Here is a 102,206-nt window from a genome sequence, read left to right as displayed (position 1 = left end):
CATAAGAAGTACAAAGACATAAGAATTACTTCATTACTGTAACTCATCAACACTGTAATTCTGCAGTGTCGATGACACTGGATCCTAATCTGTCTTGAACTTTCATAGTTTTATAGAACATGGATTGTGTCTTATTTACCACTGTATCCCATAAACTTAAGATAGTTCTTGCATTCATTGATTATTAAATAAATGAATGGATGGATATAAAATAATAATATTTTTTATTCCAGTTGTTTCTGTTAGCCAAAAAATTAGAGGGATTAAAGACAAGAAAAACTATGTCCTAACCTTCCCTAACCCTCCCAGATGAGCATTCGATAGCTGAGTCTAAAAAGGAAAAGGGCCAGTTCATTCTGGATATAATGCTCATAGAAGAAATTACAGTTGGCCTTGAACAACATAGGGGTTCAGGGCACTGATCCCCTGCACAATGTGAAATTCAAGTATAACTTTTGACTACACAAGAACTTACCTACTAATTGCTTACTGTTTACTGGGAGGATTATCAATAACACAAACAGTCAATTAACACATATTTTGTATATTATATATATTCTATACTATATTCTTACAATAAAATAAGCTACATAAAAGAAAATGTTATTAAGAATTCACAATGTAGCAAAGCCCTTTACTCAGGCTTTTGCATCCCAGCTACAATATATCTTGCTTCTCTCCATATCTCAGGGGGAATAGGAACCAAGCAACCCCCTGGGAGTTACAGGATTCCTCCGGAAGCTTGGGACATTCATGTATCCATCTAGGGAACCAGAGCCTACAATGGGCACAAGAGATTACCTTGGCAGCTTGCTTCTCCATGCAAACTACAATCAATGACAGAGGGAACAGTCTCATGGCTAAACATAGTGGCTTCCAACTTAAGCAATTAAGGAGTGGCAGATTCATACCCACAAGTACAATCCACCAGCTTGGACATTAAGCTGGGGGACCAAAATTACTACACGCTGTTGGGAAGAGATGAAGACAGCAGGTCAGAGGTAATCCAAGAGGTTCATCAAACCTGCTGAAACACCCCAAAGGCAACTCCTCTCCCTGGCATAGTGAGGGATTGATCTCTGGGGACTCAGAAACAGGGCCATAAGCCAGCTCTAGAATCCCCACTGCTCAATTAAGAGGCAAGATGAGAAGGAATCAGTGAAAGAACTCTTGGAATGTGAAAAATAAGGGGTGAAAGGACACCCCCAAAAGAAATCAATAACTCTTTGCCTATGGATACCCACCTAAATGAAATGGTTAAAATGACAGATGAAGAATTTTGAATATGGATTTTAAGAAAGCTCAATGAAATACAAGAGAAAATTGAAACCCAACACAAAGAACCCACAAAAACAATGCAGAAAATGAATGAAAAATTCTCTAAAGAAAACAAAGTATTAAAGAATAACCAAACAAATTCTGGAAATGAAAAAGTCATTAAAGGAACTACAAAACATAGTGGAAAGCCTTAGAATAGGCTTGATCAGGCAGAAGAAAGACTCTCAGAGCTTGAAGATAACACCTATGAGCTAAACAAATCAGTTGAAGAGAAAGAACAGAGAAATAAGAGGAACAAACAAAGCCTACAAGAAATGTGGGACTATGTAAAGTAGCCAACCAAATAATGATAGACATCCCTGAGGGCAAAGAAGAAAATACACAATGGTTGGATAATTTATTTGAGGGAATAATTGAGGAAAATTTCCCTGGTTTAGCTAGAAATCTAAATATCCAGGTACAAGAAGCACACAAGACTCCTGGTAGATTCGTCATGAAAAGGCAATCACCATGTCACATTATCATTAAACTGGCCAAAAGTAAACATGAAACAGGCACCCTTATTAGCAGTAAGGCTAACATAGCAGGTAACCTACACAGGAAAACCTATGATATTAACTGTAGACTTCTCAACTGAAACCTTACAAGCCAGAAGGGAGTGGGGACCCATCCTCAGTCTTACAAAACACAATAATGGCCAGCCTAGAATTTTATGTCATGCAAAACTAAGTTTCTTATATGAGGGAGAAATAAGACTTTCCAAGGCAAGCAATTGCTGAGGGAATTTGTGAAGACCAGACCTGCCCTGAAGGAAGTACTTAGACCTGCACTATACAGTGATCAGCACAATAGACCCTCACCAATGTAAAACTCTCCAAAAGCTAAAATTCAGAACCCAGATACCATAATGGCTTAAGAGGTCAAATAAAGCAATAAGGGTATACCCAACAGGATGAACAGAAATCCACCCCACTTATCAATTCTTTCAATAAATGTGAATGGCTTGAACTCCACACTGAAGACACATAGGCTGATTATGGCAAGAAGGATGGAAAATTGGGGCATCTGCCAGTGAAACATTGAAATTAGTGTGGTAATTACATTTGAAAAGGCTCCTGGAGAATTTAAGCACTATAGATATTCATTTAAGCACTATAGATATTCATTGACAGTCTTGTGGACTCATCAAATGTCCCTAGACTCAGAAACAGCCACAAGCAGAAAGCATTATTGAGAGACTACAATAGCTTGTGTTTGCTTCTTAAAAAGACAAAATTCTAGGTAGAATATGCATGAGTCAGGGTTCTCCAGAGAAACAGAACCAATTAGATCTATCTATCAATCTTTCTACTATCAATCAGTCAACAGCATTAGTATAAGTTGTTGGCTCATGCAGTTATGGAGGCTGAGCTGTTCCATGATCTGCTGTCAGCAAGGTGAAGACTGAGAAATAAAAACAAAATACTAAGCTCCCCAACCAACTGGACAGACTGCCTCTTGGCCAAAGGGACCCCAGAGAGAAATTTTAAGGACTGAGTTCCCAGCCATGATGGTATAGAAGGTGGGACATGCCTCATTACATCTCCTCCCTCACTAACTGCCATTAGACTTTCTTTCGTAAGAGTTGAATGAAAACCAACCCTTTTGAAAGGCTTGTTCCACCACTGATTTCAACCAACCTCCTGATGCTACAGCTGGACTCCCCTCTCTTTTTGCAATTTTGACACAACAACTGACCAGAATTCCTTCCTGATAAAAGGCCACTGACCATTGGCTGGTTCTGGCCAGTTTACAGAGGCAGCTCACAGGATGCCTGTGTGTCCTGTTTCACCTTTTGACATGTATAGCCTAAGTTTAATGCATTTAAATGTTAAGTTTCTACCCCAAAGTGAACATGGAACATATGTAACATGCATGCTTGTTTACATAGTTCCTGCTATAACCTGTTAAATACATACATATACTTAGCCAACCCATGCAGCTTAAATTCCTGTCTGACCCTCCTCCTTCAAAGTGCCTGCTTTTGGTGTCTTTCAGTATCCCAGCAGGAGGCATTGTTATCATAGAAGATGACAGCTTCATAGGTTTTATTTCCTCTGATTACTTCCAGGAAGACAAGATGCGGAGGTGAGAGAAGTGATGTTGATGATGCCGACCATGTGTAGGCCTAGGCTTATGTGTGTGTTTGTGTCTTAGTATTTAACAAAAAAGTTTAAAATGTAAAAAGCAATTAAAAATTCATAGAATAAGGATATAAAAAAGGGAAATATTTTTGTACAGCTGTGTCATGGCCTGTTTACAGAATGGAAGATGAACACAGAACATAAAACACAAATGCACAACACAAAGAAAAAGGCAGACACATGTACAAATGGTTGACTTGAGTAATAATACACTGGGTCCGTTTTATTTTTATACTCTAAAAGATTAAAGTTAGTTCCTTGTATGTAACCGCCCAGGCTTGTCAGCAATAGCCATAAATTCCGGAATGCGTAGCCTTAGGGAAGCAGATATACCCTGACTCAGAATTTCAAGGTGGTTGCTCTAGGCACTAGATAAAGGACTGAGATTAGCAAGGATGGGCAAGGTGAGTCACAGGGGGCATTTCTATCCCCAGCTTCTCTTAGGGTGACCCCCTAAGATCTTTGCCTGACCCCTGGCGGCAGTGCCTGGCTTAGGTCGCCCCGTTATTGACTAACCAGCCATCTTATGGGATGTATGCAGCAATCACAGGAACAATGTGTTAATCGTGTGGCCTCCAGACCCCCAATGCTGTGGGGTGGGGTAGCTCTTGCTTACTTGCAGCTCAGGTCCTTTGTTATGCCTCTAGGCAACACCTTTGTTTATCACAAGGACCTTGTCTGGAACAGATTACTTTCAAACACTCGGGCAGAACACGTACATTACTCAGTAACTTTAATTCTTAAACTAAGAAAATATATGTCAGTCCCCTACACAGCTGTACAATGTGTTTGTGTTTTAAACTAAGTATATTACAAAAGTGTCAACAATTTTAAAAGATTGCAACAGTTTATGAAGTAAAAATGTTACAGTAAACTAAGGTTCATTTATTATTGAAGAAATAAAAATATTTTAAAATAAACTTAGTGTTGCTTGAGTGTGCAGTGTTTATAAAGTCTATGGTGTATACAATAATGTTCTAGGCCTTTACATTCAGTTGCCACTCATCCAGTGACCCAGCCAGAGCAATTTTCAGTCCTGTAATCTCCATTCATGGTAAGTGCCCTATACAGGCAGACCTTTTTTTTTCTATACCATATTTTTACTGTACCTTTTCTTTGTTAAGATATGTTTAGATATACAAGCCCTTACCATGGTGCTATGATTGCCTACAGAATTCAGTACAGTAACAATCTGCATAGATTTGTAGTCTAGAAACAATAGGCTGCTCCATATAGCCTAGGTGTGTAGTGGGCAGTACCATCAAGGTTTGTGTAAGGACACTCTCTGATGTTCACTCGATGCATTTCTCAGATGTATTTCCATCATTAAGTGATAAATCACTGTATTAAAGGATTTGCTGCAAAGAATTGGCTCATGCAATTGTGGTCTAGGTAAGTCCAAAATCCACTGGGTAGCCAGGGGCCGAAGCTGCTGTTCATAGGTAGAAATTCTTCTTCATCAGGAAAGCTTTAACTTTGCACTTAAGGCCTTTCAGCTGATTGAATCAGTCCCACTTAGATTATATAGGATAATCTTCCTTACTTAAAGTCAACTGGTTATGGACTTTAATTACATCTGTAAAATACCTTCAAAGAAATATCTAGATCAGTGTTTGATTGAGTAACTGGGGATTATGCCTAGCCAAACTGACATGTTGAGAGACCCTCACAAGTGTTTTCCATACAAAATGAGGGCCAGATAAACGACAGTACTAGTCAACAAACACTTTGCCTTTTTCCTCCAATCCTCTATCTCTTGGGGCTGGTGGGTTATCCCCACTGTTGGTTTGTGAGAGCAGTATGGAGACGGAAACTTGAATTGGTTGTAAGACTGACATTTTGATTTAGATTGGATTAAAAATTTTCAAGTAGTCACATAAGACTATGCTAGTGGCCTGGATTTATTAGGAAAGCTAAATTATTTGTCTGATAATTCATCCAGGAGTAGGAAGGGAGATGTGCCAGTGTGTTTTAAGGCCCTGGTTGGAGAAGAAAGTTCTTTCCTGATTATAATATGAGTTCCACTCACTCAATAAGTTGGTCCCACATATAAAGTACATGATTGCTGAATACAATATTAGTTATCACATTCAAGCTTATTTCTTCACGTCTATGTCTTTTCTTTTTGTCCTTTCTTTTAGTGGCTTCTCTCTGCTAAGAATAAAACAAAAGAAAAAGCCAGCTTGAATTGCATATGTGAAATACTAGAAAATGAGATACAATGTATTTTCCTTCTCTGGTGACTTTAATCAAAACCATAATAAGATATCACCTAACCCCACTGAGATTGGCCTTTATCAAAACATCCCCAAACAACAAATGCTGGCAAGGATGTGGAGAGACAGGATCACTCTTACACTGGTGGTGGAACTGCAAATTAATGCAAACACTGTGGAAAATAATTTGGAGATACCTCAAAGAGCTAAAAATAGAAATGCCATTTGATCCAGCAATAGCACACTATTAAGCATCTACCCAAAAGAGCAAAAATCATTCTGTAATAAAGACATCTGCACTTGAATGTTTATGGCAGCACAATTCACTATTGCAAGGATGTGGAAACAACCCAAGAGCCTGTCAATTCATGAGTGGATTAACAAAATTTGATATTTGTATACAATGGAATATTACACAATTATAAGAAACGACGGTGGTCTAGCACCTCATATTTTCCTGGATAGAGCTTGGGCCCATACTCCAAAGTGCGGTATCACAAGAATGGAAGAATAGGCTCCATATGTACTTGCCATTAAATTGGCACTAACTGATTGACATTATGGTGCTTACACAGTAGTAATATTCTTCAGGGGTTGGGGGATTGGGGGTGGGTAAACTCACAACTACTGGAGGCGGTGAGCATTGTAAGTGGGAAAAGGCATGTCTCAAATCATGGTTTGGGTGTGGAAAGTCATAACACGTAACCAAAATGTTTGGACCCCCATAATATCCTGAAATAAGTGAATAAAAAAAAATAAAGAATAAAAAGTATTTTGCGCAATATTTGTACCCAGAATCTGAGGATTGACAAAACGGACTTATTTGGTCTCTGCATGTGTATCATTTTATGTTTTAAAAAAAAACACTTTGAAAGATTCTACTATCCACGTTTCTTCTCCTCCATGTCACAACTTTAAAAACTGATGTTATTACACATTACTCTCATTATCTCATTGCTGGATTTAACTGCCCTCTTTTGGTCAAAGCCGATGATTGCAGTGTCAGGGACAGGTGAGAAAGCAGGCAGTCAGTCCAAGGCCATATCAGAAGGTGCTGGGATTCCAGACACTCTTACAGGTTTTTTGTTTGTTTACTGTCCAATCAAGAGTAAAGTCTGTTCTTTTCAATCACTAGAGGAAAGAACATTTTCTTATTACCTTGATTCTAGAAAAATTTATGCATTGTTTTTGCTTTACTCAGATACAAATAGTTCATTAGTGGCCATTAAATCATTCCCTTTGTTACTGTACATTTTCAAGATAGATAATTTGATTAGCAAGATTGCCTGTGCAATGTATTCAGGTCATTGCCAGGTGTGGACACTACTCCCAGAATGATAGTAAGAAAAAAATGTAACTTTCAGTAGAAAGAAAAGTGGAAATATCAATAATAGGAGACCAATTAGTGAAGAAAACAAAACAAAAGAAGACAAGGCTGAGAAACACTTCATATTCTTAACAAAAAGGAGACATTCAATTACAGGAAAGTAAAATTTTTGAAAAGTAAGAGAGAAAAGAGAAGTTGGGTGGTGATAATATTGCTATAATATTACTTTGAAATGGTCCACAGTCATATGTACATAATTTCAATGTCTGGTGTAGAATCATCACAGAATCATAAACAACAGTGCTAAGTTCCTAGGCCTTTTCTGTCCTTAGACAATAGGATGTGATTTAATTTCCTCCACTTCATCTTGGCAGATGAATACCATGCTCTCCATTTTTCTGTTTAATTGCCTTCTGTGTTGGGTTCTCTAAGTCAGGAAATCTTTCCTCAGTGTTCTGTGGGACATATCAGGCTGGAAATCAGGAGGTTTTCACTTTTTGACTCTTTTGCATCTACTAGAATGACACTTTCATATTGCTTAACCCAAATATTTATTATTCTGTCATGAAATAACAATGATATATTTGATATATCAGCCAGCTTTTCTGTTCTGTGCCTCCCTCCTGTCTTCATCTCTCTGGTATTAAACATTCCTAAAACTTATTCTTATTTAGAGTGAAATTCTTCTGAATCATTTTCAGATGCCATGCTTTTATATGTAATATTGTGATCTGTGACATCACAGGGCATTTGCTAAAAAAAAGTGTGTCTCACTATTATCTCTGGGAGTGTTTTTCATGCTGCTGACAACCATTCTGCTGGTCTTCATGCTGACAATTTTTTGGTCTTATCAGAAGTTGTTAATGAAGGGCTTCTAGCAACAACCAGAATTCCAATTCCTTTTCCAGCTGGTTCTTAAATGGTTCATTGACTGAAACACTGAGAAACTGCAGTTGTTCAGTGGAAATGTCAATGGAAAAACAACCAAGTTTATGCATGAGGAGGGAATGACAAATAATTCATGACCACTCCCCACCGGATAATTACGTAAAATTCTGTGGCAGACTGTTTCTAAAGATGCATGCCTTTGTATATCTGACATTGAACTTGTCATTTAAAAATAAACAATTTTGTTGAGGTATAACTGATGCGTCATAAACCGCACCTATTTGAAATGCATAACTTGATGAGCCACAGGATCTTTTGTAATGTGTCCTTGACACTCTGCCCACCAGGAATTGGAGTTTATTTTCCTTCTCCTTGAGTCCAGCCTGGCCCTGTAACTCACTTGACTGATTGAGTGCCGTGGAACTGTGCTGTGCATCTTGTGGAGCCAGGTTACAGGAAGACTTTCAGCGCCCACTGTCATATCTTGGAATGCTTGTTCTTGGGATACCTGATCTGTCACATAACAAATCCACCTACTTACTGGAGAGACCAGGTAGACAGGAACTGAGTTTAGATGGAGAGCAAGAGAGGCAAGCTGTTCCAGCATCCTGGTGAAGCCTTGAGATGATTCCAGCTTTAGTTATCATCTAATTGCTTGAGGTACCCCATGGGAGACCACTTGCCTTAGCCCAGTCAACCCACAGAACCAGGAGAAATGATAAAATAGCAATTGTTTTGGAGTGGTTTGTATGCAGCAATTTATCAGCCAAAACAAAGATTGGTGTTATGAATGGGATGATGATTTAATAAAATCCTAAAACATGTGGCACTGGCTTTGGGGCCAGGCAGGGATAAGAATCTTGAGGGCCCTCCAAGAGATTCTTAGTAAAGCCTGGAAAGGCAAGGAACACATTTTTATTGGGAGCTGGAAAGAAGGTAACTTGTGTAATGTAGTGGCAGAAAATTTGGCAATGCTTTGGCTTGTGATAAAGTGGCTAAGAAAGTATCCAGATGGCATGTTGAGTGTACCAGCTGGTTTCTTTTAGCTGCGTGTGACATGGTAAAGATAGAGATGGACTAAGGAAGTAACTCTTCAGTTTTCAAGTAGAATCTAGAGGAAACATTTCTGAGCCAGATTTGTAGGTTTGAAAGTAAAACCATTTCTCATCCCCATTCTCTTTCAGTAAAAGACTATAGAAGTAAGCCGGGCGTGGTGGCTCACGCCTGTAATCCTAGCATTCTGGGAGGCTGAGGCGGGCGGATTGCTCGAGGTCGGGAGTTCGAAACTAGCCTGAGCGAGACCCCGTCTCTACTAAAAATAGAAAGAAATTAATTGACCAACTAAAAGTATATATACAAAAAAAAAAAAAAATTAGCCGGGCATGGTGGTACGTGCCTGTAGTCCCAGCTACTTGGGAGGCTGAGGCAGGAGGATCGCTTGAGCCCAGGAGTTTGAGGTTGCTGTGAGCTAGGCTGACGCCATGCACTCACTCTAGCCTGGGCAACAAAAGTGAGACTCTGTCTCAAAAAAAAAAAAAAAAAAAAAAAAAAAAAGACTATAGAAGTAGTAAGTGACCTTGGGGCAAAGATCAAATCCACAGCACTTTCACTAAAAGTATGTCCTCGGGGTCAAGATTTTAAAGGTACAGCTGTAGACCTTTGTCAAGACCTTGGAAAGATTTAAGACAGTGCCTCCTAAACCCTCCTAGCTAGGCAAAAAGTCTTTTCAAAATATCCATGACACGTCTCTTAGATCTTTTCTGTTATGTTAGAGGGCTTCTAAGAAACTTATGGGCATTGTCACCCAGTGCCATTATTCTCATTCCAAGATAGAGAAAGGGCTATGTCGAAGGGATTGTCAGCATGGCTACAATTTCATACGAGATCCTTGACAGGACCATGAAAGGACTCATCCAGCTAAGCCCAGTCAACTCATGAAACTGAGAGATAATTACTTTGTTGTTTTAAGTGATTAGATTTTGGGATGGTGTATTATGTAGAAACTGATAAATAAAACAGATATTAGCCATTGTAAGATGTATTCTAATTTCAAGGATGTTAAAATCTGAAAAAATGTGCAATTTAGAATTGGTGCGATACAAAAAAGAAAACACACACAAATTTTACAAATAGGTAATTCTAATGGCTAATATGAAGAGATGCTTCACCCCTTAGTAATCAGAGAAGTAAAAATTAAAACAATTAAGAAATGAGGGCCGGGGGAGGTGGCTCACGCCTGTAATCCTAGCTCTCTGGGAGGCCGAGGCGGGTGAATTGCTCAAGGTCAGGAGTTCAAAACCAGCCTGAGCAAGAGCGAGACCCCGTCTCTACTATAAACAGAAAGAAATTAATTGGCCAACTAATATATATAGAAAAAATTAGCCGGGCATGGTGTCGCATGCCTGTAATCCCAGCTACTTGGGAGGCCGAGGCGGGAGGATTGCTTGAGCCCAGGAGTTTGAGGTTGCTGTGAGGTAGGCTGACGCCACGGCACTCACTCTAGCCTGGGCAACAAAGCGAGACTCTGTCTCAAAAAAAAAAAAAAGAAATGAGACTTTTTTCTCAAAAAGCACAAAAAATTAGAAAATTATATAATGATAAATATTGGCAAGGATATAGGGGAAATAGGACCTGTTTGTGTATTACCGAAGGCAGTAGAGAGCAGTGCAGACATTCTGGAAAACATTCTTGCTGAATACTGAAATTCAGTTTGTATATATTCTTTCATCTAACAATTCTAATCCTGCTCCTATAATCCAGAGAAATTATCACACAAGTCAATAAATTGACATGTATCAGAATATTCAAGGCATCATTGTCTACGGTAGTCAAAATTAGAGGCATCATAGATATCCATCACTAAAGGAATGAATCAAATTTTGGTACAGGCATATTATTTTAGTGGAATGTTACACTGAAGTTAGAAGCACTACACAAAATGTACAACATAGAAAGATGTTTAAAAGTATTAAGGGACTTCCAGTTTCTGGTATGAGACTTAAAAGAGTTTGGGGGTCACCACTCCTATCCTCATAAGGAAAAAACTGAAATACTGAAAATCAACAGCTTTTCTTAGCTTCATTCAAGAATTGGGGTAATGGGGCAAACCACCACCCAGAAATCTGAAGAGATAGGCAGATACAGAGAATCATAGGATAGTAAGAGCAGATACCACCACACTGTAGCCAGCATCTGACTAGGAGAACTTGAAGGGCAATGGACTAATTGCTGGAGACTGAACATGGACTAACTTGAGAGATAACATACCTGGAGGCCCAGCCTTAAGAAGGCCCTCACACATTTGTGAGTTTGACTTCTGGAAGTCTCACCAGGTTCTCACTGTGAAGATTGGAGAAAAATTCTCCTCAGGCTTCTAGCGGGTGGGGGGAGTGGGGTGGGGGGAACAGTGGCCATTTTGAAATATATTCAGAACCTTTTGTTCTATTTAAGAAAAGCCTAGCTTTTCTTAAATAATAAAGGTAATTATTTGACCAGAGCCTAATTTTTGTAGGGGAAGGAAAATATCCAACTTCAGCCCTTTCTAGCCTTTAATAGAAGGAGCAGGAGCACAGGTTCACTACATGACTGATATCTAATACTAATCATAGGGTTTTAGACCTTCTCCCCACTATCATATCACCACATCAAAGGGGTTCCTGTGCAATAACAGGCAATTATATCTGAACTGCACAGCTTAGACCCTATTTAAGAAGTCTCTGGGAAGCCCAAAGACAAAAACAAGGGCAATAGAGGACATTTTAGCCTCTGATACCTACAGCTATAGCAGAGTAAACACAGCCAAACTCCTAGCTAGATAAACATAAAACCCACACTAAAAACCAATTTACCTCAGTTTCCTTTACCCAATATATCATGACCAGATTTCAGCAAAAAGCTACAAGACATGCTAAAAGACAAAAACCACATTTTGAAGAGACAAAGCAAGTAGCAGAACCAGACTAAGATATGACAGAGATTTGGGAATTATCAGATTGGCAATTTAAAATAACTGTGATTACTGTGCTAAGAGATCCCATGGAAAAAGTGGACAACATGCAGGAAGAAATGGATAATGTAAGCAAAGAGATTAAAACTCTAGGAAAGATTAAGAAAGAAATGCTAGAAATAAAAGTACAATGATAGAAATGAAGAATGTCTTTGATGGGCTAATCTGTAGGCTGGACATAGCTGAAGAAAGAAATCAGTGAGCTTGAAGATATCTCAATAGAACTGAAAATTTCCAAAACTAAAAGTTAAAGAGAAAAAATCCTGAAAAATAAATGGAACAGAATATCCAAGAACCATGAAATAATTATAAAAGGTATAACATACATGTAATGGGAATACCAGAGAAGAAGAAAGGGAAAGGAACAAAAGGAATACTTGAAGTAATAATGATAAAGAATTTTCCAAAATTATTGACAGACACCAAACCACAGATTCAGACAGTTCACAGAATACTAAGCAGGATAAATTACCAAAAAATCTACACCTAGCATATCAAATTCAAAATGCAAAAATTCAAAGACAATTAGAAAATCTTGAAAGAAACTAGGAAAGGGGGAAAGGGAAACCTTGTCTCTGGAGGAAGAAGGAGAAGCATTATAGCAGACTTCTCTTCAAAAACCATGCAAAAGAGTGGAGTAAAATAGTTAAAGTATTGAAAGAAAAAAAATCATCAACTTATTATAGAATTCTGTGTCCAGGTAAATTATCCTTCAAAAGTTAAGGAAAATAAAGACTTCTCAGAAGAACAAAAATTGAGAGAAATTATTGTCTTACAAGAAATGTTAAAAGAAGTTCTTCAGAGAAAAAGAAAATGGTAGGCCAGAAACTTGGATTTATGTAAAGAAAGGAAGAGCATTTCAGAAGTAATAGATGAAGGTAAAATAAAGTCATTTGTTTTTCTTATTCTTTACTAACAGAAGAGTTTGTATAAAATATTAGTAGCAAGAAAATATTGGATGATTATAACTTATGGATATGTGAAATATATGACACTAATAATAATAAAGGCTGACGTGGTTATATCAATTTCAGAAAAAGCACATTTCAGAGCACGGAAGTTTGTCAAGAATATGGAGGGGTATTACATATTAATAAAGGGGTCATTGCTCCAAGAAGACATAAAAATACTGCATTTTATTATATCTAATAACAGACTGTCAAAATACACAGAGGCCAAAACTGATAGAACTGTAAGGAAAAGTATACAAATCCACTATTATAGTTGGAGACTTCAACATCAATTTACAAGTAAGTGACAGATCCAAGAGGAAGAAAATCAGCAAGAATATAATCGAATTGAACAGCATCATCTATCAACTAGAGCTAATTGACCTTTATACTTATTCAACAACAGCACTCGTTCTCAAGCTCATGTGGAACAATCACAAAGTTAGGCCACAGCCTAGTAAACAAAACACACCTAAACAATCCTAAAAGAATAGAAGTCATCCAAAGTATGTGCTAAGATAGCAGTACCAACAAATTAGAAGTCAGTAACAGAAAGATAGCTAGAAAATCCCCAAATATTTGGAGATTGAATAACAAACTTCTAAATAACACATGCATACAAGAAGTCGTAAGATAAATTTAAAAATATGTTGCGCCAAATAAAAATGAAAATATAAGTTACTAAAATTTGTGAGATATAGCAAAACACTGCTTAGGGGGAACTTTATAGTATTGAATGAATATATTAGAAAGAAAGAAAGATCTAGAATCAATAATCTAAGTTTCCATATTAGGTAACTTGAAAAAGAAATAAATCTAAAGTAAGCAGAAGAATAATTTCTTAAAGAAATAATTTAAAAAAGCAGAATCAATGAAATTGAAAACAGAAAATCAATAGAGAAAATCAACTAAACCAAAAGGTGGTTCTTAGAAAAGATCAATAAAATAGATAAGACTCTAGCTAGGCTAATCAAGAAAAAAAGAGAAAGGACACAAATTGCTAATATGAAAGAGGGGACATTCAACTGATTCCATGATTCTATGGAAATGAGAGAAGAATAAAGGAATAACTCTATGCAAATGTGATAACTTAAATGAAATGAACCAATTCCTTGAAAGACACAATCTACTAAAATACCAACTTAAAGAAACTGATAATCTGAATAGGTCTGTATCTATTAAATTGAATAAAAAATTAATAACTTTCTAAAACAGAAAGTTATTTCTGGCCCACATGTGTTCAGTGGTGAATTCTACCAAACATTTAAAGAAATGATACCAATTCTCTACAGTCTCAAACAGGAAAGAGAAACAGAGGGAGCACTTTCTAATCCATTCTATAAGACAAGCGCTACCCTAATGCTAAAACTAGAGAAATATCTCACAAGAAAGGAAGAGTACAGATCAATATCACTTATGAACAAAAATGTAAAAATCCTCAATAAGACATTAACAAATCAAACTCTAAAATGTATAAAAATAATTATACACAATGCAAAATGGGATTTCTTCCATTTATACGAGGCTAAATTGACATTCAAAAATTAATTACTGTAATCCATCATATTAACAGGCTAAAGAACAAAAAACATATGTTTTTGTTTTCATTTTTGTCCAGCCTAAACACAGAGCTAAGGATTGCTTCAACTTTAAAGTCCTTTCAAGTTCTTAGCTTATAACATCCACATTTACCTTACGTCAAACCAAACACTGTCATTTTATGTCAAACGAACACCAAGACTCCTAGGACTGCCCCTAGAGAATCTCTTGGCTCTGAATCCTCCTGTGTTAACCTCCTGCACACTTCTCTACAAACTCCTGAAGCTTCAGCCTCCCCTTGCATACAATGGATGCTTTCAATACTTACTGCAAAGGAAATGAGAGAGAGAGAGGAGAGAGAGAGAGACTAGATATTGTAAAATCTCTGATTTCTGCATCTGAATATCTTCTTCTCTGTACAGTTAATCTTTCATTCTAGCTTAAAGTTCCAGAAGAAAGATGCTTCCATATAATGTTCCTATTTGGGATTTGAGTTATATACATTCTTTGTTCTGAGAAAACTTGCCTCTGCATGTACACCACATCCACATTCTCAGTCCGTCATCCATATTGAGTCTGAGAGCCAAGGTTAACTGCCTGATCACTGTTATCAGTCAGTGGCAGATTTGGATCCAAATTAGGACGCACAACTCCCAGTTCAGGCCATGTACCAATCAATTATGTTGCCTTACAATATAAGCTACTCAACTTTGCAATGCATTACTTTTTTTAATATGAAAAGTCTTTTCTGGTCAAGTCAGTCTTCTATTTTTTCACAAAAATCTACTCTTTGGCTTTTTCTTAGGGTATTCGCATAACCAAACACACTTTACACTCTCCTAGTACGTAACCCTATACTTTCTTCTTTTCCCTGCAACCCCTGCACAAAGCCTGCTCAGACCACCATCATTATAACACTTCTCACATTCCAAAGTCCTTCAGCCCTTGATTGCTGTTGATTTTTACCTCAGGATTCTATTGCGAATCATATGGAAATGGTTATTGAATGAATGAAGAAACAGTGATAGAGATTCACCAGAAAAAAGTTTATTTAGCAACTCTTTCGAGATTAAAAAAAACAAACCAAAACCAAACCAAAACAAAAAAAAAAACCCATTTGTCTTCTGTGGAGTACTAAGAACAGAAAATCCAGCAAAGCACTTTTCATTCATGTGGTCTTCAAACATTTCCTTGATCTGTGGTAGTGGAAAGGAAAGAAAATTAAGAGGAACATCAGTTTCCATGAGCAGAGAATATTCTTTCCCTTAGATCTGGGTAGCACAGTGCCTAAGGAAACCCAATCGGTACAGTGGAAAATGACACCTATTACAGATGATTGCCCAGTATGCAATCCTAGGAACTGCCTGAAGTTTGACAGTCAGTGGTTCTTTTCAGTAAATGTGTTTATTTATAATAATATGCAGTGCGAACAATACAATCTCTCTGAAAAATATTTAGCCACAATTTTATGAAGACTTGAGGGACAAGCCAAAGGAATTCTATGTTTTGAGGGAGTGTGCACTGCTTACCTTTGCTGCAAGGAGCATTGTACTCAGCAATTGCAAACTCATCTGAAACAAACAAAAAGCATTAGGTGAAGTGAGAGGGGAAGCAAACATCTGTCCGATACAGGTCAATGAAGGAATCTTTACTGTAGGAAGCACCGTGTTGTGTCAGAAATGTCAGCACTCTGCATTGGATGCATTGCTTGCTGCCTCCTACTATCCTTTCAAATACAGTGTATTTTCTTTTACCCCAAACTCCTGAAGGACACTTCAGATATTCTACTTAATTAAATCTTACATTGTTCTAATGTTGCTTTATCTGATGAACAGAGAACTAAAAATTCTACAGTTGTTTTGTATTAGTAGTTGATGTACTTATAATGTGGAAAGTTTCTAAAATGTATAAACAGACGCAAAAAGAGAAGAATCCGACTTGATGGAGACAAAAAGAAGTGATAAGGGCACTTAATGTAATAAATTGCCCCAACATATCTCTCAGATCTAAATTTCCATGATTAGGGATTTAATTTTTATGTGAAAATCACTCACACTCACCTGTCTCATAGTAATCATAGACTTTCACTATGGCTGGTTTCAGATCTCGTATTGGAATGTCTTGCAGAACCGTGAAGGAAAAGCTCAGTGTGTTATTTGACACCTAGAAGGCAAAAGGGAATTAAATGATCGTCTAGGGAGCTTTCTTTTCTCCTTGAATAAGTTTAACCATTCATGTTTATTTGGGGAAAAGACTTTATCAACCAACAGCACACTGCAGGATCCTTAAATTGTGCACAAATCCCTCGGAGTGGATGGGAAAATCTCCAAATTATTTATATTTCTTTTCTTTTATTTCTTTTAGAAACAGGGCCTCACTGTGTTGTTTAGGTTGTTCTCAAACTCCCGGGCTCAGGCAATCCTCTTGCTTCAGCCTCCTGAGTGTATTTCTTAAATAACTAACATAACTCATATACCTCCATCAATGCCAGCACATGCCTCTGTTTATAAATGATATATGATTTTTATTGGTTCACTAGCTATGTCCATTTTAAAATATCCAGAGCTTTGGTACAGTTTCACCCTTTGTCTTGCAGAAATATCTGTGTAGCCTCACAGAGGTATCTAAAAGTTTGATAATTGTAGCCTTGTTTAAGTTTATAAAATTTATAAAGTATAATTCCCATTAATATATGCATGAATCAACCATGCTACCACACATATCTATAAAGCCAGATTGTTTATTGGTGGACTGGTCTTACTGTTTCATGACCCAAGCCCTTGCGGATACTGGCAGCACTTTCCCCTTTTATATTGTTGATGGGATGTTAGTAGAATAATTGACCAATCACAACGGTCACTTCCCTACTTTACTCAACATTTTCAAAATAACTTGTGGATATAATGAACACACTCTGTGCAGAATTTCTTGCTTATAGAGTCCCAGAAATACTCCTGTCCCAATATTACAATTAGCCATTTCTGCTCATAATCCCAGGTGAAATATAAATTAACGAAAGGAGAACATTCACTGGAATTAATATTAGAATTCTCAAATTTCTAGCATGGAAGTGATGTTTCTAAAAGGCATTCGCTCACTTCCAGATGCTCCCATAAGAGACATTCTGATCTATATTTTTTTGCAGCTAGATGGGCAGGGCTCTCACCTTATCCAGGTAAATCAAGACGTGGTCGTTGCTAACTTCTGTCCGGCTCACATGGTTAGATCTTTCAAGCTGAGGAAAATCAAGACATCACAAATGTTAAGAAATAGATGAAACACCTGCAGTATCCAGAGAGAAAGCATTTTTTATTGCCAAAATAAGCCTAATGGTAGAATTGTTTTGAGCACTTTTTGTAAGTAAAGAATGCAGTACAATTAAAAATGAAAGGTAATTTGGATAAAGAGTTTAATGTTAGTATGATACATGATCTATGTGTAAAGTTGATTTCTCTGAAGAAAAAGGAACTAAATATCTGAAACTTGGGAATTACTCATATTTCAAGATTCAATTCACATTCTATTCCTTCATGAAGGAGTTTTCTTTCTTCTTTTCTTGCTCTAACTTAACAGTATTCTCATTTTTTTCTTAACTTGTGTATTACTTATAGTTACGTCAACTGAGAATTTTCACTGGTTCATGTTCATATGCTTATCTTATTCATGTTTATATGGTTTATCTTAGAATCTCTAATGAGATTCTAAGCTCCATGAAAGCAGGAACCTACTGACTTTTCCCTAGTACTCATGGCTCCTAGAGAGTTCTGTGCACATGGTGGGCACTCATACAAACATGCTGAATTAAATTTCTGAGTTTGGAGAAAATATAAGTCTTTGATAGAGGATGATTTAATAGTATTTTAATATTTGTATTGTTTTAGTCTGGGGATACACAAAACATTAAAAAAAATAGGACATTCTGGACTTTTAATAAACCTACCATTTTCACTGTTGGTTTGAGGGGAATGAAGCCAGATAGCATCTTCACATCAGCAATCGCCATGTTGGAGGCAGGACGGCTGCCAGTGTAACTGAAGATCCAGGGGAGAAGGAATTAGGGTTTTCTGTGTTATTAAATATCCTCTTTTTCTCTGTCTACACTAAGCACTCGATGGCTCTAAAAGGTACAGTCTAAGTCTTCCCAAATATCCTACCCTAGTGGTGTGGAAAACTGGCTGTGTATAGAATTTTTAGGGAGCCTGTTCAAGCCACAGAGACCAGGCCGTATTCTAGACCCGGTGAATCAGATTTTCAAGTGCATGGGGCTGACTCTACAAGTGCTGCATGAGCTTGAGATTCTGATCTGTGCCACTTATTTATTACATAAACTGTATCGTGTTGTTGTTCCTGAATAGTATCCCTAACCTAGTTATTCTTGTAGACAGATACTTTTGTGTAAACCCTGTAGCTATTTGAATATTGCTGCATATATATGTATGTTTGCCCCCAAATTGATTATATTATATATAACCTGAGATTTATTTATTGCCAATAGGAATTCTAACTAAACAGTTACCACTTTCTTCTATTCAAGCTTTTAAGAATTCTTGATCTCTGTTCTGAATAAATCAAGAATAATATGCTGTTTCATTACATTAGAAGGAATTCAGGTCAGAGGCATGGGGTAATGTTCTTTATTTAATTATTACTTGGGGGACTTATTACCTTTATTATTATTTTTTCTTGAGACAGAGTTTCACTCTGTTGCCCAGGCTAGAGTGAGTGCCGTGGTGTCAGCCTAGCTCACAGCAACTTCAAACTCATGGGCTCAAGCGATCCTTCTGCCTCAGCCTCCCAAGTAGCTGGGACTACAGGCATGTGCCACCATGCCCGGCTAAATTTTTCTACATATTTTTAGTTGGCCAATTAATTTCTTTCCATTTTTGGTAGAGATGGGGTCTCACTCTTGCTCAGGCTGTTTTTGAACTCCTGACCTTTAGAGATCCACCCCTGGGCCTCCCAGAGTGCTAGGATTACAGGCCTCAGCCACCGTTTCCGGACAACTCATTACCTTTAAATAATGAAGTTGGACTATGATAGATCCTGGAGGCAGAAGATGGAAAGTATAAACCACATCATTGAGAAATTCTATTATACCAAGTTAAAAAAAATACATTGCTGTTTCAACAAATGTAGTGTAAACATTTACTGTTGGACTGCTTTACTTAATGAGGAGTTCCAGGAAGAAGATTGGTTGTTATTCCCAGAATTAGGTGACACAATCAGAAGGTCTTACCTGACATTCAGGGAGATCTGGAAGCTGGTGTGAGCTTTGGGTCCATCACAAGTTTGGGGTAGAGTCTGTACCTCTAAAGCAAATGGGAATTCTTCCTTTTCTGGGACAACATTGAATTTCAAGGATGTCTGTGGAACATTAAAGACAAAGTCTGTTTCTCGCCCTTCCCAGAATTCCTCTCAAGTTCCCTAGGTCTTTCTCTGACTTGCCCCATTGTTTGCTAAAGTAGGACACATTGGTGAGAACAGGCACTGTTCCCATCTGCTCTCTGTCCTCATCTGCCCAAAAGTCTTACCTGGAGGTAGACACAGGCTTCTCCTGTCACTCTTGTGCTATATTCCCCAGGCAGCTCTGGCAATGAGACCTGCTGTAGCACCAGGCGGTTGTTATTGTCCACTTGGAATTTGGTGGAAAATGCCCCTGAAGACTGGACTGTCACCTGTACAGCCTTGCCAGTCCTGGTAAAAGTAGCTGCTCCATATTTAGACAAAGCATGGAGAGCCACCACCGTGTCCTGGAAGAGATGAATGAGAGAACCCACTTTTAGATATGTAACCCTTGAGGGCTGAGATAGTTTCCAAAGGCACACATGAGCTGTCACAAAGGGGCTTTGATTTCCTATTTCCCTAACTACTTAAATATTGGAGCTCTAATCTGAAGATTGATTATAATCTTTGGATAGATGACAGAACTGTAACATTCACATATCTACCCTAGACTATATGCCCTAGACATTTATTTATTTATTTTTTGAGACAGAGTCTCTCTTTATTGCCCAGGCTACAGTGAGTACCATGGCATCAGCCTAGCTCACAGCAACCTCAAACTCCTGGGCTCAAGCGATCCTCCTGCCTCAACCTCCCGAGTAGCTGGGACTAAAGGTATGCACCACCATGCCCAGCTAATTTTTTCTATATATATTAGTTGGCCAATTAATTTCTTTCTATTTATGGTAGAGACAGGGTCTCGCTCTTTCTCAGGCTGGTTTCGAACTCCTGACTTTGAGCAATCCACCTGCCTCGGCCTCCCAGAGTGCTAGGATTACAGGCATGAGCCACCATGCCCGACCGATATTTATTTTTAGTTGCCAGAGAATCGATTGCTTTCTCTCTATAAATATATGGATACTGAATATGGAAATAAATGTGAATGGGAATCATCCATTGGCAACAGCTATTTGCCTAAGATGTCTTTCTTCACAATTGTGGTCATTTCTGCCACCACCCACCCACAGCGCAGTCTGCATCTCTCCCCAGGCGAAACTCTGCTCTGCTGCTGAGGTCAGTGCCCTGCGGGAAGCTAGGGCTCCTCGTAGCCATGATCAGGGTCATGCTTCAGTTTCTTCAGGGAAATAAAAGATGAACATTACAACTATTTTCTTGATTAAGTGACATTTCTGTCTGGCTTTCCTTTTTTTAATTTTTTGGCTTTCCCATTTTTGTTGGACTATTTGCTTTGCCCAGTGGATCCCCTTGGTGTGCCGTATTCTCAATACTCATCAACACTCAACCTCGATGACATCCTTCAAGGAATAGATTTCTCAGAAATGAATGATAACTGTTTTAACAGAATTATTTAGTCTTTTTTTCATTAGTATGGAAAAATAAGAGTTTAACTACAATATACAAAGGATGGGAAGTCATTTTGTCAGAGTCTCTTCTCTGTTAGCATGAATATGCTCACACCTAAATCTTTGAATTCCTGCCACACATTTATTGCTGGATTGTTTAGATATAAGATTATATAGTTAGGCTTGGGAGGTTGATTGAACAAAGGCTGTTCTTTATGCTTCTGATGAACAAATTTGTGTGTGTGTCAAGAGTGGGATGAAAGAAGCACAAAATGTGTCAGCTTTAAAAGAAACCCATTAAAGGGACCTAAGAATGGAGAGATTTGCAAGGAGAGATTGTTGGATTTTGGGCAGCTCCACTGAGCAGTTTGGAAGAGACCCTTAGAACTTCCAGAAGAATGGTAGGAGATGTTCCCTTCATTCTGCTGGTGTCCCGGTACTGCTTTAGGGAGGTAGAGCTGTTACTAGAGACAGGAGACTGATAACGACACTGAATTCCGGGGTGCTGGAATTCTGAGCATTTTCTTTTATCCCTCTTTGACTTTTGTTTTCTCTTATTTCTCATTATCCTTGAATGCTAAAAACCTCTTCATTTCAAATTATTGTCACCTTCTTTGTTCATCTTGTACGTACTTGTCTTGCTGAAACCTTCTGCTACCTGAAGTAAAAGGTTCTGGCAAATCACTGACCTGGGTGGAGGAGAAACCGCCCTGGGAATTCTGTTGCTTTGTGATCCACTTCACAATGCGTGTCGCAGAAGCCAGGTCCTCCGAGGTGGGGGCTGGCTGTGCCGTGAGGTGAGCGAGGAGCACGTAGGACGTCATCTCCACCTCAGCAGAGGGAGCCTGGGGCTCGAAATACCTCACTTGTGGCTTGGGTTTCTCAGGCCGCTCCCAGTGGACTGACTCGTCTGGGTGTGAGAAAGAGATATTTGTAAGTGACCCATATTCATACTTAATTCACAGTAAAAGTCCCAAGCCAGTGCTGAAGTGAGGGCCGCATGCCAATGGCAATCTCTTGAACTTTATATATCAATAACACTTTTCCTTCTATGTAAACATGAATGCGGTGTGTTTCAGTCCAGCTAAGACAGGTATGGTGCTGGATCAGAGGCCTATATCCATCTGTGTTTTCAAATAATTGCTGTAGTTGGGTTGGTGGGAGAAAGAAATGGCAGAGCAAGTTCTCTCACTGGCTGTGGCTATTTTCCTATTTCTGATATTATCTAGAACTGATCTGGAATTTGTTAGATTTCCTATGAAGCCCATCCTTAGAGATTTCTTGTGGGTATCACAGATCAGATGAAATAATAGAATTTACACTTATTAATAGATTGGGAAAAATACAGTAATTCTTGAAATACCAAAGGCTGACATGGAGATGAAACGATGGAAACCAATGCACATGCTGTGGGATGCCAGTTGCTCGTTGCAGAGCTATGTGTCAATATTCAGCAAAGGGGAAGATGTGCTCAGCCCACTAATCAGTCACCTTACTTGTTGAATAACGTGGGGAAACTCACACATGAACACAAGGAGACATGAGTATTTACTGCAGCACTGTTTGCAATAGCAAAAAATAAGAAGAAAAGATCCATGAGGAGAAACTACGTATGTAAAGTATGACCTATTTTTATACTGTAATATATTATGCAGCAGTGTAAATTAATAACTAGAGCTAATACAGGCATGCATACAAGGGACTTCATTAGCATAATGTTGAACTTAAAAAATAAAAGGCAAACAAATAAACAAAAAATCAAGCTTCTGAAATATCCAAAAGTGTGATATTGCTTATCTAATGATGAAAACAATTTAAAAATATGAATATTACTTAGGGATACATATGCAGCAAAAACACAAAGAAATCCATGGAAGTTATAATGCCAAATTCAGGATAATGATTACCTCTGTGAGTGCACGAGGTACACGGGAGAATTTTCCTGCATTGGTAATATTAATATTTTATTTTTTAAGCTGGGAAGGAGTCATATAGGTTTTTTTAAATTATTCTTTATGCCTTTTTTGTGTAACTGAAATATTCCAAATAAATTTTAAAAACTATTGATGGCACTTTCAAAAGAGAAATGTTGAACGTATTTTGTTGGACATCTTATCATTTGCATTTTATTTTTTTCTTCAGTGCTTCATATAGACCATGGCATATGTAGAAGTATTGTGTGAATATGAATAGATTGGCCAACATTATTGGTTTTTTTAAATGAACTTAAAATACCAGAATTTATTCATGGGGCTACCTCCATCAATTTTTCCTTATGTTTAAGATGATACGATGTACCATAGGGTTGGGTATATATTAAGAATAGATATTTTAGTAATAATAGTTCATACTTTCATTAACTAAGCACCATATATTATACTAATTGTTTCATATATGTTAACTTATTTAATACACACAAAAACGCTATGAAGTACATGCTATTATCCACATTTTACTGATGCAGGAACCAAAACACAGACAGGTTAATGACTTGCCCAAGATAACACAAGTGGCACACTCTGGAGCTAGTCTCCAGAGGCTAAGCTTCCCACTACTATGCATGCAGATGGTTCCCAAGTCACGATCGTTTGATTTAACGATGTTTTGATTTCACCATGGATTTATTGAGATGTGACCCCATAGTAAGTTGAGAAGAACTGTACTGTGTCTTATTTTTGGATGTACAATTTGATTAAATTGTATAAAAATTGAATTAGATTTCATAAAAGTATGATATAGACAAAATATATATTACATAGATAAAAGAAGAGAGGGGACAGGGATCACAGGAAGTAGCAGTAGAGGATTTTCACGGTGTAGTTCTTGATGCAGAGAATGTGGGACAGAAGGAGGATCTCAGGTTTGCGCTCACCTTTCTTCACAGATTCCTCATGAAGGGACTTGAGTACTTCTGCCCTCTTGTCCTGGTTACCTGCCAGGGCAAAAGCATAGGCCAATAGTGCCTTGGTGTAGACATGGCTGCCACGGGCTCCTTCCTTTGCTGACTTCCAGGCTGTCTCCAGGCAGAACAGCGCATTGCGGACAACAGGATGCTGTGAAAGGACCACAGGAAGCGAGTGAACAGGGTGCTGGCATTCCCAGGTAAACACACAGAAGTTTTTCAAATGCATTTTTCCTGTCTGTTCCTCATTCTTATGATAGAGAGAATAGTATTTTCATCTGTTATTTTTCTATTCAAAAGGCATAACTTTAGGATTTTTTTTGTGATGGTCAAGAAAAAGCCTGGGGCATCACTAAGAAACCTTTCTTAATGGACTGACAAAATTCTCTATCCATCTGGGAAGCATCAGCACTGCACAGAAGAAAAGGTGACATTTCTTTTAGTAGGACAGTAGTTCAGAGAGCAGGTAAACAGTTTCATTGCAGCCAGACCTACCTTCAGTGGAGGCATGAGGTAGTACCTACCGTGACTGGGAGAGGAATCTCCAGAAGAGCAATTGTAACATAGGCGGAGAGGGTCGCTTCGTCTTCTACTCCTCCCTGTAAACATGAGAGGAAGAGATTTGAGTAATTCTCCTTCTGAGAATGCTCTTGATCAGCTCTTTTCATCTGCTGTGTCATGCGATTTATCCCTACACACATCCATTCCTGTGGGGCAAGATATAACCAACCTAAGTTCTAGCCTCTTTTTCTTGGTGGTATCCACAGGTTTTATTTTTCCCTGATACCTTCTTTTATGAATTTCTGTATTTGGATTCGAATCAAGATGGTGGACAGGAAACATTGCCAGACAGAGTGTCTTTGCAGAAAAGACAGATTCTAGTAGAAATTAGAAGAAAGAAGCAAGAAGACGAGCGAGCATACATCGGATGAGGGTCAGAAGGAGGGGTACCTGAGACCACAGGAGACTCCCATGGGAGGAGGTTGCGGAGGAGAACTGGAAGCAGAGACCTCCAGAGCAGCCTGGATTAACTCTCCCCTCCCTTGCATCTCGGACGGCTGGTTGGCGCCGCAGTGGATGGAAAGACCAGCGGACACCCGCCCAGAGATGGCCACCGCCAGTAAGCGGTACGCCTGTAGTGGACGCGGCACCAGGCTCCCAAATCCCTCAGGGCACCTCCGTGTGCACAGACTTGAGCCACGTGGCAGGCTCCATATTGCCTCATTCTCCCCTCCCCCAACCCTATCCGCTGCTGTCAAGAGAGACAGTATAGCCACCAGCCGGAGGCACCTACAGGGAAAGGGACCTTCCCTTTTGGGACCCTATAGCTGACTGAGGGGAACTCAAATGGTGAGCTCCCCATCCGCCAGCCCTCCCAGGAGCTGCTGGCACAGTGATCCCAGGAGAACGGGGAAGACCCTGAGGCTGAGAGACATAGACCCAGCTTGGGCTCCCTGTGGGTGAATTGGGACCAGCACTCCTTTCCCTGGTGGGGATATAATTTGAACTCTGGGACCCAGAGGTCAGACCTACAGACCAGATCCCGTGCACCCAGGTCTTGCATTGCCTGGGACACAGAAGGGATATATGCGAATAGCCTACTGAGGTGTGTGTGCCTTCAGGGGCACATCAGCATTCTAGAGGGCAACCCCCCTCCCAAAAGAAGGCCGTGCACCCAGCCCAGGTGGAGTTCCTGCCCAGGGAACCTCCCGGCCTACATGACAGCCAAGAGAGGCCCAGTGGCATGAGGTCTGGCCTGCTGGCAGAGACCCAGGAGTGCCACAGAATTGGAGAGGGTGGAAAGAAGCGAGGCCCGCTACAGATGGTGGGTCTCAGACAGCCCCACCCCCATATGCAGACTCTCTGACTGAGTGGAGCCATTCCAGCCCCTCCTTGGCAGCTTTTCCTGGAAGCAGAAACCAGAACTTTGATCCCTACCAACGGCATCGGTGGTGCCTGAGGGCAGGCTTACCCAAGCCAGCTCTGCCCAGACTCACTCCCAGACCAGCCCTCACTGAGAGGGAGAAAAGGACACACCTGGAAGTTCCAGGGCCCCACTGACCACCTGAGGCACTAGAGTGCCCCTCCAGAGGAACAAGAGCTGGTCAGAGGTCACAAAAATGACAACATAGCCTGTTCCTCCAAGCAAGCGCCACCTACTGACAAGGAGGACACCCTGCACACCCTCTTCACGGCACCTACTGACTCATTATACAGGGAGTGGTCGGATGTCAACTACAGACACCATCTACCGGCTCAGAAACTAAACAAGGCATGTGAATACCCAAATGAAAACCTAAAGGAAAGAAGCAACAAGTGATCGACATGGGAAGAAATCAGCGAAGGAACTCCAGAAATATGAAGAACCAAACGGAAACCACACCCCCAAAGAGAAGCACCAGCCCCTTAGAAACAGACACCAACCAAAATCAGGCAACCAAAATGACAGAAGAGGACTTCTGAATGTGGATTATAAGAAAATTCAACGAGCTGCAAGAACAGCTCTATAACCAACACAAAGAATCCACAAAAAGCCTCCAGGACCTGGAACAAAAGTTCACTAAAGAAATCAATACAATGAGAAAAGTTTAACTGAACTCTTGGTAATGAAGAATCAATTCAGGGAACTACAAAATTCAGTGGAAAGCCTCAAGAACAGGGTAGATCAAACAGAAGAAAGGATCTCAGAGATTGAAGATAACACCTTCCAATTAAATAAATCAGTCACAGAGATAGAGCAGAGAAACAAGAGAAAAGAGCAAAGCCTACAAGAGATATGGGATTATGTGAAGAAACCTAATGTGAGGGTTATAGGGTTACCAGAAGGGGAAGAAGAAAACTCTCAAGGGTTGGACAAGCTATTTGAAGATATAATAGAGGAAAATTTCCCAGGCCTTGCTAAAAATCTTGATATACAAGTTCAAGAAGCTCAGAGGACCCCTGGGAGATTCAATTCAAACGAGAAGATGTCACAACATGCAGTCATCAGAATGACCAAAATATCAACTAAAGAGGCCCTTCTAAGAGCTGTAAGATGAAAGAAGCAAGTAACATACAAGGGAAAGCCAAGACGAATAACACCAGACTTCTCTACTGAGACTTTACAAGCAAGGAGAGACTGGGGCCCCATTCTCACTCTTCTGAAACAGAACAATGCCCAGGCTAGAATCTTATTTCCTGCAAAACTAAGTTTTGCATATGAACGAGAAATACAGACATTCTCAGAAAAGCAAACACTGAGGGAATTCCAAGCAAACCAAGGCAAGACCAGCCCTAAAAGAGGTACTCAAATCAGTGTTACCCACAGATCAGCACAATAAACACTTACAAATGTAAATCTACTCAAAGCTAAAGATCAAAGCCCAGACACTACAATGGCTCAAGAGAGAAAACAAAGCAAATGAACAGAAATCTTCCCCACCTACAAGTTATCTCAATAAATGTGAATGGCTTGAACTCCTCACTCAAGAGATATAGCCTGGCCGAATGGATAAAAAAACACAAGCCAAGTATCTGCTGCCTTCAGGAAACACATCTAACCTGAAAGGACATTAGCCTAGGCAAAGAATTTATGAAGAATACCCCAAAGGCAATCACAACAGCAACAAAAATAAACAAATGGGACCTAATGAAATTAAAAAGCTTCCGCACAGCCAAAGAAACTGCCAAGAGAGCAAACAGACAACCCACAGAATGGGAGAAAATTTTTGCAAGCTACACATCTGATAAAGGGCTGATAACTAAAATCTATTTAGAACTCCGGAAAATCAGCAAGAAAAATTCAAACAACCCTATCAAAAAATGGGCAAAGTACATGAATAGAAACTTCTCAAAAGAAGACAGAATAATGGCCAACAAACATATAAGAAAATGGTCAACATCTCTAATCATCAGGGAAATGCAAAACAAAACCACAATGAGATATCACTTAACTCCAGAGAGAATTGTTTTTTATCCCCAAACAACAAACGCTGGCGTGGATGTGGAGAGAGAGAAACACTCCTACACTGCTGGTGGGATTGCAAACCAGTTCAACCTCTTTGGAAAGCATTATGGAGATACCTCAAAGCGATACAATGAGATCTACCATTTGATCCAGCAATTCCACAACTGGGCATCTACCCAAAAGATCAAAAGTCACTTTATGAAAAAGACACCTGCACTCGAACGTTTATAGCAGCACAATTCACAATTGCAAAGCTATGGAAACAACCCAAGTGCCCATCAATTCATGAGTGGATTAATAAAATGTGGTATATGTACACCATGGAATACTACTCAGCATTAAGAAACAACGGTGATATAGCACCTCTTGTATATTCCTGGCTACAGCTGGAACCCATTCTACTAAGTGAAGTATCTCAAGAATGGAAAAACCAGCACCACATGTATTCACCAGCAGATTGGTATTAACGGATCAACACCTAAGTGGGCATATAGGAGTAACATTTATTGGGTGTTGGGAGGGTGAGAGGGGGGAGGAAGGGATAGGTATATACAACCACAACGAGTAAAAAATGCAATGTTTGGGGGATGGACATGTTTGAAGAAGTGGGGCATGGGCAATATAAGTAACCTCAACACTTGTACCCCCATAATACACTAAATAAATTAATATAATAATAATAATAATAAAAAAGAATTTCTGCATTATTCTTTTCTCTCCTCATCCTTGTAGATATCATAATGGACAAATCAAAACTAGCCCCAGAGCAGTTCACCTTCATGGCATTGTTGAACAGTGACCCAGAGCTCCTGAAACAGCCGTTGTCCTTCTGCTTCTGGGAGAGCCAGGTGAGGGCCTGGGTGATGTGTGCTTCGTAGATGAAGATGTGGTTTCGAGCTTGGGCAAAAGTCTTCAGTACAAAGGCTGTGAGCCTGAGAGGGGAGGAAGTGGTGAAGATATTTATGTTGTTAGAATGGTTCTATAGCCACTTCACAGCAACAGGCTTCATAAGACACTTCTTACATTGCTGCGAGTTATCTAACAGGAATTCTTATGTACTTAGAGCTTCTATCTTCTTTACTCTTTGATTAATATGCTAGATCTGGTATTTCCCTGATCACTCACTTTCCCTTTGCTGCAGGAAGTCTAAGTACTTTTAATTACCTTATTTTTCTTAATTATTTGAGCAAGTCTTTAAATTAGTCTTCTCTTTAGAGATTTCCTTTAGTAGATGACAGAATCTTCTCAAGTGTAGCTCTTGTATGCAATAACTTCTACTATTGCGCTGCCACTACTATTTTTAAAAATAATGTTTTATATTACAATCTTTCTTCCCAATAATTTCTTCCTATTAATGAATTTATTCTAAGTCAAGATAAGTATGATCTATAAGACATAATATAAACTGAAGTTAACAAGATTTATCTGGAAGTTATGTGGTATATCCACTGACCACATCATTTAAAAAACTCATGGTTATGAGAGCTATTTTAGAAAGAGTAGCTATTTTGGAAAGAATGCTTTGGTATACTATTAACAAGATCAATTTTGGGAATAAGTCTAACACATATGCATTTGGATATCAGGTTTTCTGATGTTACCTTGCTAATCTTGGTGTATTTATCAAGTATAACCAACTATAGGTCTAATAATGCATGTTGGTTAGGGTTGCTGTTTATATAATAGTGATAATATATGTGAAGGAGCTGGCACACAAATAGCTCAAAAAATTATTCTTTCCTTACCAGGTGTTGCCCTGGCTCCTGCCATGTTGCTCCCCAAAGGTGCTGTAGGAGCCATCATGGTGCTTGTAGTTCAACTGTCTCTGATAACCTGGAGTGGAAGGTTCATGAAACAACATGACAGATTAATGTTCATGCTGAGGCCAGAGAAAATACTAAAATATGTTGGCTTTTCTTGTGACCTTTCTTAAATTTGTTGTTATATATTATAAAGTTCCAAGCCTTAAACATTTTATTGGAGGTTGGAGAGTGGATAGTTTCCATGAAATTAAGTACTATAGTACTCTTATCATAGTAGCTATCATAATGATAAGCTAATGTATTATACTATTGATAAGTAACTGAAGCCTCTTGAGAAATCCAGTAGAAATAACAATGTGAAGTTTCCACTCACTGGTTCAGTCACTTACCAGTGTTGAGATAACCAATGGCCTTGGACTCGATATCTGGAGTCAGCTGCTGTGTTTCATTTAGATAATCCAGAACATAGATGTTGGGAGCAAAGAGGGCCATATTCTGTTCTCCACAGCCATAGGGCATCTGGAGGAGATTTTGTGTGTTTTGCATAGCAGAGCCTAATATGTCTCCTGGAGAATGGGAGAGATGGGAAGTCATAAAGTTTAGAGATTATAATCTACCAGAATCATTAAGAATAAATAACTAGTCAAGCTAAAAAAATGAGGAATTTTAGGAAGGGTGAGACTTCCAGGGACAGAGATGTGATTGGAAACAATAAACAAGCCCAAATAAGGAAGAAAAAGAAGCTAAAGTTATAGTTGTTATTTTAGTAAATATGTATGGAAATAATTATAATAGAAGCTATTAATGCCAAATCCACTAGGGGCTAGAGACTCACCCACAACTGAGACAGAGGCTCGGGCAGATCCTTCTACAATATTTGGTGGCAGTTTCAGGGATAATTCTTCAGTTACCTCAGCACCTAGAGAAAGAAATCAGCCATATGAATATTATTTCTGCATTTTATCTTTCTGAAGAGCTCTATGACTTAGAAGATAGGACTATTCCTTACATCTAAAGTTATCCTAAAAAGTTGTCCCTCCTTTTATTTATTTTTTTTTAATTTTTTTTTTAATTTTTTTTTATTTTGGCATATTATGGGGGTACAGATTTTAAGGTTTCAATAAATGCCCATTTCCCCCCTCCCCCCAATGTCCCTCCTTTTAATAGAAGTTTTTTAATATCTTAAAAATGGGCTACCGAACTTTTCAAAATTTCTTTTCCAACTATCTTTTCCCTTATATGTAGAATTAATTCCAAAATAAGATAACAAACTGCTAAGAGTTGGGTATATTGTCATTCCATTTCATCTGTTAGTCATCTGATGGCTAACACATGATAGTTATTACAAAATTATCCATTTAGTGCCCACCTTAACCTCTTCATTCAACAGTTGTATGGAGAACCAACCCCCCCCCCCGACAATGCCCTGTAAGTATGTGTGTGTGTATATATATATATATACACACACACACACAAAGGAAAAATTTCTCCAAAGGTCCAGATTCTTACAATGATGCTATGTCCTTTCTTTAGTCAAATTTTACCAGCCATAAAGACAGTATTTTTGAAAGAACTAGAAAATAAGGGTGAAGTGGTGAACAAGAATAGTATTTGACTCATTGAAACTAAAATAACATGACAAACATACATTTATTGCCATTTTAATCTGGTGAATTATTTGAAGATGAAAATGATAGAATTGTAGTATTTATTTTCATACTGAATCCTTGATAAAATTAACTAAACCTTTTATAAAAAATACAGATGCCTTAAGCAAAGACAAAGGACAAATGAAGAAGTGAAATAAATATTTTGAGTCATTGAAAATAAAATAATTGCTACTGATGAACATATGTTTACCATCATTTTAATCTTGGTGAATTATACGAAGATGAAAATGAGAAAAGTATAGTATTTATCTTCTTTTTCTCATAAAATTAATATTAAAACATTTGTAAGAAAACAGATGCTAAAAAGAATGTTAAAAGACAAATGAAAAAGTGAAAGAAACTATCTGCAGCATAATTAATAGATAAAGAATCAGTGTCCTACTACAAGTAAGTCAGAAAAAGAAAAATTACTCAAAATGAGAATGGTGAAAGTCTATGAAGGCAATTCATAAATGTGCAAAACTTAGCTCATCCTTATTCCCAACACTTATGATTAGGGAAATATGAACTAAAACAATAGCAAAACATTTTTTTTCATCTACATTTTTCCCAAAATTAAAACATTGATAGTGATGGTGATGGTGAATGTATGGTGGAAGTATAAAGGTATTTAGTTAGTAAAAAGGGGGAATTTTTTTAGTTCTTCTAAAACTCAGAATAGAGCAAAATAGTGGAATAGGAAGTCTCAGGCTTCTCTTCTCTTCACAGAAAATTCAACCATCAACCATCTACAGATCAGAACATCTTTTTGAAAACCCATCTTTTGGAAAGTAGTCTGGGACACCTGTGTAGTTCACGGAACTGGATGAAAACCAAATGGGAAGAGTAAGAAGAATGGTCTCAATTTGATCATGCCATTTCATTCTTTCCCTTAAATTAGCACAATGCCAGATGGAGAGGATTCTCCAGGGCCCATGATTTCTACAGGAGTAAAAGAGAACCAGAGGGAGTAATATAGCTTCCCAAGCCTTCTGAAACACTTTTCAGGAAGCCAGAGGTAGTCTTACCTCATGGGGAACACTGGGAGGAATGGCTTGGCTAGACCAGCTGGGGTCAAGTGGAAACAAAGAAAGGATAAAGAGGTCACAATGACATGCATGTGAATCTTGGTGGTAACTCTGTGTTTCTGCCAACTATGGCACCCATTCGGAGATACCAGCCAACTGTATAGTCCACCTGCAAAGCTGAGCTGGTCACTTTCAGAAGCATGATATTATGTTCAACCAGGATTGGGATTCTAGATGGCCAGTCTCCAAGCTCAGCCTCAGAACCCATCTCAATGTCCCTGCCCAGGTAGGAGACACAGGCCTCTGTACATTTCAGAGACATATAGGGGACAGACCTGCTTGACCCAGTTGTCTAAAATGTGGCTCAGCTTAGCCAAAAGGCCCACCCAGTGACTTTGCCCAGGCAGGGAGATACCCACATCCACACATTTTGTAGAGATGTAGGGGCTAGGGCTGCTTGGACTGAGAGGATAAGCAGCAGCTCAGTTCAGTCAAAGCCTCACCCTATGGTTCCACTCACATAGAGGGAAAATTCTCAATCATGAATTTCTAAGGACATAGTCTTTGGTCCTGTCCATCCCCAAGCAGCAACTGCACAGAATCATAGATCCCAGCCTGTAGGGCCCTGATTACTACTTGGAACCTGAATCATCCAGCCAGGCAATAAATCTTCTGACTGGCCAGTACCCAGACAGAAGCTCTATCTGATAGTAAAGCCAAATAAGTGATCCCACCAGATGGCAAACATAGCCAGTGGCACCACCCGTCATCACAAAAAAGGTAGTGGCCCACTTAACTAGAGAACCCATGATAAGATCTACCTGCTTGAGGTTGTCACCAGATAGCCCTTCCAAAATTACAAGCTAGACTAAATAGCAAATGTTCATCTCTGCCAAAGAATACCTATAAAGGTCAGAAGAGGTGGTTGTCTCCTCAAATGTGTAGACAACAATTCAAGGAAACAAGGATTATGAAGCATCAGAGAATCATGACACTGCCAAAAGAAACTGACGAAAATTGACTTTATAGAAATGGAGATTTATGAAATCACTGACAAAGAATTCAGAACAATCCTCTAAAAGAAGTTCAGTGAACTACAAAAATATATAAATACAAAATTAAATAAAATTTGGAAAACAATACCCTAACAAAATGAGAAGTTTGACATGAAAATAGAAAAAGCTAAAAATAAACCAAATAGAAATTCTAGTAATGAAGTATACAGTGACTAAACTACAAAATTCCATAGAAAGCTTCAACAGCATACTTGATCAAGCAGAGGAAAGCATCAGTGAGCTCAAAGACAGAATATTTGAAATTATTCAATCAGAGGAGCAAAAATTAAAAATAATGAAAAAGAATGAAGAAAACCTATGGAAATATCATCAAGAGACCAAACGGTTGCATCAAAAGAGTTCCAGAAGGAGAAGAAGAGAGAAAAATCGAAAGCATATTTAAAGCAATAATGGTTGCAAACTTCCCTAATCTGGGGATAGATGCCAACATATAGATACAGGAAGCATAGTGTCCCCCAGTCAAATTCAACCCAAAGAAGAGTTTGCCAAGACATATAGTAATCAAACTATCAAAAATCACAGATAAAGAAAAAAATTCTGAGACCAGAGAGAGACAACACATCACATACACAGTAATTCTAATATGACCATCAGCAGATTTTCAGCAGAAACCTTGCAGGCCAGGAGGAAGTGATATAGTCAAAGCACTGAGGGAAAGAGGAATCCCTGCCAATCAGTAATACTTTATCCAGGAAAGCTGTGTTTTTGAAATGAAGGAGAAATAGAAACTTCCCAGAGAAACAAAAGGTGAGAGAGTTCATCATCACTAGGCCTGCCTTACAGGCATTACAGGAAGAGAGTTCATTAAGCTGAAACCAAAGCCTGCTAATTAGTAACATAAAAAGTACAAAAGCACAACACCTAATGATATAAGTAATACAAAACCATATTAAGAATATGTTATATATGTAATGAAGATGTGTAAACCAATTTTATCCCTAGTATGAGGGTTAAAAGTCAAAACTATGAACAACAACTATAATTAAAATAGTCAATATACATGTAACTAAATGATGCAAATTCTGACACCAAAAACATAAAATGTGTACGGGGGAGTAAAAGTTTGCAAAGTTGTTATCAGCTTGAAATAGACTGTCATAAGTATGAGATGTTCTAGGTAAGCCTCATGGTAACTCACAAAGCAAAAATCTTTAGTAGAAGCACAAATCAAAGCAAAAAAAAAAAAAAAAAACACCAAAAAACAAAGTTTTGCATACTACTATAGAAAGCCATCTAACCACAAAGGAAGACAGCAAGAGAGAAATAAAGAAATAAAATATCTGCAAAAAACCAGAAACACTGACAAAATGGCAGTAGTAAATTCTATCCTATTAATAATTACCTTGAATATAAGTAGGTTAAATTCACCAATAAAAAGACATAGAATGACTGGAGTAACAAAAAGGAATATCCAACAATATGCTCCTTAAAAAATGCTCACCCAATTTTTAAGGACTCACATAGACTGAAAGTGGAGGAAAGGAAAAAGATACTGCATGCAAATGGAAACCCACAACAAGCAAGGGTAGCTATACTTATACAAAATATATTTTAAATAAAAACTTTAAAGATAAAGAACATTATATAATAATAAAGATGTCAAGTTATCAAGAGATATAATAATTGTAAATATATATGCACCCAACATTAGAGCACCTAAATATATTAAACAAATATTAAAGGGTATGAAGGAAGAGACTGTAATGTGATAATAGCAGGGACCTTCAATGCCCCACTTTCAAAAATGCACAGATCATCCATACAGCAATTTAATAAGGAGCCACTGGACTTGAACAATACTTTAGAGCAAATGGATCTTAAAATCCTTTAAATGACCTATAAAAAAAAGAAAAAAATACATCAAATGGACCTAATAGACATATGCAGAACATTTCATCCCAGCAGAAACATAGTATACATTCTTCTCAAGCACACAAGAAACATGCTCCAGGACAGAACATATGTTAGGCCAGACAATAAGTCTTAGCAAATTTAAGAGGATTGAAATAATATCAAGTCTCTTTTCTGACCACAATGGTGTAAAACTAGAAACTGATAACAGGAGGAATTAGGGAAAATTCACAAATACATGGAAATTAAGTAACATACTTCTGAACAACCAGTGGGCCAATGAAGAAATTAAAAAATATCTTAAGACTAATGAAAACAGAAACACAACATACCAAAACTTATGAAACACAGCAAAAACAGTTCTAAAAGGAAACTTTATAGTAATAAACACCTACATGAAAAAAGAAGAAAAATATCAAATAAACAACTTAACATTACTCTCCAGAAAACTAGAAAAAGAAGAACAAACTGAGCCCAAAATTAACACAAGGAAGGAAATAATAGATCACAGCAGAAATAAATCAAATAGAAACTATAAAAATAATATAAAAGACTAATAAAATTAAGAGTTGCTTTTTTGAAAAGATAAAATTGAAAAACATTTTTTTAGACAAGTAAAAAAAGTGACGCCTCAAATAAATAAAATCAGAAATGAGAGAGGAGACATTACCACTGAGACGACAGAAATAGAAAGGATCACAATTATCTCATAATAAGAAAAACTATTATCAGATAAAAACTATTATGAACAATTATACTCTAGCAAATTGGATAATCTAGAAGAAAGTGACAGATTCCTAGACCATTACAGACTACTAGACTGAATCATGAATAATTAGAAAATCCGAACAGATCAATAATGAATAAAGAGATTGAATCAGCAATAAATTTTCCTATAAAAAAAGCCCAATATCTGATGGCATCACTGCTGAATACTACCAAACATTTCAAGAAGAACTAATACCAATTTTTCTCAAACTCTGCCAACAAATTGAAGAGGAAGCAATACTACCAAACTCAACTTATGTAGCCAGCATTACCCTGATACCAATGCCAGACAAAGACATTACAAGAAAAGAAAATTACAGGCCACTATCCTTGATGAATATAGATACAAAAATTCTCAATAGAATACTATAATGGCAAACCATCCAGGCACAGTGGCACATGCCTTTATTTCCAATTACTTGAGAGGCTCAGTTGGTAAGATCACTTGAGCCTAGGAATTTGAGTCCAATGTAGGGAACATAGTGAAATCCCATTTCTTAAAAAAAAATAGTAGAAAATCCAATTCAACAGCACATTAAAATGATCATTCACTATGATGACAGGGAAATTTCTTCCTGGGATGCTAGAATTGTTCAACATATGCAAATCAGCATCTATCACAATAACAGAATGAAGGGCAAAAATCATATGATCACCTCATTGGATAGAGAAGAAGCACTTGGCAAAATTTAAGATTCTTTTATGGTAAAAACTCTCACCAAATTAGGTACAGAAAGAAGAATGTTCCTCAACACAATAAAGGCCATAGATGTAAAGCCTATAGGAAACAATGTACTCAACAGTGAAAAATTAAAAGCCTTTCCTCTAAGATCTGGAATAAAACAAGGATGCCCATTCTAGCCATTTCTTCTCAAAGTAGTACTGAAAGTACCAGGAAGAGAAATCAGATAAGAAAAAATAAATAAATAGAAAGCATCCAAATTGGAAAGAAAGAAGTAAAATTTTCACTTTTGGTGATGACATGATCTCATACATAGAAAATCCTGAAGACTTTACTGAAAAACTGTTAGAACTAATAAATGAATACAGTAAAGTTGCAGGACATAAAAATCAGTAGGGTTTCTATATGCTAACAACAAACTATTGGAAAAAAATCAAGAGAACAATCCCATTCCCGATAGCTATGAAAAAAATATGTAGAAATAAGTTTAATCAAGGAGGTGAAATGTACATTGAAGCAATAAAACACTGATGAAAGAAATTGAAGAAGGCACAAATAAATGGAGAAATATCCAGTGTTGATGGATTAGAAGAATTAATATTGTTAAAATGTGCCTACTAACCAAAGCAATCTGCAGATTCAATGTACTTCCTGTCAAAACTCCAATTTCATTTTTCACAGAGTTAGAAAAAAGCAATCTTAAAATTCATATGGAATGACAAAAAATCCTGGATAGCCAAAGCAATCATTATGAAAACAAGAAACCTGTAGACATCACTCTACCAGATTTCAAAGCTATAGTAATTAAGATTAAGATATATTACAAAGCTATAGTAATTAAGACCACATCATACTGGCATAAATATAAATATATTGACGAATAGAACAGAATAGAGAGCCCAGAAATGAATCCCTGCATGTATGAGAAATTGATTTTCAACATTGCTAAGAAAACACAATGGGAAAAGGATAGTCTCTTCAATAAATGGTGTTAGGGAAACTGAATATCCACATACAGAAGAATAAAATTGTCCTCTTATATAATATCACATATAAAATTCAACTTAAAATGTATGAAATACTAAAATATAAGCTTTGATAAAGTGTTAATATCCAAAATATATCAGGAACTCAAGCAATGCAACATCAAGGAACAAATAACCCAATTAAAAATGGTCAAGGCTGTTTCCACAGCTTTGCAATTATGAATTGTGCTGCTATAAACATTCGAGTGCAGGTGACCATCAATCCAAGAATGGATTAATAAAATGTGGTATATGTATACCATGGAGTACTATTCAGCTCTAAGAAACAACGGTGATATAGCACATCTCATATTTTCCTGGTTAGAGCTGGAACCCATACTACTAAGTGAAGTATCCCAATAATGGAAAAACAAGCACCACATATACTCACCAGCAAACTGGTATTAACTGAGCAGCAAGTGGACACATAGGTACTACAGAAATAGGGTATTGGGTAGGTGGGGGGGATGGGTATATACATACATAATGAGTGAGATGTGTACCATCTGGAGGATGGTCATGCTGGAAACTCAGACTTGTGGGGGGAGGGGGAAAAAGGGCATTTTTTTGAAACCTTACAATTTGTACCCCCATAATATGCCAAAATAAAAAAAATGGTCAAGGGAACTAAAAAGAGATTTCTCAAAAGAAGATATACAAATGGTCAACAGATATATTAAAAATGCTCAACATCAGTTATCATTAGGAAAATAGAAATTAAAGCCACAACGAGATAATCACCTCACACCTGTCAGAATGGCTATTATCAAAAAGACAAAAGACAGCAAGTATTTGCAAAGATCTGGAGAAAAGGGCACCTTTGCACACTGTTGGTGGGAATGTCAATTAGTATAGTCATTATGGAAAACTATATAGAGGTTCCTTAAAAAACTAAAAATAGAATTACTACATGATTTGGCAATCTCACCTCTGGGTATTTATTTAAAATATTTAAAATCAATATGTTAAAGTGATGTCTGTGCTCCCATCTTCATTGTAGCACTATTGATAATGGAATCATGTGTCCATCAACAGACAAATAAAGAAAATGTGGTATATATACACTCAGCCTTAAAAAGGAAGGCCATTTGGCCAGGCAAGGTGGCTCACAGTTGTAATCTTAGCACTGTGGGAGGCTGAGGTGGTAGGATTGCTTGAGGTCAGGAGTTCAAGACCAGCCTCAGCAAGAGTGAGGCTTACTTACTATACTAAAAATAGAAAAAAATTAGCTGGGCATGATGGTGCCAGCCTGTAGTCCCACCTACTCAGGAGGCTGAGACAGGAGGATCAGTTGAGGAGTTTGAGGTTGTGAGTGAACTATGAGCATGCCACTGCACTCTAGCCAGGGCAACAGAGTGAGACTGTCTCCAACAGCAACAAAAACAACAAAAAGAAGGACATTCAGTTACCTGTGACAACATGAATGATCCTGGAGGACATTATGTTAAATGATTTAAGCCAGTTATAGAACTACAAATTTTGCATGTTTTCACTTGTCTGTGGAAGCTAAGACAGTCAAACTCATAAAAGGAGAGAGTAGAATGAGGCTTACTGAGAATGTGGGTGGGCAGACAGGGAGATGATGTTCAAAGGATACAAAGTCTCAGAGAAAAGGAATAAGTGTTTTCCCCCCCCCAGATTCACTGCACAGTATGGTAAACATAGTTAATAATTTATTGTATATTTCAAACTTGCTTAAAGAATAAATTTCAAATATTCTTACTACAAAAAATAAGTATTTGAGATTATAGATATGCTAATTAGCTTTATTAATTATTTCACATTGTATTCATAAATCATAATATCACTTTGTATGCCATAAGGGTATACAATTATAAATTGTCAATTTGCATTATAATTAAATAAACAACCAAAAAGCAAACAAAAATACTTTGCATATATATGCATACCACCTCTGACTTAGGAATTTCACATTTTGGCATCTACCCTAGGTACACTTGCATATATACACAGGAGGCTATTATTATCACTAATTAATTAATTTCTTATTAACAAATAGGTGGAAAAACCAGTATGGGAACGTTAAAAGACCAAGCAGAACTGTGATATATTCACATTACAGAATTAAAAGCAATTGAAAGTAATGATTTGATCCATAATTTAACATAGATATATCTCCAAGACAGATTGCTGAGTAAAAACAAAGAGTTATAGAAAGTTATATAATTTGTGTAATACAATTTATGTAATATACACAAACACACGTCTACATATCTATTTTCTAAAGGCCAAGGGATGATCATTAAGTTATTGAAAAATATTATGAGGGAGTGATATCAGCCTTTAATATGACGTTCTGTTTTGTTTTATTTTTTAATTTATTTTTATTATTTATTTATTTATTTGTTTGTTTTTTATTTTAGCATATTATAGGGGTACAAATGTTAAGGTTACTTATATTGCCCATGCCCCCCTCCCCCCTCAAGTAAGAGCTTAAAGCATGCCCATCCCCCCAAACGTTGCACATCTTACTCGTTGTGGTTGTATACACCCATCCCCTCCTCTCCCCTCCTGACACCCGATAAATGTTATTCCTATATTTCCACTTAGGTGTTGATCCCAAAGCAACAAAGTTCAACCCAACACAATGAACAGAAATCTGCCCCACCTATCAATTATCTCAATAAATGTGAATGGCTTGAACTCCCCACTCAAGAGACATAGGCTGTCCGAATGGATAAAAAAAAACGCAAGCCAAGTATCTGCTGCCTTCAGGGAACACACCTAACCTGCAAGGATGCAATTAGACTAAAGGTAAAGGGGTGGAGAACAATATTTCAAGCAAATGGAAGCCAAAAGAAAGCTGGCGTGGTGGTGCTGATTACAGATAACTTAGTCTTTAAATCAACAAAAGTAATAAAAGACAAAGAAGGTCACTATATAATGGTGAAGGGTAGAGTTCAACAAGAAGACATAACAATTCTAAATATATATGCACCCAACCTTGGTGCGTCCAGATTCATAAATCAAACTCTACTTGATCTAAACAAATGCATAAACAACAACACCATAATAGTTGGAGACTTTAACACCCGACTGACAGCACAGGACAGATCCTCCAAACAGAAAATCAATAAAGAAATAATGGACTTAAACAGAACCCTAGAACAAATGGGCCTGACTGACATTTACAGGACATTCTACCCCAAAACCACTGAATATACATTCTTCTCATCAGCTCATGGGTCATTCTCTAAGATTGACCATATCCTAGGACACAAAGCATGTCTCAAACAATTTAAAAAAATAGAAATTATACAATGTATCTTTTCAGACCACAATGGAATAAATGCAGAAATCAATCCTAACAGGAGTCCTCATTTCTACACAAAGTCATGGAAACTAAACAAACTTCTGCTGAATGATCACTTCATAAATGAGGAAATCAAGATGGAAATCAAAAGATTCTTTGAACTAAATGACAAAAGTGACACAAGTTACCAAAACCTGTGGGACACAGCTAAAGCAGTCCTGAGAGGAACGTTTATTTCCATAAATGCCTATATCCAAAAGTTGAAAAGATCACAAATAGACAACCTAACGAATTGTCTCAAAGAGCTGGAAAAAGAAGAACAGCCCAACCCCAAACCCAGCAGAAGAAGTGAAATCATTAAGATCAAATCAGAACTAAACGAAATTGACAACAAGGAAACTACACGGAAGATTAATAAAACAAAAAGTTGGTTCTTTGAAAAAATAAACAAAATTGACATGCCTTTGGCTAGACTAATGAAAAGCAGAAAAGCAAAATCTCTAATAAGCTCCCTCAGGAACAATAAAGGAGGAATTACAACTGATGCCACAGAGATACAAGATATAATATATGAATACAACAAAAACCTCTATGCACACAAACTGGAAAATGTGGAGGAAATGGACAATTTATTAGAAATACACAGCCTCCCTAGGCTCAACCAGGAAGAAATAGAATTCCAGAACAGACCAATATCAAGTACTGCAATTGAAACAGCAATAAAAAAACCTTCCTAAAAAGAAAAGTCCTGGACGAGATGGTTTCACACCTGAATTTTACCACACCTACAAAGAAGAACTGGTGCTTATCCTGCAGAAATTATTCCACAACATCGAGAAGGATGGAATTCTCCCCAATACATTTTATGAAGCAAACATAACCCTGATACCAAAACCAGGAAAGGATGCAAAAAAAAAAGAAAACTACAGACCAATATCCCTTATGAATATAGATGCAAAAATTCTCAACAAAATCCTAGCCAATGGAATCCAGGTGCTTGTCAAGAAAATAATTCATCACAACCAAGTGGGCTTCATCCCAGGGATGCAGGGATGGTTCAACATATGCAAATCTATAAATGTAATTCACCATATAAACAGAAGCAAAAACAAAGACTATAGATCCTCTCAATAGATGCAGAGAAAGCATTTGACAAAATTCAACACCCTTTTATGATAAGAACACTCAACAAAATAGGCATAGACGGGGCTTACCTAAAAATGATACAAGCCATATATGACAAACCCATGGCCAATATCATACTGAATGGGGAAAAATTGAAAGCATTCCCACTGAGAACTGGAAGCAGACAAGGTTTCCCACTATCTCCACTTCTTTTCAAGATAGTGCTGGAAGTCCTCACTATAGCAATCAGACAAGAGAGCGGAATTAAGGGCGTCCAAATGGGAGCAGAAGAGATCAAACTCTCACTGTTCCCTGATGACATGATATTATACCTAGAAAACCCCAAGGATTCAACCAAGAGACTCCTTGATCTGATAAATGAATTTGGTAAAGTCTCAGGATACAAAATCAATACACAGAAATCAGAGGCATTCATATACGCCAACAACAGTAAAAGTGAGAACCAAATCAATGACTCAATTCTCTTCAAAATAGCAACAAAGAAAATAAAGTACCTTAGAATATATTTAACTAAGGAGGTAAAAGACCTCTATAGGGAGAACTATGAAACACTGAAGAAGGAAATAGCAGAGGACGTAAACAGTAGGAAGAATATACCATGCTCATAGGTCGGCAGAATCAACATTGTTAAAATGTCTATACTACCTAATATGACCTACAGAGTCAATGTTTTGTTTTATTAATGGAGAATTTATTTTCGTATAATTACATGGGTAATTAAAATAAATTTTAATAAAATTGCTTGATGACTGGCAGTGATACCGAAGAGATAAATCAAAATAAATAACTCAGAAATGGAGGAGAAGTCATATAAAAGGATCAGGTGGTAAGCACTACATGCACGTAAATGTAGAAATAAAGCTAAAAACCAGAAAATAATATTTTTAGAACACATTTTATACATTAAGTCTTGACAACATAAAAAGCATAGAAAAAGACATTAGTGGATAGACAGAGAAAGGCAACGAACATATGTACGAGCTTGATTTGACATTGGTTTGGGATGAGAACACATTGTGTTAGGGCATTTCTTAGTGTACTAATTACTATAAATGTTTCTGCTTAGACTAGAAAATTCTTCAGCAAGATAAAGTTATACTTTTTACTGTGAGTTTTTTCAGTGCCTTTTCAAATGACTGATAGTGCATTAGGTACCGGATTAGCACCAATTATTAATATGATAATAATGGTAAAGACCACAATTCTTTCTTTGGGAAATAGCATGGTCCTGTTACCAAATGACACTGTCTATGCAAAACTCAGTGTCGGAGTGGCCTGAATTCAGCCATCCATATGTTATATTGGTAATAATTCAAGGAAATAGCCCCTTTGGCAACATTCATTTTGACTCCAGTCACTTTCTGCCTATGCCCACACCACACACTATTCAGGAAGACATTTTGGTGTTTACATAAGTGCTGCAAGAGATCAAGACTCGGAATGCATGGGCTAAGGGTTTTCTCCCGATCAAATTTCTTGGCCTCTCTACGAACCATTTTTCTCTTCTGTCAAATGTGTTCATGGTACTTCAGGCCTTACCTCATAGGGAAAGTATAAAAATAATATATAAAGGTTCTTTGCACTTCAAATGTTATATAAACTTTAGACAATATTTTTAAAATTAGGAAGGTTGACTCTTACCTGATGGACAAAGCAGGGAGTTGAATGTCACTTCCTTCTTTATTCCTTCAGGCTTTAAGTAAAAGAAAGGGAAGTTAGAGGTGAGAATGGACGACTATCAGGAAACATGTATTGATAGGGGAACCACAGACTTCCAGATAGTGAAGGGAGGAATTTGAACTGCATTACATAAACAAACTCTGTAAGTATAAGTGATATGAGGGGGACAGGTTGGTGCATAAGAAAGTAAAGGGATAATTAAGAAAATACTTCAAGAGAAATAGATGCCAGGTGCGGTGGCTCACGCCTGTAATCCTAGCACTCTGGTAGGCTGAGGCGGGCAGATTGCTTGAGGTCAGGAGTTCGAAACCAGCTTGAGCAAGAGTGAGACCCTGTCTCTACTATAAAATAGGAAGAAATTAATTGGCCAACTAATATATATATAGAAAAAATTAGCTGGGCATGGTGGTGCATGCCTGTAGTCCCAGAGGCAGCAGGATTGCCTGAGCCCAGGAGTTTGAGGTTGCTGTGAGCTAGGCTGATGCCACGGCACTCACTCTAGCCTGGACAACAAAGTGAGACTCTGTCTCAAAAAAAAAAAAAAGAGAAATAGATGATAGATAGGTAGGTAGGTAGATAAAAGAGAATATTATTCTGAAATATCCATAATAATTATTATATAACCCAAGTATATTATTATTTTATTATTATGGATATTATTGATCATATATTATTTCAGTCTTCTTACGTAAAAGTTGAAATCCCAACTGTGTTACCTATTTTTTTGTGACTCAGCGTGACCTGTCAAATGGGCAGGCTTACTTACTTCAACTAACAGGAGCTTAATGATTGTGTCTTTCTTTCCATATTCAGGGATTCTAGGCACCTCAGTCCCACATGACTCTGCATAAGATAGTGCTTCTGCGCTCACAGTAAAATTCACATTTCCTGAAAAAGGAAAAGGCAATAAAGATGAGTATCATCTTCCTCCTTCTTTCATGCCTCCAAACTCAAGATTTGTAAATGTTCAATGCTCTGTTTTATTTTTGTTCTATGAAAACACTGGAGCAGGAATGGAAACAGCATAAATGAGAGGCTGATGATACTGAGCATCCAAGGTGGAGATGTTTGGGGATGTCCTTCTAGGAAGCCTACAATGGGAGACAGTGAAAAAATATTATACCATCTGGGGTCTTTTCCTGAGGAAAGTAGTGTTGAATATCAGGTTCCCATGGATATGTACAATTTTTGAGTAGAAAATTATTTCTAGGGGTCTGCCCCTCACCTAGTGACTTTGGGGTTACTTCCCAGGACACAGTTTGACGCTTGTCACCACAGACGCAGACAGTTCCTTGTTCTTTCTCCACTGGGACAGCTAGGAAGGCGGGAGTGGCTTCCAGATGCACAGAGATCTGAAACCACATGTGAGACAGATGAGAGGGAATAGGAGACCAGAGGAAGAATGGATTGAAGTAAAGCATACTGAGGGATTGGATAGATTTCAGGTTGCTTAATATTAATGATGGTACAAGCAAAGACCAAGCACCTTTAGTACGTTTAGGTGGATCTGACATCTAAATCTGAGTATTTTGGTTGTGACGTGCTCTTTCATGTGGTGGGAACAGAGGAAAGGTTATGATGGCAGGTTGCTCTATTTCTTTGGTCTAGAACCTTGCCCGTTTCCTTAGCTCTCCCAGCAGAGTTATAAGATTTATAAAGAGTCATGGTTTCAGCAGAGGTAAGATGTTCACAAATAAGTTGTAAAATTAAGTTTAATTTGATGAATGAGGTATGAAAATTAAATATATGAGAATGTAGAGGCTGAAACCTTGAAGAAACTAAATAAGACACGAGGATGAAGAGTACTAATTTTTTGTTGTCTGTGTGAGAAATCTTCATATTACACAAACTGCTGAACTTTAAATGGTCATGATAAGGGATAGAAACTTGTTTTAAGTTGCAATTTGTAATTTTCAGATAGCAACTGTAACTCACATAGCTTATGAATATCTGGTAGTATTCTTCCTCTAGTTAGCACATATTGGACACAAGAGTTAGTACTCCTAGGCATGCAACTTTTAATTTACTTGACTGCTACCTTGTATACAATTAGGAAGAGCTCCTTACCAAAAGGCATTTGGGATGGTAGTTGACAACACTGGCCCTGAGTGTGAAGGCCTCTCCGCGGATCACAGAGTAGGGCATGGTGAGCTCCACAAAGAAGGGATGGAAGGCTCGGAGAGAGGCAGTGGGAGAGAGACCAAGTCCTGTGTCCTGGGACAGGCAGAGGGCCCCTGCCTTCCACTCCGTGATGGTGTCAGGGACGGATACCCCTACCTCAGCCACACCTGAAGAGCTGGGAGGAGGGCGGTGGGAAGAACAGAGAGAAAGCAGTTAAATAAATACTTTCTGGGGCGAGAACCTCTATAAATGATACTGTTGTCATATTGAATGCACTCAATAGAAATATCAATAATTGAGAGTATAATCGAGGCTTGAGATGGGAATATATACATCCTGTCTTTCTTCCAATTCTGTTTTCAGTGCTAGTCTTTATCAGAATCTCCTATAGACGTATAGTTGTAGCATAATCTTTTACAGAGAAAATAGCTATCAACATGTAATTTGAGATTGCCTTTAAGTTCTTTTTTCTAAAATGTTGTTCCACTGAGTGTTGCTTTATAGTTATTAATTCTATTACTATTGGGTATAGTTGGCCTGACTGAATCTGTGCTTAAGATTGTTGACCAATAAAGGATCTTTTACACGTGTTTATCTCTGCAGTATTTTGTTATATTTGGTCCTTATGTTGCGGCAATGTGTACAGCTAGTGTTACAGGTCTTGACTGGGAAAGAACCAAGCAGCACATGAAGAGTTGGAGAACAGTCTTTTTTCTTCCACAGTAGGTTCAGCACACCTAGTGTTTCAGCTCTCTTCCCTCTTCTAGTCTTTTTCCCTTCTGCCCCTTCTTCCTTGTTCTTTTCCTGCTTTTATACCCTTTGTAGGGGTCAAAAACCATCCAATCAACTACAAGCTTTAACATCCAATCAAAAACAGTGGGATTCAAAAATTACCCAATCAGGATCACGCAAGCAGCGTGGCCGGAAACAGTCAGCTGCTCCTGGGCCTGGGGGCATTCCAGCACCCGGGCCTGGGTGGCTCTCTGCGGCGGAGCCTGGCCCCAGGTGCCCTCCAAATGGCCACGCGCAGCACTGGCCCATGGAGATGCGCACCTATGGAGAGGTGGCAAGCGGCTGCATCCCAGCGCCCGCTATTTTCCTATCACTTATGCCCATTTTTTTAGAAATCTTAGAATTAAACTTGTTCCAAATATCTTAGCTTCGATGCCATTTAGTGCGACTTTGTAACAGAATATTTACACTAAACCACTCCTGAAAATACCAATGTGTTTAAAAGAAGTACTTCAATACTGGAAAATTAGCCAAGAGCTCACAGTTTCTCCCTGGAAGGGGTTTGTTTACACGCTATCTCAGTTGCTGCCTGAGGGCTGGTTTCTAAGTAGCTGTTGTCTGGGAGCAGAAGGGCCAGATAAACAAGAACCCTCCAGGAGCCTGAAAAGGAGTTTGGGAACTTCCCTTTTCCATGCCCCCCTACTCCATTCCAGTGACAAAATCTGGACTCCAGGTTTTCTCTGGAGGGGGTGTGCTTACACTCCTTGGTGTTCACACTGTTGGTGGGGATATAAATTAGTACAGCCATTAAGGAAAACGGTATGGAGATTCCTTAAAAAGTTAAAAATGAAACTACTGTATGATCCAGAAATTTCTCTCCTAGATATATACCCAAAGGCAATGAAGTAGGCACCTTGCAGAGTGCATAATATGCACTCTTGTGTTCATTTGCAGCATTATTCACAGTAGCCCAGGTAGGGAAACAGCCTAAGTATCCATCCATGGGTGAATGGATAAAGAAATGTGTGTGAGTGTGAGTGTTTGTATAGTGGAATATTATTCAGCCTTAAAAGGAAAAAGATCCTGCCATTTGTGACAATATGGATGAACCTGGAGGACATTATGCTAAGTGAAATAAACCAGACACAGAAAGAAAAGTATTACATGATCTCACTTGTATGTGTAATCTAAATGAAATTGAACACATAGAAACAGAGAATAGAATCATGGGGCTGTGGTGGGGAGACGCAGGTCAAAGACTACAAAGTTGGAGTTTTGTAGCATGAATAAATCTAGAGATCTAAGGTACAGCATGAAGGTTATAGTTAGAATATTATATCGTATACTGGAAATTGGCTAAGAGGATAGATTTTGAGGTACTCTTGCCATACACACAAAAACAGGTAACAATGTCAGATTATAGATAGGTTAGTTTTCTTGATTGCAATAATCATTTTACTATATATATTAAAACATTGTGTTGTACACGTTACATATATACAATAACAACAGAAAAATGGGCAAAGAATTGACTACAGTGAGGGATCTATATTGTTGCATCTTGCATATAACGGAAGTTATATACTTACCCCACCACCACCAAATCCCAGATCCACGTCTCAGGGAAGTACTTCCGTACAGTCTCTGTGCGAGGCCCTCCAGCAATGATCATACTTGCAGTTTTAGGGACTCCTCGCATTGCTCCTGAGTCTACAGTAGGTGAGGGACAAGACAGGAACAACAAATATTAAAGCTAAAGCCTATGAGAGATTGTAATAGGTGCTATCAAGACACACAGAGTGACGAAACAGACACCAGGAGAGCGCACTTGGTGGTTAGGGAAAGCTTCTTGAGGAGGTGATGTCCCAGCAGAATTCTGAAGTATTGGGATAAGCTAGGAGTGAGCTGGGGGAAGAGGCTCCGAAGCAGAGGATATGGAGACCCGGCAGGAAGGGCCTTGGATTGCCTGTGGAGAGGAAGGGCTCGGAGCCCTACGTGGCTGTGCCCTTGCGCTAAGTGGAGCGTGCTATGACGTGGCGTTGGGAGGACAGCAGGAGGCAAAGCTTCCATTGGTGTGTTTCTCAGTCGTGACCCAGACATTATGGCAGTGGCTTTGGGAACCAGTTTACAGGAGTGAAAAGATCAAGGATAAAAAAAAGCTCTTTATTCCATATTGTGTCAGAACCAGAGTTAGGTTCCTTTACCCTGGTCACCTTCTCCTGGGGGGGGGGGGTTGGTAAATATTTGATGACCAAATCCCTGGAAAAAATAGTGCATATATATATCTATATATACTTGTGCATATGTCAGTTTACTCTAACTCTTACTGATAAAAGATTATAGAATATAATTTATAAATAATGCAGATATATCCAATAATCTTTGTAACACATTCCATACAGTGAATTGATTCTCATTGAGTGTTTTCCTTGTATTTTGAACCACGTTTGTCTGTACTCAACTTATCGTTAACCATGATTTGACAATATGAGAGTACTAACACTTGATTATTATCTGATTCAACAGTGAAGTAGCTCACATCATTGATGAATGCTGTGGTTCTCACATGAATATTGGCTGATGTTTTGGGGAAGTTGAAGAGCTGTTTTACTTGACTGTTGAGAATGTAGCTCTATTTTGTGAGCATTTCTATTTCTGTTTACACTGATTCTAGCAATACGTCTGAAGGCTTTTCTTTTTCTTTCCACCCACACACATCTCCATTTACCAGAAGCTAATTCTTCATGAATGACTGATTCCTCAAGCAGAGTTAATACTTTCTTTCACTTTGCATATCTGTACCTCCCTTATGGGACTTTTTACAATCTGCCTTGTACTGCTGCCAGCGTTGCAACTGTGGATGGCCTGATAAATCAGAGAGCTGGGTTCATATTGCTATGCGACCTTCAACAAGAACCATAATATATATGAATTACACGTCCTTTCTTGTTAATTTTATTATATTTTTTCTTTTTAAAAATTGTTTTATTTGGTTCAATATATTAGGAAATAAATTTGTATTCATTTTTTTTACCTAAATACAGTAGACCTTGAGGTGCATGCATCCCATAATTTTCAGGCTGTATACATATTTCAGGTTTACGAATCTTTGAGTTGGTAAATACCTTTAAGCCCATATCCTGTAAAGGAAATTATCACCTAATCAGTACACATATATTATATATAAGTGCATACTTCTTTTCATTGAATTTGATAAATAATCCAATTAGCTTAATATTAAACTTTTAATTTTCACATCTGTAGAAGAGATTTTAGAATACTTATAGAAGCAATTTCATTCTCTTCCTTGAGTTCTTTCAATGGTAATTGTTTTATGTATGTGCTACTTAAAAATATCACAAAGAAATGAATTTTTTTTTTGAAACAGAGTCTCACTTTGTTGCCCAGGCTAGAGTGATTGCCATGGCATCAGCCTAGCTCACAGCAACCTCATTCTCCTGAGCTCAAGTGATCCTACTGCCTCAGCCTCCCGAGTAGCTGGGACTATAGGCATGAGCCACCATGCCCGACTAATTTTTTGTATATATATTTTTAATTGGTCAATTAATTTCTTCCTATTTTTAGTAGAGACGGGGTCTCTCTCAGGCTGGTTTCAAACTCCTGACCTCGAGCAATCCGTCTGCCTTGGCCTCCCAGAGTGTGAGGATTACAGGTGTGAGCCCCATGCCCGGCCAAAGTAATTAATTTTGATAAAAAAGAAAACTTGATTAATAGTTCCAAAAGTTCCAGTTCCATGTTATAGATTTTAGCAGTTCTGCTACTATTAGTGACCTTTGAGAAGTATGTCCCATTATCTTCAACTATGATATGAAGGCATTAAAATAAATCATTTTTTCCATATACAATATTTTAAGAACTGTAAAATCTGGCCATCCACAATGGGAAGAATTTACCTGTAGGAAGCTATACATATCTTTTTCATTTGTATTTGATATCACAGCATATGTCATTCCATTAATATGTATGTTGTGACCAAGGACACAGTCTCTATCGTCTTCCTCCTGTTGACTCAAACCCTCGGGGAAGCCAGTGAGGTCCCACACTGGTAGCAGGTTATAAACCTGTACAAATACAAAGGACAAAAACCCAGATTTATTTGTGGTTTATTTTTTTTAAGTTCAAGGAGAAAAGAACAAGAATAATCCCTATCAATCTCACTTTGGGCACTCTCATTGCTTTGACAATTTATGGAGAGGATATGGATCATTTTCTCTAAAGACAGTGTTGTCATTTTGAAGATGTTTAACCAAAACACCCTCATCTAAGCACTCTAGGGTCACAATATTTTGTTACACAGTTCAGAGGCAAACACTGGACTCAAAACTAGAAGGAAATATAACTATATTAATTTAGAAATTTAAGTCTTCTATATTGGAGATATTGCACAAAGCTTTCTAATAGATCATTTTCCCTCATCTTGCGATTAGCAACTGACTCAGTATATAACAAAGCAAATGGACATATATTCTAAACAGGCACATGAATAAATATCTATTCTCTACATAGGACAGGATAATATTTTCTTAGGTATTATTCATGGAAACAAAATACTTCATTTTTGACACAATACATAAAACTTTACCTATAAAATACTGGACATGATACTCTCAGATTCATTTGAAGGGGAGGAATAAGACCGACATAAAAATGTTGATAGATGCACTGTATTACATTATAGGAGTTTTAAATTGACAAAAATAGATTAGCAAGGTGAGTAGTGGGATGAAATTAGACATTGTCTCAAAGGCGGCTCCCTTTTAAAATTTCCCATTTCCCCTCCCAGCTTTATTCTTCTGCAAGGCACATCACTATTGGCTGTCTCATCTCTGAGAAAGTGTGTTATGTGAGACATGGATTTTGGTCTTTCCAGGAGTGCACTAGATCCCCAGCAGTTAGTATAGGACCTACAACATAGTAGGCATTAAATGAATACAGTTGAGCCTTGAACAACAATAGGTTTGAACGGTGTGGGTCCACTGATACACATATAAGTGGATTTTCTCTCACCTCTGCCAATCTCTGAGACAGCAAGACCCATCCCTCCTCTTCCCCGTCCTTCTCAGGCTACTCAACATGAAGATGATGAGGATGAAGAACTTGAAGATTCACTGCCACTTAATGAATAGTAAATACATTCTCTCTTCCTTATGCTTTTCTTTTTTTTTTTTTATTTTTTATTTCCTTACCCAATGATACTCTATGCTTTTCTTAATAACATTTTCTTTTCTCTAGCTTACTTTATTGTGAGAATACAGTATATAATATATATATAAAACATACAGAACATGTGTTAATCAACTGTTTATGTTATCAGAAAGGCTTCTGGTCAAAAATAGGCTATAAGCAGTTAAGTTTTGGGGGAGTCAAAAGTTATATTGAAGATTTTTGACTGTGCTTGGGGTCAGTGCCCATAACCCCCACAATGTGCAAGGGTCAACTGCATGCGTTGAATGAATGACTTACACTACTAGCAGCAAAGTGTTTAATGAGTAAAACAACCAACCAAAGATTAAAAGAAACTAGTGTTCTAATCCAGTGTACTACTAAATACCTAAAACTTCTGCTTTATTATTAATAAGTGAAATAGGATTTTCTGTGTTATTTAGCCATTATGGTGGTTATAATTAGAAAAGTACCTTTGAGGAGTGTAAAATTCTTATACAAATGTAAAACATTAATGTTATCTTTCTACACATCTTCTTGCTCCCACTATTGATATGTACTTAATAGTTCATTTAGAAGTATTCTAATATTTTCAATTAAATGTCATTACAAGATCCAAAAAGTAATTTCTAGGGAAGTAAAAATATAAAATTTCCCTTGGTAAAATTTTGATAGTAGAAAAAGTTTCAATAAAAGGTTATTCCAATTTGTCTCATATTGAAAATTTGAAGTCATGAGCAAACTGTTACTAGTACATGCTAAGTACATTCTTGTTGTTCCACTTCAACATACCTTTTATGCTATATCTTCTATTTTAAAATATTTCATTTATCAATAGCAGTATCATATATTAAAATATTTTAAAATATTACATTTCATATTACAAAGCAGATAAAATAATACAACTAATCCCATTCCCTTCATATTTCTGAATAATCTAGCTTGATGGCAGTGTGATGGTTATGTGGACATAAAAGGAAACCAAGTTAATGTATGCCTTAATGAAAACAAAACAACAAAACACAAAGAATGATTACTCATGAGGGAGCATAAGAATAGATACAGATCTCCTGGTACAGGAAGTAGTGGGAAAGACAAGAAGCACATCCAGAGGCTCAAATCCCAAAATGAGATACAGCCCATTTTAAAACATTTCATTTATCAATAGCAGCTATCATGTAAGTAATTCATTTTTCCTAAATTTTCCATCAGAGATAATACATGTCTTTCTTCAGAAATTGTATTCAATTTGGGACAGCCATTATTTCAGTTGATATAATTCTTATAAAAACAGAAATTTGACATTTAATTTAGCCTGTGTGGTCTTAGAGCAGGTAAATGTATTACTTTTGTTAAGATTTTTGAAATGTTAAAACTAGCTTGGAAACTCCTATTATTGGTTTCAAGGAGCTCTGGGATTTCAGGGACTTTGACAGTGCATATTTTTTCTTTTTACATTATATATACACACACACACAAACTATACAATATATAATACACATATATAAAAATTTATGAATGAACTCCCTGATTCTTCAATTAGAATTAATCCTTTCTTTTATTTTGCCTATCTGTACCTCCTTTATAGCACTTTTCACTATCTGCCTTCTTTTTTCTCCAGCTTGCATATATATATATATATATATATATATATATATATATATGCCTTGACACAATGAGATTTGGGTTTGTATTGTTACGGGAACTTAATCTGAGTCACAAGTCATTTTTCCGCTTTTTTTTTTTTTAAGGCAGGGTCTCACTCTGTCCTTCAGGACGGGTTACAGTGGCGTTATCATAGCTCACTGCAACCTCAAACTCCTGAGCTCCAGTGATCCTCTGGCTTCAGCCTCCTGAGTAGCTGAGAATTCAGGTGCACGCCACTGCACCCACCTAATTTTTTTAATTTTTCATAGGGATGGGGTCTCACTGTGTTGCCCAGACTGGTCTCAAATTCCTGGTGTTAAGCTATCCTCCAGCCTTGGCCTCCTTTGCTGTTAATTTTTTTTGCATCACATTTTATATTTAAAAACTCTTTTATTCATTTCAATATTTTGTATGAGGCAATAAATTTTTATCAATCTTTTTACCTGCAGAGGCCAGTAGGCTATGTGTGTAAACTTCTACCTTCTTCACCAAAGAAAGCACACGTGAAAGAGCTCAAACCTGCTAGCTCCTAGATAAATGTAATTTTAATAGATCTTATCCTCCTCAGATAGGCATTTCTCCTTGGCTGAGCCCCCCATGGCCCTTGCTGGTCCCGTGGGCTGCCGGGAACTCACCGAGGACGGGGAGAGCTCGGCCTCGGGCTTCATGAGCAGCACGCTCTGGTCCACGGCCCGGAGGGCGCAGACCGACTGAGGCGACGCCGTGACTCGCAGGTGGACGGGTGAGCTTGGGAGACTTTGCGCTGGGCTAAAGCTCAAATCCACCTGTGAAATTGGGAACAAGGTCAGAAAAAGAAATTTGCTGTTTTAACCATGCATTTCCCCGCATTTTCTGAGCGTTCCTCACATTCAGCTCAGAACCACTTTGACTTCAATCGAGGTGGTTGGCGTTGTGTCAACCCCGAGGCTTTTTGTCCCCTACAATTCTCTTTCATTCTCAAGAATGAGTTGAGCCATTATAATAATTTCTAGTTATTCTTAGAAATTACTAATTATGACATGTCATTTTTGACCTTTGATACAAGGTGAGGTGCTCATTAACTGCAGTTGGAACGCGTATGGGTCAAGGTGCTCTTGTGTCTTTCTTTTGGCGCTTTAGTAGTCTTAAAATCTTGCTCATACATTCCCAACATTTCATCAAAGATGAAGGGAACAAGGTACCCTGAACTGTGACATTTGTTAAGAGACAAGGTTCTAGGAGGGTTGTGAGAGTGGCACACTTGGAGTCGAGTGACAGGGCTTCTCCTCTGTCATTATCTGGCTCAGTGTCTCTGGGGCATTTGTTTTACCTTTGGCTCCCATGCTCACAGGTGTACAATAAACGGTCATGACAGCAACTTCTAGTTTGAAATGTTGAAAAGCTTATGATATAAAGCCCTCACCTTGTTGGTCAGACAATTTTCAACGTTATACTTTGCAGAATCTCCAATCACTTCCCCGTCAGGTAAAATGGCGTAGATGAGCAACCGAGCGACAGGAGCAATGTCTGACCCCACAGGGACTGACACAGAAAAGTGGCCTTTCACTGGAGCGGAGAGAATGAGAGGAAGCAATCGCAGGTTAGACCTGTCTTCAGGGCTGACATGAAATTATTCTGCTGTACAAAGCCATTTGAGGAGGCTGGTCCGGTTAATGCCTGTTTCTGGTAGATGATATAATAGATAAAATAGACAGTAGGTGCAATAAATGGATGACTGCAAACTTTACCTTTAGGAGAACTTCATCAAAGCCCCCTTTCCTCTCATAAATCCTATACTGTATTGATTTCTCGCCAATTTGAAGCTTTAGCTCTCCCCTAGATAAGGCTCTGATGCTATTAAGCATATGGAGACATCCATTTTGCCACCATTCGATCTAGATCTCACACTAGAAGAGGGAAATAGAACCTGAAGTTACAGGATGTAATAGGATGAGTTTAACACATTGTGTTTGTGGTTACATCCTCTTTAACCATTTATGAAGAAAATCTTCTACTTTTTCTCCTTAAGAGAAATATTATGCTCCTTTGGAAGTTACTATTTGATGCCTATGTAGATTCTTTAGAAGTTACATTAAGCTTCCCTAAGTTAGTGATGGTGTTTCTGTGTTGTTATTAAGAGGTAGCAAAAGAGTAGTTGACTGATAGTTTTCTAGTAAGTCATCTTTTAGATGCCATTAGACTAGGAGCAACCTTCAGGGTTTGTATTGCTACATATTTGTCCATGGGGAGAGTCCAATTACCCAGTCTTTACAAATCATAAATATTTTTAAAGGGCAAATAAGATATTTACAAAGATAGAGGTGACTCAACACAAGGATGCATCCCAAAACTTTACCTTTCCTCTTTCCCATTCTCCAAAACAATTTTCAAATGTCTCCCAATTTGAGAAGATGGTCTAAGAATATTTATGATTTAAAAATTTGAAATAAGTGTAGATTGCATATGACAACTTTTAATAATCCAAACAGAACATGCTGAAGAAAAAACCCCAGATATTTGATCAAGGATGAAAAAAATAAACATTATTCCTTTCCCTTCCTCAACTTCTTTACAGTGATTAGATAGAAATGATCTCTCCTTACTTGAAAGTGTTCCTGGTATTTCTGTAGTGAAAGGCTGGATGTGTCAGAATGGGGCAACAATGTGATTATGGAAGTACTCACTATCTCCCTGTTCCACAGGCAGTACATGAGTTCCAGTTCGGACAATGCCTCCCTTTGCCATTATCTGCAAAAAAAGGAAATAAAAAGAAATTTAAGGTGCCTGACCGAGATCTTATTCCAGTGTTGCTTTATTGAACCCCTACTAGTAATAATTAGTCACAAGAAAAGCCATACTTTTAAAAGAAACATGCATAAGAAGTCAAAGTGGTGATGCCTCAAAGAGCTTCATAATTACTCGCCCCCCGCAGAGAGGTTTTATCTACAGATAAATCAATGCAGTGACCTCCTTTCTCACCAGATAATAGAAGACAAGCTCCTTCAGCTCCTGCAGGGCCTGTGCATTCAGAATATAATCTGCCTGGACCGCCTGAGTTTGGCCGCAGGGCAGTTCACCAGGCATGGTCTCGAGCTGCACAAAGCTCTTGCTTAAGGAATATACGAGATTAGCAGTGTGATGAGCCTCCTCATTTTCCTCTGACAGCCAATGGTAGCCATAACAGACATTTTGATTCTTGTGTTTGACCTAATGAATTAGGAAAACAATGTTATTTTATGGATTATATGTCATAAAGAATAAATGTACTCACGAAACTGCGTAAGTTCACTATGCTACCTTAACTACAAATATTTTCCTCCACAATAAAAAGTGAGAGAAGGGCACCTTGTTTTACTTAACTATCAAATGAGGCATGATTTGTGCTTTTACACTGCAGAGGCTGCCAGGGGTGGGATTTACATTTCTGAAGAGCATAAAAGGAGGCTTCCTTTGATCTGATTAGCTTGCTTGAAATTTCTTTGTCCACTTCACTTACGCAGATAGAGACCCTGGAGCTATGAAACCTCATGGAGGAGAGTAAATCATCTTAAGAAACTGCTCCAGAAACTAGCTGTCTCTTTTATGATGGTTTGAAATGGGTATTATGAATGAATGAAATATTGCAACCCTAGGGATCTGAGAAAACATTGGTAAAAAGCATCGTTTTAAGAGCTGAGTTGGTGAATTGCTGAAATCTACTCTCCTGGGGTGATTATTTTTCCTGCTTCCTTCCTGCCATTCTGGATTCTTATGCCTCAGAGGCCCTATTGGGTTGTATTTTCAACTTTCCTTCATGTAGAAGTTGGTCCTTAACCCTTTTAAGGCTTCCCCTACCGTCATCCACAGCTGCCAAATCGGATGAGTGCATCCTTCTTGTGCCCGCAAAACTCTTTGTTCATATCTCAATATATGCTCTAGTGATAACATATATATGACCACCAAAAAGAGGGAGGATTTAAATATAATATTTTCATTGTCAGGACTAGCACAGTGCTGGGCACATAGAAAGCATTCAAGACACTTCTTGATTGATAAGTGAATAAATATTCAAATTGAGTCATTGGAGACATGGGATTTTATACCATCTAATTAAAGCTAAATTAATAAAATATATTATTTAATTTTTTCTTTATACCAAATGAGGGAGGGTTTTTCTAGTATTATGATATGCAATATATAGTGTAGATATGTGTAACTATAAACATATACCTATATCTCTATCGATGAATAGAAGACTGTACGCTATACAAAACAAGTTATGTGCTATAGATGGGTCATCTGGAGGAAATTAGAAAACAAGACAAAAAAACTGTAAAACAATAATTTTTGGAGTATATATATTTGAAACTAAATGCTAATTATGTTAAAATTGGCTTTTATAATAGCAGTATTTAATAGTTAATGGGCAGTTACTAAGTATTTTAACATGTATTATTTCATTTAATCTTCATAACAATGCCAAGAGTTAGGTAGTAATATTGTACCCATTTTACAGGTAAGGAAATGATACATAGAGATTTTAGTTATTTTCCCTTCATATAGAGTTGAGTCAGTATTTTTAATCACTTGATTTTGATTCTGGAACTTATACTTTTCAAAAAATTGTGATAAAAACAAAACAAAATTATCATATTTGTAATTTTTTAGTGTACAGTTTGATAGTATAAGTATATCTGTTGTGCAATATAGAACTTTCATTTTGTAAGACTGAACCTCTATACTCATTAAATAGAAAATCTCTATTTCTTTTACTCCCCAGCCTCTAGAAACCACCATTCTATTTTCTGTTTCTACAACTTTGTCTACTTTAGGAACCTCATATAAGTAGAATCATACAGCATTTGTCTTTTTGTGACTAGCTTATTTCACTAAGCATAATATACTCATGGTTCATCCATGTTGTAGCACGTGATAGGATTTCCTTCCCTTTTAAGGCCGAATAATGATTCATTGTACGTATATCTATCCCACATTTTGTTTACTCATCTGTTGGTGGAGAATTGGGTAGCTTCCCTCTCTTGGCTATTGTGAATAGTGTTGCAGTGAACATGGGTGTGCAAATATCTCTTCCAGACCCTGCTTTCAATTCTTTGGTAAGGTTGTTAGGTTATATAGTAATTCCATTTTTAAAATTTTGAGACACTTGTATACTATTTTCTATAGCAGCTACACCATTTTACATTCCTATCAGCATTGCTAAAGTAGAACTCGCACTTTTAGCCACAACAAAATACGGCCTCTCTTTCATAAACTCATAAAAAGTTGATCTTAAATTGGTGTCTAATTGCTAGTTTTCTCTCCATAGGACTAAACACAATTTGGAAATTTCATCGCTTTGTAAGTTGCAACCATGTTTTCAAGGCTACTTCATGCCATTGGTAACTTCTTTCTAACTTACATGAATGGTAAGAGAGATGCCCATAATACTGGTGGTGTTGATGGAGAACTGTGCCAGGCCATCCTCATCTGTGGTAGCATTGGATTTATAGTTAGCTTCATTTGCTGTGATGAAGATGATTTTATTTGGCATTGGGACACCTTTCCCATCCACTAGGCGCACCTGAAAAGTAAAAGCTGTGGGTCAGTTATATGGATAATAACTAATAGGCACCAAACATATTCATTTTATCACAAATATTTTTTGAGTGCCTCTTACATGTTGAATACAGTTCCAGGCATTGAGGATATAGAATTGAACAAAACAAAGTTCCTTTCATCACTGTCTAATAAAAGAGATAGATGCTAAGTGAATATATAAATAAAATACACTACTTTTAGTAGTAATCAATCCTAAGAAGAAAAATAAAGCAGTTTGAAGGGATAGAGAGCAGTAGGAATAATAATAGGGATGACCTGAAAAGGATGTATTTTGGATATTTTGGAAATACTGTGTATTACGTATAACTCTTAGAGAGTCACAGAGCACAAAAGTAATACAGTAACGAAAATTTTAATACTTTAGTCACATTTATTTGAGCCCCAAACACTTATTTGGGGGTGGACCATTAACTTCCTATGGATTAGTGTCTTGGAGCACTGCATACATGCACAAGTAAGCAACTGCTAAAACAGTGTGCTTCTCTAGTTGTGCTATAATATATGGTGTCTGCTTCTCAACCTGCACGTTCAATCCTTTGGAAGTCTGGCAGATTTTATGACACATCTCCCATGTGAAAAATGTAAAACTGAAAAGAGTCACACAGTATCAAATAAGGCCCTAACGTCAAATTACTGCTAATAGTGAACTCAGCAGATGAATAGCCCATTCAGATTGTAAAGACAAAAGTTCTTTTTAATTATGAGCTGCTTTTGGTAGTAGGAACCACAATAGTCTGACTTGCATCAGTATTTATAACTGATTAACAAAATCTAAGCTTGCCAGTGAGATGTTGGCTGCAGGTACAAAGATCAGAATGCACACAAAATTCTGATTCTCTTCTAGTTGAGAGTGTCTTATGACAAATAGGATGGTTATTTAATAGAAATGAAATATAAAAAAGTACAATGTACCTCTGGCAATTTAAAAATGGCCTACATTTTTATTTTAGGAAGTGGCCAAAGTTTCTGAAAATGTTTTGCTGTCATAACATAACTAAGTACTCTAAAATATGCCCCACTTTGTTGAGTTTAGTCTATCATTTATACCCTCCATGGCTGAAATCCTGAAACATTTCTATCAGGAACATGACACATGGTTATTGCACATTGAGGTGCCCACAGCTGCCATTCCAGACTTCTGCAATCAGAAAGGTCCATTTGCACATCTGCTTACGATAGAAAAACCACAATGGAAGATTTTTGGTAGATTTGTGTGCAAATTTATAAGGTAAAAATTTGGAAGCCTTAAATGGCAATATTTTACCCCCAGGTTTACTGTTTTAAAAATAAACTTGTCATTATAGAAAAGTAATGTAAATATAATACCCACTAAAGAAACGCTAGGTATAGTAGAATCTTTACTACTTCAAAATAAAAGTTAAAACCACCTACCCTCGCATTTCCTTACAAAGTTAGTGTTAGAAGGATAGTATAAATGGTCAAAAAAATTTGAGATTCCTATGAGAATATGTCTTGAAAACTGAGTCTGCATAGTAAACCATGAAAAAGAAATTGAGTGATATCATATAATACTATTCTATAAGTGATTAAAAAATCCTACTAATTTCAATGGAGCTTTAGAATAATTTACATATTTCATATGCAAATTTACACAGCAACAAATCTATTTCTATGTAGCTTTATACCTTCGGTTATATTAATTGATAACATTAATCAGCTATGGTTTCAGCAGAAACTGTACCTATTGTGCTAATTAGGTGACAGTACATGCGTTCACCAGTGAACTATAAAATACTCCACCTGTCCAAAGAAAGGGATCCCTTTTCTAAAATATGGGTCCACTTTCACAAATGACAGTTTGGTTATGGTTCTTGTGATTTCAGTGGATCCTCTTCCAGTTAATTCCACTCCTGAAAAAGAAGAAAGAAAACAAATTTGTTTTTGGAAGTGTGATGTTCGTGAACTTCTTATACTACCTCCTCCTTTACAGTTCATAATTTGTCTAAAAAGTTACATCAATGTCCATTGTTTTTTCTCCCATACCATGTGGTATACAAACCTGTTCCTTCTTCTTTGATATTGGCCTCCACATCCAGTTTCATTTGATACCCTTCCTTCTTCATCTGGAAGACCTTGGTGTTTACTTGCTGAGAGAAGCAGCCATGTCTGTTCAGCTAAGAGGGAAGAAAATGAAATACAAAAACATAGCATATATTATTCTGCACAGATCCATGGTCAGTTAATCTGATGGGATTCTTTTTTTTTCATGGGATTCTTTTTGAGACACATAATCTATGTGTTTTCTATGTTGAGGACACAATATTTTTTCTCTAGGGACTAAACACTATCAAATTTCAGAGCAATATCTCATTGTTGTGACAGGTGTATTACTGGCAGGTGTATTCCTGAGTATCTGAATTCCCTAGAGAGGATGAGATAGAAATGCCTTAAACATTTTTGGGTAATCTTTTTATTGATGCATAATATTTGTACATATTTTGGGGTACATGTGATATTTTGATGTAAGAGTAGAATGTGTAATGATCAAGTCAGGTTATTTAGCATGTCCATCTCTTGAGTACTTATCATTTTTAATTGTTGGGAACATTTTAAGTCCTGTCTACTAGGTATTTGAAGTATACAATATATTGTTATTAACTATAGTTACGCTACTCTGTTATTAACCATTAGAACTAATTCCTCATCAAAGTCTGCTAGTTCCTCCTCCTGTGATATACAGGTGTGGTTGGGAGTGACCACTTGTCTGGGGACTGTGTTCTCCACCTCCCTGGCGTCTAGATGAGGCCATGTGAAAGGTTCTTGCTCACAGAAAAAGCGCAGAACTGATGTTCTAACCAGCCAAGACAATTAGGAGGTATATGTTTTTTCTCCTTCCTTTGTAGAAGTTGTTGCCCTAGGAGGCTTTGGATAGCTCAACTTCTATCATTCTGGAACATTCACAATGGACAATTACAGGAAATAATTTCTATTTTGCTAAGTTATTGATTTTTTAAAATTACAATAGCTAGGATGGAATTCTCTTCCAGATTGTTCTCTTCCCGAGTTAGCACCATGTTGCAACTCACTGCTTGTCAACAATGCCTTTATTATTATTTCCTAAGAGGAAGAGTTTTCAACCTACTTGTTGACTGAATTTCTTGCAGAGCGCCTGTGACTCTTCGCCATAGCAGGTGGAAGGGTTATTATACTTTCTGCAGATGCTCACAGTCACATGTCCCGGGACAGGCTTCCCATATGTGTATCTGTCATGAGAACATTCCCAAATGAATCAAAGCAGACATTGAACTTTATACCTGTGTTCTACCTATTTATATTTACATTTCCCCTTTAACTAATAGGACATTTGCCCCCTGTTCTTCCCTCTGCTCTCTGCAGGGATCACACAATATTGAGGGCAAGAGTCACTAATCACTCTTCTCTTTTAGAAATATCCAGTGCAACATGCTAAAATTTACTACATTTTTCTTTTATCATATCTTTTTGTAACTTGATTGCTTTCCAACTTTATCTTAGAAAATGTCTTTCTTCATACAAAAGCTAAACCTGTCCTTAAGAGAAAAACATCTTTATACCTGTGCCATGCCATTTTGGTTTTAATAGCCTTGTAGTATAATTTGAAGTTAGGTGATATGATGCTTCCAAATTTGTTCTTTTTTCATAATATTGTTTTGACTATTCATGTTATTTCGTGGTTCCATATGAAGCTTAGGATTAATTTATCTAGTTCTGTGGAAAATGACATTGGTATCTTGATGGGAATTGTATTGAATCTGTAAGTCACTTTAAGCAGTATGGACATTTTAAAAATGTTGATTCTTGCAATTCCTGAGAGTGGGATGTTTTTCCATTTGTTTGTGTCATCTGTGATTTCTTTCATCGGTGTTTGTAGTCATCTTCCTTGTAGAGATCCTATACTTTCTTGGTTAGGTATATTCGTAGGTATTATATTTTCTCTGTAGCTATTGTGAATGGTATTGATTCCTTTAGTTGACTCTCAACTTGACTGTTATGAATATATAGAAATGCTGCAATTTTGTGTACATTTATTTTGTAACCTGAGACTTTGCTGAATTTATTTATCAATTCCCGGAGCTTTTTGGGGGAGTATTTAGGTTTTTCTAGACCCAAGATCATATCATTGGCAAAGAGGGATAGTTTGACCTCCTCTTTCCCAATTTGGATGTCCTTTCTTTCTTTCTTTCTTTTCCCTGATTGCTCTGGGTAAGACTTCCAGTACTATGTTGAATAGAAGTGGTGACAGTGAGCATCCTTGTCTTGTCCCAGTTCTTAGGGGGAATGCTTTCAACTTTTCCCCATTCAGTAATTTGGCTGTGGTTTATGAGTGGAAAAAGATTTGACATATGTATACACTATGGTTAAGTATATGATATGATATATATATGTGCTATATGTATTCCATGGTTAAGTAGTACTCCATATATATATAGGCATTATTTCATTCATTCATTTTTGTTACACGAATGAACTGAATAACACTGGAGACGGGGCTTATAATGTGCTTGTCACCAGAGTAGTGTATATTGTACCCAATAGGTATGTGTATAACCATCATCCCACTCCCACCTTTCCTCCTTCTTAGTTTCCAATGTTCTTTACAACACTATATAACTGTGTATACCCATAGGTTAGCACCCACTTTTTAGTGAGTACTCTTTCTATATATAGAGTACTACTTAACCATAGAAAGGAATGAAATAATGCCTTTTGTAGCAACTTGAATGGAACTGGAGGATATTATCTTAAGCAAAGTATTCCAGGAATGGGAAAACAAACTCATGTTCTCAATAAAAAAGTGGGTGCTAACCTATGGGTATACACAGTTATATAGTGGTGTAAAGAACATTGGAAACCTGGAAGGGAGAAAGGTGGAGTGGGTTGAGGGATATACATATACCTATTGGGTACAACATACACTACTCTGGTGACAGGCATATTATAAGCCCTGACTCCAGTGTTATTCAGTTCATTCATGTAACAAAAACACTTGTAACCTCCTAATATTTTGCAATAAAAAAGAGAAAAATACCAACCAAACAACAAAACAAAGATAAAGAGAAGAAACAAATACCCTAAGGCTACCTAGGAATACAAAGTATTAATATGATAGCATCTCTGCTTCCATCGTCTTCTCGCCATGTACAGCCGTCTTTAGTTATATCAAGTTTTGCTTGCTTACTTTTTTTTTTTTTTTTTTTGAGACAGAGTCTCGCTTTGTTGCCCAGGCTACAGTGAGTGCCGTGGCATCAGCCTAGCTCACAGCAACCTCAAAGTCCTGGGCTCATGCCCTGCTGCCTCAGCCTCCCGAGTAGCTGGGACTACAGGCATGTGCCAGCATGCCCGGCTAATTTTTTCTCTATATATTAGTTGGCCAATTAATTTCTTTCTATTTATAGTAAGGACAGGGTCTCGCTCTTGCTCAGGCTGGTTTTGAACTCCTGACCTCGTGCAATCCGCCCGCCTCGGCCTTCCAGAGTGTTAGGATTACAGGCGTGAGCCACTGCGCCCAGCCTTACTTGGTTACTTTTTACTAAAATGGAATTGTTCCACAAATATGTCATAAAGGATCACTGTGTTTCCTTCCCTATTTGAAATGACCTCTATATCTCTATGTGCAAGAGCATTGGCTCATCACCTGTTGTGTGGGACCAGGAACTTGGCCATTGCTCTGAGACAGCCTGAGACAGGGGCCCAGCTGAGCAGTAGGTGTATTACATATGTGGTCTTTAGGCAGGACTGGTTTCTTCACTCTGTCTGCTCTTCCTGCAAGTGGTACTTCTGGGCTAGCAGGGGTAGGAGCACAAGACCTTAGAAACATGAATTTTTAAGTCTTGAAGAGACCATCCTGAGAGATCATGTCCAGTCTCCTCAGTAATAATGGCAGTTGCAGTGAGGTATGTGACTCGCCTTAGATAGGCCAGTGAGTTAGATGGGATTTTGTTATATGTCTGTGTCTACAAATTCTGAATCTAGGCCATTCTGACAATATATGCAAGGTCATGTAAGTGATCTGTTGATCATTAAATTTCCTCTTTAACCACCCGTTGATCGTCTCTCTAATATATGTCTGGTTGCATCTGTTTAAGGAAAATCCATTATCCTTCAGCACTATCCTGTTTTGTTTTTGTTTTGTTCATGTGTGCATGCAGTTTTGTTACTTTCAGAATCCATCCTAGTAGCATAGCCTCTGTATAAACAGTTCCCCACCTCCTTATAGTTATAGTAATACTTATAAGGATATGAAAGAAAAAAGAAGGAAAAATAGAAAAGCAAAGGAAGAAGAACATTCTACAGATGGAGATGTTCCCAAAATAAAGTATTTGTGTTGCCACTGCTCCTAGAGAAGCTAGCCAAAATATCCCAAATCACGAGTCTCTTTTAAATAATTTTCCTCAAAAGATGAAAAATAATCAACTTACAGGCCACACACTGACACATTCATCTCTTCTTCCAAGATGGTGATTACCTTTGGCATTGTCACTTGCACTTCGAACTTGGGAAGCACTGTTGATAGCAATAAAAAAGGCTGATGATTAGTTTTTAATTTGGGGGGCATTAATATTTTTAGATTCTCTGTAATAATTTCTTAATTCTATTGTAGGTGTCTGAAAAGGAAGGCACTCTCCAATATAATCATATCCACTCCTGTAGTTTGGATGTTTGTTTCCCCAAACTTCATGTTGAAATTTGATCCCAATGTTGGAGGGTAGGGGTCTAATGGGAGGTATTTGGGTCAGGGGGATGGACATCTCATTAATAGATTGGGGTGGTTGAGTGATTTCTTGCTCTATTTGTTTCCAGAAGAGCTGGTTGTTAAGAAGAGCATGGCACCTTCCCTCTTGCTCTCTCTCTGGCTTCCTCTCTTGCCATGTGATCTCTGCACATGCCAGCTCCCCTTTGCTGCCTGCTGTGAGTAGAGGCAGCCTGAGGCTTTTACCAGATGCCTAGTCTTCCAGCTAGCAGAATCATGAGCCAAATAAACCTCTTTTCTTTACAAATTATGCAGCCTCATATATTGCTTTATAGAAACACTACGTGGATTAAGACATCTACCTTACTCTTGAATGGAGATTTTGGTTGAGGGATTATGACAGATCACTGTATTCTTGATGAGTTATGGAAGACTCCACTAAAATAAGGATTTCTATACTTCTTGGAGTATTAATTATTGCTACAAAAATAATCAAGTTACATGAAGTCCTATTCTCAAATCCTTACAGTTCTCATTGGACTTAGATGTAGTTAGTTCTACTCGAAGCCCAATGTCACCCATGGGGAAGGGAAAGACTCCAAAATAAGCTCAAATTCTGAACCCTAGAGGTTTAACTACAAAAAAAAGTGTGCATGATGTTCCATTATCCATACCAAATTCCTCCACCGTGAAAGGATGCTCTACGTTTCCACCTGATTGTTTCTGTACCACCACCTTGTAGGAGCCCAGAAAGGGCTCTGATGAGAGGGCAAAGGACAATTGCGTGAGGCCGCTCTCTAACTGGAGACTCTGCCATTGTGCGATGCGATTTCTTTTGGGGTCCTATGGATAAATTCATTATCACTTACAAACGCATCTAGATCATTAGCGACAATAAAAGAAAAGCAAAAAACCTGCTATGTTTACCACAAAGAAGACAAATGGGGTCATGGTGAGGGGCAAGGAGGGGAGTGAGTTATAACCATCCAATCCTAGGTGAGTCTGAAGGCTTCTCCCTTAATGGTACATTTCTGAGATATTGTAAGAACCCATCAAATAAGAACATTTTCCCTGAACTTATTGCTTTCATTCCAATTACGGAATGTTTCAAGTTGCTTACCTGAATGTATACTAGCGGAATCTGAAAGGAGAAAGCAAAAAAGGAGTTTATAATTGTTCTCAAATATTCCCAAATCCTTTTTATAAGCAAAGCAGCTTTGTGTAGAATAACTCTCTCTATAGTTAAACACAAAAGATTCCAGATTAACTTTTATAGAACATTTAATTCATCTACTTTAAGCAATTAATACATAATGTTAAGAACGTATCAGACCATTAGAAACAAATATATATATGCACTACCATTCACTAGGAATGGAATTTACTAACATTACTTAAGTACTTATAGTGAATTTTAGTGAAGAACATCTTTTTTTTGAGACAGAGTCTCACTCTGTTGCCCGGGATAGAGTGCTGTGACATTAGCCTAGCTCACAGCAACCTCAAACTCCTGGGCTCAAGCAATCCTCCTGCCTCAGCCTCCTAAGTGGCTGGGACTACAGGCATGTGCCACCATGCCTGGATAATTTTTTTCTGTATATTTTTAGATGTGTAGCTAATTTCTTTCTATTTTTTTAGTAGAGATGAATTCTCACTCTTGCTCAAGCTAGTTTCGAACTCATGACCTTCAGCGATCATCCCACATCAGCCTCCCAGAATGCTAGAGAAGAACATTATTTTGCTATGCAGTTATACAGATCAAAAAAGAAACATTAAACTGTAAGCCACCATGCTCAGATGTATGGGTGATAGAATTTTTAAGTAATTCTAAGAATTAGCAAGAATGGGAATAGTTCCTCTGCTATCAATGCTCATTCATTTTTAAAACTAATAGTTATTAAGTATCTACTCATGTGCTCTGCATCATTCTAGGTGCTGAGAATATAGCAATGCGCAAAGGAACAATATGTCTGTTCTAACCGAACTTACATAATAATACGGATGAACAGGAAGAAAACCTTTTGTGTACATCTCTCAGGTGGTAGTAAACGCCAAGAAGAAAATAATGCTGGCTTAAGCTGACAGAGTGATGGATGTGGCGTTTGATTTTAGATAGAGGAGTGAGAATAGAAGCTGGCAGCTCACTTTCAATGAATGTTACTGCAATGATCTTGTTTAGAGATGATATTGACCAGGAATAGGTTGTGGCAATTCAGGTGGTAAGAAGTAGTCTGGAGATGTTTTGAGTCAACATGATTTTCTGGTGAAGTGGACGTGGATGTGGGAGAGAGAAGGAAGGATTGTAACACAATCTCTTGCTTTAGGAGCTAGAAGAGAAGAATTGCCTCTTTTGGAGATAAGAGAAGGTGGCAGAGGACTAGATTTGGGAGAGCAAAAGGAAGACTTTGGTTTGATGTCTGCATTATAATAGAAACAATTCTCTTTTTTTTATCACAAATATCAAAGGTTAATCTTGATTACCCTCAATCAAACAAATTTATTACCCTCATATTCCTTTATAGCAGAGGTTTAGGTAGGAGTCTATACAAAAAGTCTAAATCTCTGAAAAGTTATGTAAATTTAGGTCCTCTGGTGGTTTATCTGTGTCTATTATTTAGTGTATCTTTCTAATATCCTTAACTGAGAACTATCTAAAGAGTAAGTTTAATTGTGTGAACCTAACTGAGTAATAGTGCAAAAGACAGAAAGAGTTACCTACTCTCTTGACCTGGGATAACACGGTAAATGAGGAATTTGTGGCCCCGTAATGCCAGGATTAGTGGTGGTGTTGCCTGATTTGTCCTCTCCCTGGTCCTCCCTGCGACTCTAAAAGTAGGCTCCCGGCCATTATACACACAATAATGATTTTATGTAGATAACAGGGGACTCACCAACTCATTCACGGGGTGAAAATCTTCATCCAATGAGACAACACGAAATTTCACTGAAACAAAAATATTTTCCATGAGCCCACAAACCCTAAACTAGGCCTAGTGGCTGGTAAGAAACGCAATAAAGGAGCCAAGATTATAGGAGCTTGGGGAATATCCAGGGTAGGAAGGTCTTTCTCTTGGAAGTTGCTCAGGCTTGTCCATACCTGTCTGCTTTGGTTTGTAGATAGGTTTGTCTGTCTGGACAAATACCAGACTCTCTTTGTTTTTAACTATCACTGTGGTCCGGCTGCTGAATTGCTGGGTTGATCCTTTCACTTGGACGGTGAGGAACATCACCTCCTGACTGGACGAAGACCGCGGGATCTGCAATGCAGCAGAGATGCTGAGAGCCCATTCAGCCTCCCAAGGCCCCTCCGCCATTCTCTGTTCCACTCCTCCCCGAGATCCTGCCCTGATTTCACTCCTGCAGTCTCAGCGGGGAAAGCTGGCATGGGGGGGAATGGCTCTTGCTGTTTTACAAATGGGAAGCCAGAACACAGGTGGAGGAAAATACTTCAGTAAGAGAGGTTATAACTGAGACTCACATGTTCCTATAGCCCAGAAAATAGAGTCTTGATTCAAGTATACGCTGAGCTTTACCAAGTCGATGTTATATGCCAAAAGGGCACGGGAGAAGCATGTCTCAAGGCTATAAAAAATTATATATTTAATTGGCACTAGGTGTAAACCTCTCACATATGGGCCACTCTTAAGAGATACTAGGCATTTTCTTGGAGTAATTTCTATGATTTTTACTCTTAGAGTGTGGAGTCATATGTTCTTCTCAGCCCACAAGTGGCAGCTCATGTTGATTCTGGTCCTAGTTTGCTTTATTAAGGTTTTCTACACTTTTATTAATAATTTTAAGGAGTCATCTTTTTTCTTTGTTTAGTGCATATTATCTTTTTTTGTTCCTCCGGCTAATAGGGTTTTTTTTTTTTTTGATCATTAAGTTGATCCATAAATTGCTTTTATTTATTTATTTATTTGAGACAGGATCTTGCCCTGTCACCCAAGCAGAGCACAGTGGCACAATCATAGCTCACAACAACCTCAAATCCCTGGGCTCAAGCGATCCTCCTGTCTCACCATCACTGAGTAGTTGGGATTATAGGCTCAAGCCACCATGCCCAGCTAATTAAAAAAAATTTTTTTTGTAGATATGGGGTCTTACTGTGCTAACCATGATATTTCCCCCCCCTGGCCTCAGGTATTCTCCTAGGTTGGCCTCTCAAAGTGCTGGGATTACAGGTGTGAGCCACCCAGCTCTGCTGCATTGCTTTTTAATTTCTATGCTTAGTTGCTGCATTTGAATTCCTTCTTGAAGTTCTTACTAGCCTCCCAAAGCCTTATCTTGACTGAATACTGGATCCCTAAGACCTTGACCAACAGAGCTGGATACATAAATTCAAGCGGCCACACTCACGGTGAAGGAGACACAGTGGAATAAGTCCTTCTCCGCCACCAGGTCAGTGAAGAGGCTCCTGTTTCCCCTGAGAGACTCCAAGGAAGCACGTACGGTGACTGTCTCATTCAGGTAGCTCAGAAGGACACAGCCCTTCTCAGGGGTCTCAGTGTGCAGCAGGGAGGGGACCAGCACCATGTAGTGTCTGGGAGAGCGCAGTCGGGGAGAGAGGAGGGAAAGAAGAGAGGCACCGCTGTCAACAGCACTGTTTTCCATATAATTGCTGTTATCATCATCAGTTCTGAGAGAAGACAGATTGATGAGCATGAAACTCAGCTGTTGAATGGCACGCATAAGAATTATTTCTCCTTTCCATCACATGCCATGGAAGTGAACATTTTATTTGCGGTGGGTCTTAAGAGAATAAAATTTGTAGGCATACTTCATTTTAAGGAATCCTAAGACATGGGCATCTGAGTTCAAATAAAAAACATGCTAGTTACATTTATTTATGTGATTTCTTTTGCCTTAGGATTGCTGTAAAAAGCAAGCAAGCTCTCAGGCATGTGAACACTGAAAAGCCAATCAAACTATAAAACTTCTCTTAAAAGAGAAATAAATATGTATATATACATATAATTCAACTACTCTGTCAAATTGTATGGCAAGTACTTGCTTCTACTTCACAAATATGGAATCTAAGCCTCAAAGAAATGAGTCATTAGTTTAAAGTCTCAGTTGTGGTTAGCAAGTCATACAGTCTTAGAGCGTTACCTCAACGTGGATGTTTGCATTTTAAATATTTGCCTTTTGACTCCTGTTTAGACAATGGCTCCATCCAAAAATGGCCTTCTGGTGATTGAACTTAGATCTTGCTAAATCATGAGCAGGACAGAAACTTTCTCAGTATCCTGATATAGAATTTAAGATGGACTCTGAAGTTTTTAAATATTTTTGTTCACAAAACTGCTAAAATAATTTTTAGAACATTGTGCTCTTACATGCTTTTAAGTAAACCTCTATTTTTAAAACTATAGTTTTAATTAATTGCAAAAGATATTATTTTTGATGCTATATTAAATTAAAACTTTGATTACTTTTACAAGTTTCCCATGGAATCTTAATTATTATAGTGATAAGATACCTAATATCACCTACTTAAAAATATTAATAAGTTCTTTTTGTAATGGCCAATTTTTTAACATCTTTCATTTTTTTCCCTCCTTTAACTTGAATTTCCATGCCTCTTATCATATAGAAGTTTATCCTATGATTTTTGTGCTTCAAAATATTTTATGGATCACTCTTACTTTTTTACTAACAAGTAATATGTACATATATGTAATTTTATTTTTTTTTAACTGAATATGAAGTTTATATATGTAATTTTAGAAGTGGGAAGATAAATTTAGCTTTAACTCCTCTTATAAACATAATGTGACAATACATTTGTAAATATTAGACATTTTCTTCTATTGAATTATTTATAAAAGTGCTTGTATACAACTGATCAAAACAAATAAATACATTACAAAGTATGTTTCATAAATATTAGATATAAAATTACGATTAAAATAATTCTGAAGCACATCTTAGTGAGAATGATGAGCTGTTTTTTTTCCTGTGAATTTCTGTATCCATGGATGGATAGTCCTTATTCCAAGAATTAAATAAGGTCAAACAGTAATTTTGTTACTATTTATGATTTGTGTAGATTTAAGTCCTGAGAAGAATTATTTACATAAAAGTATAAATGGCAGGTAAAACAACAGTATTATTGCTACCACTTATAAATTCTTCTGCATTACATGCCAAAATTCACCCAGTACCCTATTAGCAAGAGTTGCTTCTAATCACTTATCAGCTGGTATTTCCTTTAGTTTCTCCTTCAGTTTTGTTGAAACAAAGAATTCATCACCACCTGATCTCCAAAAGGATTTTCTCTCTTGTCATGAGAGTTCTTTGTTTTCTCAACACCAATGGCAGTATTTCACATTGTTCCTTCATTGTCACTCTGGGGATTTTTATACTCCAGGACAATGATTCATGCTAAGATATGGTTGAGGGAGAAGATTCTCTTTATTTTATAAAATAGAATACTTGTAATTAAGAAAGGGGGTTGGTAAGAAAGGACAAATAAATAGCATGGTCTCAAGCAGAGCAATATGACCACAAAGATCTGAAAATTGGTTCCTTTAAAAACAAGTTTGAATTTCTGATGCCCCTTAGAAAGGCATTGCATATCACCAGGAAATTTAGAGATTCAGAGATCCAGAGAGCTGGAGAAAAATAATTATAAGTGAAGAATGAATAAACCAGATTTACAAATTTTCCTGGTTGGAAGAAAATTTAAAGATGAAGGAGGAGACAGTTTCACAGGAAAGACAGATGAATGATACAAAGCAGAATCTGAAATAAAGGAAAGGTCTCTTTAAGTTCATGCTCCATGTTCTGTGTGGAACTCACGGTTTTGCAGAGCCAGAGGCTTCTGTGGGCAGGAGGACCAGGAGGAGAAGAACAAGACTTGAATGGAGGAGTTTGTTCTTCCCCATGCTGCAGGCAGAAGGGACCGGAGGAGATCAGCCTGTATGTACCCTATTCCCTACAATGGGTCTGGTGCTAAACACTCCCCAGAACAACTGGGCTTTATACTGCAATCTGTGCAAACAGGAAGTTCCACCCCCACAAGGTCGCTAAACAAAGTTGAGGTCTCTGAACATTCTGTGAAAGGGTCATTGATAACCTGTTTATAGTCAAAGTTAATTCCTGGCGGGCTAAATAGAATTCCGGAGGGATAAAACCACATTCCCGTTAGTGCTCACTTTCTCTGGGTTTTACTGTAAAGCAGCAGATCGGCCTTTCAACTCTCCTCTCTCTCACTCCCTCACAGCCCCCCACAATGCCTTTTATGGTTCTTCCCACATCTCTTGTATGAACGGTTGGCCAGGGAGACTACAATTTAGCAACACCGGGCAGGCTCAAAATAGGTATTTCCCTGCAAGTCAGTGTGCCTCCTTTAGACATGCTTACCTTAAATGTTGAAGCCCTTTCTGAATTCAGTGGTCCTGCAGGAAAATGGTATTGGATTAAGCCAGTAGGTTTTGACTATAGGGATATTACTGGATTGCAGATGAAGAGCCAGGCCTTGGAATAATTCCAATTGAAAACATTTTCTCTTTTAAGAAAGGGAAAAGATATACATAGACCACATTTTGTTAATGCACTCATGAATTGATGGGCACTTGGGTTGATGGAATATTACTCAGACATAAAAAGGGATGAATTATGCCTTTTGCAGCAACTTGGAAGGAATTGGAGACCATTATCCTAAGTAAAGTATCTCGACGATGGAAAAACAAGCACCACATGTACTCTCTAATAACTGATGGGCATAGAAGGACACAAAAGAAAGTAAAGTCATTGGAAATCAAGCAGGGAGCAGGGAGGAGGAGGAGAAGGGCAAAAACCCACCTAATGGGTATAGTGAACACTATTTGGGTGAAGGACACATTTATAGCCCTGACTCAAGCCAATATAAAAAAATCTGTACCCCCCCTAATATCTTCAAATAAAATCAATAAAAAAGTAAAGTGAAAAGATGAACGGAGAAGTAACAGGACCTCAGAAGCAAGCTTTGATCTCCCATGACTAACAAAGATCTCAGTTGCCTTTACCACCTATTTCACAAACAAATTTCTTTACTGTCTTCTAACTATGATACTCCTCTGCAATCTTTAAGTCATATAAGTAATTTCATTAATTCATCCATCCATGCCTGTATCAATTCATCCATCTATTTATGTAGCTATTTGGTTGTTTTGTAAGTATTTATTGATTCTACTAGAGCTAGACATTGTGCACAATCCTAGAGATAGAATGGTCAACTAAATAGAAACAGATGTGCACTAAAAGGTTTTGTGTTTCTGTGGGTGTGAGAACAGACATAAAAATAAGCAATAAAAATAGACTAGCCAAACATGATTATTGGAGAAGTTCTGAATGCTCTGGGAGTATATAAGATGGGCACGTCATCCAGACCAGTGACCTCGGAAAGGCAATTTTGGGGAAAGCAAAATGTAATGAAGCTCTGCAGAATGAGTGTTAGTTAGCCAGAGGAAGAAGAAGATAACAAGAGCATTCTAAGCACAGGAATGACATATGCAAAGACCTAGGAAGTGAGAACAATCATGGCCTATTTGGTAAAATGAAACATTTGGTAGAGAGTGAATACCTGTAAACCTAGAGAGTTGTTAAAGAAATCCGGCTTCGAATCAGAAAAGAACTTGACACTATTAAGCTATTTGGGGGAGTAATTAGTGGATTGGCTTCAGCTTTGTTTCCCGGGAAAATCACTTTTACTGAACTTTGGAGACCCACTGGAAGGAGGCAATCCAGGAGGCAGGAAGACCAGTGGGAGTTGGTGTGATGATGCGGGTGAGAGCCGATGGTATTTTGAACTAGAGTATGGTGGGATTTGGAAAGAGGTCACAGATTTATATCATATTTAAGAAGTAATGTTATAATATTCAGTGAATGTATGGATGTGAGGAATAAAGGAAAATGAAACTCTTAATTTTCTTGGCTTGTCACTGAGGGAATTGGATTGCCTTTAAGCTGGGCAGGTGAAACTGAGATTAGGCAGAGCAGAAGGACAGAGGGCTGAGAGTTGGGAAGTTAAAGAGTGTAGTTTTTGAAAGTGCTTGTGGGATATTCAAGTATTAACATTCATGGGCAGTTTAACTTTTGAATCTAGAGCTTAGAGCAATGTGGATCTAATAGGAATATAACATGAGCCTCCTATGTAATATTCAATTTTCTAGTAGCCACATCAAAAAATAAAGCAAACAGATTAAATTAATTTTAATAATGTCTTTTATTTAATGCAATATATCTAAATTATGATAATTTCAATATTTAGTCAATATGAAATTGTTAAGGAGAACTTTTAAATTCTTTTTTTCATATTTAGTCTACAGTCTGGTTTGGATTTTACATTTACAACATAGATCAATTTAGGCTTGGCCATATTTCAAGAGTTCAATAGTCCCCTGTGGCTAATGGCCACAATATTGGACATAACAGGCTTGGAGCAATGTTTTCCAAATTATGGGTCATCATCTATAGTGAGTTATGATATCATGACCTGTGGGTCATAACCAGGATTTTAAAAAATGAAATATAATATAATAAAATATAAAATGTAGTGCATCAGACAGAATTTAGTACTAATTTAGGAAATATCCGTTTCATATATATCCAGCATAGACTGTTGGCTGCTTTCTTTTATCACTTCTCCAATTCTGCTTTTAATAATAGAACTTATGAATTCTGGTTGCAGACTGCCTGGTTAATGACTTTTATTTCCTGGCCTTCTCCCTTGAAGCTGAGTATGGCATGTGACTAAGTTCTGGGGATTAGAGTGTGCATGGAAGTGCTATATGCCACTTTTATTTCATGACTTAGAAAGGGAGAGTAAGTTCTGTGCTTCCCTTTCTTCCTTCCCCTGCTGGAATGTGGACATGGTGACTGTAGTCAGAGCTTCTATCACAGAGCATACGATGGAAGCCCTGTGCCAAGGAGGGAGAGCAACAAGCAAGTCAGAAAAGGCTCCTTTAGCTTGGACTTCCATGTCAGACAGACATACATTCTCTTAATCAAGCCTTTACATTTGAGGCCTGTTTGTTATAGCACTGAACCCTACTTCATACCTTTTTCTTTATCACTATTTCTATCTCAATCCTCTCTGTCCTTAACTCTGAATGTTCTGAGTCACAATGTAGCAGTTACATTGTGAAAATATGATTACAGTGTTACATGTGAACTGCCTGCTAAAATTGTACAAAATTTCTTATTGTAGGTTAAAGCTAAAACAGTCTGAATGCCACTAGTTTGCTGAGATCTGGTCTACTTATACAGACTAGTGATTTATCAGTTTATTGGGAGAGCTGATTTCATGGAAATGAATAATAATACCCAAGTAGAATATATTGATGAAAAGAGAAAAGACCTCTAGAAAGATTCGCAGGGAACACCGTCGTCTAGATGATGATCAGGGTACCCAGAGAAGTTCAGTGGTACCCGAAGAAGAAGGGCCCAGAGAAGGAGAAACACAAGCAGTAGACTGTGGGGTCTTTGAGTCTCAGGGAAGGGGTCATTTTAATAAAGGGATAGTCAACAGAACATTTTTCCTAGTTCAGAGTACTTATGACTTTATACCAAGATATCAGTGTTTATCGCATACAAAATTTTAAACAATTACAAATGATTACATCATTTTGGAATGTATTGATTCAAAATATAACAGAATTTAAATTGTTTTTAAGAAGGGAGAAATAACTAAACCCTTACTTGCAAGATTAATTACTTAAAATACGGGGAATTAATGTTAATAGCATTCATCTGATGCCTCCTCATACATTACAAAGATGATCTATATAAGTTATTACTGACAAATTCATGGCTATTCACCTCACATGCCACTGTGAAATCAATGAACAGGTTGCCAATTTTCTGCTGGATTTAGGGACAAGCACAGCCAGTGTTGGTGGAGGGCAGAAGCTTCTTAAGGAGTGAGGGGAATGTGAGGAACCGCAGCTGGTTTTGCAGGGTTTGTCTGAAGGGGAGAGAAATGCTGGGGCCGTCCTTGGCAGAGATGTCAGGGGAAAGGAAGAGCTCTTTTTAAGAGGAGAGAGATTTGGACAAGGTTAAATGAAATGCTGCTTCTATACATGTTGCGGGGAGGGGAAGTGAGAGGGAGAGGCTGAGCTGCGCTGTGAGAAGGGGTAGCCCGTGGGAGGCTTTGAGGGTGCGTGGTGTGGATGTATTAAGAACATGGATGAACACACTTCCAGTAAACTCACAGATAAAGAGGAAAGTGTTATTAAAATCCCCTTTCACCAACAGAGCCCTCATCTCTTGGGGAGAGGGAAAATTAGCTTGAGGGGAAAAAGGTGACTGGGCTGGTCGGTTGCCAGGACACCTGGGTCCTGTTTCTGAAGGAACCAGGGGGGCCTGGATAACCCAGTGAGCTGCTCTGAGCTCCCCTCGACTTCCTGGGCAATAAAGACGAGGGTGGTAACATCCGTGCTCTCACCTTGGTGGGGTAGTTTTATGCAAGGTGTGATACGTAACAGAGCTTTAAAATTGCAAATCTTACCATACATACTAGTGTTTATATTTTGAATCCTAATGGCCGAGGAAGAGTCTATTTCAGACTTGCCTTGGGCTTTGTGGTGGGACAAAACCACCGGCATTTCCGGGGGAAAACAGGAGTTAGGTCATCTGAGTCAGGAGTCCTTGACAGAACAGGGAGCACACAACCGGGACAAGTTCTATACAGTGTTGCAGTTTTAGCAAATACTTCCTGCTGGAAAGCTGAGGGAAAGGGGTAAGAGAAAATATAGTATGGAAAAAAGAAAAGAAAGTAGGGGAGAAAAATATTGGAAAGCACATCATATTAAGAACAAAGAAGGAATATTTGGGAATTGAGAAAAAATAGGATTAGGAGGTAGGTGGGCCTAAATAAAAATAAATAGAAACAAATCTTTTCACTTGATTGCTGTAGTGCTTGCCAGAAACTGAATATAACTTCTCTAATTGTACCACTTGTACACTTAGTCCACATCGCCTGTGAAGAGAGAGCATGTGAGCCTCGTGTAGTTCCTGATAGTGGATAATGAAGACTATTTCAGCTGGTTGTGTATTAAAAGCTTCAAAATCAGAAAGCTCAGTTGGTGACATAACACGTTTACCCGACAGAGGGTGTACTGGCTTTGTCTTTGCACAAGTATCTTCATCCAACCTGGAGTTAGGGAAATAGGTGTCTACAGAGAGGCTCTCAAACATCAGAGTGTTTCTCATTTGTGCCTTATCCTTAACCCTTTAAAATATTTTTTTTTTTTTTTTTTTTTTTGAGATAGAGTTTCGCTTTGTTGTCCAGGCTAGAGTGAGTGCCGTGGCGTCAGCCTAGCTCACAGCAACCTCAAACTCCTGGGCTCAAGTGATCCTTCTGTCTCAGCCTCCCGAGTAGCTGGGACTACAAGCATGCGCCACCATGCCCGGCTAATTTTTTTTTATATATATATATCAGTTGGCCAATTAATTTCTTTCTATTTATAGTAGAGACGGGGTCTCGCTCTTGCTCAGGCTGGTTTTGAACTCCTGACCTTGAGCAATCCGCCCGCCTCGGCCTCCCAAGAGCTAGGATTACAGGCGTGAGCCACAGCGCCCGGCCTAAAATATTTTTTAATGAGAAAAAAATATTTGAATGTACAATATAAAAGCACAGCAAATTCTCAGGTTGTTTTTATTCTAACAATGTGCTTGCCATAGTTTCTCAGAATTATCAAAAATTTAATAAGTGCTTTCTCTTTTAATTAAAATCATTTGCTCTTTTAGGTTTCTAAAGAGGACGGACGTCCACAGACAATCCATTTTACTAGACCCTATGATGTAATACAGAGGAATTAGTGCCTGTGCTCAAGCAGTTTACTACAAATAGTAAAATTCCATGACTGCCCTTACATATGCATACTTTGGGAATGTACAAGTATTTCTGTAGGTCAATCTGTGCTGTGAACTTTCTAGGTCAAAAACTACACACATTTGAAACATTTTATAGATACTATCACATTACCTTTCTAAAATGACTACCAATTTACCTTTTCAAAACCAGCAATGCTTAAGAATATGAAGTTTCCCATAACTCATCTTTTAAGATTTAACCAACTGATGGAACAGTGGGCATGATGTATTTTCTTTTTCAAGTTTATGATTACCGGCAATGTTCAGCCTCATTGTCACTTGTAGCTGCTGTGTCTGTTGCTTGTACTTTAACTGTGTTTAGGGATTTTATTTTTCGATTAGGAAGTTCTTCTGCATGCTGAAATTATAGACATTTTCTCCTGTATGTTTTCCTCTGTTAAGTATTTGCGTTTAAATTTTTGTCTTTAACTGTCTGAAGTTTATTTTTGCAAATGAAACGAGGTGGGGAAGTGTTGCAGGGTTAATTTTTCTTTGTTGAACAAAGCACACGTGTGTGCATGTGGGGTTGTTTCATGACGCTTAAGCGTACAAACGCCTGTGTCAACTGTGGCTCTGGTGTTCGCTGGGGAAGTTTTCAGTGTCAGAACTTTCATTTTAGAGAGTTCTGTTTAGCTTGGGAACAAAGACTGCAGTCAGATTTTAAGAGTAGGGAAAGATGGAATTGTTTGCTAAGCTTTATTTTAATTACTTAGATGATGGTAATGATGATAATGATGCCAACAACCGCAGCTACGACAATAATAGTAACAGCAATTAAGTAGTGCACGCTATATAAATGGGCCGAGCCATGTTCTAAGTGCTGTAGATGTTCTAATGTTTTTGAGTTTTGTCATGCCCAAAGATTATTTTACCATTAGTTGAACTGTGGATTATTTAACTCACAATAATTATGGACTATAACATTTAAGATATTGAAATCTGTGATGTTTTAAGTCGTGTAGCCCACATAATTCATGTATTTTCAATGCAAATGATAAATATGTACTCTCTTCTTATTTAATTTGAAATAATGTAGTGTAATTTGAAGGTAAAGTCACAAGTCATTTATAAAGCACGGGGTATAAAAAAGGCATGTGTTTGTAATTCAAGCTGTGTTTTGATTTTTGGTTGTAATCACAAATAACTATAGATTAGTTAGACATCATGATGTAACTTTCCCATGTAATTAAAGGAAATGGTATAGAATGCTAACATATTTAAATTTTTATTAGAAAGTACAAAATATTAATTTTTATTAGGTAAAATAATTTGAGTATTTCTTGTGTAGGAATAAACACTATATGATACAATTTTAAAAGTGATTTTTAAGTGACCTTACTTAATCTTGTATACTGTGGTTCCCACTTATTCAATGGGGATATGTTCCAAGACCCCCGGTGGATGCCTGAAAACTTGGATAGCACTGAGCCTTACAAATACTATGTTTTTTCCTTTACATACATAGCCATGATAAAGTTTAATTTATAAATTAGTTTTGGTAAGAGATTAACAACAACTAATACTAAAATAGAACAATTATAATAATATGCCATCATTATGCTTGCACTTTGGGGTTGTTGTTCAGTAAAATAAGGGTGACTTGAAAACAAGCTCCGACGTACTGTGACAGTTGATTTGATAACCAAGACACCTTCTAAGTGGCTAATGGGCAGGAAGCGTCTGCAGTGTGGACATCCTGGTCAAAGAGGGGACTCATGTTCTGTGTGGGAAGGAGAGGGACAGTGCAAGATTTCATCACACTACTCAGAACAGCATGCAATTTAAAATTTATGCAAAGTTTATTTCTGGAATTTTCCATTTGATATATTTACAGAGTGAATGACCATTGGTAATCGAAAGTGCGGAAGGTGAAACTGCAGATAAGAGAGGACGGCTGTACTGTCTTTCTTGTATAAAGCACATCTGCAATACATGGATTACATTTCTAGTTTCAATTTTTTCCTTGTTTGTGAAGCAGTTGGAGTGAAGAATCTGCCTAGATTCTTTACACTTTCTCTTAAAATTTATAGTTGCTTCCTCTGTGCCTAATTCAATGTCATTTTTTTTTTTTTTGCAGTAATATAAGATGGGCCTAGAACATCTTATCCTACCAAATAGAAAGGATGCTGTCAAAGACCTCTAGGATTATGCCAAAAGGACTCAGCTGCCCTGCTTAAGGGGTTTCCACTGGCCAAAGATGGGGTGCCTCGAGTTTAATAAAGATAAGAAATGTAATGTATTTAAACTCATTAAATATGTTTAGATTCACAAGTCCAAAATGATATATTTAAAAAATTTAATTGGTAATTTTATTTTTAGTTGACAAAAATTATACATATTTATTGTCTACAACATGCTATTTTGAAATTTGTATACATTATGGAATGGCTTCAAAGGCATTTATAAGTGATTAATTTCCAGTGACTCTTTCTGAAGACTTTCAACCTAGTTTTTATAGAAAAAATATAAATTTTTTCATATTTGTATTTTATTAGTTCACACAATTTGTTACAGCCGTTGATAATTACTATAATACCGATGTCATAAGAAATTGGGAATATTCCATAATGAATCTGGGTAAGCATATAACTCAATTGTTAGGAACAAAAGTTTATAGGGATATTAGAGATTATTATTATATTAGCCACAAGCATTTAATATTTCACTGGTTTCATTTTTTGAAATGGAGAATATTATTTCATCTAGTAAGTCTTTTGAGTGAAGATTGGTTAATACGGTTTCTATAACTCATTTAGATGTTATATAAAGCATGGCATTCTATTGGAACTTTATTTCATTACAGTAACAACTTTAGATGTCATATTTAGGACAAAATCTACTCTCTGAAGCAGCTCTTCATGTGACACAAGATCTTCTGAGAGGAAAACTCAAGTTTGCTCTTTCTCTTGTGGCTTATTTTATGAACCAGGTGAGAGTCCTGGTATAGGCTCCTTAATTTTTGCAGAAGAATGCATAACTTACCAGCTGCCCAACTGATTCATAACTGTGGGTCCCACATAGCAATCCAGAATACTGGGACTCCAGGTCCTTCAATGAGCTATCTACTTCCCATGAAGAGCTTGACTGAAAGGCGTGATGTCTATAAGTATCAGAATGCTCCAAATCTAGAAGTTTCCTTTAAGTATTTGATGCCCCTTCCCTGTGTTCTTGAATCCAACATAGAATACAGCAGACTATAAACTTGCCTTTCAGCTAATCACGGCTTGAAACTTCAGTACATATTCCTTTTGCCTGGGATTCTGTTCCCCCTTATTATACAGTGGGAGGTGGCTATACATTTATTTTTACTCATCTGTTTGTTCAGTCTCTATATCATCACCACATGATGCTGTAGAAACACATTAGACTTTGCTAAAAGGGTTAGAGTAATTGATTAAAGAAAACCTTATAATGCAAGAGGGAAAATGCAAAGTTATATGGTGGTCACACCTTATCCTGCAGTCTATGAGCTTTAGGATGTTACATTCTTTCCAAGAGGTTCATTATAGGCCCACTCAGCTTCTAACCTCAGTCCCTTGTTCTCACCATCCTTTCTCTTTACAAAAGTACCTCATTCTTCTTTTCTCTGTTATGTTTCCAACACACTTTTGAGAGTGTCAATACAAGACTCTGAGGAATTAATTTGTCCCTGTCCTCAGGAGCACATATTTCCAAGTTTGAGTTCTCTCTCCCGAATGATGCCCAGAGACTGGCCTTTGGTAGGAAATTCAGGAGTGGAATCCAGCGCTCCATTCTTGGGGATGAGGACTGTACTTCAAATTCCATGGGCAGTCAAAGGTGAGTCCAGGAGCTTGAAGCCAGTGTCTATTGTCTTTTTCTGGCCTTTTTTTGTCTTGCCAAGTCTACTGATACCACAAAAATCTTATGGTTTGTAAGAACGCAATTAATCTCTAAGCCAGTTGTTTTCCCACCAGTCTTCTTTGGGGCGGGGTATGTGGAGTCATGACGTATTTCATCCTTGCAGTTACACTTTTTTGATGTGAAATCTGTTCACTTTGCTGTATATTTATACTCTGGGTTTAGTAAAACCAGACCACCTACATACTACAGACCTGGCCTATGTTATCTTGGCTGTTACATGGTTTCACTACACAGTTTTCTTTTTAATACCACCAGCTAGTCATAACCTCATTCTTTTTTCTCTTTTTCTTTTTCTCTCTTCCTTCCTCAAAAGCTGGTTTCAAGAAATAACCATGTTTCTTACTAATATAAGAAACTCTATAGAGTACTCTACTTTATATAGTATTAAAGTATACTGTGTACTTTTGTATATAGTATAAGGGTCCAACTTCATTTGTTTGCACAGGCACATCTGTGATATCATAGGGACTAAATAACAATGGGTATTTATTTATTTACCAAGTATATTAAATTCTATTCTTAATTTGGTGTTAAATATAGATGGTTATTGAAGACATTATTTATGATCACTAGTTGATAAATTATTTCATTCAATAAACATTACATATTCTATTGGTACTATATAAGCACAAATAAATGGATATTACAATTTGAGAGGAGAGTTGGAGAGAAGAAAGTAACTTTTGATTTTTTCAGGTTTTTAAAATATTTCTATATGACTATATGACTATAAAAGTAATATATGCTTATTGAAGAATATCTAAGTATGAAGAAAACAGCAAATAATGTATAAGTTTCCCCCAAACATCTCCAGTCTATAAATATTATTATATATAATAATATAAAAATGTGGATATGTATTCTTCTTTTTTCTCATCGTAACCATTTTTAGGTGTACAGTGCAGTAGTAAGCATATTCACATTGTTGTGAAACAAGTCTCAGAGCTCTTTTATCTTGCAAATATGAAACCCTATTCTTAGTAAACAGCTCCCCTTTCCCCTACCTCCAGCCTCTCATAACCATACAAATTACTTTCTGTTTCTGTGAATTTGGCTACTTTAGGTACTTCATATATATGAAATCGTATAGTATTTGTCTCTTTGTGACTAGCTTATTTTACTTTCCATATGTCTTCAAGTTCCATCCATGTTACAGCATGTATCAGAATTTTCTTCCTTTTTAAGGTTGAATAATATTCCATTGTATGTATACACCACATAGTGTTTATTCATTCATCCTTTGATGGACGTTTGGGTTGCTTCCGTTCTTGGCTATTTTTTTTTTTTATTTCGGCATATTATGGGGGTACAGATTTTAAGGTTTCAATAAATGCCCATTTCCCCCCTCCCTGCACAAGTCTGAGTCTCCAGCATGACCATCCCCCAGATGGTGCACATCTCACTCATTATGTATGTATATACCCGCCCCCTCCCCCCTCCCACCTGCCCAATACCCTATTACTGTAGTACCTATGTGTCCACTTAGGTGCTACTCAGTTAATACCAGTTTGCTGGAGAATATATCTGGTGTTGTTTTTCCATTCTTGGGATACTTCACTTAGTAGTATGGGTTCCAGCTCTAACCAGGAAAATATAAGATGTGCTATATCGCCATTGTTTCTTAGAGCTGAATAGTACTCCATGGTATACATATACCACATTTTATTAATCCATTCTTGGATTGATGGGCACTTGGGCTGTTTCCTCCTCCCGTGGAGTCTCCCAGGGTCTCAGGCACCCCTCCTTCCGGCCCTCGTCCGCTATATGCTTGCCTTCTTGCTGCTTTCCTCTAATTTCTGCTAGAATCTGTCTTTTCTGCAGAGATACTCTGTCTGGCAGTGTTATTCGTCCGCCATCTTGCTCTGCCCCCCCAGCTTTCCGTTCTTGGCTATTTTGAATGGTGCTGCTATGATCTTGTTTTCAATTTTTTTTGATATTAATATATACCCAGAAGTAGAATTACTGGTTAATATGGCAGTTCTATTTTTAATTTTTTATGGAAACTCTATACTGTCTTCATAGTGATGCTACCATTTTACAATCCCATCAGCAGTGCACAAAGGTTCCAATTTCTCCCCATCCTTGCCAGCAGACTTTTTTCTTTGGATAGTAGCCATCCTGACAGGTCTGACGTGATAACTTATTGTGATTTTGATTTGCATTTTTCTAGTGATTACTAATGTTGAACATTTTTCAATGTTTTTGTCTATTTGTGTGTCTTAGGAGAAATGTCTCATCAAGTTTTTTGCCCATTTTTAAAATTGGGGAATTTTATTTTATTTTATTTATGTTGAGTTGTAGGAGTTCTTGATGTATTATAGATGTTAACTTCTTATCAAATACATGATTTGCAAATACTTTATCCCATTCTGTAGATTGCCTTTCACCCAGTTTATTGCATCCTTTGATGCAAATGTTTTTAAGTTTGATGCAGTCTCGTTTGTCTATGTTTGCTTTTGTTACCTGTGCTTTTGCTGTCATATCCAAGAAGTCATTGCCAAGTCCAATGTCATAAAGCTTTTCTTCTATGTTTTCTTTTAGGAGTTTTATAGTTGTAGGTCCTACATTTAGGTCTTTAATCCATTTTAAGTTAATTTTTGTATATAGTATAAGATAAGGGTCCAATTTCATTTGTTTGCACATGGATATCCAGTTTTTCTAACAGCTTCTGTTGAAGAGACTGTCATTGTCCCAATGAGTGGTCTTGACACTCATATTGAAGATCAATTGACCATATACAAAAAGGTTTATTTCTGGGCTTTCTATTGTATTCCATTGGTCTATCTGTGTGCATTTATGCCAGTACTACACTGTTTGTAGTATTGGCATATCTTTGTGATATGCTTGATGTCAGAAAGTTTGAATATTTCAACTTTTTTCTTCCTTTTTAAAAATTGTTTTGGCTATTCAAGACACCTTGAGAGTCTTTATCAATTTTGGGATGGATTTTGCTTTTAACAGTGATATTTTACTATGCATTTTGCTCTGCAACTTTTTTCATTAAAATACATGTTAGAGATAATGTCCCGTGTCAGTATATCTCTATTAAGAGAAATAGTAATACATTCTTTTGAATAATTAAATTTTATTATTTTATATGTGTTTATTATAACTAATCAATCCCATATTTATGTACAATGAGGTTTTTGTTATTCTAGTTATTATGTCTGTGAACATTCTTGTCCTTGAGGAATAGTCTGTAAGGTACATTGCTAGAAATGAAAATAGCAGATCAAGGGTAAAGACTAGGATGTAAATTCCACAAGGGAAAGGCTTTTGTTCATTGCTGTATCCTCAGTGCCTAGAATCTAGTATGTACTATGGATAATGTAGTTAATAAACTTATTAATATTTATTAATATATTATAAATCAACATATTAGAATTATATATTACATATATATTTAAATACATTTAATATATGCTTATACAAATATATTCATAATTTATATATGGTTTTCCAAATTTATAAGATAAAAGTCTTGAGCTGAGTCTCAAAAAACAATTAAAAGATACTGGCCAGGTAGACTTTGGCAGATACTACTTATTTGCTGAACTGCCCACAACCACTTGAAGCCATCTTCAAAGTAGAGGTGACTATTTGATATAGTTTGGCTAATGAGATGTAAGTACAAATCTACTGAGTAGGGATTATGGGAAGCATTTGCTTTCTCAAAAAAAAAAAAAGAAAGAAAGAAAAAGAGAGAGACAGAGTTTTAGTGGGTATACCAATAAGTATTCTTCTTTCTTCCCACATAGAAAATAGATGTGATATTTTAAATTTTAATGACTATTTTGAGATAGCAAATTAACAAACAGGAGGATGAAGGTCTGCACGTAAAAGTTTGAAAGATGGAAAGGGCCTGGGTCCTCACCAGCATTATTAGGCAATTATATCAACCTTGGGACACCAACCATGAACTTTCCTATTTGTTTAGGCAACTGCTAGTTGCTTTTCTGTTACTTATTGCCAGAGGGAGTCCAGCTGATACACAGACAATTGCAAAATATATTCAAGTTAAGTAGGTCAGTGTGATCAAAGACATGGAGTTGTGAAACAACATGGGGTCTTAGGTAATTTGCAGGTACAGAAAGGAGTTCAACCTGGCTGGGGCTAAAACTGGAGAGAGAGTCTGATCCTTGTATGCCATAAGAAAGAATTTGTATTTTGTTCTGTGGGCAGTTGTGCAGATAAAAAGTGAGCTGGGCACAGGGCAACATGATCATTTTGGCATGAATGTGGCACACACATTGGAAAAGGAAATATTGGAGGCAGGGAGACAGGGGACTATTTCAATGTTCAGGTGAAAGAAAATGAGAGCCTAAAGATTAAAGCAGTGGGGAGAGGGAGAGAAACATAGATTTGAAGTATACTTGACATTACCTAATTACTACTTTAATTTTGATGGGCATATTGGAGAGAGAAGTTGTGTTAGTGCATTTTATCACGTCTAAGAAGCCATCGATATAAAGGACACCATTATTTAATGCACTACTTAAAAAAAGTCCCATATAATTAATGACTAATTGGTTATACATCTATTATGATACACTACCAATCACAAAACACATCTTGTTTTCAGAGATGCGAAAAGATGTGAATGTTGGATTCAATGAAAACTGCTGATAGCTAATATTTGTGGATACTATATACCAGGAATTGTGATAGGCACTTTATTTTGATTATTTCACTTAACACACTCAAAACATTATGAAATAGGAATGGATTTTTTGTTTCCATTTTAGAAATGATAAATAAAGCAAAGGCACAGATAATATTGCTACTAACAGATATAGGGAAAGAAGGAGGTAGAGTGATAGATGTACTTTATTTGAGGTTCTTTTGAGATATTCAGTGAAGCTATTCAATATGGAGTTGGGTACAATATTCAGAAGTTAGGGGAAAAAGAGATTAATTAAATCATTCATTCATTCAGTTAATATTTAAGAGCCTGTGACAAATCAGGCTGTGTATGAGGTCTGGGGATATTGTGGCAGGTAAAGCAATCAAGTAGAGAAGATAGATATTACTTAGTTCACAAATATTTAATGCCTATTTTGTACCAGACATCATTCTTTGATCAACAAAAATCATATGTGTCTGCCATTGGGGAAGTTACATTCCTGTGGAAGGATATAGTCTGGAGTATATAAACAAATAAATAAATAAATAATTTCACATGATGGTAAATGCTATGAAAGAAAGAATATTTTCTTCTCCTTGAACATACTCAAGGCTATGAATGCTTGTAAGAGTGAGGTGCAATCTAAGTTGAGTGTTTAGGGAAGACCTTTTTTATGATAGGGCATTTATGCTGAGAATTTATGCATTTATGCAAAAAGGGAGAGAGCCGGTTGGTCATCCAGCATTACAAGCAGAGGCAAACATACGCTAAGGTCCTTAGATAAAAACAAAATTATCAAGAATGGAGAGAAACACGGTGAGCTTGTAGAGGGGAAGGGCATGACTCTCATCCTTGCTTGGACCAGGCAAAGACATAAAATGTAACCAAAATTGTTGTACCCTCATAATATCCTAAAATAAATAAAAATAAAAAATAAATATGTTTTGTTTTATTTCAGCATATTATGGGGGGACAAATGTTAAGGTTACGTGTATTGCCCTTGCCCCCTACCCACTGGGGTCAGAGCTTCAAGTGTGACCATTCCCTAGACAGTGCACATCTCACTCATTATGTATGTATATACCCATCCCCGCCTCCCCCCTGCCACCTGTCCAACACCTGATAAATGTTATTCTTATATGTCCACTTAGGTGTTGAATGGTTAGTACCCATTTGCTGGTGAGAACTTGTGGTGCTTGTTTTTCTATTCTTGGGATACTTCACTTAGTAGAAGGGGTTCCAGCTGTATCCAGGAAAATACGAGAGGTGCTATATCACCATTGTTTCTTAAAGCTGAATAGTACTCCATCGTATACATATACCACATTTTATTAATCCACTTATGTATTGATGGGCACTTGGGTTGTTTCCACAACTTTGCAATTGTGAATTGTGCTGCTATAAACATTTGAGGGCAGGTGTCTTTTTTGTAGAGTGTCATTTGATCTTTTGGGTAGATGCCCGGTAGTGGGATTGCTGGATCAAATGGGAGATCTACTTGTATCACTTTAAGGTATCTCCGTAATGCTTTCCACAGAAATTGAACTAGCTTGCAGTCCCACCAGCAGTGTAGGAGTGTTCCTATCTCTCCGCATCCACACCAACATTTATTTTCTGGGGACTTTTTGATAAAAGCCATTCTTACTGAAGATAAGTGATATCTCATTGCAGTTTTGATTTGTATTTCCCTGATGATTAGAGATGTTGAGCATTTTTTCATATGTTTCTTGGCCATTATTCTGTCCTCTTTTGAAAAATTTCTGTTCATGTCTTTGCCCACTTTTTGATAGGGCTGTTTGATTTTTCCTCGCAGATTTTTCTGAGTTCTAAATAGATTCTAGTTATCAGACGTTTATCGGATGTGTAGCTTGCAAAAATTTTCTCCCATTCTGTGGGTTGTCTGTTTGCTCTCTTGACAGTTTCTTTGGCTGTGCAGAAGCTTTTTAATTTGATCAAGTCCCATGTATTTATTTTTATTGCTGCTGTGATTGCCTTTGGGGTCTTCTTCAGAAATTCTTTGCCTAGGTCAATGTCTAGAAGAGTATTTCCAGCGTTTCCTCTAGAATTCTAATAGTTTCTCACCTAAGGTTCGAGTCTGTTACCCAGCGGAGTTGATTTTTTGTGAAAGGTGAAAGGTGTGGGTCTTGTTTGAGTCTTCTACATTTGGCTATCCAGTTTTTCCAGCACCATTGATTCAATAGGGATTTTTTTCCCTAGTGTATACTTTTGTCTGGTTTTTCGAAGATTAGATGGTTATATGAGGTTCTATATCTGGGTTCTCTGGATTCATAAGGGATATTGATCTGTAGTTTTCTTTTTTTGTTGTATCATTTCCTAGTTTTGGTATCAGAGTTATGTTTGCTTCATAAAATGTGTTGGGTTGGGGAGGTTTCCATCCTTCTCGATATTGTAGAATAATTTCTGCAGGATAGGCACCAGATCTGCCTTGTAGGTGTGGCAAAATTCGAGTGTGAAACAATCTGGTCTGGAACTTTTCTTTTTAGGAAGGTTTTTTATTGCTGCTTCAATTTCAGTACTTGATATTGGTCTGTTCAGGAATTCTATTTCTTCCTGGTTGAGCCTAAGGAGGCTGTGTGTTTCTGAGAATTTGTCCATTTATGCCACATTTTCCTGTTTGCGTGAATAAAGGTTTTTGTAGTATTCATAAATTATATCATGTATCTCCATGGCATCAGTTGTAATTTCTCCTTTATTATTCCTGGTGGAGCTTATTAGAGATTTTTCTTTTCTGCTTTTCGTTAGTCTAGCCAAAGGCACATCAATTTTATTTATTTTTTCAAAGAACCAACTTTTGTTTTATTAATCTTCTATATAGTTTCTCTGTTGTCAATTTCATTTAGTTCTGATTGATCTTGTTGATTTCACTTATTCTGCTGGGTTTGGGGGTCTGTCTGTTCTTCTTTTTCCAGCTCTTTGAGTGGATTCTATAGGTTGTCCTTTTGTGATCTTTTCAACTTCTGGATATAGGCATTTATGGAAATAAACTGTCCTCTCAAACTGCTTTAGCTGTATATCACAGGTTTTGATAACTTGTGCCTCCTTTGTCATTTAGTTCAAAGAATCTTTTGATTTCTATCTTGATATCCTCATTTATGAAGTGATCATTCAGGAGAAGGTTGTTTAGTTTCCACGACTTTGTGTAGAAATGAGAGTCCCTGTTAGGGTTGTTTTCTACTTTTATTCCACTGTGATTTCAAAAAATACATGGTATAATCTGTATTTTTTAACATCTTTTGAGACGTGCTTCATGTCCTAGGATATGGTCAATCTTAGAGAATGACCCATGAGCTGATGAGAAGAACATATATTTAGTGGTTTGGGGGTAAATGTCCTGTAAATGTCAGCCAGGCCCATTTGTTCTAGAGTTCTGTTTAAGTTCATTATTTCTTTGTTGATTTTCTGTTTGGAAGATCTGTCTTGTGCTGTCAGTGGGGTGTTAAAATCTTCTACTATTTTGGTGTTGTTGTTTATCTATTTCTTTAGATCAAGTAAAGTTTGCTTTATGAATCTGGGTGCACCTAAGTTGGTTGCATACATATTTAGAATTGCTATGTCTTCTTGTTGAACTGTATCCTTCACCGTTATATAGTGACCTTTGTCTTTTATTAGTTTTGTTCATTTAAAAACTAACTTGTGTGAAATCAAAACTGCCATGCCAGGCTTCTTTTGGCTTCCATTTGCTTGAAATATTGTCCTCCACCCTTTTACCTTTAGTCAAAATGCATCATTCCAGGTTAGATGTGTCTCCTGAAGGAAGCAGACACTTGGCTTATATTTTTTTATCCATTCGGCCAGCCTATATGTCTTGAGTGGGGAGTTCAAGCCATTTACATTTATTGAGAGAACTGATAGGTGGGGCAGATTTCTGTTCATTCTGATGGATGGAACTTTGTTGCTTTGTTTTCTCTCTTGAGCCATTGTGGTATCTGGCCTTTGATCTTTAGCTTCTGAGTGTATTTACATTTGTGAGTATTTATTGTGGTGATCCATGCAGAACACTGTTTTGAGTACTTTTGAAGGGCTAGTCTTGTCTTGGTGAATTCCCTCAGTCTTTGCTTATCTGAGAATGTCTTGCTTTCTCCTTCGTATACAAAACTTAGTTTTGCAGGGAATAAAGTTCTAGGCTGGGCATTATTCTGTTTCAGAAGAGTGAGAAGGGGCATCCAATCTCTCCTTGCTTGTAAAGTTTCAGTAGATAAGTCTGGCATTATTTGGATTGGCTTTCCTTTAAGTTACTTGCTTCTTTCACCTTACAGGTTGTAGAAGGGCCTATGTCATTGGTATTTTGGTCAGTCTTATGACTGCATGTCATGATGTCTTCCTGTTTGCATTGAATCTCCCATGGGTCGTTTGAGCTTCTGGTACTTGGATATGTAGGTTTTTAGCAAGGCCTGGGAGATTTGCCTCTATTATATCTTCAAATACCGTATCCAAACATTTTGTGTTTTCTTCTTCCTTTTCTGGAATCCCTATAACTGTCACATTAAGTTTCTTCACATAATCCCACATTTCTTGTATGCTTTTCTCTTTTCTCTTATTTCTGTGCTCTATCTCTGTGACTGACTTATTTAATTTGAATGTTATTTTCAATCTCTGCCATTCTGTCTTCTGTTTGATCTACCCTGTTCCTGAGGCTTTCCACTGTGTTTTGTAGTTCCCTGAATGGATTCTTCATTTCCAGGTGTTCGGTTTCATTTTTCTTTATTATTTAAATTTCTTTAGTGAATTTTTCTTCCAGGTCCTGGAAACTTTTTGCATTTTCTTTGTGTTAGTTATCTAGTTTTTCTTGCAAGTCATTGAATTTTCTTATGATCTGTCCTCAAAATTATTCTTCTTTCATTTTAGTGGTCTGATTTTGTTTGATGTCCATTTCTAAGGGGCTGGTGTTCCTCTTTGAGGGTGTGCTTTCTGTTTGCATCTTCATATTTCCAGAATTGCTTTGCTGATTTCTTCCCTTCTGGATCAGTTGTTGCTTCTTACCTTTAAGTGTTCCTTATCCAACCTTAAGTTGGATAATGACACACCTAGTTTAGTCTCTGAGCCAGTAGGTGGTGTTTGTGGGTGAGATTTGACCACACCCTGTATCATGAGTCAGTAGATTCCATAAAACTATGTGCAGAATGTCCTCTCTGTCAGTATAGGTGGTGCTTGCTGTGAGGAGCCAGCTACACTGTTGTTTTTGTGTCCTGTAATCAGCTCTTGTTTCTCTGGAGAGGCTCTCTAGAGCCTCAGGTGGTGAGTGGGGCCCTGGGACTTCCCAGTGTGTCCTTATTCTCCACCTCAGTGAGGGCTGGTCTGGGAGTGAGTCTGGGTAGAGCTGGCTTGGGAAAACCTGCCCTCAGGCACCATGAATGCTGTTAGCAGGGGTCAAAGTTCTCTTCTCTGCTTCTGAAAAAGCTGTCAGGCAGGGGCTGGAGTGGCCCCTCTCAGTAAGAACATCTGCATGTGGGGGTGGAGCTGTCTGAGACCTGCAGTCTGAAGCAGGCCTCACTCCTTTACACCCTCTCCAATTCTGCGGCTTCTCCTCAGCCTCTGCCAGCAGGCCAGACCTCATGCCACTGGGAATCCCCTTTGTTTGATGCAGGCTGAAAGGTTCCCTGCCCAGGGTCGCTGTCTGGGCAGGAGACATTGCCCTGCATTGGGAGGAGCGTTGCCCTCAAGCACGCTGATCTGCCCTTAAAGGCACACACACCTCAGTAGGCTGTTCACGAATATCCCTTCTGTGCCCCGGGCAATGCAAGACCTGTGTGCACAGGATCTGGTCCTCAGGTCTGACCTCTGGGTCCCAGAATTCAATCCCTGACCCCACCAGGGAGAGGAGTGCCTGTCCCAATTCACCCATGGGAGCCCAAGCTGAGTCAATGTCGCTCAGCCTCAGGGTCTGCTCTGTTATCCTGGAGACAGCAGGCCAGCAGCACTTGGGAGGGCTGGCGGGTGGGGAGCTCACAGTCTGAGTTCCCGTCAGTCAGCTGAAGGGCCCCCAATGGGAAGGTCCTGTTCCTGGAGATGCCTCAGCCATAGGTAGAGTCGGGGAAGGAGGGAATGGAGCAATATGGCCCCTGCCGTTGGGTTTGGATCTGAGCACCGGGATGTGCCCTGAGGGAGTTGGGATCCTGGTGCCACATCTGCTAAGGCTTGGCACACACTGGTGGTGGCCGTCTTTTGGTTTGTGCCTGCAGGTCTCTTCTCCTGCTGGGGAGTTCATCAGCAGTCCGAGGTGCAAGGGAGGGGAAAGTTAACTGCTCTATCTACCCTTGCCACTGGTCTCCAAGCTTCTTGGGAGGTCTCTGCTTACAGTTCTCCTCCCAACCTCCTCCCGTGTATTCTCCCATAGTCTCCGGTACCCCGGTACCCCTCCTTCCGACCCTCGGCCAATGTATGCTCGTCTGCTTGCTTCCTTTTTCTAATTTCTTCTAGAAACTGACTTTTTTGCAGAGACACTTTGTCTCGCGGTGTTTCTCATCTGCTATCTTGTTCTGCCCACCTTTAGCATCTTAAAATACTGCTCCCACGACCTTTGATCATGGCCATTCTACTTTTGCTTTGACAGGGCTACATCCACCACTTGGTAGCCATTGCTTTTATTGTGCTTTGTGTCCAGGATTGTGCTGGTAAAGCCATGTTTCATCTCTTGTTACCATTCTTTGAAGAAATGCTTTGGGATATCGATCCCATTGAAAGCTCTGCTCTTGTCTCCAACTGATCTGGGTGCAACAGTTTGGGCACACATCAAGAGGAAAGTTTGCCAAACTTTAATTTGTCAGTCAGAATTGTGTAAGTTGAACCAATTGAGTTGTCTGTGGTGTTGGCTGTTGTTACTGCTGTTAATTGTTGGTCTTCTTCAATTACGTCATTAACAGGACAAATTTTTTCCTTGCCAATTGATGTGGATGGTCTTCTGTGTGTGGTCTTCATCTTCAACATCATCTCATACTTTCATAAAATGAGTGAATCATTTGTAAACTGCTCATCTTTAGGGGGCATTGTTCCCATAAACTTTTCTTAAAGGCAATGATTTCAGCATTCTTCTACACAAACTTCACCATAATTTTGATGTTTGTTATTGTTTCAATTTTATGTTGCTCTGATAGGGTCTCTTTTAAAACTGATGTCTTATCATTCTTAATGCTTCAAACTAGATCTTCTTCAGAGATGTTGTAACAAGTTAGTGCAAGCTTATTTTGGCAAAAATTTGAAATTCATGCATATTTTTTATAGTACACATTACCCCTGGACTCTTTGAAGTCTCCTTGTGTTAGAAAATATTTATAGAGCAGATGAGAAACACTGCCAGACAGGGCGTATCTGCAGATAAGACAGATTCTAGCAGAAATTAGAAGAAAGAAGCAAGAAGACGAGCATACAGAGGACGAGGTTCGGAAGGAGGGTACCTGAGACGATGGTAGACTCCACAGGAGGAGGTTGTGGAGAACTGGAAGCTGAGACCGCTGGAGCAGCCTGGAGACCAGCGGGAAGGGTAGGCTGATCGGCCAAGTTTCTCCTCCCCTGCATCTAGGATTGCTAGTGGGCAACCCAGCGGGTGGAGAAACCTTCGGACACCAGCCCAGAGACGGCCGCTGCCAGTGAATGGTAAGCCAGTAGCGGACGTGGCACAAGGCTCCCAACTCCCTCAGGGCACCTCCACATGCACAGACCCAAGCTGCGTGGCAGGTGCCATATTGCCTCCTTCTCCCCTCCCCCGACCCTACCCGCGGCTGCCCAGAGAGACAATACAGCCACCAGCCTCAGGCACCTACAGGGAATGTGACCTTCCCTTTTGGGGCCCTACAGCTGACTAAGGGGAACTCAGACTGTGAACTCCCCACCCGCCAGCCCTCCCAGGTGCTGCTGGCACGGTGATCCCACGAACGGGGCAGACCCTGAGGCTGAGAGACATAGACCCTGCTTGGGCTCCCTGTGGGTGAATTGGGACTGGCACTCCTCTCCCTGGTGGGGTTATAGTTTGAACTCTGGGTTCAAACTATGCAGGTCCAAAGGTCAGACCTGCAGACCAGATCCTGTGCACCGAGGTCTCGCATTGCCCGGGACACAGAAGGGATATACACGAACAGCCTACTGAGGTGTGTGCCTTGGGGGATAGATCAGCATTCTAGAGGGAAAACCTGCTGCCAAAGGGAGGCTGTGCGCCCAGCCCAGGTGACGTTCCTGTGCAGGGAACCTCCCGGCCGGCATCAACCAGGGGAGGCCCTGTGGCGTGTGGTCTGGCCTGCTGGCAGAGGCCCAGGTGTAGCCCCAGAGTTGGGGCCAGTGGAAAGAAGCCAAGCCCGCTCCAGACTGCGGGTCTCAGACACCCCAACCCCCACAAGCAGACTCTCAGACTCAGTGGGGCCATTCAGGTTCCGGTTAGCCTTTCTGGACACTTAGCAAAAGATTCTTGCTGTTTGGCATTTAAAATGTGCTTATCATTTGTACCAGTTGACCTTTCCTGAAATCATGTGGTATTGAGTTATGTCTTGTTTAAATCTATTCCCATGCCAGAATCTTATCAATATATAAGAAATTTAGAAAGATTAGGTGCCAAAATACTCAGCACAATACTTGTATGTTTTTAGTATCATACAGAACTAAAACCCCAGGAACTATGAGCACTCTAGACATTATATGGTTTATCCATTTCAGACATTGAAAGTAGGGCCTACATGGTTATTTCCCTGCTCACTTTATGTTTACATCTCCCCCATTAATACCAGTATACATCAGGTTTGCTTAAACATTGATTTTTTTTTTTAATTATTTTTACCTAGTCTTACAATGATTATTTAATGTCTTTCTGTAAATCTCATTTTGGGCCGTTATGAAAAACCTCCAATTTGAAAATCAACATGGTAGAGAAGCACATGTCTTTAATGTCTTCAGACAAAAGAGCCTTACAGTTAATTAATGCTTGCACTCTGAGCTGCAACTTAACAGGGAGGGCCTGAAAAAAGAATGGGAGGGGGCTATTACATATTTCTAGCAAAATGTTGCCTTTGTCTTGTGCAGAACATGTAGAAATATGTTCTTTAATTTAGTAAATATTTTTAAAAGGTAGGGATGCTTTGCTAATTGTAGCTAAAACAATTCTTACTCATAAAATTTCTGAAATTCTTGTAAATTTTTCAATACTTATCAGAAGTTGTTTATCAATTTATTTTTGTTTGAAGTGTGATTTTTTAATTCTTCTGTTCCCAACCTCTCTTGCAAATAAAAAAGAAGTGGGCTTCTGTTAATTAATTGAGCCAACATCTAATATTTTATATGCCTTTTGAACTGTGTAACTTAATATTTGGATACTTGATAATTAGTTTTATTATGTAATTGATAATATGGTCATGTGTATTAATGTTAGTTCAACCATATATTTATACTGTCTGGGAATGTGTGGTTATAGTTCTATGGGAGAAATAATTTGTCAGTGTTCACCAGCTTGTGAAAACTTAGTGTGAGAGCTCAAACATCTAAATAAATAATAAAATGCAATAAAAACAAGCTATTATTAAACAAAGTTTTTCCTGAGAAAAGCTGTGCGAAGTACATATTACAATGTGTACCTACTCTGACAAAAAATTCTTGTCATGTCCAGTAAATGATCTTTGTTACTCAAAGTCCATTAATATATTAACCATATAAAAAACTTTCATCATCAGTACACTCGAATAGCACTTGACCCAGAAATGCTCTCCCCACAGCAAGAGCAGCTGAATGTACAGTTAAATTGTTTCTTTGTTTTTGTTTGTGTTTCTTTGTTTGTCTTTATGTTTCTTTGTTTTTTTGTGTGTGTTTCTTTGTTTTTCAAGCATACAAAAAAGAAGACATTGAAAATAGGGAAATGCTTTTGTCAACTTGTGTATATTAAAAGGCACTTTGGGGGGTTTGTTTGTTTTTGGAGGAGACAGAGTCTGGCTCTGTCACCCAGGCTGGAGGGCAGTGGTGTGATCATAGTTCACGGCAGCCCAAACTCCTGGGCTCAAGGGATCCTTCCACCTCAGCCTTCTAAGTTACTGAAACTACAGAAGAGAGCAACTGAGCTTGGAAAGAACATTATTTCCATAAAATATTTTAAAATTCATATTGGGACACATAGATAAGTATCATTAACTATGGTAGCTTTCTATTTTGGCAAAGTCTTGGTAAAAGTATAATTTCTCAAAAGATAAAACAATTTAGTTTAGACAAATATAAAAAGAGCATACATGTCAAAGAAGTAACTGAAAGATGTTGTTGCCAATTCAAAAAACATATAAAAACCTAGGATATTTACAGACAATTTGACAACCAAAAAACTGTTAATAGCGATGCATTAGGTATAAAACTGGTTCGTGTAAAATAGTGTACAAACTCTGTAGTTGTTTTTCTTCTACTGGAAAGAAATTATTTTCAAAACATCTGACAATAAATCAGTGTGTAGCCTTAGTAAGTCTGGGATATTTATTCTATAGTAAACAATGAGATGAACTAAGGGTAGTCCCCTAGACAATCCATAAGCAGCAGCCTTTGCTCCCAAATAGTTTTGAAAAAATGTGCTACCATCATTTTTGCATTATTTTTGAGTTTCTGATAATTCTTTTTTTTTTATTTCGGCATATTATGGGGGTACAGATTTTAAGGTTTCAATAAATGTCCATTTCCCCCCTCTCCCCCCCAAATTCTGAGTCTCCATCATGACCATCCCCCAGATGGTGCACATCTCACTCATTATGTATGTATATACCCACCCCCCTGCCCCCTCCCCCCTGCCCAATACCCTATTACTGTAGTACCTATGTGTCCACTTAGGTGCTACTCAGTTAATACCAGTTTTCTGAAGAATATATCTGGTGCTTGTTTTTCCCTTCTTGGGATACTTCACTTAGTAGTATGGGTTCCAGCTCTAAGCAGGAAAATATAAGATGTGCTATATCACCATTGTTTCTTAGAGCTGAATAGTATTCCATGGTATACATATACCACATTTTATTAATCCATTCTTGGATTGATGGGCACTTGGGCTGTTTCCACAGCCTTGCAATTATGAATTGGTCTGCTATAAACATTCGAGTGCAGGTGTCTTTTTTGTAGAGTGTCATTGGATCATTTGGGTAGATGCCCAGTGGGATTGCTGGATCAAATGGTAGATTCACTTGTATCGCTTTAAGGTATCTCCATATTGCTTTCCACAGAGGTTGAACTAGTTTGCAGTCCCACCAGCAGTGTAGGAGTGTTCCTCTCTCTCTGCAACCACGCCAGCATTTATTGTTTGGGGACTTTTTGATAAAGGCCATTCTCACTGGGGTTAAGTGATATCTCATTGTGGTTTTGATTTGCATTTCCCTGATGAAAGCAAATCCACCTACCCTTGCCGCTGGTCTTTGGGCTGCTCCGGTGGTCTCAGCCTCCAGTTCTCCTCTGCAGCCTCCTCCCGTGGAGTCTCCCAGGGTCTCAGGTACCCCTCCTTCCGGCCCTCGTCCGCTGTATGCTCATCTTCTTGCGTCTTTCCTCCAGTTTCTGATAATTCTTTTGACAGTCTCCCCTCACTAAAGATTGTTCTTGACAGGAAAAAGGTGACGATAGTCTCATTAGATTTTGACTAATTATTTGCATATGTGTGTAAGTGAGGCTAAATAGTCATGCAGGCCTTCAGTTTTATGTGACTACTAAGGTCACACAATTATCTTCATTCAGGAGCTCTCATAAAGAACCCTGATTTGGACTTTTAGAAACATATCTGACATGTTATTTCACCGGTAGTAAATACAAAGTTGAGAAAATTATCTTTGCTGGAAGTCTCCAAAATATCCAAGGTTTGTGTCCACCAGAAAACAATCATTTTTATATTTGTGAGACTGGTTGCCTATAAGTCAGGTACCAGGGAAATTTCATGGGAAGACAGTGTAGGCATTAGCTCCATAAATATTCCTTCTTTTTTCTTTTTTTAATTTTTTAATTTTTTTTATTCCGGGATATTATGGGGATACAGATTTTAAGGTTTCAATAAATGCCATTTTCCCCCCCTCCCCCCAAAATTCTGAGTCTCCAGCATGACCATCCCCCAGATGGTGCACATCTCACTCATTATGTATGTATATACCCGCCCCCCTCCCACCTGCAGAATACCCTATTACTGTAGTACCTATGTGTCCACTTAGGTGCTCCTCAGTTAATACTAGTTTGCTGGTGAGTATATGTGGTGCTTGTTTTTCCATTCTTGGGATATTTCACTTAGTAGTATGTGTTCCAGCTCTAACCAGGAAAATATGAGATGTGCTATATCACCATTGTTTCTTAGAGCTGAATAGTACTCCATGATATACATGTACCACATTTTATTAATCCATTCTTGGATTCATGGGCACTTGGGCTGTTTCCACAGCCTTGCAATTATGAATTGTGCTGCTATAAACATTCGAGTGCAGGTGTCTTTTTTGTAGAGTGTCATTGGATCATTTGGGTAGATGCCCAGCAATGGGATTGCTGGATCAAATGGTAGATTCACTTGTATTGCTTTAAGGTATCTCCATATTGCTTTCCACAGAGGTTGAACTAGTTTGGAGTCCCACCAGCAGTGTAGGAGTGTTCCTCTCTCTCCACATCCACGCCAGCATTTATTGTTTGGGGACTTTTTGATAAAGGCCATTCTCACTGGGGTTAAGTGATATCTCATTGTGGTTTTGATTTGCATATCCCTGATGATTAGAGATGTTGAGTATTTTTTCATATGTTTGTTGGGAATTACTCTGTCCTCTTTAGAAATGTTTCTGTTCAAGTCCTTTGCCCACTTTTTAATTGGGTTATTTGATTTTTTTCTTGCTGATTTTTGTGAGTTCTAAGTATATTCTAGTTATCAGTCCCTTATCAGATGCATAGGATGCAAAAATTTTCTCCCATTCTGTAGGTTGTCTGTTTATTTTCATGACTGTTTCTTTGGCTGTGCAGAAGCTTTTGAGTTTCATCATGTCCCATTTATTTATTTTTGTGGCTGCTGTGATTGCCTTTGGGGACTTCTTCATAAACTCTTTGCCTAGGCCGATGTCCAGGAGAGTGTTTCCAACATATTCCTCTAGAGTTCTAATAGTTTCATACCTTAGGTTTAAGTCTGTTATCCAGCGTGAGTTGATTTTTGTGAGAGGTGAAAGGTGTGGGTCCTGCTTTAGCCTTCTACAAGTGGCTATCCAGTTTTCCCAGCACCATTTGTTGAAAAGGGATTCTTTTCCCCACTGTATGGTTTTGTCTGGTTTGTCAAAGATTAGATGGCTATATGAGGATGGTTTTATATCATGGTTCTCAGATCTGTTCCACTGGTCAATATTCCTATTTTTGTGCCAATACCAGATTGATTTAATTACTACAGCTTTGTAGTATAGTTTGATATCTGACATATTAATACCTCCCATTTTGCTTTTGTTGCCTAGAATTGATTTTGATATTCGGGGTGTTCTTTGGTTCCATACGAAGCGTAAAATTATTTTTTCTATATCTGTGAAGAATGCTAATGGGATTTTAATAGATATTGCATTGAATCTGTAGATCAGTTTGGGTAGTATACACATTTTAATAATGTTGAGCTGCCGACCCACCAGCATGGTATGGATATCCATCTGTTTACATCCTCTGCTATTTCCTTCCTCAGTGTTTAATGGTTCTCCCTGTAGAGGTCTTTTACCTCTTTGGTTAAGTATATTCCTAGGTACTTTAATTTCTTTGTTGCTATTGTGAAGGGAACGGAGTCTTTGATTTGGTTCACAATTTGATTGTTGTTGGCATATACAATTACTCTGATTTCTGTATATTGATTTTGTATCCTGAGACTTTACTGAATTCATTGATCAGTTCCAGAAGTGTCTTGGTTGAATCTTTGGGGTTTTCTAAATATAATATCATATTATTAGCAAACAGTGAAAGTTCTATCTCTTCTGCCCCTATTTGGATACCTTTAATTCCACTTTCCAGTCTGATTGCTGTAGCCAGGACTTCCATCCCTATGTTGAACAGAAGTGGAGATAGTGGGCAGCCTTGTCTGTTTCCAGTTCTAAGTGGGAATGCTTTCAATTTTTCCCCATTCAGTATGATGTTGGCTATGGGTCTGTCATATATGGCTTGTATCATTTTTAGATATGTTCCTTCTATGCCTATTTTCTTAAGTGTTCGTATCATGAAAGGGTGTTGAATTTTGTCAAAAGCTTTTTCTGCATCTTTTGAAAGACTCATGTGGTCTTTGTTTTTGCTTCTGTTTATGTGGTGAATTGCACTGATAGATTTACGTATGTTGAACCATCCCTGCATCCCTGGGATGAAGCCCACTTGGTCGTGATGGATTATTTTTTTGATAAGCGTCTAGATTTGGTTAGGTAATATTTTGTTGAAAATGTTTGCTTCTATATTCATTAGGGATATTGGTCTGTAGTTTTCTTTTTTTTTTGCACCTTTCCTGGTTTTGTTATCAGAGTAGTATTTGCTTCATAAAAGGTGTCGGGGAGGTTTCTATTCTTCTCGATATTGTGGAATAATTTCTGCAAGATAGGTACTAGTTCTTCTTCTAAGTGTGGTAAAATTCAGGTGTGAAACCATCTGGATGGGGACTTTTCTTTTTAGGGAGATTTTTAATTGCTGTTTCTATTTCAGCTCTTGAGATTCATCTGTTCAGGGAATCTATTTCTTCCTGGTTGAGCCTAGGGAGGCTGTGTGTTTCTAGAAATTTGTCCATTTCCTCCACATTTTCTAATTTTTGTGAATAAAGATTTTTGTAGTACTCATAAATTATATCTTGTATCTCTTTGGGATCAATTGTGATATCTCCTTTTTTTTCTGATGGAGCTTATTAGAGATTTCTCTTTTCTGCATTTTGTTAGCTTAGCCAGTGGCGTGTCAATTTTGTTTATTTTTTCATAGAACCAACTTTTTGTTTTA

The 102,206-nt window shown here is 37.9% G+C and overlaps 1 protein-coding gene across 1 annotated transcript; it reads right to left on the bottom strand.

Moving 5' to 3' along the window:
• Positions 1–15,412: 15,412 nt before the first annotated feature.
• Positions 15,413–72,908, bottom strand: LOC105878288 (alpha-2-macroglobulin-like). The gene is made up of 36 exons (XM_020287644.2): positions 72,740–72,908; positions 70,295–70,478; positions 69,033–69,192; positions 68,827–68,879; positions 67,056–67,076; positions 66,610–66,778; positions 65,664–65,748; positions 62,348–62,468; positions 61,265–61,379; positions 61,006–61,115; positions 59,045–59,206; positions 56,626–56,853; positions 56,331–56,394; positions 55,070–55,212; positions 54,303–54,452; positions 50,751–50,918; positions 49,871–49,976; positions 48,426–48,546; positions 46,051–46,279; positions 45,209–45,335; positions 44,750–44,871; positions 43,945–43,996; positions 30,640–30,723; positions 30,194–30,370; positions 29,787–29,874; positions 28,817–28,973; positions 24,620–24,694; positions 24,066–24,246; positions 21,883–22,103; positions 19,919–20,137; positions 19,624–19,751; positions 18,328–18,418; positions 17,554–17,622; positions 16,448–16,550; positions 15,917–15,958; positions 15,413–15,583 (listed from the first exon to the last, which is right to left on the bottom strand). Exons 1-36 carry the CDS (start codon positions 72,823–72,825, stop codon positions 15,567–15,569), a joined length of 4,428 nt encoding a protein of 1,475 aa, XP_020143233.2. The 5' UTR covers positions 72,826–72,908; the 3' UTR covers positions 15,413–15,566.
• Between the last annotated feature and the right edge of the window lie 29,298 nt (positions 72,909–102,206).

Source organism: Microcebus murinus, chromosome 10 (genome assembly GCF_040939455.1).
Source record: "Microcebus murinus isolate Inina chromosome 10, M.murinus_Inina_mat1.0, whole genome shotgun sequence".
In the NCBI taxonomy this organism is placed as follows: Eukaryota; Metazoa; Chordata; class Mammalia; order Primates; family Cheirogaleidae; genus Microcebus; species Microcebus murinus.
Note: the sequence above shows the minus strand (reverse complement) of the source record. Positions and strands in the feature narration are given on the sequence as shown.

Coding starts and splice junctions, on each gene's coding strand:
- LOC105878288 (XM_020287644.2), bottom strand. CDS start 72,825: ATGGGGAAGAACAAACTCCTCCATTCAAGTCTTGTTCTTCTCCTCCTG. Junction 50,919..54,302: donor CCGAGCTCTCCCCGTCCTCG/GTGAGTTCCCGG, acceptor GTATTTGTACAG/GTTTATAACCTGCTACCAGT. Junction 28,974..29,786: donor AGGAGCCAGGGCAACACCTG/GTAAGGAAAGAA, acceptor CTCCCCTCTCAG/GCTCACAGCCTTTGTACTGA.